Here is a 144,179-nt window from a genome sequence, read left to right as displayed (position 1 = left end):
TCAGAGACACTGAGAACAAGGTCGACAATTCCTCCTGGCACTTTCCCTGTAGGAGACACTGCAAGACGTTTCTGTATATTGGGCACAGCGCTCTGCAGGGTGTTAGCAGAGACTTTCCCGGGACAGTGAAGCCCTATGTCAGAGACACTGAGAAGAAGCCCCAATGTTCCCTCCAGGCACTTTCAGTGTGGGTGCCTTCTCCACGTGGTTCCTGGTTTCACTGCAGCTCTGAAGAGAATGTTAGCAAAGAGGTAATCGGGACAGTGCAAACAGTACTCAAAGACAGGGAGAGCAAGCTCTCTCTTGGCACTTTGGATGTGGGACATACAGCGAGATGTTTGCTGCTTTTACATTTGGCTGTTGGGAGATTTACAGCACAAAGATATCTAGTTGATTTGAAGCAGTTCCGAGAAAGTCTAAGCATAATCCTCACTTTTCCCTCCTGGCACTTTCCCTGTCGGAGATACCGCAAGACGTTTCTGTATATTGGGCACAGCGCTCTGCAGGTTGTTAGGAGAGACTTTCCCGGGACAGTAAAAGCCGACATCAGAGACACTGAGAAGAAGCCCCAATGTTCCCTCCAGGCACTTTCAGTGTGGGTGCCTTCTCCACATGGTTCCTGGTTTCACTGCAGCTCTGAAGAGAATGTTAGCAAAGAGGTAATCGGGACAGTGCAAACAGTACTCAAAGACAGGGAGAGCAAGCTCTCTCTTGGCACTTTGGATGTGGGACATACAGCGAGATGTTTGCTGCTTTTACATTTGGCTGTTGGGAGATTTACAGCACAAAGCTATCTAGTTGATTTGAAGCAGTTCCGAGAAAGTCTAAGCATAATCCTCACTTTTCCCTCCTGGCACTTTCCATGTGGGAGATATAGCAGGATGTATATTGGTTTTGAGGACAACTCAATGGACAGTGTAGGGAGAAATGTTCCTGGCTCCTTGAATGCCGTTTCTGGAGACACTGCGATCAATGTGGGAGATATGTCAAGATGTGTGTTGGTTTTGAGGACGGCTTTCTGGAGAGTCTTAGCAAAGAGGTCACAGGGATAATCAGAGCAATTGTCAGAAACACTGAGAACAAGGTCGACAATTCCTCCTGGCACTTTCCCTGTAGGAGATACCGCAAGACGTTTCTGTATATTGGGCACAGCGCTCTGCAGGGTGTTAGCAGAGACTTTCCCGGGACAGTGAAACCCTATGTCAGAGACACTGAGAAGAAGCCCCAATGTTCCCTCCAGGCACTTTCAGTGTGGGTGCCTTCTCCACGTGGTTCCTGGTTTCACTGCAGCTCTGAAGAGAATGTTAGCAAAGAGGTAATCGGGACAGTGCAAACAGTACTCAAAGACAGGGAGAGCAAGCTCTCTCTTGGCACTTTGGATGTGGGACATACAGCGAGATGTTTGCTGCTTTTACATTGGGCTGTTGGGAGATTTACAGCACAAAGCTATCTAGTTGATTTGAAGCAGTTCCGAGAAAGTCTAAGCATAATCCTCACTTTTCCCTCCTGGCACTTTCCATGTGGGAGATATAGCAGGATGTATATTGGTTTTGAGGACAACTCAATGGACAGTGTAGGGAGAAATGTTCCTGGCTCCTTGAATGCCGTTTCTGGAGACACTGCGATCAATGTGGGAGATATGTCAAGATGTGTGTTGGTTTTGAGGACGGCTTTCTGGAGAGCCTTAGCAAAGAGGTCACAGGGATAATCAGAGCAATTGTCAGAGACACTGAGAACAAGGTCGACAATTCCTCCTGGCACTTTCCCTGTAGGAGACACTGCAAGACGTTTCTGTATATTGGGCACAGCGCTCTGCAGGGTGTTAGCAGAGACTTTCCCGGGACAGTGAAGCCCTATGTCAGAGACACTGAGAAGAAGCCCCAATGTTCCCTCCAGGCACTTTCAGTGTGGGTGCCTTCTCCACGTGGTTCCTGGTTTCACTGCAGCTCTGAAGAGAATGTTAGCAAAGAGGTAATCGGGACAGTGCAAACAGTACTCAAAGACAGGGAGAGCAAGCTCTCTCTTGGCACTTTGGATGTGGGACATACAGCGAGATGTTTGCTGCTTTTACATTTGGCTGTTGGGAGATTTACAGCACAAAGATATCTAGTTGATTTGAAGCAGTTCCGAGAAAGTCTAAGCATAATCCTCACTTTTCCCTCCTGGCACTTTCCCTGTCGGAGATACCGCAAGACGTTTCTGTATATTGGGCACAGCGCTCTGCAGGTTGTTAGGAGAGACTTTCCCGGGACAGTAAAAGCCGACATCAGAGACACTGAGAAGAAGCCCCAATGTTCCCTCCAGGCACTTTCAGTGTGGGTGCCTTCTCCACATGGTTCCTGGTTTCACTGCAGCTCTGAAGAGAATGTTAGCAAAGAGGTAATCGGGACAGTGCAAACAGTACTCAAAGACAGGGAGAGCAAGCTCTCTCTTGGCACTTTGGATGTGGGACATACAGCGAGATGTTTGATGCTTTTACATTTGGCTGTTGGGAGATTTACAGCACAAAGCTATCTAGTTGATTTGAAGCAGTTCCGAGAAAGTCTAAGCATAATCCTCACTTTTCCCTCCTGGCACTTTCCATGTGGGAGATATAGCAGGATGTATATTGGTTTTGAGGACAACTCAATGGACAGTGTAGGGAGAAATGTTCCTGGCTCCTTGAATGCCGTTTCTGGAGACACTGCGATCAATGTGGGAGATATGTCAAGATGTGTGTTGGTTTTGAGGACGGCTTTCTGGAGAGTCTTAGCAAAGAGGTCACAGGGATAATCAGAGCAATTGTCAGAAACACTGAGAACAAGGTCGACAATTCCTCCTGGCACTTTCCCTGTAGGAGATACCGCAAGACGTTTCTGTATATTGGGCACAGCGCTCTGCAGGGTGTTAGCAGAGACTTTCCCGGGACAGTGAAACCCTATGTCAGAGACACTGAGAAGAAGCCCCAATGTTCCCTCCAGGCACTTTCAGTGTGGGTGCCTTCTCCACGTGGTTCCTGGTTTCACTGCAGCTCTGAAGAGAATGTTAGCAAAGAGGTAATCGGGACAGTGCAAACAGTACTCAAAGACAGGGAGAGCAAGCTCTCTCTTGGCACTTTGGATGTGGGACATACAGCGAGATGTTTGCTGCTTTTACATTGGGCTGTTGGGAGATTTACAGCACAAAGATATCTAGTTGATTTGAAGCAGTTCCGAGAAAGTCTAAGCATAATCCTCACTTTTCCCTCCTGGCACTTTCCCTGTAGGAGATACCGCAAGACGTTTCTGTATATTGGGCACAGCGCTCTGCAGGGTGTTAGCAGAGACTTTCCCGGGACAGTGAAACCCTATGTCAGAGACACTGAGAAGAAGCCCCAAAGTTCCCTCCAGGCACTTTCAGTGTGGGTGCCTTCTCCACGTGGTTCCTGGTTTCACTGCAGCTCTGAAGAGAATGTTAGCAAAGAGGTAATCGGAACAGTGCAAACAGTACTCAAAGACAGGGAGAGCAAGCTCTCTCTTGGCACTTTGGATGTGGGACATACAGCGAGATGTTTGCTGCTTTTACATTTGGCTGTTGGGAGATTTACAGCACAAAGATATCTAGTTGATTTGAAGCAGTTCCGAGAAAGTCTAAGCATAATCCTCACTTTTCCCTCCTGGCACTTTCCCTGTAGGAGATACCGCAAGACGTTTCTGTATATTGGGCGCAGCGCTCTGCAGGGTGTTAGCAGAGACTTTCCCGGGACAGTAAAAGCCGACATCAGAGACAGTGAGAAGAAGCCCCAAAGTTCCCTCCAGGCACTTTCAGTGTGGGTGCCTTCTCCACGTGGTTCCTGGTTTCACTGCAGCTCTGAAGAGAATGTTAGCAAAGAGGTAATCGGGACAGTGCAAACAGTACTCAAAGACAGGGAGAGCAAGCTCTCTCTTGGCACTTTGGATGTGGGACATACAGCGAGATGTTTGCTGCTTTTACATTTGGCTGTTGGGAGATTTACAGCACAAAGATATCTAGTTGATTTGAAGCAGTTCCGAGAAAGTCTAAGCATAATCCTCACTTTTCCCTCCTGGCACTTTCCCTGTAGGAGATACCGCAAGACGTTTCTGTATATTGGGCACAGCGCTCTGCAGGGTGTTAGCAGAGACTTTCCCGGGACAGTAAAAGCCGACATCAGAGACAGTGAGAAGAAGCCCCAAAGTTCCCTCCAGGCACTTTCAGTGTGGGTGCCTTCTCCACATGGTTCCTGGTTTCACTGCAGCTCTGAAGAGAATGTTAGCAAAGAGGTAATCGGGACAGTGCAAACAGTACTCAAAGACAGGGAGAGCAAGCTCTCTCTTGGCACTTTGGATGTGGGACATACAGCGAGATGTTTGCTGCTTTTACATTTGGCTGTTGGGAGATTTACAGCACAAAGCTATCTAGTTGATTTGAAGCAGTTCCGAGAAAGTCTAAGCATAATCCTCACTTTTCCCTCCTGGCACTTTCCATGTGGGAGATATAGCAGGATGTATATTGGTTTTGAGGACAACTCAATGGACAGTGTAGGGAGAAATGTTCCTGGCTCCTTGAATGCCGTTTCTGGAGACACTGCGATCAATGTGGGAGATATGTCAAGATGTGTGTTGGTTTTGAGGACGGCTTTCTGGAGAGCCTTAGCAAAGAGGTCACAGGGATAATCAGAGCAATTGTCAGAAACACTGAGAACAAGGTCGACAATTCCTCCTGGCACTTTCCCTGTAGGAGATACCGCAAGACGTTTCTGTATATTGGGCACAGCGCTCTGCAGGGTGTTAGCAGAGAGTTTCCCGGGACAGTGAAACCCTATGTCAGAGACACTGAGAAGAAGCCCCAATGTTCCCTCCAGGCACTTTCAGTGTGGGTGCCTTCTCCACGTGGTTCCTGGTTTCACTGCAGCTCTGAAGAGAATGTTAGCAAAGAGGTAATCGGGACAGTGCAAACAGCACTCAAAGACAGGGAGAGCAAGCTCTCTCTTGGCACTTTGGATGTGGGACATACAGCGAGATGTTTGCTGCTTTTACATTTGGCTGTTGGGAGATTTACAGCACAAAGCTATCTAGTTGATTTGAAGCAGTTCCGAGAAAGTCTAAGCATAATCCTCACTTTTCCCTCCTGGCACTTTCCCTGTAGGAGATACCGCAAGACGTTTCTGTATATTGGGCACAGCGCTCTGCAGGGTGTTAGCAGAGACTTTCCCGGGACAGTAAAAGCCGACATCAGAGACACTGAGAAGAAGCCCCAAAGTTCCCTCCAGGCACTTTCAGTGTGGGTGCCTTCTCCACGTGGTTCCTGGTTTCACTGCAGCTCTGAAGAGAATGTTAGCAAAGAGGTAATCGGGACAGTGCAAACAGTACTCAAAGACAGGGAGAGCAAGCTCTCTCTTGGCACTTTGGATGTGGGACATACAGCGAGATGTTTGCTGCTTTTACATTTGGCTGTTGGGAGATTTACAGCACAAAGCTATCTAGTTGATTTGAAGCAGTTCCGAGAAAGTCTAAGCATAATCCTCACTTTTCCCTCCTGGCACTTTCCATGTGGGAGATATAGCAGGATGTATATTGGTTTTGAGGACAACTCAATGGACAGTGTAGGGAGAAATGTTCCTGGCTCCTTGAATGCCGTTTCTGGAGACACTGCGATCAATGTGGGAGATATGTCAAGATGTGTGTTGGTTTTGAGGACGGCTTTCTGGAGAGCCTTAGCAAAGAGGTCACAGGGATAATCAGAGCAATTGTCAGAAACACTGAGAACAAGGTCGACAATTCCTCCTGGCACTTTCCCTGTAGGAGATACCGCAAGACGTTTCTGTATATTGGGCACAGCGCTCTGCAGGGTGTTAGCAGAGAGTTTCCCGGGACAGTGAAACCCTATGTCAGAGACACTGAGAAGAAGCCCCAATGTTCCCTCCAGGCACTTTCAGTGTGGGTGCCTTCTCCACGTGGTTCCTGGTTTCACTGCAGCTCTGAAGAGAATGTTAGCAAAGAGGTAATCGGGACAGTGCAAACAGCACTCAAAGACAGGGAGAGCAAGCTCTCTCTTGGCACTTTGGATGTGGGACATACAGCGAGATGTTTGCTGCTTTTACATTTGGCTGTTGGGAGATTTACAGCACAAAGCTATCTAGTTGATTTGAAGCAGTTCCGAGAAAGTCTAAGCATAATCCTCACTTTTCCCTCCTGGCACTTTCCCTGTAGGAGATACCGCAAGACGTTTCTGTATATTGGGCACAGCGCTCTGCAGGGTGTTAGCAGAGACTTTCCCGGGACAGTAAAAGCCGACATCAGAGACACTGAGAAGAAGCCCCAAAGTTCCCTCCAGGCACTTTCAGTGTGGGTGCCTTCTCCACGTGGTTCCTGGTTTCACTGCAGCTCTGAAGAGAATGTTAGCAAAGAGGTAATCGGGACAGTGCAAACAGTACTCAAAGACAGGGAGAGCAAGCTCTCTCTTGGCACTTTGGATGTGGGACATACAGCGAGATGTTTGCTGCTTTTACATTTGGCTGTTGGGAGATTTACAGCACAAAGCTATCTAGTTGATTTGAAGCAGTTCCGAGAAATTCTAAGCATAATCCTCACTTTTCCCTCCTGGCACTTTCCATGTGGGAGATATAGCAGGATGTATATTGGTTTTGAGGACAACTCAATGGACAGTGTAGGGAGAAATGTTCCTGGCTCCTTGAATGCCGTTTCTGGAGACACTGCGATCAATGTGGGAGATATGTCAAGATGTGTGTTGGTTTTGAGGACGGCTTTCTGGAGAGTCTTAGCAAAGAGGTCACAGAGATAATCAGAGAAATTGTCAGAAACACTGAGAACAAGGTCGACAATTCCTCCTGGCACTTTCCCTGTAGGAGATACCGCAAGACGTTTCTGTATATTGGGCACAGCGCTCTGCAGGGTGTTAGCAGAGAGTTTCCCGGGACAGTGAAACCCTATGTCAGAGACACTGAGAAGAAGCCCCAAAGTTCCCTCCAGGCACTTTCAGTGTGGGTGCCTTCTCCACGTGGTTCCTGGTTTCACTGCAGCTCTGAAGAGAATGTTAGCAAAGAGGTAATCGGGACAGTGCAAACAGTACTCAAAGACAGGGAGAGCAAGCTCTCTCTTGGCACTTTGGATGTGGGACATACAGCGAGATGTTTGCTGCTTTTACATTTGGCTGTTGGGAGATTTACAGCACAAAGCTATCTAGTTGATTTGAAGCAGTTCCGAGAAATTCTAAGCATAATCCTCACTTTTCCCTCCTGGCACTTTCCATGTGGGAGATATAGCAGGATGTATATTGGTTTTGAGGACAACTCAATGGACAGTGTAGGGAGAAATGTTCCTGGCTCCTTGAATGCCGTTTCTGGAGACACTGCGATCAATGTGGGAGATATGTCAAGATGTGTGTTGGTTTTGAGGACGGCTTTCTGGAGAGTCTTAGCAAAGAGGTCACAGGGATAATCAGAGCAATTGTCAGAAACACTGAGAACAAGGTCGACAATTCCTCCTGGCACTTTCCCTGTAGGAGATACCGCAAGACGTTTCTGTATATTGGGCACAGCGCTCTGCAGGGTGTTAGCAGAGAGTTTCCCGGGACAGTGAAACCCTATGTCAGAGACACTGAGAAGAAGCCCCAATGTTCCCTCCAGGCACTTTCAGTGTGGGTGCCTTCTCCACGTGGTTCCTGGTTTCACTGCAGCTCTGAAGAGAATGTTAGCAAAGAGGTAATCGGGACAGTGCAAACAGTACTCAAAGACAGGGAGAGCAAGCTCTCTCTTGGCACTTTGGATGTGGGACATACAGCGAGATGTTTGCTGCTTTTGCGTTTGGCTGTTGGGAGATTTACAGCACAAAGCTATCTAGTTGATTTGAAGCAGTTCCGAGAAATTCTAAGCATAATCCTCACTTTTCCCTCCTGGCACTTTCCATGTGGGAGATATAGCAGGATGTATATTGGTTTTGAGGACAACTCAATGGACAGTGTAGGGAGAAATGTTCCTGGCTCCTTGAATGCCGTTTCTGGAGACACTGCGATCAATGTGGGAGATATGTCAAGATGTGTGTTGGTTTTGAGGACGGCTTTCTGGAGAGTCTTAGCAAAGAGGTCACAGAGATAATCAGAGCAATTGTCAGAAACACTGAGAACAAGGTCGACAATTCCTCCTGGCACTTTCCCTGTAGGAGATACCGCAAGACGTTTCTGTATATTGGGCACAGCGCTCTGCAGGGTGTTAGCAGAGAGTTTCCCGGGACAGTGAAACCCTATGTCAGAGACACTGAGAAGAAGCCCCAATGTTCCCTCCAGGCACTTTCAGTGTGGGTGCCTTCTCCACGTGGTTCCTGGTTTCACTGCAGCTCTGAAGAGAATGTTAGCAAAGAGGTAATCGGGACAGTGCAAACAGTACTCAAAGACAGGGAGAGCAAGCTCTCTCTTGGCACTTTGGATGTGGGACATACAGCGAGATGTTTGCTGCTTTTACATTTGGCTGTTGGGAGATTTACAGCACAAAGCTATCTAGTTGATTTGAAGCAGTTCCGAGAAATTCTAAGCATAATCCTCACTTTTCCCTCCTGGCACTTTCCATGTGGGAGATATAGCAGGATGTATATTGGTTTTGAGGACAACTCAATGGACAGTGTAGGGAGAAATGTTCCTGGCTCCTTGAATGCCGTTTCTGGAGACACTGCGATCAATGTGGGAGATATGTCAAGATGAGTGTTGGTTTTGAGGACGGCTTTCTGGAGAGTCTTAGCAAAGAGGTCACAGGGATAATCAGAGAAATTGTCAGAAACACTGAGAACAAGGTCGACAATTCCTCCTGGCACTTTCCCTGTAGGAGATACCGCAAGACGTTTCTGTATATTGGGCACAGCGCTCTGCAGGGTGTTAGCAGAGAGTTTCCCGGGACAGTGAAACCCTATGTCAGAGACACTGAGAAGAAGCCCCAATGTTCCCTCCAGGCACTTTCAGTGTGGGTGCCTTCTCCACGTGGTTCCTGGTTTCACTTCAACTCTGAAGAGAATGTTAGCAAAGAGGTAATCGGGACAGTGCAAACAGTACTCAAAGACAGGGAGAGCAAGCTCTCTCTTGGCACTTTGGATGTGGGACATACAGCGAGATGTTTGCTGCTTTTACATTGGGCTGTTGGGAGATTTACAGCACAAAGATATCTAGTTGATTTGAAGCAGTTCCGAGAAAGTCTAAGCATAATCCTCACTTTTCCCTCCTGGCACTTTCCCTGTAGGAGATACCGCAAGACGTTTCTGTATATTGGGCACAGCGCTCTGCAGGGTGTTAGCAGAGACTTTCCCGGGACAGTAAAAGCCGACATCAGAGACACTGAGAAGAAGCCCCAAAGTTCCCTCCAGGCACTTTCAGTGTGGGTGCCTTCTCCACGTGGTTCCTGGTTTCACTGCAGCTCTGAAGAGAATGTTAGCAAAGAGGTAATCGGGACAGTGCAAACAGTACTCAAAGACAGGGAGAGCAAGCTCTCTCTTGGCACTTTGGATGTGGGACATACAGCGAGATGTTTGCTGCTTTTACATTTGGCTGTTGGGAGATTTACAGCACAAAGCTATCTAGTTGATTTGAAGCAGTTCCGAGAAAGTCTAAGCATAATCCTCACTTTTCCCTCCTGGCACTTTCGCTGTCGGAGATATAGCAGGATGTATATTGGTTTTGAGGACAACTCAATGGACAGTGTAGGGAGAAATGTTCCTGGCTCCTTGAATGCCGTTTCTGGAGACACTGCGATCAATGTGGGAGATATGTCAAGATGTGTGTTGGTTTTGACGACGGCTTTCTGGAGAGTCTTAGCAAAGAGGTCACAGGGATAATCAGAGAAATTGTCAGAAACACTGAGAACAAGGTCGACAATTCCTCCTGTCACTTTCCCTGTAGGAGATACCGCAAGACGTTTCTGTATATTGGGCACAGCGCTCTGCAGGGTGTTAGCAGAGAGTTTCCCGGGACAGTGAAACCCTATGTCAGAGACACTGAGAAGAAGCCCCAAAGTTCCCTCCAGGCACTTTCAGTGTGGGTGCCTTCTCCACGTGGTTCCTGGTTTCACTGCAGCTCTGAAGAGAATGTTAGCAAAGAGGTAATCGGGACAGTGCAAACAGTACTCAAAGACAGGGAGAGCAAGCTCTCTCTTGGCACTTTGGATGTGGGACATACAGCGAGATGTTTGCTGCTTTTACATTTGGCTGTTGGGAGATTTACAGCACAAAGCTATCTAGTTGATTTGAAGCAGTTCCGAGAAATTCTAAGCATAATCCTCACTTTTCCCTCCTGGCACTTTCCATGTGGGAGATATAGCAGGATGTATATTGGTTTTGAGGACAACTCAATGGACAGTGTAGGGAGAAATGTTCCTGGCTCCTTGAATGCCGTTTCTGGAGACACTGCGATCAATGTGGGAGATATGTCAAGATGTGTGTTGGTTTTGAGGACGGCTTTCTGGAGAGTCTTAGCAAAGAGGTCACAGGGATAATCAGAGAAATTGTCAGAACCACTGAGAACAAGGTCGACAATTCCTCCTGGCACTTTCCCTGTAGGAGATACCGCAAGACGTTTCTGTATATTGGGCACAGCGCTCTGCAGGGTGTTAGCAGAGACTTTCCCGGGACAGTGAAACCCTATGTCAGAGACACTGAGAAGAAGCCCCAATGTTCCCTCCAGGCACTTTCAGTGTGGGTGCCTTCTCCACGTGGTTCCTGGTTTCACTTCAACTCTGAAGAGAATGTTAGCAAAGAGGTAATCGGGACAGTGCAAACAGTACTCAAAGACAGGGAGAGCAAGCTCTCTCTTGGCACTTTGGATGTGGGACATACAGCGAGATGTTTGCTGCTTTTACATTGGGCTGTTGGGAGATTTACAGCACAAAGATATCTAGTTGATTTGAAGCAGTTCCGAGAAAGTCTAAGCATAATCCTCACTTTTCCCTCCTGGCACTTTCCCTGTAGGAGATACCGCAAGACGTTTCTGTATATTGGGCACAGCGCTCTGCAGGGTGTTAGCAGAGACTTTCCCGGGACAGTAAAAGCCGACATCAGAGACACTGAGAAGAAGCCCCAATGTTCCCTCCAGGCACTTTCAGTGTGGGTGCCTTCTCCACATGGTTCCTGGTTTCACTGCAGCTCTGAAGAGAATATTAGCAAAGAGGTAATCGGGACAGTGCAAACAGTACTCAAAGACAGGGAGAGCAAGCTCTCTCTTGGCACTTTGGATATGGGACATACAGCGAGATGTTTGCTGCTTTTACATTTGGCTGTTGGGATATTTACAGCACAAAGCTATCTAGTTGATTTGAAGCAGTTCCGAGAAAGTCTAAGCATAATCCTCACTTTTCCCTCCTGGCACTTTCCATGTGGGAGATATAGCAGGATGTATATTGGTTTTGAGGACAACTCAATGGACAGTGTACGGAGAAATGTTCCTGGCTCCTTGAATGCCGTTTCTGGAGACACTGCGATCAATGTGGGAGATATGTCAAGATGAGTGTTGGTTTTGACGACGGCTTTCTGGAGAGTCTTAGCAAAAAGGTCACAGGGATAATCAGAGCAATTGTCAGAGACACTGAGAACAAGGTCGACAATTCCTCCTGGCACTTTCCCTGTAGGAGACACTGCAAGACGTTTCTGTATATTGGGCACAGCGCTCTGCAGGGTGTTAGCAGAGACTTTCCCGGGACAGTGAAACCCTATGTCAGAGACACTGAGAAGAAGCGCCAATGTTCCCTCCAGGCACTTTCAGTGTGGGTGCCTTCTCCACGTGGTTCCTGGTTTCACTGCAGCTCTGAAGAGAATGTTAGCAAAGAGGTAATCGGGACAGTGCAAACAGTACTCAAAGACAGGGAGAGAAAGCTCTCTCTTGGCACTTTGAATGTGGGACATACAGCGAGATGTTTGCTGCTTTTACATTGGGCTGTTGGGAGATTTACAGCACAAAGCTATCTAGTTGATTTGAAGCAGTTCCGAGAAAGTCTAAGCATAATCCTCACTTTTCCCTCCTGGCACTTTCCATGTGGGAGATATAGCAGGATGTATATTGGTTTTGAGGACAACTCAATGGACAGTGTAGGGAGAAATGTTCCTGGCTCCTTGAATGCCGTTTCTGGAGACACTGCGATCAATGTGGGAGATATGTCAAGATGTGTGTTGGTTTTGACGACGGCTTTCTGGAGAGTCTTAGCAAAGAGGTCACAGGGATAATCAGAGCAATTGTCAGAGACACTGAGAACAAGGTCGACAATTCCTCCTGGCACTTTCCCTGTAGGAGACACTGCAAGACGTTTCTGTATATTGGGCACAGCGCTCTGCAGGGTGTTAGCAGAGACTTTCCCGGGACAGTGAAACCCTATGTCAGAGACACTGAGAAGAAGCCCCAATGTTCCCTCCAGGCACTCTCAGTGTGGGTGCCTTCTCCACGTGGTTCCTGGTTTCACTGCAGCTCTGAAGAGAATGTTAGCAAAGAGGCAATCGGGACAGTGCAAACAGTACTCAAAGACAGGGAGAGCAAGCTCTCTCTTGGCACTTTGAATGTGGGACATACAGCGAGATGTTTGCTGCTTTTACATTTGGCTGTTGGGAGATTTACAGCACAAAGCTATCTAGTTGATTTGAAGCAGTTCCGAGAAATTCTAAGCATAATCCTCACTTTTCCCTCCTGGCACTTTCCATGTGGGAGATATAGCAGGATGTATATTGGTTTTGAGGACAACTCAATGGACAGTGTAGGGAGAAATGTTCCTGGCTCCTTGAATGCCGTTTCTGGAGACACTGCGATCAATGTGGGAGATATGTCAAGATGTGTGTTGGTTTTGAGGACGGCTTTCTGGAGAGTCTTAGCAAAGAGGTCACAGGGATAATCAGAGCAATTGTCAGAGACACTGAGAACAAGGTCGACAATTCCTCCTGGCACTTTCCCTGTAGGAGATACCGCAAGACGTTTCTGTATATTGGGCACAGCGCTCTGCAGGGTGTTAGCAGAGCGTTTCCCGGGACAGTGAAACCCTATGTCAGAGACACTGAGAAGAAGCCCCAATGTTCCCTCCAGGCACTTTCAGTGTGGGTGCCTTCTCCACGTGGTTCCTGGTTTCACTGCAGCTCTGAAGAGAATGTTAGCAAAGAGGTAATCGGGACAGTGCAAACAGTACTCAAAGACAGGGAGAGCAAGCTCTCTCTTGGCACTTTGGATGTGGGACATACAGCGAGATGTTTGCTGCTTTTACATTTGGCTGTTGGGAGATTTACAGCACAAAGCTATCTAGTTGATTTGAAGCAGTTCCGAGAAAGTCTAAGCATAATCCTCACTTTTCCCTCCTGGCACTTTCCATGTGGGAGATATAGCAGGATGTATATTGGTTTTGAGGACAACTCAATGGACAGTGTAGGGAGAAATGTTCCTGGCTCCTTGAATGCCGTTTCTGGAGACACTGCGATCAATGTGGGAGATATGTCAAGATGAGTGTTGGTTTTGACGACGGCTTTCTGGAGAGTCTTAGCAAAGAGGTCACAGGGATAATCAGAGCAATTGTCAGAGACACTGAGAACAAGGTCGACAATTCCTCCTGGCACTTTCCCTGTAGGAGACACTGCAAGACGTTTCTGTATATTGGGCACAGCGCTCTGCAGGGTGTTAGCAGAGACTTTCCCGGGACAGTGAAACCCTATGTCAGAGACACTGAGAAGAAGCCCCAATGTTCCCTCCAGGCACTCTCAGTGTGGGTGCCTTCTCCACGTGGTTCCTGGTTTCACTGCAGCTCTGAAGAGAATGTTAGCAAAGAGGTAATCGGGACAGTGCAAACAGTACTCAAAGACAGGGAGAGCAAGCTCTCTCTTGGCACTTTGGATGTGGGACATACAGCGAGATGTTTGCTGCTTTTACATTTGGCTGTTGGGAGATTTACAGCACAAAGCTATCTAGTTGATTTGAAGCAGTTCCGAGAAAGTCTAAGCATAATCCTCACTTTTCCCTCCTGGCACTTTCCCTGTAGGAGATACCGCAAGACGTTTCTGTATATTGGGCACAGCGCTCTGCAGGTTGTTAGCAGAGACTTTCCCGGGACAGTAAAAGCCGACATCAGAGACACTGAGAAGAAGCCCCAAAGTTCCCTCCAGGCACTCTCAGTGTGGGTGCCTTCTCCACGTGGTTCCTGGTTTCACTGCAGCTCTGAAGAGAATGTTAGCAAAGAGGTAATCGGGACAGTGCAAACAGTACTCAAAGACAGGGAGAGCAAGCTCTCTCTTGGCACTTTGGATGTGGGACATACAGCGAGATATTTGCTGCTTTTACATTTGGCTGTTGGGAGATTTACAGCACAAAGCTATCTAGTTGATTTGAAGCAGTTCCGAGAAAGTCTAAGCATAATCCTCACTTGTCCCTCCTGGCAATTTCCCTGTAGGAGATACCGCAAGACGTTTCTTTATATTGGGCACAGCGCTCTGCAGGGTGTTAGCAGAGACTTTCCCGGGACAGTAAAAGCCGACATCAGAGACACTGAGAAGAAGCCCCAATGTTCCCTCCAGGCACTCTCAGTGTGGGTGCCTTCTCCACGTGGTTCCTGGTTTCACTGCAGCTCTGAAGAGAATGTTAGCAAAGAGGTAATCGGGACAGTGCAAACAGTACTCAAAGACAGGGAGAGCAAGCTCTCTCTTGGCACTTTGGATGTGGGACATACAGCGAGATGTTTGCTGCTTTTACATTGGGCTGTTGGGAGATTTACAGCACAAAGATATCTAGTTGATTTGAAGCAGTTCCGAGAAAGTCTAAGCATAATCCTCACTCTTCCCTCCTGGCACTTTCCCTGTAGGAGATACCGCAAGACGTTTCTGTATATTGGGCACAGCGCTCTGCAGGGTGTTAGCAGAGAGTTTCCCGGGACAGTGAAACCCTATGTCAGAGACACTGAGAAGAAGCCCCAATGTTCCCTCCAGGCACTTTCAGTGTGGGTGCCTTCTCCACGTGGTTCCTGGTTTCACTGCAGCTCTGAAGAGAATATTAGCAAAGAGGTAATCGGGACAGTGCAAACAGTACTCAAAGACAGGGAGAGCAAGCTCTCTCTTGGCACTTTGGATATGGGACATACAGCGAGATGTTTGCTGCTTTTACATTTGGCTGTTGGGATATTTACAGCACAAAGCTATCTAGTTGATTTGAAGCAGTTCCGAGAAATTCTAAGCATAATCCTCACTTTTCCCTCCTGGCACTTTCCATGTGGGAGATATAGCAGGATGTATATTGGTTTTGAGGACAACTCAATGGACAGTGTACGGAGAAATGTTCCTGGCTCCTTGAATGCCGTTTCTGGAGACACTGCGATCAATGTGGGAGATATGTCAAGATGAGTGTTGGTTTTGACGACGGCTTTCTGGAGAGTCTTAGCAAAGAGGTCACAGGGATAATCAGAGCAATTGTCAGAGACACTGAGAACAAGGTCGACAATTCCTCCTGGCACTTTCCCTGTAGGAGACACTGCAAGACGTTTCTGTATATTGGGCACAGCGCTCTGCAGGGTGTTAGCAGAGACTTTCCCGGGACAGTGAAACCCTATGTCAGAGACACTGAGAAGAAGCGCCAATGTTCCCTCCAGGCACTTTCAGTGTGGGTGCCTTCTCCACGTGGTTCCTGGTTTCACTGCAGCTCTGAAGAGAATGTTAGCAAAGAGGTAATCGGGACAGTGCAAACAGTACTCAAAGACAGGGAGAGAAAGCTCTCTCTTGGCACTTTGAATGTGGGACATACAGCGAGATGTTTGCTGCTTTTACATTGGGCTGTTGGGAGATTTACAGCACAAAGCTATCTAGTTGATTTGAAGCAGTTCCGAGAAAGTCTAAGCATAATCCTCACTTTTCCCTCCTGGCACTTTCCATGTGGGAGATATAGCAGGATGTATATTGGTTTTGAGGACAACTCAATGGACAGTGTAGGGAGAAATGTTCCTGGCTCCTTGAATGCCGTTTCTGGAGACACTGCGATCAATGTGGGAGATATGTCAAGATGTGTGTTGGTTTTGACGACGGCTTTCTGGAGAGTCTTAGCAAAGAGGTCACAGGGATAATCAGAGCAATTGTCAGAGACACTGAGAACAAGGTCGACAATTCCTCCTGGCACTTTCCCTGTAGGAGACACTGCAAGACGTTTCTGTATATTGGGCACAGCGCTCTGCAGGGTGTTAGCAGAGACTTTCCCGGGACAGTGAAACCCTATGTCAGAGACACTGAGAAGAAGCCCCAATGTTCCCTCCAGGCACTCTCAGTGTGGGTGCCTTCTCCACGTGGTTCCTGGTTTCACTGCAGCTCTGAAGAGAATGTTAGCAAAGAGGTAATCGGGACAGTGCAAACAGTACTCAAAGACAGGGAGAGCAAGCTCTCTCTTGGCACTTTGGATGTGGGACATACAGCGAGATGTTTGCTGCTTTTACATTGGGCTGTTGGGAGATTTACAGCACAAAGATATCTAGTTGATTTGAAGCAGTTCCGAGAAAGTCTAAGCATAATCCTCACTCTTCCCTCCTGGCACTTTCCCTGTAGGAGATACCGCAAGACGTTTCTGTATATTGGGCACAGCGCTCTGCAGGGTGTTAGCAGAGAGTTTCCCGGGACAGTGAAACCCTATGTCAGAGACACTGAGAAGAAGCCCCAATGTTCCCTCCAGGCACTTTCAGTGTGGGTGCCTTCTCCACGTGGTTCCTGGTTTCACTGCAGCTCTGAAGAGAATATTAGCAAAGAGGTAATCGGGACAGTGCAAACAGTACTCAAAGACAGGGAGAGCAAGCTCTCTCTTGGCACTTTGGATATGGGACATACAGCGAGATGTTTGCTGCTTTTACATTTGGCTGTTGGGATATTTACAGCACAAAGCTATCTAGTTGATTTGAAGCAGTTCCGAGAAATTCTAAGCATAATCCTCACTTTTCCCTCCTGGCACTTTCCATGTGGGAGATATAGCAGGATGTATATTGGTTTTGAGGACAACTCAATGGACAGTGTACGGAGAAATGTTCCTGGCTCCTTGAATGCCGTTTCTGGAGACACTGCGATCAATGTGGGAGATATGTCAAGATGAGTGTTGGTTTTGACGACGGCTTTCTGGAGAGTCTTAGCAAAGAGGTCACAGGGATAATCAGAGCAATTGTCAGAGACACTGAGAACAAGGTCGACAATTCCTCCTGGCACTTTCCCTGTAGGAGACACTGCAAGACGTTTCTGTATATTGGGCACAGCGCTCTGCAGGGTGTTAGCAGAGACTTTCCCGGGACAGTGAAACCCTATGTCAGAGACACTGAGAAGAAGCGCCAATGTTCCCTCCAGGCACTTTCAGTGTGGGTGCCTTCTCCACGTGGTTCCTGGTTTCACTGCAGCTCTGAAGAGAATGTTAGCAAAGAGGTAATCGGGACAGTGCAAACAGTACTCAAAGACAGGGAGAGAAAGCTCTCTCTTGGCACTTTGAATGTGGGACATACAGCGAGATGTTTGCTGCTTTTACATTGGGCTGTTGGGAGATTTACAGCACAAAGCTATCTAGTTGATTTGAAGCAGTTCCGAGAAAGTCTAAGCATAATCCTCACTTTTCCCTCCTGGCACTTTCCATGTGGGAGATATAGCAGGATGTATATTGGTTTTGAGGACAACTCAATGGACAGTGTAGGGAGAAATGTTCCTGGCTCCTTGAATGCCGTTTCTGGAGACACTGCGATCAATGTGGGAGATATGTCAAGATGTGTGTTGGTTTTGACGACGGCTTTCTGGAGAGTCTTAGCAAAGAGGTCACAGGGATAATCAGAGCAATTGTCAGAGACACTGAGAACAAGGTCGACAATTCCTCCTGGCACTTTCCCTGTAGGAGACACTGCAAGACGTTTCTGTATATTGGGCACAGCGCTCTGCAGGGTGTTAGCAGAGACTTTCCCGGGACAGTGAAACCCTATGTCAGAGACACTGAGAAGAAGCCCCAATGTTCCCTCCAGGCACTCTCAGTGTGGGTGCCTTCTCCACGTGGTTCCTGATTTCACTGCAGCTCTGAAGAGAATGTTAGCAAAGAGGCAATCGGGACAGTGCAAACAGTACTCAAAGACAGGGAGAGCAAGCTCTCTCTTGGCACTTTGAATGTGGGACATACAGCGAGATGTTTGCTGCTTTTACATTTGGCTGTTGGGAGATTTACAGCACAAAGCTATCTAGTTGATTTGAAGCAGTTCCGAGAAATTCTAAGCATAATCCTCACTTTTCCCTCCTGGCACTTTCCATGTGGGAGATATAGCAGGATGTATATTGGTTTTGAGGACAACTCAATGGACAGTGTAGGGAGAAATGTTCCTGGCTCCTTGAATGCCGTTTCTGGAGACACTGCGATCAATGTGGGAGATATGTCAAGATGTGTGTTGGTTTTGAGGACGGCTTTCTGGAGAGTCTTAGCAAAGAGGTCACAGGGATAATCAGAGCAATTGTCAGAGACACTGAGAACAAGGTCGACAATTCCTCCTGGCACTTTCCCTGTAGGAGATACCGCAAGACGTTTCTGTATATTGGGCACAGCGCTCTGCAGGGTGTTAGCAGAGCGTTTCCCGGGACAGTGAAACCCTATGTCAGAGACACTGAGAAGAAGCCCCAATGTTCCCTCCAGGCACTTTCAGTGTGGGTGCCTTCTCCACGTGGTTCCTGGTTTCACTGCAGCTCTGAAGAGAATGTTAGCAAAGAGGTAATCGGGACAGTGCAAACAGTACTCAAAGACAGGGAGAGCAAGCTCTCTCTTGGCACTTTGGATGTGGGACATACAGCGAGATGTTTGCTGCTTTTACATTTGGCTGTTGGGAGATTTACAGCACAAAGCTATCTAGTTGATTTGAAGCAGTTCCGAGAAAGTCTAAGCATAATCCTCACTTTTCCCTCCTGGCACTTTCCATGTGGGAGATATAGCAGGATGTATATTGGTTTTGAGGACAACTCAATGGACAGTGTAGGGAGAAATGTTCCTGGCTCCTTGAATGCCGTTTCTGGAGACACTGCGATCAATGTGGGAGATATGTCAAGATGAGTGTTGGTTTTGACGACGGCTTTCTGGAGAGTCTTAGCAAAGAGGTCACAGGGATAATCAGAGCAATTGTCAGAGACACTGAGAACAAGGTCGACAATTCCTCCTGGCACTTTCCCTGTAGGAGACACTGCAAGACGTTTCTGTATATTGGGCACAGCGCTCTGCAGGGTGTTAGCAGAGACTTTCCCGGGACAGTGAAACCCTATGTCAGAGACACTGAGAAGAAGCCCCAATGTTCCCTCCAGGCACTCTCAGTGTGGGTGCCTTCTCCACGTGGTTCCTGGTTTCACTGCAGCTCTGAAGAGAATGTTAGCAAAGAGGTAATCGGGACAGTGCAAACAGTACTCAAAGACAGGGAGAGCAAGCTCTCTCTTGGCACTTTGGATGTGGGACATACAGCGAGATGTTTGCTGCTTTTACATTTGGCTGTTGGGAGATTTACAGCACAAAGCTATCTAGTTGATTTGAAGCAGTTCCGAGAAAGTCTAAGCATAATCCTCACTTTTCCCTCCTGGCACTTTCCATGTGGGAGATATAGCAGGATGTATATTGGTTTTGAGGACAACTCAATGGACAGTGTAGGGAGAAATGTTCCTGGCTCCTTGAATGCCGTTTCTGGAGACACTGCGATCAATGTGGGAGATATGTCAAGATGTGTGTTGGTTTTGACGACGGCTTTCTGGAGAGTCTTAGCAAAGAGGTCACAGGGATAATCAGAGCAATTGTCAGAGACACTGAGAACAAGGTCGACAATTCCTCCTGGCACTTTCCCTGTAGGAGACACTGCAAGACGTTTCTGTATATTGGGCACAGCGCTCTGCAGGGTGTTAGCAGAGAGTTTCCCGGGACAGTGAAACCCTATGTCAGAGACACTGAGAAGAAGCCCCAATGTTCCCTCCAGGCACTTTCAGTGTGGGTGCCTTCTCCACACGGTTCCTGGTTTCACTGCAGCTCTGAAGAGAATGTTAGCAAAGAGGTAATCGGGACAGTGCAAACAGTACTCAAAGACAGGGAGAGCAAGCTCTCTCTTGGCACTTTGGATGTGGGACATACAGCGAGATGTTTGCTGCTTTTACATTGGGCTGTTGGGAGATTTACAGCACAAAGATATCTAGTTGATTTGAAGCAGTTCCGAGAAAGTCTAAGCATAATCCTCACTTTTCCCTCCTGGCACTTTCCCTGTAGGAGATACCGCAAGACGTTTCTGTATATTGGGCACAGCGCTCTGCAGGGTGTTAGCAGAGACTTTCCCGGGACAGTGAAACCCTATATCAGAGACACTGAGAAGAAGCCCCAAAGTTCCCTCCAGGCACTCTCAGTGTGGGTGCCTTCTCCACGTGGTTCCTGGTTTCACTGCAGCTCTGAAGAGAATGTTAGCAAAGAGGTAATCGGGACAGTGCAAACAGTACTCAAAGACAGGGAGAGCAAGCTCTCTCTTGGCACTTTGGATGTGGGACATACAGCGAGATGTTTGCTGCTTTTACATTTGGCTGTTGGGAGATTTACAGCACAAAGCTATCTAGTTGATTTGAAGCAGTTCCGAGAAAGTCTAAGCATAATCCTCACTTTTCCCTCCTGGCACTTTCCATGTGGGAGATATAGCAGGATGTATATTGGTTTTGAGGACAACTCAATGGACAGTGTACGGAGAAATGTTCCTGGCTCCTTGAATGCCGTTTCTGGAGACACTGTGATCAATGTGGGAGATATGTCAAGATGTGTGTTGGTTTTGACGACGGCTTTCTGGAGAGTCTTAGCAAAGAGGTCACAGGGATAATCAGAGAAATTGTCAGAAACACTGAGAACAAGGTCGACAATTCCTCCTGGCACTTTCCCTGTAGGAGATACCGCAAGACGTTTCTGTATATTGGGCACAGCGCTCTGCAGGGTGTTAGCAGAGAGTTTCCCGGGACAGTGAAACCCTATGTCAGAGACACTGAGAAGAAGCCCCAATGTTCCCTCCAGGCACTTTCAGTGTGGGTGCCTTCTCCACGTGGTTCCTGGTTTCACTGCAGCTCTGAAGAGAATGTTAGCAAAGAGGTAATCGGGACAGTGCAAACAGTACTCAAAGACAGGGAGAGCAAGCTCTCTCTTGGCACTTTGGATGTGGGACATACAGCGAGATGTTTGCTGCTTTTACATTTGGCTGTTGGGAGATTTACAGCACAAAGCTATCTAGTTGATTTGAAGCAGTTCCGAGAAAGTCTAAGCATAATCCTCACTTTTCCCTCCTGGCACTTTCCATGTGGGAGATATAGCAGGATGTATATTGGTTTTGAGGACAACTCAATGGACAGTGTAGGGAGAAATGTTCCTGGCTCCTTGAATGCCGTTTCTGGAGACACTGCGATCAATGTGGGAGATATGTCAAGATGTGTGTTGGTTTTGAGGACGGCTTTCTGGAGAGTCTTAGCAAAGAGGTCACAGGGATAATCAGAGCAATTGTCAGAGACACTGAGAACAAGGTCGACAATTCCTCCTGGCACTTTCCCTGTAGGAGACACTGCAAGACGTTTCTGTATATTGGGCACAGCGCTCTGCAGGGTGTTAGCAGAGACTTTCCCAGGACAGTGAAACCCTATGTCAGAGACACTGAGAAGAAGCCCCAATGTTCCCTCCAGGCACTCTCAGTGTGGGTGCCTTCTCCACGTGGTTCCTGGTTTCACTGCAGCTCTGAAGAGAATGTTAGCAAAGAGGTAATCGGGACAGTGCAAACAGTACTCAAAGACAGGGAGAGCAAGCTCTCTCTTGGCACTTTGGATGTGGGACATACAGCGAGATGTTTGCTGCTTTTACATTTGGCTGTTGGGAGATTTACAGCACAAAGCTATCTAGTTGATTTGAAGCAGTTCCGAGAAATTCTAAGCATAATCCTCACTTTTCCCTCCTGGCACTTTCCATGTGGGAGATATAGCAGGATGTATATTGGTTTTGAGGACAACTCAATGGACAGTGTAGGGAGAAATGTTCCTGGCTCCTTGAATGCCGTTTCTGGAGACACTGCGATCAATGTGGGAGATATGTCAAGATGTGTGTTGGTTTTGAGGACGGCTTTCTGGAGAGTCTTAGCAAAGAGGTCACAGGGATAATCAGAGCAATTGTCAGAGACACTGAGAACAAGGTCGACAATTCCTCCTGGCACTTTCCCTGTAGGAGATACCGCAAGACGTTTCTGTATATTGGGCACAGCGCTCTGCAGGGTGTTAGCAGAGCGTTTCCCGGGACAGTGAAACCCTATGTCAGAGACACTGGGAAGAAGCCCCAATGTTCCCTCCAGGCACTTTCAGTGTGGGTGCCTTCTCCACGTGGTTCCTGGTTTCACTGCAGCTCTGAAGAGAATGTTAGCAAAGAGGTAATCGGGACAGTGCAAACAGTACTCAAAGACAGGGAGAGCAAGCTCTCTCTTGGCACTTTGGATGTGGGACATACAGCGAGATGTTTGCTGCTTTTACATTTGGCTGTTGGGAGATTTACAGCACAAAGCTATCTAGTTGATTTGAAGCAGTTCCGAGAAAGTCTAAGCATAATCCTCACTTTTCCCTCCTGGCACTTTCCATGTGGGAGATATAGCAGGATGTATATTGGTTTTGAGGACAACTCAATGGACAGTGTAGGGAGAAATGTTCCTGGCTCCTTGAATGCCGTTTCTGGAGACACTGCGATCAATGTGGGAGATATGTCAAGATGAGTGTTGGTTTTGACGACGGCTTTCTGGAGAGTCTTAGCAAAGAGGTCACAGGGATAATCAGAGCAATTGTCAGAAACACTGAGAACAAGGTCAACAATTCCTCCTGGCACTTTCCCTGTAGGAGACACTGCAAGACGTTTCTGTATATTGGGCACAGCGCTCTGCAGGGTGTTAGCAGAGACTTTCCCGGGACAGTGAAACCCTATGTCAGAGACACTGAGAAGAAGCCCCAAAGTTCCCTCCAGGCACTTTCAGTGTGGGTGCCTTCTCCACGTGGTTCCTGGTTTCACTGCAGCTCTGAAGAGAATGTTAGCAAAGAGGTAATCGGGACAGTGCAAACAGTACTCAAAGACAGGGAGAGCAAGCTCTCTCTTGGCACTTTGGATGTGGGACATACAGCGAGATGTTTGCTGCTTTTACATTTGGCTGTTGGGAGATTTACAGCACAAAGCTATCTAGTTGATTTGAAGCAGTTCCGAGAAATTCTAAGCATAATCCTCACTTTTCCCTCCTGGCACTTTCCATGTGGGAGATATAGCAGGATGTATATTGGTTTTGAGGACAACTCAATGGACAGTGTAGGGAGAAATGTTCCTGGCTCCTTGAATGCCGTTTCTGGAGACACTGCGATCAATGTGGGAGATATGTCAAGATGTGTGTTGGTTTTGACGACGGCTTTCTGGAGAGTCTTAGCAAAGAGGTCACAGGGATAATCAGAGCAATTGTCAGAGACACTGAGAACAAGGTCGACAATTCCTCCTGGCACTTTCCCTGTAGGAGATACCGCAAGACGTTTCTGTATATTGGGCACAGCGCTCTGCAGGGTGTTAGCAGAGACTTTCCCGGGACAGTGAAACCCTATGTCAGAGACACTGAGAAGAAGCCCCAATGTTCCCTCCAGGCACTCTCAGTGTGGGTGCCTTCTCCACGTGGTTCCTGGTTTCACTGCAGCTCTGAAGAGAATGTTAGCAAAGAGGTAATCGGGACAGTGCAAACAGTACTCAAAGACAGGGAGAGCAAGCTCTCTCTTGGCACTTTGGATGTGGGACATACAGCGAGATGTTTGCTGCTTTTACATTTGGCTGTTGGGAGATTTACAGCACAAAGATATCTAGTTGATTTGAAGCAGTTCCGAGAAAGTCTAAGCATAATCCTCACTCTTCCCTCCTGGCACTTTCCCTGTAGGAGATACCGCAAGACGTTTCTGTATATTGGGCACAGCGCTCTGCAGGGTGTTAGCAGAGAGTTTCCCGGGACAGTGAAACCCTATGTCAGAGACACTGAGAAGAAGCCCCAATGTTCCCTCCAGGCACTTTCAGTGTGGGTGCCTTCTCCACATGGTTCCTGGTTTCACTGCAGCTCTGAAGAGAATATTAGCAAAGAGGTAATCGGGACAGTGCAAACAGTACTCAAAGACAGGGAGAGCAAGCTCTCTCTTGGCACTTTGGATATGGGACATACAGCGAGATGTTTGCTGCTTTTACATTTGGCTGTTGGGATATTTACAGCACAAAGCTATCTAGTTGATTTGAAGCAGTTCCGAGAAATTCTAAGCATAATCCTCACTTTTCCCTCCTGGCACTTTCCATGTGGGAGATATAGCAGGATGTATATTGGTTTTGAGGACAACTCAATGGACAGTGTACGGAGAAATGTTCCTGGCTCCTTGAATGCCGTTTCTGGAGACACTGCGATCAATGTGGGAGATATGTCAAGATGAGTGTTGGTTTTGACGACGGCTTTCTGGAGAGTCTTAGCAAAGAGGTCACAGGGATAATCAGAGCAATTGTCAGAGACACTGAGAACAAGGTCGACAATTCCTCCTGGCACTTTCCCTGTAGGAGACACTGCAAGACGTTTCTGTATATTGGGCACAGCGCTCTGCAGGGTGTTAGCAGAGACTTTCCCGGGACAGTGAAACCCTATGTCAGAGACACTGAGAAGAAGCGCCAATGTTCCCTCCAGGCACTTTCAGTGTGGGTGCCTTCTCCACGTGGTTCCTGGTTTCACTGCAGCTCTGAAGAGAATGTTAGCAAAGAGGTAATCGGGACAGTGCAAACAGTACTCAAAGACAGGGAGAGAAAGCTCTCTCTTGGCACTTTGGATGTGGGACATACAGCGAGATGTTTGCTGCTTTTACATTGGGCTGTTGGGAGATTTACAGCACAAAGCTATCTAGTTGATTTGAAGCAGTTCCGAGAAAGTCTAAGCATAATCCTCACTTTTCCCTCCTGGCACTTTCCATGTGGGAGATATAGCAGGATGTATATTGGTTTTGAGGACAACTCAATGGACAGTGTAGGGAGAAATGTTCCTGGCTCCTTGAATGCCGTTTCTGGAGACACTGCGATCAATGTGGGAGATATGTCAAGATGTGTGTTGGTTTTGACGACGGCTTTCTGGAGAGTCTTAGCAAAGAGGTCACAGGGATAATCAGAGCAATTGTCAGAGACACTGAGAACAAGGTCGACAATTCCTCCTGGCACTTTCCCTGTAGGAGACACTGCAAGACGTTTCTGTATATTGGGCACAGCGCTCTGCAGGGTGTTAGCAGAGACTTTCCCGGGACAGTGAAACCCTATGTCAGAGACACTGAGAAGAAGCCCCAATGTTCCCTCCAGGCACTCTCAGTGTGGGTGCCTTCTCCACGTGGTTCCTGGTTTCACTGCAGCTCTGAAGAGAATGTTAGCAAAGAGGTAATCGGGACAGTGCAAACAGTACTCAAAGACAGGGAGAGCAAGCTCTCTCTTGGCACTTTGGATGTGGGACATACAGCGAGATGTTTGCTGCTTTTACATTTGGCTGTTGGGAGATTTACAGCACAAAGCTATCTAGTTGATTTGAAGCAGTTCCGAGAAAGTCTAAGCATAATCCTCACTTTTCCCTCCTGGCACTTTCCCTGTAGGAGATACCGCAAGACGTTTCTGTATATTGGGCACAGCGCTCTGCAGGTTGTTAGCAGAGACTTTCCCGGGACAGTAAAAGCCGACATCAGAGACACTGAGAAGAAGCCCCAAAGTTCCCTCCAGGCACTCTCAGTGTGGGTGCCTTCTCCACGTGGTTCCTGGTTTCACTGCAGCTCTGAAGAGAATGTTAGCAAAGAGGTAATCGGGACAGTGCAAACAGTACTCAAAGACAGGGAGAGCAAGCTCTCTCTTGGCACTTTGGATGTGGGACATACAGCGAGATATTTGCTGCTTTTACATTTGGCTGTTGGGAGATTTACAGCACAAAGCTATCTAGTTGATTTGAAGCAGTTCCGAGAAAGTCTAAGCATAATCCTCACTTGTCCCTCCTGGCAATTTCCCTGTAGGAGATACCGCAAGACGTTTCTTTATATTGGGCACAGCACTCTGCAGGGTGTTAGCAGAGACTTTCCCGGGACAGTAAAAGCCGACATCAGAGACACTGAGAAGAAGCCCCAATGTTCCCTCCAGGCACTCTCAGTGTGGGTGCCTTCTCCACGTGGTTCCTGGTTTCACTGCAGCTCTGAAGAGAATGTTAGCAAAGAGGTAATCGGGACAGTGCAAACAGTACTCAAAGACAGGGAGAGCAAGCTCTCTCTTGGCACTTTGGATGTGGGACATACAGCGAGATGTTTGCTGCTTTTACATTGGGCTGTTGGGAGATTTACAGCACAAAGATATCTAGTTGATTTGAAGCAGTTCCGAGAAAGTCTAAGCATAATCCTCACTCTTCCCTCCTGGCACTTTCCCTGTAGGAGATACCGCAAGACGTTTCTGTATATTGGGCACAGCGCTCTGCAGGGTGTTAGCAGAGAGTTTCCCGGGACAGTGAAACCCTATGTCAGAGACACTGAGAAGAAGCCCCAATGTTCCCTCCAGGCACTTTCAGTGTGGGTGCCTTCTCCACATGGTTCCTGGTTTCACTGCAGCTCTGAAGAGAATATTAGCAAAGAGGTAATCGGGACAGTGCAAACAGTACTCAAAGACAGGGAGAGCAAGCTCTCTCTTGGCACTTTGGATATGGGACATACAGCGAGATGTTTGCTGCTTTTACATTTGGCTGTTGGGATATTTACAGCACAAAGCTATCTAGTTGATTTGAAGCAGTTCCGAGAAATTCTAAGCATAATCCTCACTTTTCCCTCCTGGCACTTTCCATGTGGGAGATATAGCAGGATGTATATTGGTTTTGAGGACAACTCAATGGACAGTGTACGGAGAAATGTTCCTGGCTCCTTGAATGCCGTTTCTGGAGACACTGCGATCAATGTGGGAGATATGTCAAGATGAGTGTTGGTTTTGACGACGGCTTTCTGGAGAGTCTTAGCAAAGAGGTCACAGGGATAATCAGAGCAATTGTCAGAGACACTGAGAACAAGGTCGACAATTCCTCCTGGCACTTTCCCTGTAGGAGACACTGCAAGACGTTTCTGTATATTGGGCACAGCGCTCTGCAGGGTGTTAGCAGAGACTTTCCCGGGACAGTGAAACCCTATGTCAGAGACACTGAGAAGAAGCGCCAATGTTCCCTCCAGGCACTTTCAGTGTGGGTGCCTTCTCCACGTGGTTCCTGGTTTCACTGCAGCTCTGAAGAGAATGTTAGCAAAGAGGTAATCGGGACAGTGCAAACAGTACTCAAAGACAGGGAGAGAAAGCTCTCTCTTGGCACTTTGGATGTGGGACATACAGCGAGATGTTTGCTGCTTTTACATTGGGCTGTTGGGAGATTTACAGCACAAAGCTATCTAGTTGATTTGAAGCAGTTCCGAGAAAGTCTAAGCATAATCCTCACTTTTCCCTCCTGGCACTTTCCATGTGGGAGATATAGCAGGATGTATATTGGTTTTGAGGACAACTCAATGGACAGTGTAGGGAGAAATGTTCCTGGCTCCTTGAATGCCGTTTCTGGAGACACTGCGATCAATGTGGGAGATATGTCAAGATGTGTGTTGGTTTTGACGACGGCTTTCTGGAGAGTCTTAGCAAAGAGGTCACAGGGATAATCAGAGCAATTGTCAGAGACACTGAGAACAAGGTCGACAATTCCTCCTGGCACTTTCCCTGTAGGAGACACTGCAAGACGTTTCTGTATATTGGGCACAGCGCTCTGCAGGGTGTTAGCAGAGACTTTCCCGGGACAGTGAAACCCTATGTCAGAGACACTGAGAAGAAGCCCCAATGTTCCCTCCAGGCACTCTCAGTGTGGGTGCCTTCTCCACGTGGTTCCTGGTTTCACTGCAGCTCTGAAGAGAATGTTAGCAAAGAGGCAATCGGGACAGTGCAAACAGTACTCAAAGACAGGGAGAGCAAGCTCTCTCTTGGCACTTTGAATGTGGGACATACAGCGAGATGTTTGCTGCTTTTACATTTGGCTGTTGGGAGATTTACAGCACAAAGCTATCTAGTTGATTTGAAGCAGTTCCGAGAAATTCTAAGCATAATCCTCACTTTTCCCTCCTGGCACTTTCCATGTGGGAGATATAGCAGGATGTATATTGGTTTTGAGGACAACTCAATGGACAGTGTAGGGAGAAATGTTCCTGGCTCCTTGAATGCCGTTTCTGGAGACACTGCGATCAATGTGGGAGATATGTCAAGATGTGTGTTGGTTTTGAGGACGGCTTTCTGGAGAGTCTTAGCAAAGAGGTCACAGGGATAATCAGAGCAATTGTCAGAGACACTGAGAACAAGGTCGACAATTCCTCCTGGCACTTTCCCTGTAGGAGATACCGCAAGACGTTTCTGTATATTGGGCACAGCGCTCTGCAGGGTGTTAGCAGAGCGTTTCCCGGGACAGTGAAACCCTATGTCAGAGACACTGAGAAGAAGCCCCAATGTTCCCTCCAGGCACTTCCAGTGTGGGTGCCTTCTCCACGTGGTTCCTGGTTTCACTGCAGCTCTGAAGAGAATGTTAGCAAAGAGGTAATCGGGACAGTGCAAACAGTACTCAAAGACAGGGAGAGCAAGCTCTCTCTTGGCACTTTGGATGTGGGACATACAGCGAGATGTTTGCTGCTTTTACATTTGGCTGTTGGGAGATTTACAGCACAAAGCTATCTAGTTGATTTGAAGCAGTTCCGAGAAAGTCTAAGCATAATCCTCACTTTTCCCTCCTGGCACTTTCCATGTGGGAGATATAGCAGGATGTATATTGGTTTTGAGGACAACTCAATGGACAGTGTAGGGAGAAATGTTCCTGGCTCCTTGAATGCCGTTTCTGGAGACACTGCGATCAATGTGGGAGATATGTCAAGATGAGTGTTGGTTTTGACGACGGCTTTCTGGAGAGTCTTAGCAAAGAGGTCACAGGGATAATCAGAGCAATTGTCAGAGACACTGAGAACAAGGTCGACAATTCCTCCTGGCACTTTCCCTGTAGGAGACACTGCAAGACGTTTCTGTATATTGGGCACAGCGCTCTGCAGGGTGTTAGCAGAGACTTTCCCGGGACAGTGAAACCCTATGTCAGAGACACTGAGAAGAAGCCCCAATGTTCCCTCCAGGCACTCTCAGTGTGGGTGCCTTCTCCACGTGGTTCCTGGTTTCACTGCAGCTCTGAAGAGAATGTTAGCAAAGAGGTAATCGGGACAGTGCAAACAGTACTCAAAGACAGGGAGAGCAAGCTCTCTCTTGGCACTTTGGATGTGGGACATACAGCGAGATGTTTGCTGCTTTTACATTTGGCTGTTGGGAGATTTACAGCACAAAGCTATCTAGTTGATTTGAAGCAGTTCCGAGAAAGTCTAAGCATAATCCTCACTTTTCCCTCCTGGCACTTTCCATGTGGGAGATATAGCAGGATGTATATTGGTTTTGAGGACAACTCAATGGACAGTGTAGGGAGAAATGTTCCTGGCTCCTTGAATGCCGTTTCTGGAGACACTGCGATCAATGTGGGAGATATGTCAAGATGTGTGTTGGTTTTGACGACGGCTTTCTGGAGAGTCTTAGCAAAGAGGTCACAGGGATAATCAGAGCAATTGTCAGAGACACTGAGAACAAGGTCGACAATTCCTCCTGGCACTTTCCCTGTAGGAGACACTGCAAGACGTTTCTGTATATTGGGCACAGCGCTCTGCAGGGTGTTAGCAGAGAGTTTCCCGGGACAGTGAAACCCTATGTCAGAGACACTGAGAAGAAGCCCCAATGTTCCCTCCAGGCACTTTCAGTGTGGGTGCCTTCTCCACACGGTTCCTGGTTTCACTGCAGCTCTGAAGAGAATGTTAGCAAAGAGGTAATCGGGACAGTGCAAACAGTACTCAAAGACAGGGAGAGCAAGCTCTCTCTTGGCACTTTGGATGTGGGACATACAGCGAGATGTTTGCTGCTTTTACATTGGGCTGTTGGGAGATTTACAGCACAAAGATATCTAGTTGATTTGAAGCAGTTCCGAGAAAGTCTAAGCATAATCCTCACTTTTCCCTCCTGGCACTTTCCCTGTAGGAGATACCGCAAGACGTTTCTGTATATTGGGCACAGCGCTCTGCAGGGTGTTAGCAGAGACTTTCCCGGGACAGTGAAACCCTATATCAGAGACACTGAGAAGAAGCCCCAAAGTTCCCTCCAGGCACTCTCAGTGTGGGTGCCTTCTCCACGTGGTTCCTGGTTTCACTGCAGCTCTGAAGAGAATGTTAGCAAAGAGGTAATCGGGACAGTGCAAACAGTACTCAAAGACAGGGAGAGCAAGCTCTCTCTTGGCACTTTGGATGTGGGACATACAGCGAGATGTTTGCTGCTTTTACATTTGGCTGTTGGGAGATTTACAGCACAAAGCTATCTAGTTGATTTGAAGCAGTTCCGAGAAAGTCTAAGCATAATCCTCACTTTTCCCTCCTGGCACTTTCCATGTGGGAGATATAGCAGGATGTATATTGGTTTTGAGGACAACTCAATGGACAGTGTACGGAGAAATGTTCCTGGCTCCTTGAATGCCGTTTCTGGAGACACTGTGATCAATGTGGGAGATATGTCAAGATGTGTGTTGGTTTTGACGACGGCTTTCTGGAGAGTCTTAGCAAAGAGGTCACAGGGATAATCAGAGAAATTGTCAGAAACACTGAGAACAAGGTCGACAATTCCTCCTGGCACTTTCCCTGTAGGAGATACCGCAAGACGTTTCTGTATATTGGGCACAGCGCTCTGCAGGGTGTTAGCAGAGAGTTTCCCGGGACAGTGAAACCCTATGTCAGAGACACTGAGAAGAAGCCCCAATGTTCCCTCCAGGCACTTTCAGTGTGGGTGCCTTCTCCACGTGGTTCCAGGTTTCACTGCAGCTCTGAAGAGAATGTTAGCAAAGAGGTAATCGGGACAGTGCAAACAGTACTCAAAGACAGGGAGAGCAAGCTCTCTCTTGGCACTTTGGATGTGGGACATACAGCGAGATGTTTGCTGCTTTTACATTTGGCTGTTGGGAGATTTACAGCACAAAGCTATCTAGTTGATTTGAAGCAGTTCCGAGAAAGTCTAAGCATAATCCTCACTTTTCCCTCCTGGCACTTTCCATGTGGGAGATATAGCAGGATGTATATTGGTTTTGAGGACAACTCAATGGACAGTGTAGGGAGAAATGTTCCTGGCTCCTTGAATGCCGTTTCTGGAGACACTGCGATCAATGTGGGAGATATGTCAAGATGTGTGTTGGTTTTGAGGACGGCTTTCTGGAGAGTCTTAGCAAAGAGGTCACAGGGATAATCAGAGCAATTGTCAGAGACACTGAGAACAAGGTCGACAATTCCTCCTGGCACTTTCCCTGTAGGAGACACTGCAAGACGTTTCTGTATATTGGGCACAGCGCTCTGCAGGGTGTTAGCAGAGACTTTCCCAGGACAGTGAAACCCTATGTCAGAGACACTGAGAAGAAGCCCCAATGTTCCCTCCAGGCACTCTCAGTGTGGGTGCCTTCTCCACGTGGTTCCTGGTTTCACTGCAGCTCTGAAGAGAATGTTAGCAAAGAGGTAATCGGGACAGTGCAAACAGTACTCAAAGACAGGGAGAGCAAGCTCTCTCTTGGCACTTTGGATGTGGGACATACAGCGAGATGTTTGCTGCTTTTACATTTGGCTGTTGGGAGATTTACAGCACAAAGCTATCTAGTTGATTTGAAGCAGTTCCGAGAAATTCTAAGCATAATCCTCACTTTTCCCTCCTGGCACTTTCCATGTGGGAGATATAGCAGGATGTATATTGGTTTTGAGGACAACTCAATGGACAGTGTAGGGAGAAATGTTCCTGGCTCCTTGAATGCCGTTTCTGGAGACACTGCGATCAATGTGGGAGATATGTCAAGATGTGTGTTGGTTTTGAGGACGGCTTTCTGGAGAGTCTTAGCAAAGAGGTCACAGGGATAATCAGAGCAATTGTCAGAGACACTGAGAACAAGGTCGACAATTCCTCCTGGCACTTTCCCTGTAGGAGATACCGCAAGACGTTTCTGTATATTGGGCACAGCGCTCTGCAGGGTGTTAGCAGAGCGTTTCCCGGGACAGTGAAACCCTATGTCAGAGACACTGGGAAGAAGCCCCAATGTTCCCTCCAGGCACTTTCAGTGTGGGTGCCTTCTCCACGTGGTTCCTGGTTTCACTGCAGCTCTGAAGAGAATGTTAGCAAAGAGGTAATCGGGACAGTGCAAACAGTACTCAAAGACAGGGAGAGCAAGCTCTCTCTTGGCACTTTGGATGTGGGACATACAGCGAGATGTTTGCTGCTTTTACATTTGGCTGTTGGGAGATTTACAGCACAAAGCTATCTAGTTGATTTGAAGCAGTTCCGAGAAAGTCTAAGCATAATCCTCACTTTTCCCTCCTGGCACTTTCCATGTGGGAGATATAGCAGGATGTATATTGGTTTTGAGGACAACTCAATGGACAGTGTAGGGAGAAATGTTCCTGGCTCCTTGAATGCCGTTTCTGGAGACACTGCGATCAATGTGGGAGATATGTCAAGATGAGTGTTGGTTTTGACGACGGCTTTCTGGAGAGTCTTAGCAAAGAGGTCACAGGGATAATCAGAGCAATTGTCAGAAACACTGAGAACAAGGTCAACAATTCCTCCTGGCACTTTCCCTGTAGGAGACACTGCAAGACGTTTCTGTATATTGGGCACAGCGCTCTGCAGGGTGTTAGCAGAGACTTTCCCGGGACAGTGAAACCCTATGTCAGAGACACTGAGAAGAAGCCCCAAAGTTCCCTCCAGGCACTTTCAGTGTGGGTGCCTTCTCCACGTGTTTCCTGGTTTCACTGCAGCTCTGAAGAGAATGTTAGCAAAGAGGTAATCGGGACAGTGCAAACAGTACTCAAAGACAGGGAGAGCAAGCTCTCTCTTGGCACTTTGGATGTGGGACATACAGCGAGATGTTTGCTGCTTTTACATTTGGCTGTTGGGAGATTTACAGCACAAAGCTATCTAGTTGATTTGAAGCAGTTCCGAGAAATTCTAAGCATAATCCTCACTTTTCCCTCCTGGCACTTTCCATGTGGGAGATATAGCAGGATGTATATTGGTTTTGAGGACAACTCAATGGACAGTGTAGGGAGAAATGTTCCTGGCTCCTTGAATGCCGTTTCTGGAGACACTGCGATCAATGTGGGAGATATGTCAAGATGTGTGTTGGTTTTGACGACGGCTTTCTGGAGAGTCTTAGCAAAGAGGTCACAGGGATAATCAGAGCAATTGTCAGAGACACTGAGAACAAGGTCGACAATTCCTCCTGGCACTTTCCCTGTAGGAGATACCGCAAGACGTTTCTGTATATTGGGCACAGCGCTCTGCAGGGTGTTAGCAGAGAGTTTCCCGGGACAGTGAAACCCTATGTCAGAGACACTGAGAAGAAGCCCCAATGTTCCCTCCAGGCACTTTCAGTGTGGGTGCCTTCTCCACGTGGTTCCTGGTTTCACTGCAGCTCTGAAGAGAATGTTAGCAAAGAGGTAATCGGGACAGTGCAAACAGTACTCAAAGACAGGGAGAGCAAGCTCTCTCTTGGCACTTTGGATGTGGGACATACAGCGAGATGTTTGCTGCTTTTACATTTGGCTGTTGGGAGATTTACAGCACAAAGCTATCTAGTTGATTTGAAGCAGTTCCGAGAAATTCTAAGCATAATCCTCACTTTTCCCTCCTGGCACTTTCCATGTGGGAGATATAGCAGGATGTATATTGGTTTTGAGGACAACTCAATGGACAGTGTAGGGAGAAATGTTCCTGGCTCCTTGAATGCCGTTTCTGGAGACACTGCGATCAATGTGGGAGATATGTCAAGATGTGTGTTGGTTTTGAGGACGGCTTTCTGGAGAGTCTTAGCAAAGAGGTCACAGGGATAATCAGAGCAATTGTCAGAAACACTGAGAACAAGGTCGACAATTCCTCCTGGCACTTTCCCTGTAGGAGATACCGCAAGACGTTTCTGTATATTGGGCACAGCGCTCTGCAGGGTGTTAGCAGAGCGTTTCCCGGGACAGTGAAACCCTATGTCAGAGACACTGAGAAGAAGCCCCAATGTTCCCTCCAGGCACTCTCAGTGTGGGTGCCTTCTCCACGTGGTTCCTGGTTTCACTGCAGCTCTGAAGAGAATGTTAGCAAAGAGGTAATCGGGACAGTGCAAACAGCACTCAAAGACAGGGAGAGCAAGCTCTCTCTTGGCACTTTGGATGTGGGACATACAGCGAGATGTTTGCTGCTTTTACATTTGGCTGTTGGGAGATTTACAGCACAAAGCTATCTAGTTGATTTGAAGCAGTTCCGAGAAATTCTAAGCATAATCCTCACTTTTCCCTCCTGGCACTTTCCATGTGGGAGATATAGCAGGATGTATATTGGTTTTGAGGACAACTCAATGGACAGTGTAGGGAGAAATGTTCCTGGCTCCTTGAATGCCGTTTCTGGAGACACTGCGATCAATGTGGGAGATATGTCAAGATGTGTGTTGGTTTTGAGGACGGCTTTCTGGAGAGTCTTAGCAAAGAGGTCACAGGGATAATCAGAGCAATTGTCAGAAACACTGAGAACAAGGTCGACAATTCCTCCTGGCACTTTCCCTGTAGGAGATACCGCAAGACGTTTCTGTATATTGGGCACAGCGCTCTGCAGGGTGTTAGCAGAGCGTTTCCCGGGACAGTGAAACCCTATGTCAGAGACACTGAGAAGAAGCCCCAATGTTCCCTCCAGGCACTCTCAGTGTGGGTGCCTTCTCCACGTGGTTCCTGGTTTCACTGCAGCTCTGAAGAGAATGTTAGCAAAGAGGTAATCGGGACAGTGCAAACAGTACTCAAAGACAGGGAGAGCAAGCTCTCTCTTGGCACTTTGGATGTGGGACATACAGCGAGATGTTTGCTGCTTTTACATTTGGCTGTTGGGAGATTTACAGCACAAAGCTATCTAGTTGATTTGAAGCAGTTCCGAGAAAGTCTAAGCATAATCCTCACTTTTCCCTCCTGGCACTTTCCATGTGGGAGATATAGCAGGATGTATATTGGTTTTGAGGACAACTCAATGGACAGTGTAGGGAGAAATGTTCCTGGCTCCTTGAATGCCGTTTCTGGAGACACTGCGATCAATGTGGGAGATATGTCAAGACCTGTGTTGGTTTTGAGGACGGCTTTCTGGAGAGTCTTAGCAAAGAGGTCACAGGGATAATCAGAGCAATTGTCAGAGACACTGAGAACAAGGTCGACAATTCCTCCTGGCACTTTCCCTGTAGGAGACACTGCAAGAAGTTTCTGTATATTGGGCACAGCGCTCTGCAGGGTGTTAGCAGAGACTTTCCCGGGACAGTGAAACCCTATGTCAGAGACACTGAGAAGAAGCCCCAATGTTCCCTCCAGGCACTTTCAGTGTGGGTGCCTTCTCCACGTGGTTCCTGGTTTCACTGCAGCTCTGAAGAGAATGTTAGCAAAGAGGTAATCGGGACAGTGCAAACAGTACTCAAAGACAGGGAGAGCAAGCTCTCTCTTGGCACTTTGAATGTGGGACATACAGCGAGATGTTTGCTGCTTTTACATTTGGCTGTTGGGAGATTTACAGCACAAAGCTATCTAGTTGATTTGAAGCAGTTCCGAGAAATTCTAAGCATAATCCTCACTTTTCCCTCCTGGCACTTTCCATGTGGGAGATATAGCAGGATGTATATTGGTTTTGAGGACAACTCAATGGACAGTGTAGGGAGAAATGTTCCTGGCTCCTTGAATGCCGTTTCTGGAGACACTGCGATCAATGTGGGAGATATGTCAAGATGAGTGTTGGTTTTGAGGACGGCTTTCTGGAGAGTCTTAGCAAAGAGGTCACAGGGATAATCAGAGAAATTCTCAGAGACACTGAGAACAAGGTCGACAATTCCTCCTGGCACTTTCCCTGTAGGAGACACTGCAAGACGTTTCTGTATATTGGGCACAGCGCTCTGCAGGGTGTTAGCAGAGAGTTTCCCGGGACAGTGAAACCCTATGTCAGAGACACTGAGAAGAAGCCCCAATGTTCCCTCCAGGCACTTTCAGTGTGGGTGCCTTCTCCACGTGGTTCCTGGTTTCACTGCAGCTCTGAAGAGAATGTTAGCAAAGAGGTAATCGGGACAGTGCAAACAGTACTCAAAGACAGGGAGAGCAAGCTCTCTCTTGGCACTTTGAATGTGGGACATACAGCGAGATGTTTGCTGCTTTTACATTTGGCTGTTGGGAGATTTACAGCACAAAGCTATCTAGTTGATTTGAAGCAGTTCCGAGAAATTCTAAGCATAATCCTCACTTTTCCCTCCTGGCACTTTCCATGTGGGAGATATAGCAGGATGTATATTGGTTTTGAGGACAACTCAATGGACAGTGTAGGGAGAAATGTTCCTGGCTCCTTGAATGCCGTTTCTGGAGACACTGCGATCAATGTGGGAGATATGTCAAGATGAGTGTTGGTTTTGAGGACGGCTTTCTGGAGAGTCTTAGCAAAGAGGTCACAGGGATAATCAGAGAAATTCTCAGAGACACTGAGAACAAGGTCGACAATTCCTCCTGGCACTTTCCCTGTAGGAGACACTGCAAGACGTTTCTGTATATTGGGCACAGCGCTCTGCAGGGTGTTAGCAGAGCGTTTCCCGGGACAGTGAAACCCTATGTCAGAGACACTGAGAAGAAGCCCCAATGTTCCCTCCAGGCACTTTCAGTGTGGGTGCCTTCTCCACGTGGTTCCTGGTTTCACTGCAGCTCTGAAGAGAATGTTAGCAAAGAGGTAATCGGGACAGTGCAAACAGTACTCAAAGACAGGGAGAGCAAGCTCTCTCTTGGCACTTTGGATGTGGGACATACAGCGAGATGTTTGCTGCTTTTACATTTGGCTGTTGGGAGATTTACAGCACAAAGCTATCTAGTTGATTTGAAGCAGTTCCGAGAAAGTCTAAGCATAATCCTCACTTTTCCCTCCTGGCACTTTCCATGTGGGAGATATAGCAGGATGTATATTGGTTTTGAGGACAACTCAATGGACAGTGTAGGGAGAAATGTTCCTGGCTCCTTGAATGCCGTTTCTGGAGACACTGCGATCAATGTGGGAGATATGTCAAGATGTGTGTTGGTTTTGACGACGGCTTTCTGGAGAGTCTTAGCAAAGAGGTCACAGGGATAATCAGAGCAATTGTCAGAGACACTGAGAACAAGGTCGACAATTCCTCCTGGCACTTTCCCTGTAGGAGACACTGCAAGACGTTTCTGTATATTGGGCACAGCGCTCTGCAGGGTGTTAGCAGAGACTTTCCCGGGACAGTGAAACCCTATGTCAGAGACACTGAGAAGAAGCCCCAATGTTCCCTCCAGGCACTCTCAGTGTGGGTGCCTTCTCCACGTGATTCCTGCTTTCACTGCAGCTCTGAAGAGAATGTTAGCAAAGAGGTAATCGGGACAGTGCAAACAGTACTCAAAGACAGGGAGAGCAAGCTCTCTCTTGGCACTTTGGATGTGGGACATACAGCGAGATGTTTGCTGCTTTTACATTTGGCTGTTGGGAGATTTACAGCACAAAGCTATCTAGTTGATTTGAAGCAGTTCCGAGAAAGTCTAAGCATAATCCTCACTTTTCCCTCCTGGCACTTTCCATGTGGGAGATATAGCAGGATGTTATTGGTTTTGAGGACAACTCAATGGACAGTGTAGGGAGAAATGTTCCTGGCTCCTTGAATGCCGTTTCTGGAGACACTGCGATCAATGTGGGAGATATGTCAAGATCTGTGTTGGTTTTGAGGACGGCTTTCTGGAGAGTCTTAGCAAAGAGGTCACAGGGATAATCAGAGCAATTGTCAGAGACACTGAGAACAAGGTCGACAATTCCTCCTGGCACTTTCCCTGTAGGAGACACTGCAAGACGTTTCTGTATGTTGGGCACAGCGCTCTGCAGGGTGTTAGCAGAGCGTTTCCCGGGACAGTGAAACCCTATGTCAGAGACACTGAGAAGAAGCCCCAATGTTCCCTCCAGGCACTTTCAGTGTGGGTGCCTTCTCCACGTGGTTCCTGGTTTCACTGCAGCTCTGAAGAGAATGTTAGCAAAGAGGTAATCGGGACAGTGCAAACAGCACTCAAAGACAGGGAGAGCAAGCTCTCTCTTGGCACTTTGGATGTGGGACATACAGCGAGATGTTTGCTGCTTTTACATTTGGCTGTTGGGAGATTTACAGCACAAAGATATCTAGTTGATTTGAAGCAGTTCCGAGAAAGTCTAAGCATAATCCTCACTTTTCCCTCCTGGCACTTTCCCTGTAGGAGATACCGCAAGACGTTTCTGTATATTGGGCACAGCGCTCTGCAGGGTGTTAGCAGAGACTTTCCCGGGACAGTGAAACCCTATGTCAGAGACACTGAGAAGAAGCCCCAATGTTCCCTCCAGGCACTTTCAGTGTGGGTGCCTTCTCCACGTGGTTCCTGGTTTCACTGCAGCTCTGAAGAGAATGTTAGCAAAGAGGTAATCGGGACAGTGCAAACAGTACTCAAAGACAGGGAGAGCAAGCTCTCTCTTGGCACTTTGGATGTGGGACATACAGCGAGATGTTTGCTGCTTTTACATTTGGCTGTTGGGAGATTTACAGCACAAAGCTATCTAGTTGATTTGAAGCAGTTCCGAGAAATTCTAAGCATAATCCTCACTTTTCCCTCCTGGCACTTTCCATGTGGGAGATATAGCAGGATGTATATTGGTTTTGAGGACAACTCAATGGACAGTGTAGGGAGAAATGTTCCTGGCTCCTTGAATGCCGTTTCTGGAGACACTGCGATCAATGTGGGAGATATGTCAAGATGAGTGTTGGTTTTGAGGACGGCTTTCTGGAGAGTCTTAGCAAAGAGGTCACAGGGATAATCAGAGCAATTGTCAGAGACACTGAGAACAAGGTCGACAATTCCTCCTGGCACTTTCCCTGTAGGAGATACCGCAAGACGTTTCTGTATATTGGGCACAGCGCTCTGCAGGGTGTTAGCAGAGAGTTTCCCGGGACAGTGAAACCCTATGTCAGAGACACTGAGAAGAAGCCCCAATGTTCCCTCCAGGCACTCTCAGTGTGGGTGCCTTCTCCACGTGTTTCCTGGTTTCACTGCAGCTCTGAAGAGAATGTTAGCAAAGAGGTAATCGGGACAGTGCAAACAGTACTCAAAGACAGGGAGAGCAAGCTCTCTCTTGGCACTTTGGATGTGGGACATACAGCGAGATGTTTGCTGCTTTTACATTTGGCTGTTGGGAGATTTACAGCACAAAGCTATCTAGTTGATTTGAAGCAGTTCCGAGAAATTCTAAGCATAATCCTCACTTTTCCCTCCTGGCACTTTCCATGTGGGAGATATAGCAGGATGTATATTGGTTTTGAGGACAACTCAATGGACAGTGTAGGGAGAAATGTTCCTGGCTCCTTGAATGCCGTTTCTGGAGACACTGCGATCAATGTGGGAGATATGTCAAGATGTGTGTTGGTTTTGAGGACGGCTTTCTGGAGAGTCTTAGCAAAGAGGTCACAGGGATAATCAGAGCAATTGTCAGAAACACTGAGAACAAGGTCGACAATTCCTCCTGGCACTTTCCCTGTAGGAGATACCGCAAGACGTTTCTGTATATTGGGCACAGCGCTCTGCAGGGTGTTAGCAGAGCGTTTCCCGGGACAGTGAAACCCTATGTCAGAGACACTGAGAAGAAGCCCCAATGTTCCCTCCAGGCACTCTCAGTGTGGGTGCCTTCTCCACGTGGTTCCTGGTTTCACTGCAGCTCTGAAGAGAATGTTAGCAAAGAGGTAATCGGGACAGTGCAAACAGTACTCAAAGACAGGGAGAGCAAGCTCTCTCTTGGCACTTTGGATGTGGGACATACAGCGAGATGTTTGCTGCTTTTACATTTGGCTGTTGGGAGATTTACAGCACAAAGCTATCTAGTTGATTTGAAGCAGTTCCGAGAAATTCTAAGCATAATCCTCACTTTTCCCTCCTGGCACTTTCCATGTGGGAGATATAGCAGGATGTATATTGGTTTTGAGGACAACTCAATGGACAGTGTAGGGAGAAATGTTCCTGGCTCCTTGAATGCCGTTTCTGGAGACACTGCGATCAATGTGGGAGATATGTCAAGATGTGTGTTCGTTTTGACGACGGCTTTCTGGAGAGTCTTAGCAAAGAGGTCACAGGGATAATCAGAGCAATTGTCAGAGACACTGAGAACAAGGTCGACAATTCCTCCTGGCACTTTCCCTGTAGGAGATACCGCAAGACGTTTCTGTATATTGGGCACAGCGCTCTGCAGGGTGTTAGCAGAGAGTTTCCCGGGACAGTGAAACCCTATGTCAGAGACACTGAGAAGAAGCCCCAATGTTCCCTCCAGGCACTTTCAGTGTGGGTGCCTTCTCCACGTGGTTCCTGGTTTCACTGCAGCTCTGAAGAGAATGTTAGCAAAGAGGTAATCGGGACAGTGCAAACAGTACTCAAAGACAGGGAGAGCAAGCTCTCTCTTGGCACTTTGGATGTGGGACATACAGCGAGATGTTTGCTGCTTTTACATTTGGCTGTTGGGAGATTTACAGCACAAAGCTATCTAGTTGATTTGAAGCAGTTCCGAGAAAGTCTAAGCATAATCCTCACTTTTCCCTCCTGGCACTTTCCATGTGGGAGATATAGCAGGATGTATATTGGTTTTGAGGACAACTCAATGGACAGTGTAGGGAGAAATGTTCCTGGCTCCTTGAATGCCGTTTCTGGAGACACTGCGATCAATGTGGGAGATATGTCAAGATGTGTGTTGGTTTTGAGGACGGCTTTCTGGAGAGCCTTAGCAAAGAGGTCACAGGGATAATCAGAGCAATTGTCAGAAACACTGAGAACAAGGTCGACAATTCCTCCTGGCACTTTCCCTGTAGGAGATACCGCAAGACGTTTCTGTATATTGGGCACAGCGCTCTGCAGGGTGTTAGCAGAGCGTTTCCCGGGACAGTGAAACCCTATGTCAGAGACACTGAGAAGAAGCCCCAATGTTCCCTCCAGGCACTTTCAGTGTGGGTGCCTTCTCCACGTGGTTCCTGGTTTCACTGCAGCTCTGAAGAGAATGTTAGCAAAGAGGTAATCGGGACAGTGCAAACAGTACTCAAAGACAGGGAGAGCAAGCTCTCTCTTGGCACTTTGGATGTGGGACATACAGCGAGATGTTTGCTGCTTTTACATTTGGCTGTTGGGAGATTTACAGCACAAAGCTATCTAGTTGATTTGAAGCAGTTCCGAGAAATTCTAAGCATAATCCTCACTTTTCCCTCCTGGCACTTTCCATGTGGGAGATATAGCAGGATGTATATTGGTTTTGAGGACAACTCAATGGACAGTGTAGGGAGAAATGTTCCTGGCTCCTTGAATGCCGTTTCTGGAGACACTGCGATCAATGTGGGAGATATGTCAAGATGTGTGTTGGTTTTGAGGACGGCTTTCTGGAGAGTCTTAGCAAAGAGGTCACAGGGATAATCAGAGCAATTGTCAGAGACACTGAGAACAAGGTCGACAATTCCTCCTGGCACTTTCCCTGTAGGAGACACTGCAAGACGTTTCTGTATATTGGGCACAGCGCTCTGCAGGGTGTTAGCAGAGACTTTCCCGGGACAGTGAAACCCTATGTCAGAGACACTGAGAAGAAGCCCCAATGTTCCCTCCAGGCACTCTCAGTGTGGGTGCCTTCTCCACGTGGTTCCTGGTTTCACTGCAGCTCTGAAGAGAATGTTAGCAAAGAGGTAATCGGGACAGTGCAAACAGTACTCAAAGACAGGGAGAGCAAGCTCTCTCTTGGCACTTTGGATGTGGGACATACAGCGAGATGTTTGCTGCTTTTACATTTGGCTGTTGGGAGATTTACAGCACAAAGCTATCTAGTTGATTTGAAGCAGTTCCGAGAAAGTCTAAGCATAATCCTCACTTTTCCCTCCTGGCACTTTCCATGTGGGAGATATAGCAGGATGTATATTGGTTTTGAGGACAACTCAATGGACAGTGTAGGGAGAAATGTTCCTGGCTCCTTGAATGCCGTTTCTGGAGACACTGCGATCAATGTGGGAGATATGTCAAGATCTGTGTTGGTTTTGAGGACGGCTTTCTGGAGAGTCTTAGCAAAGAGGTCACAGGGATAATCAGAGCAATTGTCAGAGACACTGAGAACAAGGTCGACAATTCCTCCTGGCACTTTCCCTGTAGGAGATACCGCAAGACGTTTCTGTATATTGGGCACAGCGCTCTGCAGGGTGTTAGCAGAGCGTTTCCCGGGACAGTGAAACCCTATGTCAGAGACACTGAGAAGAAGCCCCAATGTTCCCTCCAGGCACTTTCAGTGTGGGTGCCTTCTCCACGTGGTTCCTGGTTTCACTGCAGCTCTGAAGAGAATGTTAGCAAAGAGGTAATCGGGACAGTGCAAACAGTACTCAAAGACAGGGAGAGCAAGCTCTCTCTTGGCACTTTGGATGTGGGACATACAGCGAGATGTTTGCTGCTTTTACATTTGGCTGTTGGGAGATTTACAGCACAAAGATATCTAGTTGATTTGAAGCAGTTCCGAGAAAGTCTAAGCATAATCCTCACTTTTCCCTCCTGGCACTTTCCATGTGGGAGATATAGCAGGATGTATATTGGTTTTGAGGACAACTCAATGGACAGTGTAGGGAGAAATGTTCCTGGCTCCTTGAATGCCGTTTCTGGAGACACTGCGATCAATGTGGGAGATATGTCAAGATGTGTGTTGGTTTTGAGGACGGCTTTCTGGAGAGTCTTAGCAAAGAGGTCACAGGGATAATCAGAGCAATTGTCAGAGACACTGAGAACAAGGTCGACAATTCCTCCTGGCACTTTCCCTGTAGGAGATACCGCAAGACGTTTCTGTATATTGGGCACAGCGCTCTGCAGGGTGTTAGCAGAGCGTTTCCCGGGACAGTGAAACCCTATGTCAGAGACACTGAGAAGAAGCCCCAATGTTCCCTCCAGGCACTCTCAGTGTGGGTGCCTTCTCCACGTGGTTCCTGGTTTCACTGCAGCTCTGAAGAGAATGTTAGCAAAGAGGTAATCGGGACAGTGCAAACAGTACTCAAAGACAGGGAGAGCAAGCTCTCTCTTGGCACTTTGGATGTGGGACATACAGCGAGATGTTTGCTGCTTTTACATTTGGCTGTTGGGAGATTTACAGCACAAAGCTATCTAGTTGATTTGAAGCAGTTCCGAGAAATTCTAAGCATAATCCTCACTTTTCCCTCCTGGCACTTTCCATGTGGGAGATATAGCAGGATGTATATTGGTTTTGAGGACAACTCAATGGACAGTGTAGGGAGAAATGTTCCTGGCTCCTTGAATGCCGTTTCTGGAGACACTGCGATCAATGTGGGAGATATGTCAAGATGTGTGTTGGTTTTGAGGACGGCTTTCTGGAGAGTCTTAGCAAAGAGGTCACAGGGATAATCAGAGCAATTGTCAGAGACACTGAGAACAAGGTCGACAATTCCTCCTGGCACTTTCCCTGTAGGAGATACCGCAAGACGTTTCTGTATATTGGGCACAGCGCTCTGCAGGGTGTTAGCAGAGCGTTTCCCGGGACAGTGAAACCCTATGTCAGAGACACTGAGAAGAAGCCCCAATGTTCCCTCCAGGCACTTTCAGTGTGGGTGCCTTCTCCACGTGGTTCCTGGTTTCACTGCAGCTCTGAAGAGAATGTTAGCAAAGAGGTAATCGGGACAGTGCAAACAGTACTCAAAGACAGGGAGAGCAAGCTCTCTCTTGGCACTTTGGATGTGGGACATACAGCGAGATGTTTGCTGCTTTTACATTTGGCTGTTGGGAGATTTACAGCACAAAGCTATCTAGTTGATTTGAAGCAGTTCCGAGAAATTCTAAGCATAATCCTCACTTTTCCCTCCTGGCACTTTCCATGTGGGAGATATAGCAGGATGTATATTGGTTTTGAGGACAACTCAATGGACAGTGTAGGGAGAAATGTTCCTGGCTCCTTGAATGCCGTTTCTGGAGACACTGCGATCAATGTGGGAGATATGTCAAGATGTGTGTTGGTTTTGAGGACGGCTTTCTGGAGAGTCTTAGCAAAGAGGTCACAGGGATAATCAGAGCAATTGTCAGAGACACTGAGAACAAGGTCGACAATTCCTCCTGGCACTTTCCCTGTAGGAGATACCGCAAGACGTTTCTGTATATTGGGCACAGCGCTCTGCAGGGTGTTAGCAGAGAGTTTCCCGGGACAGTGAAACCCTATGTCAGAGACACTGAGAAGAAGCCCCAATGTTCCCTCCAGGCACTTTCAGTGTGGGTGCCTTCTCCACGTGTTTCCTGGTTTCACTGCAGCTCTGAAGAGAATGTTAGCAAAGAGGTAATCGGGACAGTGCAAACAGTACTCAAAGACAGGGAGAGCAAGCTCTCTCTTGGCACTTTGGATGTGGGACATACAGCGAGATGTTTGCTGCTTTTACATTTGGCTGTTGGGAGATTTACAGCACAAAGCTATCTAGTTGATTTGAAGCAGTTCCGAGAAAGTCTAAGCATAATCCTCACTTTTCCCTCCTGGCACTTTCCATGTGGGAGATATAGCAGGATGTATATTGGTTTTGAGGACAACTCAATGGACAGTGTAGGGAGAAATGTTCCTGGCTCCTTGAATGCCGTTTCTGGAGACACTGCGATCAATGTGGGAGATATGTCAAGATGTGTGTTGGTTTTGAGGACGGCTTTCTGGAGAGTCTTAGCAAAGAGGTCACAGGGATAATCAGAGCAATTGTCAGAAACACTGAGAACAAGGTCGACAATTCCTCCTGGCACTTTCCCTGTAGGAGACACTGCAAGACGTTTCTGTATGTTGGGCACAGCGCTCTGCAGGGTGTTAGCAGAGCGTTTCCCGGGACAGTGAAACCCTATGTCAGAGACACTGAGAAGAAGCCCCAATGTTCCCTCCAGGCACTTTCAGTGTGGGTGCCTTCTCCACGTGGTTCCTGGTTTCACTGCAGCTCTGAAGAGAATGTTAGCAAAGAGGTAATCGGGACAGTGCAAACAGCACTCAAAGACAGGGAGAGCAAGCTCTCTCTTGGCACTTTGGATGTGGGACATACAGCGAGATGTTTGCTGCTTTTACATTTGGCTGTTGGGAGATTTACAGCACAAAGATATCTAGTTGATTTGAAGCAGTTCCGAGAAAGTCTAAGCATAATCCTCACTTTTCCCTCCTGGCACTTTCCCTGTAGGAGATACCGCAAGACGTTTCTGTATATTGGGCACAGCGCTCTGCAGGGTGTTAGCAGAGACTTTCCCGGGACAGTGAAACCCTATGTCAGAGACACTGAGAAGAAGCCCCAATGTTCCCTCCAGGCACTTTCAGTGTGGGTGCCTTCTCCACGTGGTTCCTGGTTTCACTGCAGCTCTGAAGAGAATGTTAGCAAAGAGGTAATCGGGACAGTGCAAACAGTACTCAAAGACAGGGAGAGCAAGCTCTCTCTTGGCACTTTGGATGTGGGACATACAGCGAGATGTTTGCTGCTTTTACATTTGGCTGTTGGGAGATTTACAGCACAAAGCTATCTAGTTGATTTGAAGCAGTTCCGAGAAATTCTAAGCATAATCCTCACTTTTCCCTCCTGGCACTTTCCATGTGGGAGATATAGCAGGATGTATATTGGTTTTGAGGACAACTCAATGGACAGTGTAGGGAGAAATGTTCCTGGCTCCTTGAATGCCGTTTCTGGAGACACTGCGATCAATGTGGGAGATATGTCAAGATGTGTGTTGGTTTTGAGGACGGCTTTCTGGAGAGTCTTAGCAAAGAGGTCACAGGGATAATCAGAGCAATTGTCAGAGACACTGAGAACAAGGTCGACAATTCCTCCTGGCACTTTCCCTGTAGGAGATACCGCAAGACGTTTCTGTATATTGGGCACAGCGCTCTGCAGGGTGTTAGCAGAGAGTTTCCCGGGACAGTGAAACCCTATGTCAGAGACACTGAGAAGAAGCCCCAATGTTCCCTCCAGGCACTCTCAGTGTGGGTGCCTTCTCCACGTGGTTCCTGGTTTCACTGCAGCTCTGAAGAGAATGTTAGCAAAGAGGTAATCGGGACAGTGCAAACAGTACTCAAAGACAGGGAGAGCAAGCTCTCTCTTGGCACTTTGGATGTGGGACATACAGCGAGATGTTTGCTGCTTTTACATTTGGCTGTTGGGAGATTTACAGCACAAAGCTATCTAGTTGATTTGAAGCAGTTCCGAGAAATTCTAAGCATAATCCTCACTTTTCCCTCCTGGCACTTTCCATGTGGGAGATATAGCAGGATGTATATTGGTTTTGAGGACAACTCAATGGACAGTGTAGGGAGAAATGTTCCTGGCTCCTTGAATGCCGTTTCTGGAGACACTGCGATCAATGTGGGAGATATGTCAAGATGTGTGTTGGTTTTGAGGACGGCTTTCTGGAGAGTCTTAGCAAAGAGGTCACAGGGATAATCAGAGCAATTGTCAGAAACACTGAGAACAAGGTCGACAATTCCTCCTGGCACTTTCCCTGTAGGAGATACCGCAAGACGTTTCTGTATATTGGGCACAGCGCTCTGCAGGGTGTTAGCAGAGCGTTTCCCGGGACAGTGAAACCCTATGTCAGAGACACTGAGAAGAAGCCCCAATGTTCCCTCCAGGCACTCTCAGTGTGGGTGCCTTCTCCACGTGGTTCCTGGTTTCACTGCAGCTCTGAAGAGAATGTTAGCAAAGAGGTAATCGGGACAGTGCAAACAGTACTCAAAGACAGGGAGAGCAAGCTCTCTCTTGGCACTTTGGATGTGGGACATACAGCGAGATGTTTGCTGCTTTTACATTTGGCTGTTGGGAGATTTACAGCACAAAGCTATCTAGTTGATTTGAAGCAGTTCCGAGAAATTCTAAGCATAATCCTCACTTTTCCCTCCTGGCACTTTCCATGTGGGAGATATAGCAGGATGTATATTGGTTTTGAGGACAACTCAATGGACAGTGTAGGGAGAAATGTTCCTGGCTCCTTGAATGCCGTTTCTGGAGACACTGCGATCAATGTGGGAGATATGTCAAGATGTGTGTTCGTTTTGACGACGGCTTTCTGGAGAGTCTTAGCAAAGAGGTCACAGGGATAATCAGAGCAATTGTCAGAGACACTGAGAACAAGGTCGACAATTCCTCCTGGCACTTTCCCTGTAGGAGATACCGCAAGACGTTTCTGTATATTGGGCACAGCGCTCTGCAGGGTGTTAGCAGAGACTTTCCCGGGACAGTGAAACCCTATGTCAGAGACACTGAGAAGAAGCCCCAATGTTCCCTCCAGGCACTTTCAGTGTGGGTGCCTTCTCCACGTGGTTCCTGGTTTCACTGCAGCTCTGAAGAGAATGTTAGCAAAGAGGTAATCGGGACAGTGCAAACAGTACTCAAAGACAGGGAGAGCAAGCTCTCTCTTGGCACTTTGGATGTGGGACATACAGCGAGATGTTTGCTGCTTTTACATTTGGCTGTTGGGAGATTTACAGCACAAAGCTATCTAGTTGATTTGAAGCAGTTCCGAGAAAGTCTAAGCATAATCCTCACTTTTCCCTCCTGGCACTTTCCATGTGGGAGATATAGCAGGATGTATATTGGTTTTGAGGACAACTCAATGGACAGTGTAGGGAGAAATGTTCCTGGCTCCTTGAATGCCGTTTCTGGAGACACTGCGATCAATGTGGGAGATATGTCAAGATGTGTGTTGGTTTTGAGGACGGCTTTCTGGAGAGCCTTAGCAAAGAGGTCACAGGGATAATCAGAGCAATTGTCAGAAACACTGAGAACAAGGTCGACAATTCCTCCTGGCACTTTCCCTGTAGGAGATACCGCAAGACGTTTCTGTATATTGGGCACAGCGCTCTGCAGGGTGTTAGCAGAGCGTTTCCCGGGACAGTGAAACCCTATGTCAGAGACACTGAGAAGAAGCCCCAATGTTCCCTCCAGGCACTTTCAGTGTGGGTGCCTTCTCCACGTGGTTCCTGGTTTCACTGCAGCTCTGAAGAGAATGTTAGCAAAGAGGTAATCGGGACAGTGCAAACAGTACTCAAAGACAGGGAGAGCAAGCTCTCTCTTGGCACTTTGGATGTGGGACATACAGCGAGATGTTTGCTGCTTTTACATTTGGCTGTTGGGAGATTTACAGCACAAAGCTATCTAGTTGATTTGAAGCAGTTCCGAGAAATTCTAAGCATAATCCTCACTTTTCCCTCCTGGCACTTTCCATGTGGGAGATATAGCAGGATGTATATTGGTTTTGAGGACAACTCAATGGACAGTGTAGGGAGAAATGTTCCTGGCTCCTTGAATGCCGTTTCTGGAGACACTGCGATCAATGTGGGAGATATGTCAAGATGTGTGTTGGTTTTGAGGACGGCTTTCTGGAGAGTCTTAGCAAAGAGGTCACAGGGATAATCAGAGCAATTGTCAGAGACACTGAGAACAAGGTCGACAATTCCTCCTGGCACTTTCCCTGTAGGAGACACTGCAAGACGTTTCTGTATATTGGGCACAGCGCTCTGCAGGGTGTTAGCAGAGACTTTCCCGGGACAGTGAAACCCTATGTCAGAGACACTGAGAAGAAGCCCCAATGTTCCCTCCAGGCACTCTCAGTGTGGGTGCCTTCTCCACGTGGTTCCTGGTTTCACTGCAGCTCTGAAGAGAATGTTAGCAAAGAGGTAATCGGGACAGTGCAAACAGTACTCAAAGACAGGGAGAGCAAGCTCTCTCTTGGCACTTTGGATGTGGGACATACAGCGAGATGTTTGCTGCTTTTACATTTGGCTGTTGGGAGATTTACAGCACAAAGCTATCTAGTTGATTTGAAGCAGTTCCGAGAAAGTCTAAGCATAATCCTCACTTTTCCCTCCTGGCACTTTCCATGTGGGAGATATAGCAGGATGTATATTGGTTTTGAGGACAACTCAATGGACAGTGTAGGGAGAAATGTTCCTGGCTCCTTGAATGCCGTTTCTGGAGACACTGCGATCAATGTGGGAGATATGTCAAGATCTGTGTTGGTTTTGAGGACGGCTTTCTGGAGAGTCTTAGCAAAGAGGTCACAGGGATAATCAGAGCAATTGTCAGAGACACTGAGAACAAGGTCGACAATTCCTCCTGGCACTTTCCCTGTAGGAGATACCGCAAGACGTTTCTGTATATTGGGCACAGCGCTCTGCAGGGTGTTAGCAGAGCGTTTCCCGGGACAGTGAAACCCTATGTCAGAGACACTGAGAAGAAGCCCCAATGTTCCCTCCAGGCACTTTCAGTGTGGGTGCCTTCTCCACGTGGTTCCTGGTTTCACTGCAGCTCTGAAGAGAATGTTAGCAAAGAGGTAATCGGGACAGTGCAAACAGTACTCAAAGACAGGGAGAGCAAGCTCTCTCTTGGCACTTTGGATGTGGGACATACAGCGAGATGTTTGCTGCTTTTACATTTGGCTGTTGGGAGATTTACAGCACAAAGATATCTAGTTGATTTGAAGCAGTTCCGAGAAAGTCTAAGCATAATCCTCACTTTTCCCTCCTGGCACTTTCCATGTGGGAGATATAGCAGGATGTATATTGGTTTTGAGGACAACTCAATGGACAGTGTAGGGAGAAATGTTCCTGGCTCCTTGAATGCCGTTTCTGGAGACACTGCGATCAATGTGGGAGATATGTCAAGATGTGTGTTGGTTTTGAGGACGGCTTTCTGGAGAGTCTTAGCAAAGAGGTCACAGGGATAATCAGAGCAATTGTCAGAGACACTGAGAACAAGGTCGACAATTCCTCCTGGCACTTTCCCTGTAGGAGATACCGCAAGACGTTTCTGTATATTGGGCACAGCGCTCTGCAGGGTGTTAGCAGAGCGTTTCCCGGGACAGTGAAACCCTATGTCAGAGACACTGAGAAGAAGCCCCAATGTTCCCTCCAGGCACTTTCAGTGTGGGTGCCTTCTCCACGTGGTTCCTGGTTTCACTGCAGCTCTGAAGAGAATGTTAGCAAAGAGGTAATCGGGACAGTGCAAACAGTACTCAAAGACAGGGAGAGCAAGCTCTCTCTTGGCACTTTGGATGTGGGACATACAGCGAGATGTTTGCTGCTTTTACATTTGGCTGTTGGGAGATTTACAGCACAAAGCTATCTAGTTGATTTGAAGCAGTTCCGAGAAATTCTAAGCATAATCCTCACTTTTCCCTCCTGGCACTTTCCATGTGGGAGATATAGCAGGATGTATATTGGTTTTGAGGACAACTCAATGGACAGTGTAGGGAGAAATGTTCCTGGCTCCTTGAATGCCGTTTCTGGAGACACTGCGATCAATGTGGGAGATATGTCAAGATCTGTGTTGGTTTTGAGGACGGCTTTCTGGAGAGTCTTAGCAAAGAGGTCACAGGGATAATCAGAGCAATTGTCAGAGACACTGAGAACAAGGTCGACAATTCCTCCTGGCACTTTCCCTGTAGGAGATACCGCAAGACGTTTCTGTATATTGGGCACAGCGCTCTGCAGGGTGTTAGCAGAGAGTTTCCCGGGACAGTGAAACCCTATGTCAGAGACACTGAGAAGAAGCCCCAATGTTCCCTCCAGGCACTTTCAGTGTGGGTGCCTTCTCCACGTGGTTCCTGGTTTCACTGCAGCTCTGAAGAGAATGTTAGCAAAGAGGTAATCGGGACAGTGCAAACAGTACTCAAAGACAGGGAGAGCAAGCTCTCTCTTGGCACTTTGGATGTGGGACATACAGCGAGATGTTTGCTGCTTTTACATTTGGCTGTTGGGAGATTTACAGCACAAAGCTATCTAGTTGATTTGAAGCAGTTCCGAGAAAGTCTAAGCATAATCCTCACTTTTCCCTCCTGGCACTTTCCATGTGGGAGATATAGCAGGATGTATATTGGTTTTGAGGACAACTCAATGGACAGTGTAGGGAGAAATGTTCCTGGCTCCTTGAATGCCGTTTCTGGAGACACTGCGATCAATGTGGGAGATATGTCAAGATGTGTGTTGGTTTTGAGGACGGCTTTCTGGAGAGTCTTAGCAAAGAGGTCACAGGGATAATCAGAGCAATTGTCAGAAACACTGAGAACAAGGTCGACAATTCCTCCTGGCACTTTCCCTGTAGGAGATACCGCAAGACGTTTCTGTATATTGGGCACAGCGCTCTGCAGGGTGTTAGCAGAGCGTTTCCCGGGACAGTGAAACCCTATGTCAGAGACACTGAGAAGAAGCGCCAATGTTCCCTCCAGGCACTCTCAGTGTGGGTGCCTTCTCCACGTGGTTCCTGGTTTCACTGCAGCTCTGAAGAGAATGTTAGCAAAGAGGTAATCGGGACAGTGCAAACAGTACTCAAAGACAGGGAGAGCAAGCTCTCTCTTGGCACTTTGGATGTGGGACATACAGCGAGATGTTTGCTGCTTTTACATTTGGCTGTTGGGAGATTTACAGCACAAAGCTATCTCGTTGATTTGAAGCAGTTCCGAGAAAGTCTAAGCATAATCCTCACTTTTCCCTCCTGGCACTTTCCATGTGGGAGATATAGCAGGATGTATATTGGTTTTGAGGACAACTCAATGGACAGTGTAGGGAGAAATGTTCCTGGCTCCTTGAATGCCGTTTCTGGAGACACTGCGATCAATGTGGGAGATATGTCAAGATGTGTGTTGGTTTTGAGGACGGCTTTCTGGAGAGCCTTAGCAAAGAGGTCACAGGGATAATCAGAGCAATTGTCAGAAACACTGAGAACAAGGTCGACAATTCCTCCTGGCACTTTCCCTGTAGGAGATACCGCAAGACGTTTCTGTATATTGGGCACAGCGCTCTGCAGGGTGTTAGCAGAGACTTTCCCGGGACAGTGAAACCCTATGTCAGAGACACTGAGAAGAAGCCCCAATGTTCCCTCCAGGCACTCTCAGTGTGGGTGCCTTCTCCACGTGGTTCCTGGTTTCACTGCAGCTCTGAAGAGAATGTTAGCAAAGAGGTAATCGGGACAGTGCAAACAGTACTCAAAGACAGGGAGAGCAAGCTCTCTCTTGGCACTTTGGATGTGGGACATACAGCGAGATGTTTGCTGCTTTTACATTTGGCTGTTGGGAGATTTACAGCACAAAGCTATCTAGTTGATTTGAAGCAGTTCCGAGAAAGTCTAAGCATAATCCTCACTTTTCCCTCCTGGCACTTTCCATGTGGGAGATATAGCAGGATGTATATTGGTTTTGAGGACAACTCAATGGACAGTGTAGGGAGAAATGTTCCTGGCTCCTTGAATGCCGTTTCTGGAGACACTGCGATCAATGTGGGAGATATGTCAAGATGTGTGTTGGTTTTGAGGACGGCTTTCTGGAGAGTCTTAGCAAAGAGGTCACAGGGATAATCAGAGCAATTGTCAGAGACACTGAGAACAAGGTCGACAATTCCTCCTGGCACTTTCCCTGTAGGAGATACCGCAAGACGTTTCTGTATATTGGGCACAGCGCTCTGCAGGGTGTTAGCAGAGCGTTTCCCGGGACAGTGAAACCCTATGTCAGAGACACTGAGAAGAAGCCCCAATGTTCCCTCCAGGCACTTTCAGTGTGGGTGCCTTCTCCACGTGGTTCCTGGTTTCACTGCAGCTCTGAAGAGAATGTTAGCAAAGAGGTAATCGGGACAGTGCAAACAGTACTCAAAGACAGGGAGAGCAAGCTCTCTCTTGGCACTTTGGATGTGGGACATACAGCGAGATGTTTGCTGCTTTTACATTTGGCTGTTGGGAGATTTACAGCACAAAGATATCTAGTTGATTTGAAGCAGTTCCGAGAAAGTCTAAGCATAATCCTCACTTTTCCCTCCTGGCACTTTCCATGTGGGAGATATAGCAGGATGTATATTGGTTTTGAGGACAACTCAATGGACAGTGTAGGGAGAAATGTTCCTGGCTCCTTGAATGCCGTTTCTGGAGACACTGCGATCAATGTGGGAGATATGTCAAGATGTGTGTTGGTTTTGAGGACGGCTTTCTGGAGAGTCTTAGCAAAGAGGTCACAGGGATAATCAGAGCAATTGTCAGAAACACTGAGAACAAGGTCGACAATTCCTCCTGGCACTTTCCCTGTAGGAGATACCGCAAGACGTTTCTGTATATTGGGCACAGCGCTCTGCAGGGTGTTAGCAGAGCGTTTCCCGGGACAGTGAAACCCTATGTCAGAGACACTGAGAAGAAGCCCCAATGTTCCCTCCAGGCACTCTCAGTGTGGGTGCCTTCTCCACGTGGTTCCTGGTTTCACTGCAGCTCTGAAGAGAATGTTAGCAAAGAGGTAATCGGGACAGTGCAAACAGTACTCAAAGACAGGGAGAGCAAGCTCTCTCTTGGCACTTTGGATGTGGGACATACAGCGAGATGTTTGCTGCTTTTACATTTGGCTGTTGGGAGATTTACAGCACAAAGCTATCTAGTTGATTTGAAGCAGTTCCGAGAAATTCTAAGCATAATCCTCACTTTTCCCTCCTGGCACTTTCCATGTGGGAGATATAGCAGGATGTATATTGGTTTTGAGGACAACTCAATGGACAGTGTAGGGAGAAATGTTCCTGGCTCCTTGAATGCCGTTTCTGGAGACACTGCGATCAATGTGGGAGATATGTCAAGATGTGTGTTGGTTTTGAGGACGGCTTTCTGGAGAGTCTTAGCAAAGAGGTCACAGGGATAATCAGAGCAATTGTCAGAGACACTGAGAACAAGGTCGACAATTCCTCCTGGCACTTTCCCTGTAGGAGATACCGCAAGACGTTTCTGTATATTGGGCACAGCGCTCTGCAGGGTGTTAGCAGAGCGTTTCCCGGGACAGTGAAACCCTATGTCAGAGACACTGAGAAGAAGCCCCAATGTTCCCTCCAGGCACTTTCAGTGTGGGTGCCTTCTCCACGTGGTTCCTGGTTTCACTGCAGCTCTGAAGAGAATGTTAGCAAAGAGGTAATCGGGACAGTGCAAACAGTACTCAAAGACAGGGAGAGCAAGCTCTCTCTTGGCACTTTGGATGTGGGACATACAGCGAGATGTTTGCTGCTTTTACATTTGGCTGTTGGGAGATTTACAGCACAAAGCTATCTAGTTGATTTGAAGCAGTTCCGAGAAATTCTAAGCATAATCCTCACTTTTCCCTCCTGGCACTTTCCATGTGGGAGATATAGCAGGATGTATATTGGTTTTGAGGACAACTCAATGGACAGTGTAGGGAGAAATGTTCCTGGCTCCTTGAATGCCGTTTCTGGAGACACTGCGATCAATGTGGGAGATATGTCAAGATCTGTGTTGGTTTTGAGGACGGCTTTCTGGAGAGTCTTAGCAAAGAGGTCACAGGGATAATCAGAGCAATTGTCAGAGACACTGAGAACAAGGTCGACAATTCCTCCTGGCACTTTCCCTGTAGGAGATACCGCAAGACGTTTCTGTATATTGGGCACAGCGCTCTGCAGGGTGTTAGCAGAGAGTTTCCCGGGACAGTGAAACCCTATGTCAGAGACACTGAGAAGAAGCCCCAATGTTCCCTCCAGGCACTTTCAGTGTGGGTGCCTTCTCCACGTGTTTCCTGGTTTCACTGCAGCTCTGAAGAGAATGTTAGCAAAGAGGTAATCGGGACAGTGCAAACAGTACTCAAAGACAGGGAGAGCAAGCTCTCTCTTGGCACTTTGGATGTGGGACATACAGCGAGATGTTTGCTGCTTTTACATTTGGCTGTTGGGAGATTTACAGCACAAAGCTATCTAGTTGATTTGAAGCAGTTCCGAGAAAGTCTAAGCATAATCCTCACTTTTCCCTCCTGGCACTTTCCATGTGGGAGATATAGCAGGATGTATATTGGTTTTGAGGACAACTCAATGGACAGTGTAGGGAGAAATGTTCCTGGCTCCTTGAATGCCGTTTCTGGAGACACTGCGATCAATGTGGGAGATATGTCAAGATGTGTGTTGGTTTTGAGGACGGCTTTCTGGAGAGTCTTAGCAAAGAGGTCACAGGGATAATCAGAGCAATTGTCAGAAACACTGAGAACAAGGTCGACAATTCCTCCTGGCACTTTCCCTGTAGGAGATACCGCAAGACGTTTCTGTATATTGGGCACAGCGCTCTGCAGGGTGTTAGCAGAGCGTTTCCCGGGACAGTGAAACCCTATGTCAGAGACACTGAGAAGAAGCGCCAATGTTCCCTCCAGGCACTCTCAGTGTGGGTGCCTTCTCCACGTGGTTCCTGGTTTCACTGCAGCTCTGAAGAGAATGTTAGCAAAGAGGTAATCGGGACAGTGCAAACAGTACTCAAAGACAGGGAGAGCAAGCTCTCTCTTGGCACTTTGGATGTGGGACATACAGCGAGATGTTTGCTGCTTTTACATTTGGCTGTTGGGAGATTTACAGCACAAAGCTATCTCGTTGATTTGAAGCAGTTCCGAGAAATTCTAAGCATAATCCTCACTTTTCCCTCCTGGCACTTTCCATGTGGGAGATATAGCAGGATGTATATTGGTTTTGAGGACAACTCAATGGACAGTGTAGGGAGAAATGTTCCTGGCTCCTTGAATGCCGTTTCTGGAGACACTGCGATCAATGTGGGAGATATGTCAAGATCTGTGTTGGTTTTGAGGACGGCTTTCTGGAGAGTCTTAGCAAAGAGGTCACAGGGATAATCAGAGCAATTGTCAGAGACACTGAGAACAAGGTCGACAATTCCTCCTGGCACTTTCCCTGTAGGAGACACTGCAAGACGTTTCTGTATATTGGGCACAGCGCTCTGCAGGGTGTTAGCAGAGAGTTTCCCGGGACAGTGAAACCCTATGTCAGAGACACTGAGAAGAAGCCCCAATGTTCCCTCCAGGCACTTTCAGTGTGGGTGCCTTCTCCACGTGGTTCCTGGTTTCACTGCAGCTCTGAAGAGAATGTTAGCAAAGAGGTAATCGGGACAGTGCAAACAGTACTCAAAGACAGGGAGAGCAAGCTCTCTCTTGGCACTTTGGATGTGGGACATACAGCGAGATGTTTGCTGCTTTTACATTTGGCTGTTGGGAGATTTACAGCACAAAGATATCTAGTTGATTTGAAGCAGTTCCGAGAAAGTCTAAGCATAATCCTCACTTTTCCCTCCTGGCACTTTCCCTGTAGGAGATACCGCAAGACGTTTCTGTATATTGGGCACAGCGCTCTGCAGGGTGTTAGCAGAGACTTTCCCGGGACAGTGAAACCCTATGTCAGAGACACTGAGAAGAAGCCCCAGTGTTCCCTCCAGGCACTTTCAGTGTGGGTGCCTTCTCCACGTGGTTCCTGGTTTCACTGCAGCTCTGAAGAGAATGTTAGCAAAGAGGTAATCGGGACAGTGCAAACAGTACTCAAAGACAGGGAGAGCAAGCTCTCTCTTGGCACTTTGGATGTGGGACATACAGCGAGATGTTTGCTGCTTTTACATTTGGCTGTTGGGAGATTTACAGCACAAAGCTATCTAGTTGATTTGAAGCAGTTCCGAGAAATTCTAAGCATAATCCTCACTTTTCCCTCCTGGCACTTTCCATGTGGGAGATATAGCAGGATGTATATTGGTTTTGAGGACAACTCAATGGACAGTGTAGGGAGAAATGTTCCTGGCTCCTTGAATGCCGTTTCTGGAGACACTGCGATCAATGTGGGAGATATGTCAAGATGTGTGTTGGTTTTGAGGACGGCTTTCTGGAGAGTCTTAGCAAAGAGGTCACAGGGATAATCAGAGCAATTGTCAGAGACACTGAGAACAAGGTCGACAATTCCTCCTGGCACTTTCCCTGTAGGAGATACCGCAAGACATTTCTGTATATTGGGCACAGCGCTCTGCAGGGTGTTAGCAGAGAGTTTCCCGGGACAGTGAAACCCTATGTCAGAGACACTGAGAAGAAGCCCCAATGTTCCCTCCAGGCACTTTCAGTGTGGGTGCCTTCTCCACGTGGTTCCTGGTTTCACTGCAGCTCTGAAGAGAATGTTAGCAAAGAGGTAATCGGGACAGTGCAAACAGTACTCAAAGACAGGGAGAGCAAGCTCTCTCTTGGCACTCTGAATGTGGGACATACAGCGAGATATTTGCTGCTTTTACATTGGGCTGTTGGGAGATTTACAGCACAAAGATATCTAGTTGATTTGAAGCAGTTCCGAGAAAGTCTAAGCATAATCCTCACTTTTCCCTCCTGGCACTTTCCCTGTTGGAGATACCGCAAGACGTTTCTGTATATTGGGCACAGCGCTCTGCAGGGTGTTAGCAGAGACTTTCCCGGGACAGTGAAACCCTATGTCAGAGACACTGAGAAGAAGCCCCAATGTTCCCTCCAGGCACTTTCAGTGTGGGTGCCTTCTCCACATGGTTCCTGGTTTCACTGCAGCTCTGAAGAGAATGTTAGCAAAGAGGTAATCGGGACAGTGCAAACAGTACTCAAAGACAGGGAGAGCAAGCTCTCTCTTGGCACTCTGAATGTGGGACATACAGCGAGATGTTTGCTGCTTTTACATTGGGCTGTTGGGAGATTTACAGCACAAAGCTATCTAGTTGATTTGAAGCAGTTCCGAGAAATTCTAAGCATAATCCTCACTTTTCCCTCCTGGCACTTTCCATGTGGGAGATATAGCAGGATGTATATTGGTTTTGAGGACAACTCAATGGACAGTGTAGGGAGAAATGTTCCTGGCTCCTTGAATGCCGTTTCTGGAGACACTGCGATCAATGTGGGAGATATGTCAAGATGTGTGTTGGTTTTGAGGACGGCTTTCTGGAGAGTCTTAGCAAAGAGGTCACAGGGATAATCAGAGCAATTGTCAGAGACACTGAGAACAAGGTCGACAATTCCTCCTGGCACTTTCCCTGTAGGAGATACCGCAAGACATTTCTGTATATTGGGCACAGCGCTCTGCAGGGTGTTAGCAGAGCGTTTCCCGGGACAGTGAAACCCTATGTCAGAGACACTGAGAAGAAGCCCCAGTGTTCCCTCCAGGCACTTTCAGTGTGGGTGCCTTCTCCACGTGGTTCCTGGTTTCACTGCAGCTCTGAAGAGAATGTTAGCAAAGAGGTAATCGGGACAGTGCAAACAGTACTCAAAGACAGGGAGAGCAAGCTCTCTCTTGGCACTTTGGATGTGGGACATACAGCGAGATGTTTGCTGCTTTTACATTTGCCTGTTGGGAGATTTACAGCACAAAGCTATCTAGTTGATTTGAAGCAGTTCCGAGAAATTCTAAGCATAATCCTCACTTTTCCCTCCTGGCACTTTCCATGTGGGAGATATAGCAGGATGTATATTGGTTTTGAGGACAACTCAATGGACAGTGTAGGGAGAAATGTTCCTGGCTCCTTGAATGCCGTTTCTGGAGACACTGCGATCAATGTGGGAGATATGTCAAGATGTGTGTTGGTTTTGAGGACGGCTTTCTGGAGAGTCTTAGCAAAGAGGTCACAGGGATAATCAGAGCAATTGTCAGAGACACTGAGAACAAGGTCGACAATTCCTCCTGGCACTTTCCCTGTAGGAGATACCGCAAGACATTTCTGTATATTGGGCACAGCGCTCTGCAGGGTGTTAGCAGAGAGTTTCCCGGGACAGTGAAACCCTATGTCAGAGACACTGAGAAGAAGCCCCAATGTTCCCTCCAGGCACTTTCAGTGTGGGTGCCTTCTCCACGTGGTTCCTGGTTTCACTGCAGCTCTGAAGAGAATGTTAGCAAAGAGGTAATCGGGACAGTGCAAACAGTACTCAAAGACAGGGAGAGCAAGCTCTCTCTTGGCACTTTGAATGTGGGACATACAGCGAGATATTTGCTGCTTTTACATTGGGCTGTTGGGAGATTTACAGCACAAAGATATCTAGTTGATTTGAAGCAGTTCCGAGAAAGTCTAAGCATAATCCTCACTTTTCCCTCCTGGCACTTTCCCTGTTGGAGATACCGCAAGACGTTTCTGTATATTGGGCACAGCGCTCTGCAGGGTGTTAGCAGAGACTTTCCCGGGACAGTGAAACCCTATGTCAGAGACACTGAGAAGAAGCCCCAATGTTCCCTCCAGGCACTTTCAGTGTGGGTGCCTTCTCCACATGGTTCCTGGTTTCACTGCAGCTCTGAAGAGAATGTTAGCAAAGAGGTAATCGGGACAGTGCAAACAGTACTCAAAGACAGGGAGAGCAAGCTCTCTCTTGGCACTCTGAATGTGGGACATACAGCGAGATGTTTGCTGCTTTTACATTGGGCTGTTGGGAGATTTACAGCACAAAGCTATCTAGTTGATTTGAAGCAGTTCCGAGAAAGTCTAAGCATAATCCTCACTTTTCCCTCCTGGCACTTTCCATGTGGGAGATATAGCAGGATGTATATTGGTTTTGAGGACAACTCAATGGACAGTGTAGGGAGAAATGTTCCTGGCTCCTTGAATGCCGTTTCTGGAGACACTGCGATCAATGTGGGAGATATGTCAAGATGTGTGTTGGTTTTGAGGACGGCTTTCTGGAGAGTCTTAGCAAAGAGGTCACAGGGATAATCAGAGCAATTGTCAGAGACACTGAGAACAAGGTCGACAATTCCTCCTGGCACTTTCCCTGTAGGAGACACTGCAAGACGTTTCTGTATATTGGGCACAGCGCTCTGCAGGGTGTTAGCAGAGACTTTCCCGGGACAGTGAAACCCTATGTCAGAGACACTGAGAAGAAGCCCCAATGTTCCCTCCAGGCACTTTCAGTGTGGGTGCCTTCTCCACGTGGTTCCTGGTTTCACTGCAGCTCTGAAGAGAATGTTAGCAAAGAGGTAATCGGGACAGTGCAAACAGTACTCAAAGACAGGGAGAGCAAGCTCTCTCTTGGCACTTTGGATGTGGGACATACAGCGAGATGTTTGCTGCTTTTACATTTGGCTGTTGGGAGATTTACAGCACAAAGATATCTAGTTGATTTGAAGCAGTTCCGAGAAAGTCTAAGCATAATCCTCACTTTTCCCTTCTGGCACTTTCCCTGTAGGAGATACCGCAAGACGTTTCTGTATATTGGGCACAGCGCTCTGCAGGGTGTTAGCAGAGACTTTCCCGGGACAGTGAAACCCTATGTCAGAGACACTGAGAAGAAGCCCCAGTGTTCCCTCCAGGCACTTTCAGTGTGGGTGCCTTCTCCACGTGGTTCCTGGTTTCACTGCAGCTCTGAAGAGAATGTTAGCAAAGAGGTAATCGGGACAGTGCAAACAGTACTCAAAGACAGGGAGAGCAAGCTCTCTCTTGGCACTTTGGATGTGGGACATACAGCGAGATGTTTGCTGCTTTTACATTTGGCTGTTGGGAGATTTACAGCACAAAGCTATCTAGTTGATTTGAAGCAGTTCCGAGAAATTCTAAGCATAATCCTCACTTTTCCCTCCTGGCACTTTCCATGTGGGAGATATAGCAGGATGTATATTGGTTTTGAGGACAACTCAATGGACAGTGTAGGGAGAAATGTTCCTGGCTCCTTGAATGCCGTTTCTGGAGACACTGCGATCAATGTGGGAGATATGTCAAGATGTGTGTTGGTTTTGAGGACGGCTTTCTGGAGAGTCTTAGCAAAGAGGTCACAGGGATAATCAGAGCAATTGTCAGAGACACTGAGAACAAGGTCGACAATTCCTCCTGGCACTTTCCCTGTAGGAGATACCGCAAGACATTTCTGTATATTGGGCACAGCGCTCTGCAGGGTGTTAGCAGAGAGTTTCCCGGGACAGTGAAACCCTATGTCAGAGACACTGAGAAGAAGCCCCAATGTTCCCTCCAGGCACTCTCAGTGTGGGTGCCTTCTCCACGTGGTTCCTGGTTTCACTGCAGCTCTGAAGAGAATGTTAGCAAAGAGGTAATCGGGACAGTGCAAACAGTACTCAAAGACAGGGAGAGCAAGCTCTCTCTTGGCACTCTGAATGTGGGACATACAGCGAGATATTTGCTGCTTTTACATTGGGCTGTTGGGAGATTTACAGCACAAAGATATCTAGTTGATTTGAAGCAGTTCCGAGAAAGTCTAAGCATAATCCTCACTTTTCCCTCCTGGCACTTTCCCTGTTGGAGATACCGCAAGACGTTTCTGTATATTGGGCACAGCGCTCTGCAGGGTGTTAGCAGAGACTTTCCCGGGACAGTGAAACCCTATGTCAGAGACACTGAGAAGAAGCCCCAATGTTCCCTCCAGGCACTTTCAGTGTGGGTGCCTTCTCCACATGGTTCCTGGTTTCACTGCAGCTCTGAAGAGAATGTTAGCAAAGAGGTAATCGGGACAGTGCAAACAGTACTCAAAGACAGGGAGAGCAAGCTCTCTCTTGGCACTCTGAATGTGGGACATACAGCGAGATGTTTGCTGCTTTTACATTGGGCTGTTGGGAGATTTACAGCACAAAGCTATCTAGTTGATTTGAAGCAGTTCCGAGAAATTCTAAGCATAATCCTCACTTTTCCCTCCTGGCACTTTCCATGTGGGAGATATAGCAGGATGTATATTGGTTTTGAGGACAACTCAATGGACAGTGTAGGGAGAAATGTTCCTGGCTCCTTGAATGCCGTTTCTGGAGACACTGCGATCAATGTGGGAGATATGTCAAGATGTGTGTTGGTTTTGAGGACGGCTTTCTGGAGAGTCTTAGCAAAGAGGTCACAGGGATAATCAGAGCAATTGTCAGAGACACTGAGAACAAGGTCGACAATTCCTCCTGGCACTTTCCCTGTAGGAGATACCGCAAGACGTTTCTGTATATTGGGCACAGCGCTCTGCAGGGTGTTAGCAGAGACTTTCCCGGGACAGTGAAACCCTATGTCAGAGACACTGAGAAGAAGCCCCAGTGTTCCCTCCAGGCACTTTCAGTGTGGGTGCCTTCTCCACGTGGTTCCTGGTTTCACTGCAGCTCTGAAGAGAATGTTAGCAAAGAGGTAATCGGGACAGTGCAAACAGTACTCAAAGACAGGGAGAGCAAGCTCTCTCTTGGCACTTTGGATGTGGGACATACAGCGAGATGTTTGCTGCTTTTACATTTGCCTGTTGGGAGATTTACAGCACAAAGCTATCTAGTTGATTTGAAGCAGTTCCGAGAAATTCTAAGCATAATCCTCACTTTTCCCTCCTGGCACTTTCCATGTGGGAGATATAGCAGGATGTATATTGGTTTTGAGGACAACTCAATGGACAGTGTAGGGAGAAATGTTCCTGGCTCCTTGAATGCCGTTTCTGGAGACACTGCGATCAATGTGGGAGATATGTCAAGATGTGTGTTGGTTTTGAGGACGGCTTTCTGGAGAGTCTTAGCAAAGAGGTCACAGGGATAATCAGAGCAATTGTCAGAGACACTGAGAACAAGGTCGACAATTCCTCCTGGCACTTTCCCTGTAGGAGATACCGCAAGACATTTCTGTATATTGGGCACAGCGCTCTGCAGGGTGTTAGCAGAGAGTTTCCCGGGACAGTGAAACCCTATGTCAGAGACACTGAGAAGAAGCCCCAATGTTCCCTCCAGGCACTTTCAGTGTGGGTGCCTTCTCCACGTGGTTCCTGGTTTCACTGCAGCTCTGAAGAGAATGTTAGCAAAGAGGTAATCGGGACAGTGCAAACAGTACTCAAAGACAGGGAGAGCAAGCTCTCTCTTGGCACTTTGAATGTGGGACATACAGCGAGATATTTGCTGCTTTTACATTGGGCTGTTGGGAGATTTACAGCACAAAGCTATCTAGTTGATTTGAAGCAGTTCCGAGAAAGTCTAAGCATAATCCTCACTTTTCCCTCCTGGCACTTTCCATGTGGGAGATATAGCAGGATGTATATTGGTTTTGAGGACAACTCAATGGACAGTGTAGGGAGAAATGTTCCTGGCTCCTTGAATGCCGTTTCTGGAGACACTGCGATCAATGTGGGAGATATGTCAAGATGTGTGTTGGTTTTGAGGACGGCTTTCTGGAGAGTCTTAGCAAAGAGGTCACAGGGATAATCAGAGCAATTGTCAGAGACACTGAGAACAAGGTCGACAATTCCTCCTGGCACTTTCCCTGTAGGAGATACCGCAAGACATTTCTGTATATTGGGCACAGCGCTCTGCAGGGTGTTAGCAGAGAGTTTCCCGGGACAGTGAAACCCTATGTCAGAGACACTGAGAAGAAGCCCCAATGTTCCCTCCAGGCACTTTCAGTGTGGGTGCCTTCTCCACGTGGTTCCTGGTTTCACTGCAGCTCTGAAGAGAATGTTAGCAAAGAGGTAATCGGGACAGTGCAAACAGTACTCAAAGACAGGGAGAGCAAGCTCTCTCTTGGCACTCTGAATGTGGGACATACAGCGAGATATTTGCTGCTTTTACATTGGGCTGTTGGGAGATTTACAGCACAAAGATATCTAGTTGATTTGAAGCAGTTCCGAGAAAGTCTAAGCATAATCCTCACTTTTCCCTCCTGGCACTTTCCCTGTTGGAGATACCGCAAGACGTTTCTGTATATTGGGCACAGCGCTCTGCAGGGTGTTAGCAGAGACTTTCCCGGGACAGTGAAACCCTATGTCAGAGACACTGAGAAGAAGCCCCAATGTTCCCTCCAGGCACTTTCAGTGTGGGTGCCTTCTCCACATGGTTCCTGGTTTCACTGCAGCTCTGAAGAGAATGTTAGCAAAGAGGTAATCGGGACAGTGCAAACAGTACTCAAAGACAGGGAGAGCAAGCTCTCTCTTGGCACTCTGAATGTGGGACATACAGCGAGATGTTTGCTGCTTTTACATTGGGCTGTTGGGAGATTTACAGCACAAAGCTATCTAGTTGATTTGAAGCAGTTCCGAGAAATTCTAAGCATAATCCTCACTTTTCCCTCCTGGCACTTTCCATGTGGGAGATATAGCAGGATGTATATTGGTTTTGAGGACAACTCAATGGACAGTGTAGGGAGAAATGTTCCTGGCTCCTTGAATGCCGTTTCTGGAGACACTGCGATCAATGTGGGAGATATGTCAAGATGTGTGTTGGTTTTGAGGACGGCTTTCTGGAGAGTCTTAGCAAAGAGGTCACAGGGATAATCAGAGCAATTGTCAGAGACACTGAGAACAAGGTCGACAATTCCTCCTGGCACTTTCCCTGTAGGAGATACCGCAAGACGTTTCTGTATATTGGGCACAGCGCTCTGCAGGGTGTTAGCAGAGACTTTCCCGGGACAGTGAAACCCTATGTCAGAGACACTGAGAAGAAGCCCCAGTGTTCCCTCCAGGCACTTTCAGTGTGGGTGCCTTCTCCACGTGGTTCCTGGTTTCACTGCAGCTCTGAAGAGAATGTTAGCAAAGAGGTAATCGGGACAGTGCAAACAGTACTCAAAGACAGGGAGAGCAAGCTCTCTCTTGGCACTTTGGATGTGGGACATACAGCGAGATGTTTGCTGCTTTTACATTTGCCTGTTTGGAGATTTACAGCACAAAGCTATCTAGTTGATTTGAAGCAGTTCCGAGAAATTCTAAGCATAATCCTCACTTTTCCCTCCTGGCACTTTCCATGTGGGAGATATAGCAGGATGTATATTGGTTTTGAGGACAACTCAATGGACAGTGTAGGGAGAAATGTTCCTGGCTCCTTGAATGCCGTTTCTGGAGACACTGCGATCAATGTGGGAGATATGTCAAGATGTGTGTTGGTTTTGAGGACGGCTTTCTGGAGAGTCTTAGCAAAGAGGTCACAGGGATAATCAGAGCAATTGTCAGAGACACTGAGAACAAGGTCGACAATTCCTCCTGGCACTTTCCCTGTAGGAGATACCGCAAGACATTTCTGTATATTGGGCACAGCGCTCTGCAGGGTGTTAGCAGAGAGTTTCCCGGGACAGTGAAACCCTATGTCAGAGACACTGAGAAGAAGCCCCAATGTTCCCTCCAGGCACTTTCAGTGTGGGTGCCTTCTCCACGTGGTTCCTGGTTTCACTGCAGCTCTGAAGAGAATGTTAGCAAAGAGGTAATCGGGACAGTGCAAACAGTACTCAAAGACAGGGAGAGCAAGCTCTCTCTTGGCACTTTGAATGTGGGACATACAGCGAGATATTTGCTGCTTTTACATTGGGCTGTTGGGAGATTTACAGCACAAAGCTATCTAGTTGATTTGAAGCAGTTCCGAGAAAGTCTAAGCATAATCCTCACTTTTCCCTCCTGGCACTTTCCATGTGGGAGATATAGCAGGATGTATATTGGTTTTGAGGACAACTCAATGGACAGTGTAGGGAGAAATGTTCCTGGCTCCTTGAATGCCGTTTCTGGAGACACTGCGATCAATGTGGGAGATATGTCAAGATGTGTGTTGGTTTTGAGGACGGCTTTCTGGAGAGTCTTAGCAAAGAGGTCACAGGGATAATCAGAGCAATTGTCAGAGACACTGAGAACAAGGTCGACAATTCCTCCTGGCACTTTCCCTGTAGGAGACACTGCAAGACGTTTCTGTATATTGGGCACAGCGCTCTGCAGGGTGTTAGCAGAGACTTTCCCGGGACAGTGAAACCCTATGTCAGAGACACTGAGAAGAAGCCCCAATGTTCCCTCCAGGCACTTTCAGTGTGGGTGCCTTCTCCACGTGGTTCCTGGTTTCACTGCAGCTCTGAAGAGAATGTTAGCAAAGAGGTAATCGGGACAGTGCAAACAGTACTCAAAGACAGGGAGAGCAAGCTCTCTCTTGGCACTTTGGATGTGGGACATACAGCGAGATATTTGCTGCTTTTACATTGGGCTGTTGGGAGATTTACAGCACAAAGATATCTAGTTGATTTGAAGCAGTTCCGAGAAAGTCTAAGCATAATCCTCACTTTTCCCTCCTGGCACTTTCCCTGTAGGAGATACCGCAAGACGTTTCTGTATATTGGGCACAGCGCTCTGCAGGGTGTTAGCAGAGCCTTTCCCGGGACAGTAAAAGCCGACATCAGAGACACTGAGAAGAAGCCCCAAAGTTCCCTCCAGGCACTTTCAGTGTGGGTGCCTTCTTCACATGGTTCCTGGTTTCACTGCAGCTCTGAAGAGAATGTTAGCAAAGAGGTAATCGGGACAGTGCAAACAGTACTCAAAGACAGGGAGAGCAAGCTCTCTCTTGGCACTTTGGATGTGGGACATACAGCGAGATGTTTGCTGCTTTTACATTTGGCTGTTGGGAGATTTACAGCACAAAGCTATCTAGTTGATTTGAAGCAGTTCCGAGAAATTCTAAGCATAATCTTCACTTTTCCCTCCTGGCACTTTCCATGTGGGAGATATAGCAGGATGTATATTGGTTTTGAGGACAACTCAATGGACAGTGTAGGGAGAAATGTTCCTGGCTCCTTGAATGCCGTTTCTGGAGACACTGCGATCAATGTGGGAGATATCTCAAGATGTGTGTTGGTTTTGAGGACGGCTTTCTGGAGAGTCTTAGCAAAGAGGTCACAGGGATAATCAGAGCAATTGTCAGAGACACTGAGAACAAGGTCGACAATTCCTCCTGGCACTTTCCCTGTAGGAGACACTGCAAGACGTTTCTGTATATTGGGCACAGCGCTCTGCAGGGTGTTAGCAGAGAGTTTCCCGGGACAGTTAAAGCCGACATCAGAGACACTGAGAAGAAGCCCCAATGTTCCCTCCAGGCACTTTCAGTGTGGGTGCCTTCTCCACGTGGTTCCTGGTTTCACTGCAGCTCTGAAGAGAATGTTAGCAAAGAGGTAATCGGGACAGTGCAAACAGTACTCAAAGACAGGGAGAGCAAGCTCTCTCTTGGCACTTTGGATGTGGGACATACAGCGAGATGTTTGCTGCTTTTACATTTGGCTGTTGGGAGATTTACAGCACAAAGATATCTAGCTGATTTGAAGCAGTTCCGAGAAAGTCTAAGCATAATCCTCACTTTTCCCTCCTGGCACTTTCCCTGTAGGAGATACCGCAAGACGTTTCTGTATATTGGGCACAGCGCTCTGCAGGGTGTTAGCAGAGACTTTCCCGGGACAGTGAAACCCTATGTCAGAGACACTGAGAAGAAGCCCCAGTGTTCCCTCCAGGCACTTTCAGTGTGGGTGCCTTCTCCACGTGGTTCCTGGTTTCACTGCAGCTCTGAAGAGAATGTTAGCAAAGAGGTAATCGGGACAGTGCAAACAGTACTCAAAGACAGGGAGAGCAAGCTCTCTCTTGGCACTCTGAATGTGGGACATACAGCGAGATGTTTGCTGCTTTTACATTTGGCTGTTGGGAGATTTACAGCACAAAGCTATCTAGTTGATTTGAAGCAGTTCCGAGAAATTCTAAGCATAATCCTCACTTTTCCCTCCTGGCACTTTCCATGTGGGAGATATAGCAGGATGTATATTGGTTTTGAGGACAACTCAATGGACAGTGTAGGGAGAAATGTTCCTGGCTCCTTGAATGCCGTTTCTGGAGACACTGCGATCAATGTGGGAGATATGTCAAGATGTGTGTTGGTTTTGAGGACGGCTTTCTGGAGAGTCTTAGCAAAGAGGTCACAGGGATAATCAGAGCAATTGTCAGAGACACTGAGAACAAGGTCGACAATTCCTCCTGGCACTTTCCCTGTAGGAGACACTGCAAGACGTTTCTGTATATTGGGCACAGCGCTCTGCAGGGTGTTAGCAGAGAGTTTCCCGGGACAGTTAAAGCCGACATCAGAGACACTGAGAAGAAGCCCCAATGTTCCCTCCAGGCACTTTCAGTGTGGGTGCCTTCTCCACGTGGTTCCTGGTTTCACTGCAGCTCTGAAGAGAATGTTAGCAAAGAGGTAATCGGGACAGTGCAAACAGTACTCAAAGACAGGGAGAGCAAGCTCTCTCTTGGCACTTTGAATGTGGGACATACAGCGAGATGTTTGCTGCTTTTACATTTCGCTGTTGGGAGATTTACAGCACAAAGATATCTAGTTGATTTGAAGCAGTTCCGAGAAAGTCTAAGCATAATCCTCACTTTTCCCTCCTGGCACTTTCCCTGTAGGAGATACCGCAAGACGTTTCTGTATATTGGGCACAGCGCTCTGCAGGCTGTTAGCAGAGAGTTTCCCGGGACAGTGAAACCCTATGTCAGAGACACTGAGAAGAAGCCCCAATGTTCCCTCCAGGCACTCTCAGTGTGGGTGCCTTCTCCACGTGTTTCCTGGTTTCACTGCAGCTCTGAAGAGAATGTTAGCAAAGAGGTAATCGGGACAGTGCAAACAGTACTCAAAGACAGGGAGAGCAAGCTCTCTCTTGGCACTTTGGATGTGGGACATACAGCGAGATGTTTGCTGCTTTTACATTTGGCTGTTGGGAGATTTACAGCACAAAGCTATCTAGTTGATTTGAAGCAGTTCCGAGAAATTCTAAGCATAATCCTCACTTTTCCCTCCTGGCACTTTCCATGTGGGAGATATAGCAGGATGTATATTGGTTTTGAGGACAACTCAATGGACAGTGTAGGGAGAAATGTTCCTGGCTCCTTGAATGCCGTTTCTGGAGACACTGCGATCAATGTGGGAGATATGTCAAGATGTGTGTTGGTTTTGAGGACGGCTTTCTGGAGAGTCTTAGCAAAGAGGTCACAGGGATAATCAGAGCAATTGTCAGAAACACTGAGAACAAGGTCGACAATTCCTCCTGGCACTTTCCCTGTAGGAGATACCGCAAGACGTTTCTGTATATTGGGCACAGCGCTCTGCAGGGTGTTAGCAGAGCGTTTCCCGGGACAGTGAAACCCTATGTCAGAGACACTGAGAAGAAGCCCCAATGTTCCCTCCAGGCACTCTCAGTGTGGGTGCCTTCTCCACGTGGTTCCTGGTTTCACTGCAGCTCTGAAGAGAATGTTAGCAAAGAGGTAATCGGGACAGTGCAAAAAGTACTCAAAGACAGGGAGAGCAAGCTCTCTCTTGGCACTTTGGATGTGGGACATACAGCGAGATGTTTGCTGCTTTTACATTTGGCTGTTGGGAGATTTACAGCACAAAGCTATCTCGTTGATTTGAAGCAGTTCCGAGAAATTCTAAGCATAATCCTCACTTTTCCCTCCTGGCACTTTCCATGTGGGAGATATAGCAGGATGTATATTGGTTTTGAGGACAACTCAATGGACAGTGTAGGGAGAAATGTTCCTGGCTCCTTGAATGCCGTTTCTGGAGACACTGCGATCAATGTGGGAGATATGTCAAGATGTGTGTTGGTTTTGAGGACGGCTTTCTGGAGAGTCTTAGCAAAGAGGTCACAGGGATAATCAGAGCAATTGTCAGAGACACTGAGAACAAGGTCGACAATTCCTCCTGGCACTTTCCCTGTAGGAGATACCGCAAGACGTTTCTGTATATTGGGCACAGCGCTCTGCAGGCTGTTAGCAGAGAGTTTCCCGGGACAGTGAAACCCTATGTCAGAGACACTGAGAAGAAGCCCCAATGTTCCCTCCAGGCACTCTCAGTGTGGGTGCCTTCTCCACGTGTTTCCTGGTTTCACTGCAGCTCTGAAGAGAATGTTAGCAAAGAGGTAATCGGGACAGTGCAAACAGTACTCAAAGACAGGGAGAGCAAGCTCTCTCTTGGCACTTTGGATGTGGGACATACAGCGAGATGTTTGCTGCTTTTACATTTGGCTGTTGGGAGATTTACAGCACAAAGCTATCTAGTTGATTTGAAGCAGTTCCGAGAAATTCTAAGCATAATCCTCACTTTTCCCTCCTGGCACTTTCCATGTGGGAGATATAGCAGGATGTATATTGGTTTTGAGGACAACTCAATGGACAGTGTAGGGAGAAATGTTCCTGGCTCCTTGAATGCCGTTTCTGGAGACACTGCGATCAATGTGGGAGATATGTCAAGATGTGTGTTGGTTTTGAGGACGGCTTTCTGGAGAGTCTTAGCAAAGAGGTCACAGGGATAATCAGAGCAATTGTCAGAAACACTGAGAACAAGGTCGACAATTCCTCCTGGCACTTTCCCTGTAGGAGATACCGCAAGACGTTTCTGTATATTGGGCACAGCGCTCTGCAGGGTGTTAGCAGAGCGTTTCCCGGGACAGTGAAACCCTATGTCAGAGACACTGAGAAGAAGCCCCAATGTTCCCTCCAGGCACTCTCAGTGTGGGTGCCTTCTCCACGTGGTTCCTGGTTTCACTGCAGCTCTGAAGAGAATGTTAGCAAAGAGGTAATCGGGACAGTGCAAACAGTACTCAAAGACAGGGAGAGCAAGCTCTCTCTTGGCACTTTGGATGTGGGACATACAGCGAGATGTTTGCTGCTTTTACATTGGGCTGTTGGGAGATTTACAGCACAAAGCTATCTAGTTGATTTGAAGCAGTTCCGAGAAATTCTAAGCATAATCCTCACTTTTCCCTCCTGGCACTTTCCATGTGGGAGATATAGCAGGATGTATATTGGTTTTGAGGACAACTCAATGGACAGTGTAGGGAGAAATGTTCCTGGCTCCTTGAATGCCGTTTCTGGAGACACTGCGATCAATGTGGGAGATATGTCAAGATGTGTGTTGGTTTTGAGGACGGCTTTCTGGAGAGTCTTAGCAAAGAGGTCACAGGGATAATCAGAGCAATTGTCAGAGACACTGAGAACAAGGTCGACAATTCCTCCTGGCACTTTCCCTGTAGGAGATACCGCAAGACGTTTCTGTATATTGGGCACAGCGCTCTGCAGGGTGGTAGCAGAGAGTTTCCCGGGACAGTGAAACCCTATGTCAGAGACACTGAGAAGAAGCCCCAATGTTCCCTCCAGGCACTTTCAGTGTGGGTGCCTTCTCCACGTGGTTCCTGGTTTCACTGCAGCTCTGAAGAGAATGTTAGCAAAGAGGTAATCGGGACAGTGCAAACAGTACTCAAAGACAGGGAGAGCAAGCTCTCTCTTGGCACTTTGGATGTGGGACATACAGCGAGATGTTTGCTGCTTTTACATTTGGCTGTTGGGAGATTTACAGCACAAAGCTATCTAGTTGATTTGAAGCAGTTCCGAGAAATTCTAAGCATAATCCTCACTTTTCCCTCCTGGCACTTTCCATGTGGGAGATATAGCAGGATGTATATTGGTTTTGAGGACAACTCAATGGACAGTGTAGGGAGAAATGTTCCTGGCTCCTTGAATGCCGTTTCTGGAGACACTGCGATCAATGTGGGAGATATGTCAAGATGTGTGTTGGTTTTGACGACGGCTTTCTGGAGAGCCTTAGGAAAGAGGTCACAGGGATAATCAGAGCAATTGTCAGAAACACTGAGAACAAGGTCGACAATTCCTCCTGGCACTTTCCCTATAGGAGATACCGCAAGACGTTTCTGTATATTGGGCACAGCGCTCTGCAGGGTGTTAGCAGAGCGTTTCCCGGGACAGTGAAACCCTATGTCAGAGACACTGAGAAGAAGCCCCAATGTTCCCTCCAGGCACTTTCAGTGTGGGTGCCTTCTCCACGTGGTTCCTGGTTTCACTGCAGCTCTGAAGAGAATGTTAGCAAAGAGGTAATCGGGACAGTGCAAACAGTACTCAAAGACAGGGAGAGCAAGCTCTCTCTTGGCACTTTGGATGTGGGACATACAGCGAGATGTTTGCTGCTTTTACATTTGGCTGTTGGGAGATTTACAGCACAAAGCTATCTAGTTGATTTGAAGCAGTTCCGAGAAATTCTAAGCATAATCCTCACTTTTCCCTCCTGGCACTTTCCATGTGGGAGATATAGCAGGATGTATATTGGTTTTGAGGACAACTCAATGGACAGTGTAGGGAGAAATGTTCCTGGCTCCTTGAATGCCGTTTCTGGAGACACTGCGATCAATGTGGGAGATATGTCAAGATGTGTGTTGGTTTTGAGGACGGCTTTCTGGAGAGTCTTAGCAAAGAGGTCACAGGGATAATCAGAGCAATTGTCAGAAACACTGAGAACAAGGTCGACAATTCCTCCTGGCACTTTCCCTGTAGGAGATACCGCAAGACGTTTCTGTATATTGGGCACAGCGCTCTGCAGGGTGTTAGCAGAGACTTTCCCGGGACAGTGAAACCCTATGTCAGAGACACTGAGAAGAAGCCTCAATGTTCCCTCCAGGCACTTTCAGTGTGGGTGCCTTCTCCACGTGGTTCCTGGTTTCACTGCAGCTCTGAAGAGAATGTTAGCAAAGAGGTAATCGGGACAGTGCAAACAGTACTCAAAGACAGGGAGAGCAAGCTCTCTCTTGGCACTTTGAATGTGGGACATACAGCGAGATGTTTGCTGCTTTTACATTTGGCTGTTGGGAGATTTACAGCACAAAGCTATCTCGTTGATTTGAAGCAGTTCCGAGAAATTCTAAGCATAATCCTCACTTTTCCCTCCTGGCACTTTCCATGTGGGAGATATAGCAGGATGTATTTTGGTTTTGAGGACAACTCAATGGACAGTGTAGGGAGAAATGTTCCTGGCTCCTTGAATGCCGTTTCTGGAGACACTGCGATCAATGTGGGAGATATGTCAAGATGTGTGTTGGTTTTGAGGACGGCTTTCTGGAGAGTCTTAGCAAAGAGGTCACAGGGATAATCAGAGCAATTGTCAGAGACACTGAGAACAAGGTCGACAATTCCTCCTGGCACTTTCCCTGTAGGAGACACTGCAAGACGTTTCTGTATATTGGGCACAGCGCTCTGCAGGGTGTTAGCAGAGACTTTCCCGGGACAGTGAAACCCTATGTCAGAGACACTGAGAAGAAGCCCCAGTGTTCCCTCCAGGCACTTTCAGTGTGGGTGCCTTCTCCACGTGGTTCCTGGTTTCACTGCAGCTCTGAAGAGAATGTTAGCAAAGAGGTAATCGGGACAGTGCAAACAGTACTCAAAGACAGGGAGAGCAAGCTCTCTCTTGGCACTTTGGATGTGGGACATACAGCGAGATGTTTGCTGCTTTTACATTTGGCTGTTGGGAGATTTACAGCACAAAGCTATCTAGTTGATTTGAAGCAGTTCCGAGAAATTCTAAGCATAATCCTCACTTTTCCCTCCTGGCACTTTCCATGTGGGAGATATAGCAGGATGTATATTGGTTTTGAGGACAACTCAATGGACAGTGTAGGGAGAAATGTTCCTGGCTCCTTGAATGCCGTTTCTGGAGACACTGCGATCAATGTGGGAGATATGTCAAGATGTGTGTTGGTTTTGACGACGGCTTTCTGGAGAGCCTTAGCAAAGAGGTCACAGGGATAATCAAGCAATTGTCAGAAACACTGAGAACAAGGTCGACAATTCCTCCTGGCACTTTCCCTGTAGGAGATACCGCAAGACGTTTCTGTATATTGGGCACAGCGCTCTGCAGGGTGTTAGCAGAGACTTTCCCGGGACAGTGAAACCCTATGTCAGAGACACTGAGAAGAAGCCCCAATGTTCCCTCCAGGCACTTTCAGTGTGGGTGCCTTCTCCACATGGTTCCTGGTTTCACTGCAGCTCTGAAGAGAATGTTAGCAAAGAGGTAATCGGGACAGTGCAAACAGTACTCAAAGACAGGGAGAGCAAGCTCTCTCTTGGCACTTTGGATGTGGGACATACAGCGAGATGTTTGCTGCTTTTACATTTGGCTGTTGGGAGATTTACAGCACAAAGATATCTAGTTGATTTGAAGCAGTTCCGAGAAAGTCTAAGCATAATCCTCACTTTTCCCTCCTGGCACTTTCCCTGTAGGAGATACCGCAAGACGTTTCTGTATATTGGGCACAGCGCTCTGCAGGGTGTTAGCAGAGACTTTCCCGGGACAGTGAAACCCTATGTCAGAGACACTGAGAAGAAGCCCCAGTGTTCCCTCCAGGCACTTTCAGTGTGGGTGCCTTCTCCACGTGGTTCCTGGTTTCACTGCAGCTCTGAAGAGAATGTTAGCAAAGAGGTAATCGGGACAGTGCAAACAGTACTCAAAGACAGGGAGAGCAAGCTCTCTCTTGGCACTTTGGATGTGGGACATACAGCGAGATGTTTGCTGCTTTTACATTTGGCTGTTGGGAGATTTACAGCACAAAGCTATCTAGTTGATTTGAAGCAGTTCCGAGAAATTCTAAGCATAATCCTCACTTTTCCCTCCTGGCACTTTCCATGTGGGAGATATAGCAGGATGTATATTGGTTTTGAGGACAACTCAATGGACAGTGTAGGGAGAAATGTTCCTGGCTCCTTGAATGCCGTTTCTGGAGACACTGCGATCAATGTGGGAGATATGTCAAGATGTGTGTTGGTTTTGAGGACGGCTTTCTGGAGAGTCTTAGCAAAGAGGTCACAGGGATAATCAGAGCAATTGTCAGAGACACTGAGAACAAGGTCGACAATTCCTCCTGGCACTTTCCCTGTAGGAGACACTGCAAGACGTTTCTGTATATTGGGCACAGCGCTCTGCAGGGTGTTAGCAGAGACTTTCCCGGGACAGTGAAACCCTATGTCAGAGACACTGAGAAGAAGCCCCAATGTTCCCTCCAGGCACTTTCAGTGTGGGTGCCTTCTCCACGTGGTTCCTGGTTTCACTGCAGCTCTGAAGAGAATGTTAGCAAAGAGGTAATCGGGATAGTGCAAACAGTACTCAAAGACAGGGAGAGCAAGCTCTCTCTTGGCACTTTGGATGTGGGACATACAGCGAGATGTTTGCTGCTTTTACATTTGGCTGTTGGGAGATTTACAGCACAAAGCTATCTAGTTGATTTGAAGCAGTTCCGAGAAATTCTAAGCATAATCTTCACTTTTCCCTCCTGGCACTTTCCATGTGGGAGATATAGCAGGATGTATATTGGTTTTGAGGACAACTCAATGGACAGTGTAGGGAGAAATGTTCCTGGCTCCTTGAATGCCGTTTCTGGAGACACTGCGATCAATGTGGGAGATATGTCAAGATCTGTGTTGGTTTTGAGGACGGCTTTCTGGAGAGTCTTAGCAAAGAGGTCACAGGGATAATCAGAGCAATTGTCAGAGACACTGAGAACAAGGTCGACAATTCCTCCTGGCACTTTCCCTGTAGGAGACACTGCAAGACGTTTCTGTATATTGGGCACAGCGCTCTGCAGGGTGTTAGCAGAGAGTTTCCCGGGACAGTTAAAGCCGACATCAGAGACACTGAGAAGAAGCCCCAATGTTCCCTCCAGGCACTTTCAGTGTGGGTGCCTTCTCCACGTGGTTCCTGGTTTCACTGCAGCTCTGAAGAGAATGTTAGCAAAGAGGTAATCGGGACAGTGCAAACAGTACTCAAAGACAGGGAGAGCAAGCTCTCTCTTGGCACTTTGGATGTGGGACATACAGCGAGATGTTTGCTGCTTTTACATTTGGCTGTTGGGAGATTTACAGCACAAAGCTATCTAGTTGATTTGAAGCAGTTCCGAGAAATTCTAAGCATAATCCTCACTTTTCCCTCCTGGCACTTTCCATGTGGGAGATATAGCAGGATGTATATTGGTTTTGAGGACAACTCAATGGACAGTGTAGGGAGAAATGTTCCTGGCTCCTTGAATGCCGTTTCTGGAGACACTGCGATCAATGTGGGAGATATGTCAAGATGTGTGTTGGTTTTGAGGACGGCTTTCTGGATAGTCTTAGCAAAGAGGTCACAGGGATAATCAGAGCAATTGTCAGAGACACTGAGAACAAGGTCGACAATTCCTCCTGGCACTTTCCCTGTAGGAGACACTGCAAGACGTTTCTGTATATTGGGCACAGCGCTCTGCAGGCTGTTAGCAGAGAGTTTCCCGGGACAGTGAAACCCTATGTCAGAGACACTGAGAAGAAGCCCCAATGTTCCCTCCAGGCACTTTCAGTGTGGGTGCCTTCTCCACGTGGTTCCTGGTTTCACTGCAGCTCTGAAGAGAATGTTAGCAAAGAGGTAATCGGGACAGTGCAAACAGTACTCAAAGACAGGGAGAGCAAGCTCTCTCTTGGCACTTTGGATGTGGGACATACAGCGAGATGTTTGCTGCTTTTACATTTGGCTGTTGGGAGATTTACAGCACAAAGCTATCTAGTTGATTTGAAGCAGTTCCGAGAAAGTCTAAGCATAATCCTCACTTTTCCCTCCTGGCACTTTCCCTGTAGGAGATACCGCAAGACGTTTCTGTATATTGGGCACAGCGCTCTGCAGGCTGTTAGCAGAGAGTTTCCCGGGACAGTGAAACCCTATGTCAGAGACACTGAGAAGAAGCCCCAATGTTCCCTCCAGGCACTTTCAGTGTGGGTGCCTTCTCCACGTGGTTCCTGGTTTCACTGCAGCTCTGAAGAGAATGTTAGCAAAGAGGTAATCGGGACAGTGCAAACAGTACTCAAAGACAGGGAGAGCAAGCTCTCTCTTGGCACTTTGGATGTGGGACATACAGCGAGATGTTTGCTGCTTTTACATTTGGCTGTTGGGAGATTTACAGCACAAAGCTATCTAGTTGATTTGAAGCAGTTCCGAGAAATTCTAAGCATAATCCTCACTTTTCCCTCCTGGCACTTTCCATGTGGGAGATATAGCAGGATGTATATTGGTTTTGAGGACAACTCAATGGACAGTGTAGGGAGAAATGTTCCTGGCTCCTTGAATGCCGTTTCTGGAGACACTGCGATCAATGTGGGAGATATGTCAAGATGTGTGTTTGTTTTGAGGACGGCTTTCTGGAGAGTCTTAGCAAAGAGGTCACAGGGATAATCAGAGCAATTGTCAGACACACTGAGAACAAGGTCGACAATTCCTCCTGGCACTTTCCCTGTAGGAGATACCGCAAGACGTTTCTGTATATTGGGCACAGCGCTCTGCAGGGTGTTAGCAGAGAGTTTCCCGGGACAGTGAAACCCTATGTCAGAGACACTGAGAAGAAGCCCCAATGTTCCCTCCAGGCACTTTCAGTGTGGGTGCCTTCTCCACGTGGTTCCTGGTTTCACTGCAGCTCTGAAGAGAATGTTAGCAAAGAGGTAATCGGGACAGTGCAAACAGTACTCAAAGACAGGGAGAGCAAGCTCTCTCTTGGCACTTTGAATGTGGGACATACAGCGAGATGTTTGCTGCTTTTACATTTGGCTGTTGGGAGATTTACAGCACAAAGATATCTAGTTGATTTGAAGCAGTTCCGAGAAAGTCTAAGCATAATCCTCACTTTTCCCTCCTGGCACTTTCCCTGTAGGAGATACCGCAAGACGTTTCTGTATATTGGGCACAGCGCTCTGCAGGGTGTTAGCAGAGACTTTCCCGGGACAGTGAAACCCTATGTCAGAGACACTGAGAAGAAGCCCCAATGTTCCCTCCAGGCACTTTCAGTGTGGGTGCCTTCTCCACGTGGTTCCTGGTTTCACTGCAGCTCTGAAGAGAATGTTAGCAAAGAGGTAATCGGGACAGTGCAAACAGTACTCAAAGACAGGGAGAGCAAGCTCTCTCTTGGCACTTTGAATGTGGGACATACAGCGAGATGTTTGCTGCTTTTACATTGGGCTGTTGGGAGATTTACAGCACAAAGATATCTAGTTGATTTGAAGCAGTTCCGAGAAAGTCTAAGCATAATCCTCACTTTTCCCTCCTGGCACTTTCCCTGTAGGAGATACCGCAAGACGTTTCTGTATATTGGGCACAGCGCTCTGCAGGGTGTTAGCAGAGACTTTCCCGGGACAGTGAAACCCTATGTCAGAGACACTGAGAAGAAGCCCCAATGTTCCCTCCAGGCACTTTCAGTGTGGGTGCCTTCTCCACGTGGTTCCTGGTTTCACTGCAGCTCTGAAGAGAATGTTAGCAAAGAGGTAATCGGGACAGTGCAAACAGTACTCAAAGACAGGGAGAGCAAGCTCTCTCTTGGCACTTTGGATGTGGGACATACAGCGAGATGTTTGCTGCTTTTACATTTGGCTGTTGGGAGATTTACAGCACAAAGCTATCTAGTTGATTTGAAGCAGTTCCGAGAAATTCTAAGCATAATCCTCACTTTTCCCTCCTGGCACTTTCCATGTGGGAGATATAGCAGGATGTATATTGGTTTTGAGGACAACTCAATGGACAGTGTAGGGAGAAATGTTCCTGGCTCCTTGAATGCCGTTTCTGGAGACACTGCGATCAATGTGGGAGATATGTCAAGATGTGTGTTGGTTTTGAGGACGGCTTTCTGGAGAGTCTTAGCAAAGAGGTCACAGGGATAATCAGAGCAATTGTCAGAGACACTGAGAACAAGGTCGACAATTCCTCCTGGCACTTTCCCTGTAGGAGACACTGCAAGACGTTTCTGTATATTGGGCACAGCGCTCTGCAGGGTGTTAGCAGAGAGTTTCCCGGGACAGTGAAACCCTATGTCAGAGACACTGAGAAGAAGCCCCAATGTTCCCTCCAGGCACTTTCAGTGTGGGTGCCTTCTCCACGTGGTTCCTGGTTTCACTGCAGCTCTGAAGACAATGTTAGCAAAGAGGTAATCGGGACAGTGCAAACAGTACTCAAAGACAGGGAGAGCAAGCTCTCTCTTGGCACTTTGGATGTGGGACATACAGCGAGATGTTTGCTGCTTTTACATTTGGCTGTTGGGAGATTTACAGCACAAAGCTATCTAGTTGATTTGAAGCAGTTCCGAGAAAGTCTAAGCATAATCCTCACTTTTCCCTCCTGGCACTTTCCATGTGGGAGATATAGCAGGATGTATATTGGTTTTGAGGACAACTCAATGGACAGTGTAGGGAGAAATGTTCCTGGCTCCTTGAATGCCGTTTCTGGAGACACTGCGATCAATGTGGGAGATATGTCAAGATGTGTGTTGGTTTTGAGGACGGCTTTCTGGAGAGTCTTAGCAAAGAGGTCACAGGGATAATCAGAGAAATTCTCAGAGACACTGAGAACAAGGTAGACAATTCCTCCTGGCACTTTCCCTGTAGGAGACACCGCAAGACGTTTCTGTATATTGGGCACAGCGCTCTGCAGGGTGTTAGCAGAGACTTTCCCGGGACAGTAAAAGCCGACATCAGAGACACTGAGAAGAAGCCCCAAAGTTCCCTCCAGGCACTTTCAGTGTGGGTGCCTTCTCCACATGGTTCCTGGTTTCACTGCAGCTCTGAAGAGAATGTTAGCAAAGAGGTAATCGGGACAGTGCAAACAGTACTCAAAGACAGGGAGAGCAAGCTCTCTCTTGGCACTTTGGATGTGGGACATACAGCGAGATGTTTGCTGCTTTTACATTTGGCTGTTGGGAGATTTACAGCACAAAGCTATCTAGTTGATTTGAAGCAGTTCCGAGAAAGTCTAAGCATAATCCTCACTTTTCCCTCCTGGCACTTTCCATGTGGGAGATATAGCAGGATGTATATTGGTTTTGAGGACAACTCAATGGACAGTGTAGGGAGAAATGTTCCTGGCTCCTTGAATGCCGTTTCTGGAGACACTGCGATCAATGTGGGAGATATGTCAAGATGTGTGTTGGTTTTGAGGACGGCTTTCTGGAGAGTCTTAGCAAAGAGGTCACAGGGATAATCAGAGCAATTGTCAGAGACACTGAGAACAAGGTCGACAATTCCTCCTGGCACTTTCCCTGTAGGAGACACTGCAAGAGGTTTCTGTATATTGGGCACAGCGCTCTGCAGGGTGTTAGCAGAGACTTTCCCGGGACAGTGAAACCCTATGTCAGAGACACTGAGAAGAAGCCCCAATGTTCCCTCCAGGCACTTTCAGTGTGGGTGCCTTCTCCACGTGGTTCCTGGTTTCACTGCAGCTCTGAAGAGAATGTTAGCAAAGAGGTAATCGGGACAGTGCAAACAGTACTCAAAGACAGGGAGAGCAAGCTCTCTCTTGGCACTTTGGATGTGGGACATACAGCGAGATGTTTGCTGCTTTTACATTTGGCTGTTGGGAGATTTACAGCACAAAGCTATCTAGTTGATTTGAAGCAGTTCCGAGAAATTCTAAGCATAATCCTCACTTTTCCCTCCTGGCACTTTCCTTGTGGGAGATATAGCAGGATGTATATTGGTTTTGAGGACAACTCAATGGACAGTGTAGGGAGAAATGTTCCTGGCTCCTTGAATGCCGTTTCTGGAGACACTGCGATCAATGTGGGAGATATGTCAAGATGTGTGTTGGTTTTGAGGACGGCTTTCTGGAGAGTCTTAGCAAAGAGGTCACAGGGATAATCAGAGAAATTCTCAGAGACACTGAGAACAAGGTCGACAATTCCTCCTGGCACTTTCCCTGTAGGAGACACTGCAAGACGTTTCTGTATATTGGGCACAGCGCTCTGCAGGGTGTTAGCAGAGACTTTCCCGGGACAGTAAAAGCCGACATCAGAGACACTGAGAAGAAGCCCCAAAGTTCCCTCCAGGCACTTTCAGTGTGGGTGCCTTCTCCACATGGTTCCTGGTTTCACTGCAGCTCTGAAGAGAATGTTAGCAAAGAGGTAATCGGGACAGTGCAAACAGTACTCAAAGACAGGGAGAGCAAGCTCTCTCTTGGCACTTTGGATGTGGGACATACAGCGAGATGTTTGCTGCTTTTACATTTGGCTGTTGGGAGATTTACAGCACAAAGCTATCTAGTTGATTTGAAGCAGTTCCGAGAAAGTCTAAGCATAATCCTCACTTTTCCCTCCTGGCACTTTCCATGTGGGAGATATAGCAGGATGTATATTGGTTTTGAGGACAACTCAATGGACAGTGTAGGGAGAAATGTTCCTGGCTCCTTGAATGCCGTTTCTGGAGACACTACGATCAATGTGGGAGATATGTCAAGGTGTGTGTTGGTTTTGAGGACGGCTTTCTGGAGAGTCTTAGCAAAGAGGTCACAGGGATAATCAGAGCAATTGTCAGAGACACTGAGAACAAGGTCGACAATTCCTCCTGGCACTTTCCCTGTAGGAGACACTGCAAGACGTTTCTGTATGTTGGGCACAGCGCTCTGCAGGGTGTTAGCAGAGACTTTCCCGGGACAGTGAAACCCTATGTCAGAGACACTGAGAAGAAGCCCCAATGTTCCCTCCAGGCACTTTCAGTGTGGGTGCCTTCTCCACGTGGTTCCTGGTTTCACTGCAGCTCTGAAGAGAATGTTAGCAAAGAGGTAATCGGGACAGTGCAAACAGTACTCAAAGACAGGGAGAGCAAGCTCTCTCTTGGCACTTTGAATGTGGGACATACAGCGAGATGTTTGCTGCTTTTACATTGGGCTGTTGGGAGATTTACAGCACAAAGATATCTAGTTGATTTGAAGCAGTTCCGAGAAAGTCTAAGCATAATCCTCACTTTTCCCTCCTGGCACTTTCCCTGTAGGAGATACCGCAAGACGTTTCTGTATATTGGGCACAGCGCTCTGCAGGGTGTTAGCAGAGACTTTCCCGGGACAGTGAAAATCTATGTCAGAGACACTGAGAAGAAGCGCCAATGTTCCCTCCAGGCACTTTAAGTGTGGGTGCCTTCTCCACATGGTTCCTGGTTTCACTGCAGCTCTGAAGAGAATGTTAGCAAAGAGGTAATCGGGACAGTGCAAACAGTACTCAAAGACAGGGAGAGCAAGCTCTCTCTTGGCACTTTGGATGTGGGACATACAGCGAGATGTTTGCTGCTTTTACATTTGGCTGTTGGGAGATTTACAGCACAAAGATATCTAGTTGATTTGAAGCAGTTCCGAGAAAGTCTAAGCATAATCCTCACTTTTCCCTCCTGGCACTTTCCCTGTAGGAGATACCGCAAGACGTTTCTGTATATTGGGCACAGCGCTCTGCAGGTTGTTAGCAGAGACTTTCCCGGGACAGTTAAAGCCGACATCAGAGACACTGAGAAGAAGCCCCAATGTTCCCTCCAGGCACTTTCAGTGTGGGTGCCTTCTCCACATGGTTCCTGGTTTCACTGCAGCTCTGAAGAGAATGTTAGCAAAGAGGTAATCGGGACAGTGCAAACAGTACTCAAAGACAGGGAGAGCAAGCTCTCTCTTGGCACTTTGGATGTGGGACATACAGCGAGATGTTTGCTGCTTTTACATTTGGCTGTTGGGAGATTTACAGCACAAAGATATCTAGTTGATTTGAAGCAGTTCCGAGAAAGTCTAAGCATAATCCTCCCTTTTCCCTCCTGGCACTTTCCCTGTAGGAGATACCGCAAGACGTTTCTGTATATTGGGCACAGCGCTCTGCAGGGTGTTAGCAGAGACTTTCCCGGGACAGTGAAACCCTATGTCAGAGACACTGAGAAGAAGCCCCAATGTTCCCTCCAGGCACTTTCAGTGTGGGTGCCTTCTCCACATGGTTCCTGGTTTCACTGCAGCTCTGAAGAGAATGTTAGCAAAGAGGTAATCGGGACAGTGCAAACAGTACTCAAAGACAGGGAGAGCAAGCTCTCTCTTGGCACTTTGGATGTGGGACATACAGCGAGATGTTTGCTGCTTTTGCATTGGGCTGTTGGGAGATTTACAGCACAAAGCTATCTAGTTGATTTGAAGCAGTTCCGAGAAATTCTAAGCATAATCCTCACTTTTCCCTCCTGGCACTTTCCTTGTGGGAGATATAGCAGGATGTATATTGGTTTTGAGGACAACTCAATGGACAGTGTAGGGAGAAATGTTCCTGGCTCCTTGAATGCCGTTTCTGGAGACACTGCGATCAATGTGGGAGATATGTCAAGATGTGTGTTGGTTTTGAGGACAGCTTTCTGGAGAGTCTTAGCAAAGAGGTCACAGGGATAACCAGAGCAATTCTCAGAGACACTGAGAACAAGCTCCACAATTCCTCCTGGCACTTTCCCTGTAGGAGACACTGCAAGACGTTTCTGTATATTGGGCACAGCGCTCTGCAGGGTGTTAGCAGAGACTTTCCCGGGACAGTGAAACCCTATGTCAGAGACACTGAGAAGAAGCCCCAATGTTCTCTCCAGGCACTCTCAGTGTGGGTGCCTTCTCCACGTGGTTCCTGGTTTCACTGCAGCTCTGAAGAGAATGTTAGCAAAGAGGTAATCGGGACAGTGCAAACAGTACTCAAAGACAGGGAGAGCAAGCTCTCTCTTGGCACTTTGGATGTGGGACATACAGCGAGATGTTTGCTGCTTTTACATTTGGCTGTTGGGAGATTTACAGCACAAAGATATCTAGTTGATTTGAAGCAGTTCCGAGAAAGTCTAAGCATAATCCTCACTTTTCCCTCCTGGCACTTTCCCTGTAGGAGATACCGCAAGACGTTTCTGTATATTGGGCACAGCGCTCTGCAGGTTGTTAGCAGAGAGTTTCCCGGGACAGTGAAACCCTATACCAGAGACACTGAGAAGAAGCCCCAAAGTTCCCTCCAGGCACTTTCAGTGTGGGTGCCTTCTCCACATGGTTCCTGGTTTCACTGCAGCTCTGAAGAGAATGTTAGCAAAGAGGTAATCGGGACAGTGCAAACACTACTCAAAGACAGGGAGAGCAAGATCTCTCTTGGCACTTTGGATGTGGGACATACAGCGAGATGTTTGCTGCTTTTACATTTGGCTGTTGGGAGATTTACAGCACAAAGCTATCTAGTTGATTTGAAGCAGTTCCGAGAAATTCTAAGCATAATCCTCACTTTTCCCTCCTGGCACTTTCCATGTGGGAGATATAGCAGGATGTATATTGGTTTTGAGGACAACTCAATGGACAGTGTAGGGAGAAATGTTCCTGGCTCCTTGAATGCCGTTTCTGGAGACACTGCGATCAATGTGGGAGATATGTCAAGATGTGTGTTGGTTTTGAGGACGGCTTTCTGGAGAGTCTTAGCAAAAAGGTCACAGGGATAATCAGAGCAATTGTCAGAGACACTGAGAACAAGGTCGACAATTCCTCCTGGCACTTTCCCTGTAGGAGATACCGCTAAGACGTTTCTGTATATTGGGCACAGCGCTCTGCAGGGTGGTAGCAGAGACTTTCCCGGGACAGTGAAACCCTCTGTCAGAGACACTGAGAAGAAGCCCCAATGTTCTCTCCAGGCACTCTCAGTGTGGGTGCCTTCTCCACGTGGTTCCTGGTTTCACTGCAGTTCTGAAGAGAATGTTAGCAAAGAGGTAATCGGGACAGTGCAAACAGTACTCAAAGACAGGGAGAGCAAGCTCTCTCTTGGCACTTTGGATGTGGGACATACAGCGAGATGTTTGCTGCTTTTACATTTGGCTGTTGGGAGATTTACAGCACAAAGATATCTAGTTGATTTGAAGCAGTTCCGAGAAAGTCTAAGCATAATCCTCACTTTTCCCTCCTGGCACTTTCCCTGTAGGAGATACCGCAAGACGTTTCTGTATATTGGGCACAGCGCTCTGCAGGGTGTTAGCAGAGACTTTCCCGGGACAGTAAAAGCCGACATCAGAGACACTGAGAAGAGGCCCCAAAGTTCCCTCCAGGCACTTTCAGTGTGGGTGCCTTCTCCACATGGTTCCTGGTTTCACTGCAGCTCTGAAGAGAATGTTAGCAAAGAGGTAATCGGGACAGTGCAAACAGTACTCAAAGACAGGGAGAGCAAGCTCTCTCTTGGCACTTTGGATGTGGGACATACAGCGAGATGTTTGCTGCTTTTATATTTGGCTGTTGGGAGATTTACAGCACAAAGCTATCTAGTTGATTTGAAGCAGTTCTGAGAAAGTCTAAGCATAATCCTCACTTTTCCCTCCTGGCACTTTCCTTGTGGGAGATATAGCAGGATGTATATTGGTTTTGAGGACAACTCAATGGACAGTGTAGGGAGAAATGTTCCTGGCTCCTTGAATGCCGTTTCTGGAGACACTGCGATCAATGTGGGAGATATGTCAAGATGTGTGTTGGTTTTGAGGACGGCTTTCTGGAGAGTCTTAGCAAAGAGGTCACAGGGATAATCAGAGCAATTGTCAGAGACACTGAGAACAAGGTCGACAATTCCTCCTGGCACTTTCCCTGTAGGAGACACTGCAAGACGTTTCTGTATATTGGGCACAGCGCTCTGCAGGGTGTTAGCAGAGACTTTCCCGGGACAGTGAAACCCTATGTCAGAGACACTGAGAAGAAGCCGCAATGTTCCCTCCAGGCACTTTCAGTGTGGGTGTCTTCTCCACGTGGTTCCTGGTTTCACTGCAGCTCTGAAGAGAATGTTAGCAAAGAGGTAATCGGGACAGTGCAAACAGTACTCAAAGACAGGGAGAGCAAGCTCTCTCTTGGCACTTTGGATGTGGGACATACAGCGAGATGTTTGCTGCTTTTACATTTGGCTGTTGGGAGATTTACAGCACAAAGATATCTAGTTGATTTGAAGCAGTTCCGAGAAAGTCTAAGCATAATCCTCACTTTTCCCTCCTGGCACTTTCCCTGTAGGAGATACCGCAAGACGTTTCTGTATATTGGGCACAGCGCTCTGCAGGTTGTTAGCAGAGAGTTTCCCGGGACAGTGAAACCCTATACCAGAGACACTGAGAAGAAGCCCCAAAGTTCCCTCCAGGCACTTTCAGTGTGGGTGCCTTCTCCACATGGTTCCTGGTTTCACTGCAGCTCTGAAGAGAATGTTAGCAAAGAGGTAATCGGGACAGTGCAAACACTACTCAAAGACAGGGAGAGCAAGATCTCTCTTGGCACTTTGGATGTGGGACATACAGCGAGATGTTTGCTGCTTTTACATTTGGCTGTTGGGAGATTTACAGCACAAAGCTATCTAGTTGATTTGAAGCAGTTCCGAGAAAGTCTAAGCATAATCCTCACTTTTCCCTCCTGGCACTTTCCCTGTAGGAGATACCGCAAGACGTTTCTGTATATTGGGCACAGCGCTCTGCAGGGTGTTAGCAGAGACTTTCCCGGGACAGTAAAAGCCGACATCAGAGACACTGAGAAGAGGCCCCAAAGTTCCCTCCAGGCACTTTCAGTGTGGGTGCCTTCTCCACATGGTTCCTGGTTTCACTGCAGCTCTGAAGAGAATGTTAGCAAAGAGGTAATCGGGACAGTGCAAACAGTACTCAAAGACAGGGAGAGCAAGCTCTCTCTTGGCACTTTGGATGTGGGACATACAGCGAGATGTTTGCTGCTTTTATATTTGGCTGTTGGGAGATTTACAGCACAAAGCTATCTAGTTGATTTGAAGCAGTTCTGAGAAAGTCTAAGCATAATCCTCACTTTTCCCTCCTGGCACTTTCCTTGTGGGAGATATAGCAGGATGTATATTGGTTTTGAGGACAACTCAATGGACAGTGTAGGGAGAAATGTTCCTGGCTCCTTGAATGCCGTTTCTGGAGACACTGCGATCAATGTGGGAGATATGTCAAGATGTGTGTTGGTTTTGAGGACGGCTTTCTGGAGAGTCTTAGCAAAGAGGTCACAGGGATAATCAGAGCAATTGTCAGAGACACTGAGAACAAGGTCGACAATTCCTCCTGGCACTTTCCCTGTAGGAGACACTGCAAGACGTTTCTGTATATTGGGCACAGCGCTCTGCAGGGTGTTAGCAGAGACTTTCCCGGGACAGTGAAACCCTATGTCAGAGACACTGAGAAGAAGCCGCAATGTTCCCTCCAGGCACTTTCAGTGTGGGTGTCTTCTCCACGTGGTTCCTGGTTTCACTGCAGCTCTGAAGAGAATGTTAGCAAAGAGGTAATCGGGACAGTGCAAACAGTACTCAAAGACAGGGAGAGCAAGCTCTCTCTTGGCACTTTGGATGTGGGACATACAGCGAGATGTTTGCTGCTTTTACATTTGGCTGTTGGGAGATTTACAGCACAAAGATATCTAGTTGATTTGAAGCAGTTCCGAGAAAGTCTAAGCATAATCCTCACTTTTCCCTCCTGGCACTTTCCCTGTAGGAGATACCGCAAGACGTTTCTGTATATTGGGCACAGCGCTCTGCAGGTTGTTAGCAGAGAGTTTCCCGGGACAGTGAAACCCTATACCAGAGACACTGAGAAGAAGCCCCAAAGTTCCCTCCAGGCACTTTCAGTGTGGGTGCCTTCTCCACATGGTTCCTGGTTTCACTGCAGCTCTGAAGAGAATGTTAGCAAAGAGGTAATCGGGACAGTGCAAACACTACTCAAAGACAGGGAGAGCAAGATCTCTCTTGGCACTTTGGATGTGGGACATACAGCGAGATGTTTGCTGCTTTTACATTTGGCTGTTGGGAGATTTACAGCACAAAGCTATCTAGTTGATTTGAAGCAGTTCCGAGAAATTCTAAGCATAATCCTCACTTTTCCCTCCTGGCACTTTCCATGTGGGAGATATAGCAGGATGTATATTGGTTTTGAAGACAACTCAATGGACAGTGTAGGGAGAAATGTTCCTGGCTCCTTGAATGCCGTTTCTGGAGACACTGCGATCAATGTGGGAGATATGTCAAGATGTGTGTTGGTTTTGAGGACGGCTTTCTGGAGAGTCTTAGCAAAAAGGTCACAGGGATAATCAGAGCAATTGTCAGAGACACTGAGAACAAGGTTGACAATTCCTCCTGGCACTTTCCCTGTAGGAGATACCGCTAAGACGTTTCTGTATATTGGGCACAGCGCTCTGCAGGGTGGTAGCAGAGACTTTCCCGGGACAGTGAAACCCTCTGTCAGAGACACTGAGAAGAAGCCCCAGTGTTCTCTCCAGGCACTCTCAGTGTGGGTGCCTTCTCCACGTGGTTCCTGGTTTCACTGCAGTTCTGAAGAGAATGTTAGCAAAGAGGTAATCGGGACAGTGCAAACAGTACTCAAAGACAGGGAGAGCAAGCTCTCTCTTGGCACTTTGAATGTGGGACATACAGAGAGATGTTTGCTGCTTTTACATTTGGCTGTTGGGAGATTTACAGCACAAAGCTATCTAGTTGATTTGAAGCAGTTCCGAGAAAGTCTAAGCATAATCCTCACTTTTCCCTCCTGGCACTTTCCCTGTAGGAGATACCGCAAGACGTTTCTGTATATTGGGCACAGCGCTCTGCAGGGTGTTAGCAGAGACTTTCCCGGGACAGTAAAAGCCGACATCAGAGACACTGAGAAGAGGCCCCAAAGTTCCCTCCATGCACTTTCAGTGTGGGTGCCTTCTCCACATGGTTCCTGGTTTCACTGCAGCTCTGAAGAGAATGTTAGCAAAGAGGTAATCGGGACAGTGCAAACAGTACTCAAAGACAGGGAGAGCAAGCTCTCTCTTGGCACTTTGGATGTGGGACATACAGCGAGATGTTTGCTGCTTTTATATTTGGCTGTTGGGAGATTTACAGCACAAAGCTATCTAGTTGATTTGAAGCAGTTCCGAGAAAGTCTAAGCATAATCCTCACTTTTCCCTCCTGGCACTTTCCTTGTGGGAGATATAGCAGGATGTATATTGGTTTTGAGGACAACTCAATGGACAGTGTAGGGAGAAATGTTCCTGGCTCCTTGAATGCCGTTTCTGGAGACACTGCGATCAATGTGGGAGATATGTCAAGATGTGTGTTGGTTTTGAAGACGGCTTTCTGGAGAGTCTTAGCAAAGAGGTCACAGGGATAATCAGAGCAATTGTCAGAGACACTGAGAACAAGGTTGACAATTCCTCCTGGCACTTTCCCTGTAGGAGACACTGCAAGACGTTTCTGTATATTGGGCACAGCACTCTGCAGGGTGTTAGCAGAGAGTTTCCCGGGACAGTGAAACCCTCTATCAGAGACACTGAGAAGAAGCCCCAATGTTCTCTCCAGGCACTCTCAGTGTGGGTGCCTTCTCCACGTGGTTCCTGGTTTCACTGCAGCTCTGAAGAGAATGTTAGCAAAGAGGTAATCGGGACAGTGCAAACAGTACTCAAAGACAGGGAGAGCAAGCTCTCTCTTGGCACTTTGAATGTGGGACATACAGCGAGATGTTTGCTGCTTTTACATTTGGCTGTTGGGAGATTTACAGCACAAAGATATCTAGTTGATTTGAAGCAGTTCCGAGAAAGTCTAAGCATAATCCTCACTTTTCCCTCCTGGCACTTTCCCTGTAGGAGATACCGCAAGACGTTTCTGTATATTGGGCACAGCGCTCTGCAGGTTGTTAGCAGAGACTTTCCCGGGACAGTTAAAGCCGACATCAGAGACACTGAGAAGAAGCCCCAATGTTCCCTCCAGGCACTTTCAGTGTGGGTGCCTTCTCCACATGGTTCCTGGTTTCACTGCAGCTCTGAAGAGAATGTTAGCAAAGAGGTAATCGGGACAGTGCAAACAGTACTCAAAGACAGGGAGAGCAAGCTCTCTCTTGGCACTTTGGATGTGGGACATACAGCGAGATGTTTGCTGCTTTTACATTTGGCTGTTGGGAGATTTACAGCACAAAGCTATCTAGTTGATTTGAAGCAGTTCCGAGAAATTCTAAGCATAATCTTCACTTTTCCCTCCTGGCACTTTCCATGTGGGAGATATAGCAGGATGTATATTGGTTTTGAGGACAACTCAATGGATAGTGTATGGAGAAATGTTCCTGGCTCCTTGAATGCCGTTTCTGGAGACACTGCGATCAATGTGGGAGATATGTCAAGATGTGTGTTGGTTTTGAGGACGGCTTTCTGGAGAGTCTTAGCAAAAAGGTCACAGGGATAATCAGAGCAATTGTCAGAGACACTGAGAACAAGGTCGACAATTCCTCCTGGCACTTTCCCTGTAGGAGATACCGCTAAGACGTTTCTGTATATTGGGCACAGCGCTCTGCAGGGTGTTAGCAGAGACTTTCCCGGGACAGTGAAACCCTATATCAGAGACACTGAGAAGAAGCCCCAATGTTCCCTCCAGGCACTTTCAGTGTGGGTGCCTTCTCCACGTGGTTCCTGGTTTCACTGCAGCTCTGAAGAGAATGTTAGCAAAGAGGTAATTGGGACAGTGCAAACAGTACTCAAAGACAGGGAGAGCAAGCTCTCTCTTGGCACTTTGGATGTGGGACATACAGCGAGATGTTTGCTGCTTTTACATTTGGCTGTTGGGAGATTTACAGCACAAAGATATCTAGTTGATTTGAAGCAGTTCCGAGAAAGTCTAAGCATAATCCTCACTTTTCCCTCCTGGCACTTTCCCTGTAGGAGATACCGCAAGACGTTTCTGTATATTGGGCACAGCGCTCTGCAGGGTGTTAGCAGAGACTTTCCCGGGACAGTAAAAGCCGACATCAGAGACACTGAGAAGAAGCCCCAAAGTTCCCTCCAGGCACTTTCAGTGTGGGTGCCTTCTCCACATGGTTCCTGGTTTCACTGCAGCTCTGAAGAGAATGTTAGCAAAGAGGTAATCGGGACAGTGCAAACAGTACTCAAAGACAGGGAGAGCAAGCTCTCTCTTGGCACTTTGGATGTGGGACATACAGCGAGATGTTTGCTGCTTTTATATTTGGCTGTTGGGAGATTTACAGCACAAAGCTATCTAGTTGATTTGAAGCAGTTCCGAGAAAGTCTAAGCATAATCCTCACTTTTCCCTCCTGGCACTTTCCTTGTGGGAGATATAGCAGGATGTATATTGGTTTTGAGGACAACTCAATGGACAGTGTAGGGAGAAATGTTCCTGGCTCCTTGAATGCCGTTTCTGGAGACACTGCGATCAATGTGGGAGATATGTCAAGATGTGTGTTGGTTTTGAAGACGGCTTTCTGGAGAGTCTTAGCAAAGAGGTCACAGGGATAATCAGAGCAATTGTCAGAGACACTGAGAACAAGGTTGACAATTCCTCCTGGCACTTTCCCTGTAGGAGACACTGCAAGACGTTTCTGTATATTGGGCACAGCACTCTGCAGGGTGTTAGCAGAGAGTTTCCCGGGACAGTGAAACCCTCTATCAGAGACACTGAGAAGAAGCCCCAATGTTCTCTCCAGGCACTCTCAGTGTGGGTGCCTTCTCCACGTGGTTCCTGGTTTCACTGCAGCTCTGAAGAGAATGTTAGCAAAGAGGTAATCGGGACAGTGCAAACAGTACTCAAAGACAGGGAGAGCAAGCTCTCTCTTGGCACTTTGAATGTGGGACATACAGCGAGATGTTTGCTGCTTTTACATTTGGCTGTTGGGAGATTTACAGCACAAAGATATCTAGTTGATTTGAAGCAGTTCCGAGAAAGTCTAAGCATAATCCTCACTTTTCCCTCCTGGCACTTTCCTTGTGGGAGATATAGCAGGATGTATATTGGTTTTGAGGACAACTCAATGGACAGTGTAGGGAGAAATGTTCCTGGCTCCTTGAATGCCGTTTCTGGAGACACTGCGATCAATGTGGGAGATATGTCAAGATGTGTGTTGGTTTTGAGGACGGCTTTCTGGAGAGTCTTAGCAAAGAGGTCACAGGGATAATCAGAGCAATTGTCAGAGACACTGAGAACAAGGTCGACAATTCCTCCTGGCACTTTCCCTGTAGGAGACACTGCAAGACGTTTCTGTATATTGGGCACAGCGCTCTGCAGGGTGTTAGCAGAGACTTTCCCGGGACAGTGAAACCCTATGTCAGAGACACTGAGAAGAAGCCCCAATGTTCCCTCCAGGCACTTTCAGTGTGGGTGTCTTCTCCACGTGGTTCCTGGTTTCACTGCAGCTCTGAAGAGAATGTTAGCAAAGAGGTAATCGGGACAGTGCAAACAGTACTCAAAGACAGGGAGAGCAAGCTCTCTCTTGGCACTTTGGATGTGGGACATACAGCGAGATGTTTGCTGCTTTTACATTTGGCTGTTGGGAGATTTACAGCACAAAGATATCTAGTTGATTTGAAGCAGTTCCGAGAAAGTCTAAGCATAATCCTCACTTTTCCCTCCTGGCACTTTCCCTGTAGGAGATACCGCAAGACGTTTCTGTATATTGGGCACAGCGCTCTGCAGGGTGTTAGCAGAGACTTTCCCGGGACAGTAAAAGCCGACATCAGAGACACTGAGAAGAAGCCCCAAAGTTCCCTCCAGGCACTTTCAGTGTGGGTGCCTTCTCCACATGGTTCCTGGTTTCACTGCAGCTCTGAAGAGAATGTTAGCAAAGAGGTAATCGGGACAGTGCAAACAGTACTCAAAGACAGGGAGAGCAAGCTCTCTCTTGGCACTTTGGATGTGGGACATACAGCGAGATGTTTGCTGCTTTTATATTTGGCTGTTGGGAGATTTACAGCACAAAGCTATCTAGTTGATTTGAAGCAGTTCCGAGAAAGTCTAAGCATAATCCTCACTTTTCCCTCCTGGCACTTTCCTTGTGGGAGATATAGCAGGATGTATATTGGTTTTGAGGACAACTCAATGGACAGTGTAGGGAGAAATGTTCCTGGCTCCTTGAATGCCGTTTCTGGAGACACTGCGATCAATGTGGGAGATATGTCAAGATGTGTGTTGGTTTTGAAGACGGCTTTCTGGAGAGTCTTAGCAAAGAGGTCACAGGGATAATCAGAGCAATTGTCAGAGACACTGAGAACAAGGTTGACAATTCCTCCTGGCACTTTCCCTGTAGGAGACACTGCAAGACGTTTCTGTATATTGGGCACAGCACTCTGCAGGGTGTTAGCAGAGAGTTTCCCGGGACAGTGAAACCCTCTATCAGAGACACTGAGAAGAAGCCCCAATGTTCTCTCCAGGCACTCTCAGTGTGGGTGCCTTCTCCACGTGGTTCCTGGTTTCACTGCAGCTCTGAAGAGAATGTTAGCAAAGAGGTAATCGGGACAGTGCAAACAGTACTCAAAGACAGGGAGAGCAAGCTCTCTCTTGGCACTTTGAATGTGGGACATACAGCGAGATGTTTGCTGCTTTTACATTTGGCTGTTGGGAGATTTACAGCACAAAGATATCTAGTTGATTTGAAGCAGTTCCGAGAAAGTCTAAGCATAATCCTCACTTTTCCCTCCTGGCACTTTCCTTGTGGGAGATATAGCAGGATGTATATTGGTTTTGAGGACAACTCAATGGACAGTGTAGGGAGAAATGTTCCTGGCTCCTTGAATGCCGTTTCTGGAGACACTGCGATCAATGTGGGAGATATGTCAAGATGTGTGTTGGTTTTGAGGACGGCTTTCTGGAGAGTCTTAGCAAAGAGGTCACAGGGATAATCAGAGCAATTGTCAGAGACACTGAGAACAAGGTCGACAATTCCTCCTGGCACTTTCCCTGTAGGAGACACTGCAAGACGTTTCTGTATATTGGGCACAGCGCTCTGCAGGGTGTTAGCAGAGACTTTCCCGGGACAGTGAAACCCTATGTCAGAGACACTGAGAAGAAGCCCCAATGTTCCCTCCAGGCACTTTCAGTGTGGGTGTCTTCTCCACGTGGTTCCTGGTTTCACTGCAGCTCTGAAGAGAATGTTAGCAAAGAGGTAATCGGGACAGTGCAAACAGTACTCAAAGACAGGGAGAGCAAGCTCTCTCTTGGCACTTTGGATGTGGGACATACAGCGAGATGTTTGCTGCTTTTACATTTGGCTGTTGGGAGATTTACAGCACAAAGATATCTAGTTGATTTGAAGCAGTTCCGAGAAAGTCTAAGCATAATCCTCACTTTTCCCTCCTGGCACTTTCCCTGTAGGAGATACCGCAAGACGTTTCTGTATATTGGGCACAGCGCTCTGCAGGTTGTTAGCAGAGACTTTCCCGGGACAGTGAAACCCTATACCAGAGACACTGAGAAGAGGCCCCAAAGTTCCCTCCATGCACTTTCAGTGTGGTTGCCTTCTCCACATGGTTCCTGGTTTCACTGCAGCTCTGAAGAGAATGTTAGCAAAGAGGTAATCGGGACAGTGCAAACAGTACTCAAAGACAGGGAGAGCAAGCTCTCTCTTGGCACTTTGGATGTGGGACATACAGCGAGATGTTTGCTGCTTTTATATTTGGCTGTTGGGAGATTTACAGCACAAAGCTATCTAGTTGATTTGAAGCAGTTCCGAGAAAGTCTAAGCATAATCCTCACTTTTCCCTCCTGGCACTTTCCTTGTGGGAGATATAGCAGGATGTATATTGGTTTTGAGGACAACTCAATGGACAGTGTAGGGAGAAATGTTCCTGGCTCCTTGAATGCCGTTTCTGGAGACACTGCGATCAATGTGGGAGATATGTCAAGATGTGTGTTGGTTTTGAAGACGGCTTTCTGGAGAGTCTTAGCAAAGAGGTCACAGGGATAATCAGAGCAATTGTCAGAGACACTGAGAACAAGGTTGACAATTCCTCCTGGCACTTTCCCTGTAGGAGACACTGCAAGACGTTTCTGTATATTGGGCACAGCACTCTGCAGGGTGTTAGCAGAGAGTTTCCCGGGACAGTGAAACCCTCTATCAGAGACACTGAGAAGAAGCCCCAATGTTCTCTCCAGGCACTCTCAGTGTGGGTGCCTTCTCCACGTGGTTCCTGGTTTCACTGCAGCTCTGAAGAGAATGTTAGCAAAGAGGTAATTGGGACAGTGCAAACAGTACTCAAAGACAGGGAGAGCAAGCTCTCTCTTGGCACTTTGAATGTGGGACATACAGCGAGATGTTTGCTGCTTTTACATTTGGCTGTTGGGAGATTTACAGCACAAAGATATCTAGTTGATTTGAAGCAGTTCCGAGAAAGTCTAAGCATAATCCTCACTTTTCCCTCCTGGCACTTTCCCTGTAGGAGATACCGCAAGACGTTTCTGTATATTGGGCACAGCGCTCTGCAGGTTGTTAGCAGAGACTTTCCCGGGACAGTTAAAGTCGACATCAGAGACACTGAGAAGAAGCGCCAGTGTTCCCTCCAGGCACTTTCAGTGTGGGTGCCTTCTCCACATGGTTCCTGGTTTCACTGCAGCTCTGAAGAGAATGTTAGCAAAGAGGTAATCGGGACAGTGCAAACAGTACTCAAAGACAGGGAGAGCAAGCTCTCTCTTGGCACTTTGGATGTGGGACATACAGCGAGATGTTTGCTGCTTTTACATTTGGCTGTTGGGAGATTTACAGCACAAAGCTATCTAGTTGATTTGAAGCAGTTCCAAGAAATTCTAAGCATAATCTTCACTTTTCCCTCCTGGCACTTTCCATGTGGGAGATATAGCAGGATGTATATTGGTTTTGAGGACAACTCAATGGATAGTGTATGGAGAAATGTTCCTGGCTCCTTGAATGCCGTTTCTGGAGACACTGCGATCAATGTGGGAGATATGTCAAGATGTGTGTTGGTTTTGAGGACGGCTTTCTGGAGAGTCTTAGCAAAAAGGTCACAGGGATAATCAGAGCAATTGTCAGAGACACTGAGAACAAGGTCGACAATTCCTCCTGGCACTTTCCCTGTAGGAGATACCGCTAAGACGTTTCTGTATATTGGGCACAGCGCTCTGCAGGGTGTTAGCAGAGACTTTCCCGGGACAGTGAAACCCTATATCAGAGACACTGAGAAGAAGCCCCAATGTTCCCTCCAGGCACTTTCAGTGTGGGTGCCTTCTCCACGTGGTTCCTGGTTTCACTGCAGCTCTGAAGAGAATGTTAGCAAAGAGGTAATTGGGACAGTGCAAACAGTACTCAAAGACAGGGAGAGCAAGCTCTCTCTTGGCACTTTGGATGTGGGACATACAGCGAGATGTTTGCTGCTTTTACATTTGGCTGTTGGGAGATTTACAGCACAAAGCTATCTAGTTGATTTGAAGCAGTTCCGAGAAAGTCTAAGCATAATCCTCACTTTTCCCTCCTGGCACTTTCCCTGTAGGAGATACCGCAAGACGTTTCTGTATATTGGGCACAGCGCTCTGCAGGGTGTTAGCAGAGACTTTCCCGGGACAGTAAAAGCCGACATCAGAGACACTGAGAAGAAGCCCCAAAGTTCCCTCCAGGCACTCTCAGTGTGGGTGCCTTCTCCACGTGGTTCCTGGTTTCACTGCAGCTCTGAAGAGAATGTTAGCAAAGAGGTAATCGGGACAGTGCAAACAGTACTCAAAGACAGGGAGAGCAAGCTCTCTCTTGGCACTTTGGATGTGGGACATACAGCGAGATGTTTGCTGCTTTTACATTTGGCTGTTGGGAGATTTACAGCACAAAGCTATCTAGTTGATTTGAAGCAGTTCCGAGAAATTCTAAGCATAATCCTCACTTTTCCCTCCTGGCACTTTCCATGTGGGAGATATAGCAGGATGTATATTGGTTTTGAGGACAACTCAATGGACAGTGTAGGGAGAAATGTTCCTGGCTCCTTGAATGCCGTTTCTGGAGACACTGCGATCAATGTGGGAGATACGTCAAGATGTGTGTTGGTTTTGAGGACGGCTTTCTGGAGAGCCTTAGCAAAAAGGTCACAGGGATAATCAGAGCAATTGTCAGAGACACTGAGAACAAGGTCGACAATTCCTCCTGGCACTTTCCCTGTAGGAGACACTGCAAGACGTTTCTGTATATTGGGCACAGCGCTCTGCAGGGTGTTAGCAGAGACTTTCCCGGGACAGTGAAACCCTATGTCAGAGACACTGAGAAGAAGCCCCAATGTTCCCTCCAGGCACTCTCAGTGTGGGTGCCTTCTCCACGTGGTTCCTGGTTTCACTGCAGCTCTGAAGAGAATGTTAGCAAAGAGGTAATCGGGACAGTGCAAACAGTACTCAAAGACAGGGAGAGCAAGCTCTCTCTTGGCACTTTGAATGTGGGACATACAGCGAGATGTTTGCTGCTTTTACATTTGGCTGTTGGGAGATTTACAGCACAAAGCTATCTAGTTGATTTGAAGCAGTTCCGAGAAAGTCTAAGCATAATACTCACTCTTCCCTCCTGGCACTTTCCCTGTAGGAGATACCGCAAGACGTTTCTGTATATTGGGCACAGCGCTCTGCAGGGTGTTAGCAGAGACTTTCCCGGGACAGTAAAAGCCGACATCAGAGACACTGAGAAGAAGCCCCAAAGTTCCCTCCAGGCACTTTCAGTGTGGGTGCCTTCTCCACATGGTTCCTGGTTTCACTGCAGCTCTGAAGAGAATGTTAGCAAAGAGGTAATCGGGACAGTGCAAACAGTACTCAAAGACAGGGAGAGCAAGCTCTCTCTTGGCACTTTGGATGTGGGACATACAGCGAGATGTTTGCTGCTTTTACATTTGGCTGTTGGGAGATTTACAGCACAAAGATATCTAGTTGATTTGAAGCAGTTCCAAGAAATTCTAAGCATAATCCTCACTTTTCCCTCCTGGCACTTTCCTTGTGGGAGATATAGCAGGATGTATATTGGTTTTGAGGACAACTCAATGGACAGTGTAGGGAGAAATGTTCCTGGCTCCTTGAATGCCGTTTCTGGAGACACTGCGATCAATGTGGGAGATACGTCAAGATGTGTGTTGGTTTTGAGGACGGCTTTCTGGAGAGCCTTAGCAAAAAGGTCACAGGGATAATCAGAGCAATTGTCAGAGACACTGAGAACAAGGTCGACAATTCCTCCTGGCACTTTCCCTGTAGGAGACACTGCAAGACGTTTCTGTATATTGGGCACAGCGCTCTGCAGGGTGTTAGCAGAGACTTTCCCGGGACAGTGAAACCCTATGTCAGAGACACTGAGAAGAAGCCCCAATGTTCCCTCCAGGCACTCTCAGTGTGGGTGCCTTCTCCACGTGGTTCCTGGTTTCACTGCAGCTCTGAAGAGAATGTTAGCAAAGAGGTAATCGGGACAGTGCAAACAGTACTCAAAGACAGGGAGAGCAAGCTCTCTCTTGGCACTTTGAATGTGGGACATACAGCGAGATGTTTGCTGCTTTTACATTTGGCTGTTGGGAGATTTACAGCACAAAGCTATCTAGTTGATTTGAAGCAGTTCCGAGAAAGTCTAAGCATAATACTCACTCTTCCCTCCTGGCACTTTCCCTGTAGGAGATACCGCAAGACGTTTCTGTATATTGGGCACAGCGCTCTGCAGGGTGTTAGCAGAGACTTTCCCGGGACAGTAAAAGCCGACATCAGAGACACTGAGAAGAAGCCCCAAAGTTCCCTCCAGGCACTTTCAGTGTGGGTGCCTTCTCCACATGGTTCCTGGTTTCACTGCAGCTCTGAAGAGAATGTTAGCAAAGAGGTAATCGGGACAGTGCAAACAGTACTCAAAGACAGGGAGAGCAAGCTCTCTCTTGGCACTTTGGATGTGGGACATACAGCGAGATGTTTGCTGCTTTTACATTTGGCTGTTGGGAGATTTACAGCACAAAGCTATCTAGTTGATTTGAAGCAGTTCCAAGAAATTCTAAGCATAATCTTCACTTTTCCCTCCTGGCACTTTCCATGTGGGAGATATAGCAGGATGTATATTGGTTTTGAGGACAACTCAATGGATAGTGTATGGAGAAATGTTCCTGGCTCCTTGAATGCCGTTTCTGGAGACACTGCGATCAATGTGGGAGATATGTCAAGATGTGTGTTGGTTTTGAGGACGGCTTTCTGGAGAGTCTTAGCAAAAAGGTCACAGGGATAATCAGAGCAATTGTCAGAGACACTGAGAACAAGGTCGACAATTCCTCCTGGCACTTTCCCTGTAGGAGATACCGCTAAGACGTTTCTGTATATTGGGCACAGCGCTCTGCAGGGTGTTAGCAGAGACTTTCCCGGGACAGTGAAACCCTATATCAGAGACACTGAGAAGAAGCCCCAATGTTCCCTCCAGGCACTTTCAGTGTGGGTGCCTTCTCCACGTGGTTCCTGGTTTCACTGCAGCTCTGAAGAGAATGTTAGCAAAGAGGTAATTGGGACAGTGCAAACAGTACTCAAAGACAGGGAGAGCAAGCTCTCTCTTGGCACTTTGGATGTGGGACATACAGCGAGATGTTTGCTGCTTTTACATTTGGCTGTTGGGAGATTTACAGCACAAAGCTATCTAGTTGATTTGAAGCAGTTCCGAGAAAGTCTAAGCATAATCCTCACTTTTCCCTCCTGGCACTTTCCCTGTAGGAGATACCGCAAGACGTTTCTGTATATTGGGCACAGCGCTCTGCAGGGTGTTAGCAGAGACTTTCCCGGGACAGTAAAAGCCGACATCAGAGACACTGAGAAGAAGCCCCAAAGTTCCCTCCAGGCACTCTCAGTGTGGGTGCCTTCTCCACGTGGTTCCTGGTTTCACTGCAGCTCTGAAGAGAATGTTAGCAAAGAGGTAATCGGGACAGTGCAAACAGTACTCAAAGACAGGGAGAGCAAGCTCTCTCTTGGCACTTTGGATGTGGGACATACAGCGAGATGTTTGCTGCTTTTACATTTGGCTGTTGGGAGATTTACAGCACAAAGCTATCTAGTTGATTTGAAGCAGTTCCGAGAAATTCTAAGCATAATCCTCACTTTTCCCTCCTGGCACTTTCCATGTGGGAGATATAGCAGGATGTATATTGGTTTTGAGGACAACTCAATGGACAGTGTAGGGAGAAATGTTCCTGGCTCCTTGAATGCCGTTTCTGGAGACACTGCGATCAATGTGGGAGATACGTCAAGATGTGTGTTGGTTTTGAGGACGGCTTTCTGGAGAGCCTTAGCAAAAAGGTCACAGGGATAATCAGAGCAATTGTCAGAGACACTGAGAACAAGGTCGACAATTCCTCCTGGCACTTTCCCTGTAGGAGACACTGCAAGACGTTTCTGTATATTGGGCACAGCGCTCTGCAGGGTGTTAGCAGAGACTTTCCCGGGACAGTGAAACCCTATGTCAGAGACACTGAGAAGAAGCCCCAATGTTCCCTCCAGGCACTCTCAGTGTGGGTGCCTTCTCCACGTGGTTCCTGGTTTCACTGCAGCTCTGAAGAGAATGTTAGCAAAGAGGTAATCGGGACAGTGCAAACAGTACTCAAAGACAGGGAGAGCAAGCTCTCTCTTGGCACTTTGAATGTGGGACATACAGCGAGATGTTTGCTGCTTTTACATTTGGCTGTTGGGAGATTTACAGCACAAAGCTATCTAGTTGATTTGAAGCAGTTCCGAGAAAGTCTAAGCATAATACTCACTCTTCCCTCCTGGCACTTTCCCTGTAGGAGATACCGCAAGACGTTTCTGTATATTGGGCACAGCGCTCTGCAGGGTGTTAGCAGAGACTTTCCCGGGACAGTAAAAGCCGACATCAGAGACACTGAGAAGAAGCCCCAAAGTTCCCTCCAGGCACTTTCAGTGTGGGTGCCTTCTCCACATGGTTCCTGGTTTCACTGCAGCTCTGAAGAGAATGTTAGCAAAGAGGTAATCGGGACAGTGCAAACAGTACTCAAAGACAGGGAGAGCAAGCTCTCTCTTGGCACTTTGGATGTGGGACATACAGCGAGATGTTTGCTGCTTTTACATTTGGCTGTTGGGAGATTTACAGCACAAAGATATCTAGTTGATTTGAAGCAGTTCCAAGAAATTCTAAGCATAATCCTCACTTTTCCCTCCTGGCACTTTCCTTGTGGGAGATATAGCAGGATGTATATTGGTTTTGAGGACAACTCAATGGACAGTGTAGGGAGAAATGTTCCTGGCTCCTTGAATGCCGTTTCTGGAGACACTGCGATCAATGTGGGAGATACGTCAAGATGTGTGTTGGTTTTGAGGACGGCTTTCTGGAGAGCCTTAGCAAAAAGGTCACAGGGATAATCAGAGCAATTGTCAGAGACACTGAGAACAAGGTCGACAATTCCTCCTGGCACTTTCCCTGTAGGAGACACTGCAAGACGTTTCTGTATATTGGGCACAGCGCTCTGCAGGGTGTTAGCAGAGACTTTCCCGGGACAGTGAAACCCTATGTCAGAGACACTGAGAAGAAGCCCCAATGTTCCCTCCAGGCACTCTCAGTGTGGGTGCCTTCTCCACGTGGTTCCTGGTTTCACTGCAGCTCTGAAGAGAATGTTAGCAAAGAGGTAATCGGGACAGTGCAAACAGTACTCAAAGACAGGGAGAGCAAGCTCTCTCTTGGCACTTTGAATGTGGGACATACAGCGAGATGTTTGCTGCTTTTACATTTGGCTGTTGGGAGATTTACAGCACAAAGCTATCTAGTTGATTTGAAGCAGTTCCGAGAAAGTCTAAGCATAATACTCACTCTTCCCTCCTGGCACTTTCCCTGTAGGAGATACCGCAAGACGTTTCTGTATATTGGGCACAGCGCTCTGCAGGGTGTTAGCAGAGACTTTCCCGGGACAGTAAAAGCCGACATCAGAGACACTGAGAAGAAGCCCCAAAGTTCCCTCCAGGCACTTTCAGTGTGGGTGCCTTCTCCACATGGTTCCTGGTTTCACTGCAGCTCTGAAGAGAATGTTAGCAAAGAGGTAATCGGGACAGTGCAAACAGTACTCAAAGACAGGGAGAGCAAGCTCTCTCTTGGCACTTTGGATGTGGGACATACAGCGAGATGTTTGCTGCTTTTACATTTGGCTGTTGGGAGATTTACAGCACAAAGATATCTAGTTGATTTGAAGCAGTTCCGAGAAATTCTAAGCATAATCCTCACTTTTCCCTCCTGGCACTTTCCTTGTGGGAGATATAGCAGGATGTATATTGGTTTTGAGGACAACTCAATGGACAGTGTAGGGAGAAATGTTCCTGGCTCCTTGAATGCCGTTTCTGGAGACACTGCGATCAATGTGGGAGATATGTCAAGATGTGTGTTGGTTTTGAGGACGGCTTTCTGGAGAGTCTTAGCAAAGAGGTCACAGGGATAATCAGAGCAATTGTCAGAGACACTGAGAACAAGGTCGACAATTCCTCCTGGCACTTTCCCTGTAGGAGATACCGCTAAGACGTTTCTGTATATTGGGCACAGCGCTCTGCAGGGTGTTAGCAGAGACTTTCCCGGGACAGTGAAACCCTATGTGAGAGACACTGAGAAGAAGCCCCAATGTTCCCTCCAGGCACTTTCAGTGTGGGTGCCTTCTCCACGTGGTTCCTGGTTTCACTGCAGCTCTGAAGAGAATGTTAGCAAAGAGGTAATTGGGACAGTGCAAACAGTACTCAAAGACAGGGAGAGCAAGCTCTCTCTTGGCACTTTGGATGTGGGACATACAGCGAGATGTTTGCTGCTTTTACATTTGGCTGTTGGGAGATTTACAGCACAAAGATATCTAGTTGATTTGAAGCAGTTCCGAGAAAGTCTAAGCATAATCCTCACTTTTCCCTCCTGGCACTTTCCCTGTAGGAGATACCGCCAGACGTTTCTGTATATTGGGCACAGCGCTCTGCAGGGTGTTAGCAGAGACTTTCACGGGACAGTAAAAGCCGACATCAGAGACACTGAGAAGAAGCCCCAAAGTTCCCTCCAGGCACTCTCAGTGTGGGTGCCTTCTCCACGTGGTTCCTGGTTTCACTGCAGCTCTGAAGAGAATGTTAGCAAAGAGGTAATCGGGACAGTGCAAACAGTACTCAAAGACAGGGAGAGCAAGCTCTCTCTTGGCACTTTGGATGTGGGACATACAGCGAGATGTTTGCTGCTTTTACATTTGGCTGTTGGGAGATTTACAGCACAAAGCTATCTAGTTGATTTGAAGCAGTTCCGAGAAATTCTAAGCATAATCCTCACTTTTCCCTCCTGGCACTTTCCATGTGGGAGATATAGCAGGATGTATATTGGTTTTGAGGACAACTCAATGGACAGTGTAGGGAGAAATGTTCCTGGCTCCTTGAATGCCGTTTCTGGAGACACTGCGATCAATGTGGGAGATATGTCAAGATGTGTGTTGGTTTTGAGTACGGCTTTCTGGAGAGTCTTAGCAAAAAGGTCACAGGGATAATCAGAGCAATTGTCAGAGACACTGAGAACAAGGTCGACAATTCCTCCTGGCACTTTCCCTGTAGGAGATACCGCTAAGACGTTTCTGTATATTGGGCACAGCGCTCTGCAGGGTGTTAGCAGAGACTTTCCCGGGACAGTGAAACCCTATGTCAGAGACACTGAGAAGAAGCCCCAGTGTTCCCTCCAGGCACTTTCAGTGTGGGTGCCTTCTCCACGTGGTTCCTGGTTTCACTGCAGCTCTGAAGAGAATGTTAGCAAAGAGGTAATCGGGACAGTGCAAACAGTACTCAAAGACAGGGAGAGCAAGCTCTCTCTTGGCACTTTGGATGTGGGACATACAGCGAGATGTTTGCTGCTTTTACATTTGGCTGTTGGGAGATTTACAGCACAAAGATATCTAGTTGATTTGAAGCAGTTCCGAGAAAGTCTAAGCATAATCCTCACGCTTCCCTCCTGGCACTTTCCCTGTAGGAGATACCGCAAGACGTTTCTGTATATTGGGCACAGCGCTCTGCAGGGTGTTAGCAGAGACTTTCCCGGGACAGTAAAAGCCGACATCAGAGACACTGAGAAGAAGCCCCAATGTTCCCTCCAGGCACTTTCAGTGTGGGTGCCTTCTCCACATGGTTCCTGGTTTCACTGCAGCTCTGAAGAGAATGTTAGCAAAGAGGTAATCGGGACAGTGCAAACAGTACTCAAAGACAGGGAGAGCAAGCTCTCTCTTGGCACTTTGGATGTGGGACATACAGCGAGATGTTTGCTGCTTTTACATTTGGCTGTTGGGAGATTTACAGCACAAAGATATCTATCCGAGTAAGTCTAAGCATAATCCTCACTTTTCCCTCCTGGCACTTTCCCTGTAGGAGATACCGCAAGACGTTTCTGTATATTGGGCACAGCGCTCTGCAGGTTGTTAGCAGAGACTTTCTCGGGACAGTAAAAGCCGACATCAGAGACACTGAGAAGAAGCCCCAAAGTTCCCTCCAGGCACTTTCAGTGTGGGTGCCTTCTCCACATGGTTCCTGGTTTCACTGCAGCTCTGAAGAGAATGTTAGCAAAGAGGTAATCGGGACAGTGCAAACAGTACTCAAAGACAGGGAGAGCAAGCTCTCTCTTGGCACTTTGGATGTGGGACATACAGCGAGATGTTTGCTGCTTTTACATTTGGCTGTTGGGAGATTTACAGCACAAAGATATCTAGTTGATTTGAAGCAGTTCCGAGAAAGTCTAAGCATAATCCTCACTTTTCCCTCCTGGCACTTTCCATGTGGGAGATATAGCAGGATGTATATTGGTTTTGAGGACAACTCAATGGACAGTGTAGGGAGAAATGTTCCTGGCTCCCTGAATGCCGTTACTGGAGACACTGCGATCAATGTGGGAGATATGTCAAGATGTGTGTTGGTTTTGACGACGGCTTTCTGGAGAGTCTTAGCAAAGAGGTCACAGCGATAATCAGAGCAATTGTCAGAGACACTGAGAACAAGGTCGACAGTTCCTCCTGGCACTTTCCCTGTAGGAGACACTGCAAGATGTTTCTGTATATTGGGCACAGCGCTCTGCAGGGTGTTAGCAGAGACTTTCCCGGGACAGTGAAACCCTATGTCAGAGACACTGAGAAGAAGCCCCAATGTTCCCTCCAGGCACTTTCAGTGTGGGTGCCTTCTCCACGTGGTTCCTGGTTTCACTGCAGCTCTGAAGAGAATGTTAGCAAAGAGGCAATCGGGACAGTGCAAACAGTACTCAAAGACAGGGAGAGCAAGCTCTCTCTTGACACTTTGAATGTGGGACATACAGCGAGATGTTTGCTGCTTTTACATTTGGCTGTTGGGAGATTTACAGCACAAAGATATCTAGTTGATTTGAAGCAGTTCCGAGAAAGTCTAAGCATAATCCTCACTTTTCCCTCCTGACACTTTCCATGTGGGAGATATAGCAGGGTGTATATTGGTTTTGAGGACAACTCAATGGACAGTGTAGGGAGAAATGTTCCTGGCTCCTTGAATGCCGTTTCTGGAGACACTGCGATCAATGTGGGAGATATGTCAAGATGTGTGTTGGTTTTGAGGACGGCTTTCTGGAGAGTCTTAGCAAAGAGGTCACAGGGATAATCAGAGCAATTGTCAGAGACACTGAGAAAAAGGTCGACAATTCCTCCTGGCACTTTCCCTGTAGGAGACACTGCAAGACGTTTCTGTATATTGGGCACAGCGCTCTGCAGGGTGTTAGCAGAGACTTTCCCGGGACAGTGAAACCCTATATCAGAGACACTGAGAAGAAGCCCCAATGTTCCCTCCAGGCACTTTCAGTGTGGGTGCCTTCTCCACGTGGTTCCTGGTTTCACTGCAGCTCTGAAGAGAATGTTAGCAAAGAGGTAATCGGGACAGTGCAAACAGTACTCAAAGACAGGGAGAGCAAGCTCTCTCTTGGCACTTTGGATGTGGGACATACAGCGAGATGTTTGCTGCTTTTACATTTGGCTGTTGGGAGATTTACAGCACAAAGTTGATGTGAAGCAGTTCCGAGAAAGTCTAAGCATAATCCTCACTTTTCCCTCCTGACACTTTCCATGTGGGAGATATAGCAGGATGTATATTGGTTTTGAGGACAACTCAATGGACAGTGTAGGGAGAAATGTTCCTGGCTCCTTGAATGCCGTTTCTGGAGACACTGCGATCAATGTGGGAGATATGTCAAGATGTGTGTTGGTTTTGAGGACGGCTTTCTGGAGAGTCTTAGCAAAGAGGTCACAGGGATAATCAGAGAAATTCTCAGAGACACTGAGAACAAGGTCGACAATTCCTCCTGGCACTTTCCCTGTAGGAGACACTGCAAGACGTTTCTGTATATTGGGCACAGCGCTCTGCAGGGTGTTAGCAGAGACTTTCCCGGGACAGTGAAACCCTATATCAGAGACACTGAGAAGAAGCCGCAATGTTCCCTCCAGGCACTTTCAGTGTGGGTGCCTTCTCCACGTGGTTCCTGGTTTCACTGCAGCTCTGAAGAGAATGTTAGCAAAGAGGTAATCGGGACAGTGCAAACAGTACTCAAAGACAGGGAGAGCAAGCTCTCTCTTGGCACTTTGGATGTGGGACATACAGCGAGATGTTTGCTGCTTTTATATTTGCCTGTTGGGAGATTTACAGCAGAAAGTTGATGTGAAGCAGTTCCGAGAAAGTCTAAGCATAATCCTCACTTTTCCCTCCTGGCACTTTCCATGTGGGAGATATAGGAGGATGTATATTGGTTTTGAGGACAACTCAATGGACAGTGTAGGGAGAAATGTTCCTGGCTCCTTGAATGCCGTTTCTGGAGACACTGCGATCAATGTGGGAGATATGTCAAGATGTGTGTTGGTTTTGAGGACGGCTTTCTGGAGAGTCTTAGCAAAGAGGTCACAGGGATAATCAGAGCAATTGTCAGAGACACTGAGACCAAGCTCCACAATTCCTCCTGGCACTTTCCCTGTAGGAGACACTGCAAGACGTTTCTGTATATTGGGCACAGCGCTCTGCAGGGTGTTAGCAGAGACTTTCCCGGGACAGTGAAACCCTATATCAGAGACACTGAGAAGAAGCCGCAATGTTCCCTCCAGGCACTTTCAGTGTGGGTGCCTTCTCCACGTGGTTCCTGGTTTCACTGCAGCTCTGAAGAGAATGTTAGCAAAGAGGTAATCGGGACAGTGCAAACAGTACTCAAAGACAGGGAGAGCAAGCTCTCTCTTGGCACTTTGGATGTGGGACATACAGCGAGATGTTTGCTGCTTTTACATTTGCCTGTTGGGAGATTTACAGCACAAAGTTGATGTGAAGCAGTTCCGAGAAATTCTAAGCATAATCCTCACTTTTCCCTCCTGGCACTTTCCATGTGGGAGATATAGCAGGGTGTATATTGGTTTTGAGGACAACTCAATGGACAGTGTAGGGAGAAATGTTCCTGGCTCCTTGAATGCCGTTTCTGGAGACACTGCGATCAATGTGGGAGATATGTCAAGATGTGTGTTGGTTTTGAGGACGGCTTTCTGGAGAGCCTTAGCAAAAAGGTCACAGGGATAATCAGAGCAATTGTCAGAGACACTGAGAACAAGGTCGACAATTCCTCCTGGCACTTTCCCTGTAGGAGACACTGCAAGACGTTTCTGTATATTGGGCACAGCGCTCTGCAGGGTGTTAGCAGATACTTTCCCAGGACAGTGAAACCCTATGTCAGAGACACTGAGAAGAAGCCCCAATGTTCCCTCCAGGCACTCTCAGTGTGGGTGCCTTCTCCACGTGGTTCCTGGTTTCACTGCAGCTCTGAAGAGAATGTTAGCAAAGAGGTAATCGGGACAGTGCAAACAGTACTCAAAGACAGGGAGAGCAAGCTCTCTCTTGGCACTTTGGATGTGGGACATACAGCGAGATGTTTGCTGCTTTTACATTTGGCTGTTGGGAGATTTACAGCACAAAGATATCTAGTTGATTTGAAGCAGTTCCGAGAAATTCTAAGCATAATCCTCACTTTTCCCTCCTGACACTTTCCATGTGGGATATATAGCAGGATGTATATTGGTTTTGAGGACAACTCAATGGACAGTGTAGGGAGAAATGTTCCTGGCTCCTTGAATGCCGTTTCTGGAGACACTGCGATCAATGTGGGAGATATGTCAAGATGTGTGTTGGTTTTGAGGACGGCTTTCTGGAGAGTCTTAGCAAAGAGGTCACAGGGATAATCAGAGCAATTGTCAGAGACACTGAGACCAAGCTCCACAATTCCTCCTGGCACTTTCCCTGTAGGAGACACTGCAAGACGTTTCTGTATATTGGGCACAGCGCTCTGCAGGGTGTTAGCAGAGAGTTTCCCGGGACAGTGAAACCCTATATCAGAGACACTGAGAAGAAGCCCCAATGTTCCCTCCAGGCACTTACAGTGTGGGTGCCTTCTCCACGTGGTTCCTGGTTTCACTGCAGCTCTGAAGAGAATGTTAGCAAAGAGGTAATCGGGACAGTGCAAACAGTACTCAAAGACAGGGAGAGCAAGCTCTCTCTTGGCACTTTGGATGTGGGACATACAGCGAGATGTTTGCTGCTTTTACATTTGGCTGTTGGGAGATTTACAGCACAAAGTTGATGTGAAGCAGTTCCGAGAAATTCTAAGCATAATCCTCACTTTTCCCTCCTGGCACTTTCCATGTGGGAGATATAGCAGGATGTATATTGGTTTTGAGGACAACTCAATGGACAGTGTAGGGAGAAATGTTCCTGGCTCCTTGAATGCCGTTTCTGGAGACACTGCGATCAATGTGGGAGATATGTCAAGATGTGTGTTGGTTTTGAGGACGGCTTTCTGGAGAGTCTTAGCAAAAAGGTCACAGGGATAATCAGAGCAATTGTCAGAGACACTGAGAACAAGGTCGACAATTCCTCCTGGCACTTTCCCTGTAGGAGACACTGCAAGACGTTTCTGTATATTGGGCACAGCGCTCTGCAGGGTGTTAGCAGAGAGTTTCCCGGGACAGTGAAACCCTATGTCAGAGACACTGAGAAGAAGCCCCAATGTTCCCTCCAGGCACTCTCAGTGTGGGTGCCTTCTCCACGTGGTTCCTGGTTTCACTGCAGCTCTGAAGAGAATGTTAGCAAAGAGGTAATCGGGACAGTGCAAACAGTACTCAAAGACAGGGAGAGCAAGCTCTCTCTTGGCACTTTGGATGTGGGACATACAGCGAGATTTTTGCTGCTTTTACATTTGCCTGTTGGGAGATTTACAGCACAAAGATATCTAGTTGATTTGAAGCAGTTCCGAGAAAGTCTAAGCATAATCCTCACTTTTCCCTCCTGACACTTTCCATGTGGGAGATATAGCAGGATGTATATTGGTTTTGAGGACAACTCAATGGACAGTGTAGGGAGAAATGTTCCTGGCTCCTTGAATGCCGTTTCTGGAGACACTGCGATCAATGTGGGAGATATGTCAAGATGTGTGTTGGTTTTGAGGACGGCTTTCTGGAGAGTCTTAGCAAAGAGGTCACAGGGATAATCAGAGCAATTGTCAGAGACACTGAGAACAAGGTCGACAATTCCTCCTGGCACTTTCCCTGTAGGAGACACTGCAAGACGTTTCTGTATATTGGGCACAGCGCTCTGCAGGGTGTTAGCAGAGAGTTTCCCGGGACAGTAAAACCCTATATCAGAGACACTGAGAAGAAGCCCCAGTGTTCCCTCCAGGCACTTTCAGTGTGGGTGCCTTCTCCACGTGGTTCCTGGTTTCACTGCAGCTCTGAAGAGAATGTTAGCAAAGAGGTAATCGGGACAGTGCAAACAGTACTCAAAGACAGGGAGAGCAAGCTCTCTCTTGGCACTTTGAATGTGGGACATACAGCGAGATGTTTGCTGCTTTTACATTTGGCTGTTGGGAGATTTACAGCACAAAGATATCTAGTTGATTTGAAGCAGTTTGGAGAAAGTCTAAGCATAATCCTCACTTTTCCCTCCTGACACTTTCCATGTGGGAGATATAGCAGGATGTATATTGGTTTTGAGGACAACTCAATGGACAGTGTAGGGAGAAATGTTCCTGGCTCCTTGAATGCCGTTTCTGGAGACACTGCGATCAATGTGGGAGATATGTCAAGATGTGTGTTGGTTTTGAGGACGGCTTTCTGGAGAGTCTTAGCAAAGAGGTCACAGGGATAATCAGAGCAATTGTCAGAGACACTGAGAACAAGGTCGACAATTCCTCCTGGCACTTTCCCTGTAGGAGACACTGCAAGACGTTTCTGTATATTGGGCACAGCGCTCTGCAGGGTGTTAGCAGAGAGTTTCCCGGGACAGTGAAACCCTATGTCAGAGACACTGAGAAGAAGCCCCAATGTTCCCTCCAGGCACTCTCAGTGTGGGTGCCTTCTCCACGTGGTTCCTGGTTTCACTGCAGCTCTGAAGAGAATGTTAGCAAAGAGGTAATCGGGACAGTGCAAACAGTACTCAAAGACAGGGAGAGCAAGCTCTCTCTTGGCACTTTGGATGTGGGACATACAGCGAGATTTTTGCTGCTTTTACATTTGCCTGTTGGGAGATTTACAGCACAAAGATATCTAGTTGATTTGAAGCAGTTCCGAGAAAGTCTAAGCATAATCCTCACTTTTCCCTCCTGACACTTTCCATGTGGGAGATATAGCAGGATGTATATTGGTTTTGAGGACAACTCAATGGACAGTGTAGGGAGAAATGTTCCTGGCTCCTTGAATGCCGTTTCTGGAGACACTGCGATCAATGTGGGAGATATGTCAAGATGTGTGTTGGTTTTGAGGACGGCTTTCTGGAGAGTCTTAGCAAAGAGGTCACAGGGATAATCAGAGCAATTGTCAGAGACACTGAGAACAAGGTCGACAATTCCTCCTGGCACTTTCCCTGTAGGAGACACTGCAAGACGTTTCTGTATATTGGGCACAGCGCTCTGCAGGGTGTTAGCAGAGAGTTTCCCGGGACAGTAAAACCCTATATCAGAGACACTGAGAAGAAGCCCCAATGTTCCCTCCAGGCACTTTCAGTGTGGGTGCCTTCTCCACGTGGTTCCTGGTTTCACTGCAGCTCTGAAGAGAATGTTAGCAAAGAGGTAATCGGGACAGTGCAAACAGTACTCAAAGACAGGGAGAGCAAGCTCTCTCTTGGCACTTTGAATGTGGGACATACAGCGAGATGTTTGCTGCTTTTACATTTGGCTGTTGGGAGATTTACAGCACAAAGATATCTAGTTGATTTGAAGCAGTTTGGAGAAAGTCTAAGCATAATCCTCACTTTTCCCTCCTGACACTTTCCATGTGGGAGATATAGCAGGATGTATATTGGTTTTGAGGACAACTCAATGGACAGTGTAGGGAGAAATGTTCCTGGCTCCTTGAATGCCGTTTCTGGAGACACTGCGATCAATGTGGGAGATATGTCAAGATGTGTGTTGGTTTTGAGGACGGCTTTCTGGAGAGTCTTAGCAAAGAGGTCACAGGGATAATCAGAGCAATTGTCAGAGACACTGAGAACAAGGTCGACAATTCCTCCTGGCACTTTCCCTGTAGGAGACACTGCAAGACGTTTCTGTATATTGGGCACAGCGCTCTGCAGGGTGTTAGCAGAGACTTTCCCGGGACAGTGAAACCCTATGTCAGAGACACTGAGAAGAAGCCCCAATGTTCCCTCCAGGCACTTTCAGTGTGGGTGCCTTCTCCACACGGTTCCTGGTTTCACTGCAGCTCTGAAGAGAATGTTAGCAAAGAGGTAATCGGGACAGTGCAAACAGTACTCAAAGACAGGGAGAGCAAGCTCTCTCTTGGCACTTTGGATGTGGGACATACAGCGAGATTTTTGCTGCTTTTACATTTGGCTGTTGGGAGATTTACAGCACAAAGATATCTAGTTGATTTGAAGCAGTTCCGAGAAAGTCTAAGCATAATCCTCACTTTTCCCTCCTGGCACTTTCCATGTGGGAGATATAGGAGGATGTATATTGGTTTTGAGGACAACTCAATGGACAGTGTAGGGAGAAATGTTCCTGGCTCCTTGAATGCCGTTTCTGGAGACACTGCGATCAATGTGGGAGATATGTCAAGATGTGTGTTGGTTTTGAGGACGGCTTTCTGGAGAGTCTTAGCAAAGAGGTCACAGGGATAATCAGAGCAATTGTCAGAGACACTGAGACCAAGCTCCACAATTCCTCCTGGCACTTTCCCTGTAGGAGACACTGCAAGACGTTTCTGTATATTGGGCACAGCGCTCTGCAGGGTGTTAGCAGAGCCTTTCCCGGGACAGTGAAACCCTATATCAGAGACACTGAGAAGAAGCCCCAATGTTCCCTCCAGGCACTTTCAGTGTGGGTGCCTTCTCCACGTGGTTCCTGGTTTCACTGCAGCTCTGAAGAGAATGTTAGCAAAGAGGTAATCGGGACAGTGCAAACAGTACTCAAAGACAGGGAGAGCAAGCTCTCTCTTGGCACTTTGGATGTGGGACATACAGCGAGATGTTTGCTGCTTTTACATTTGGCTGTTGGGAGATTTACAGCACAAAGTTGATGTGAAGCAGTTCCGAGAAATTCTAAGCATAATCCTCACTTTTCCCTCCTGGCACTTTCCATGTGGGAGATATAGCAGGGTGTATATTGGTTTTGAGGACAACTCAATGGACAGTGTAGGGAGAAATGTTCCTGGCTCCTTGAATGCCGTTTCTGGAGACACTGCGATCAATGTGGGAGATATGTCAAGATGTGTGTTGGTTTTGAGGACGGCTTTCTGGAGAGCCTTAGCAAAAAGGTCACAGGGATAATCAGAGCAATTGTCAGAGACACTGAGAACAAGGTCAACAATTCCTGCTGGCACTTTCCCTGTAGGAGACACTGCAAGACGTTTCTGTATATTGGGCACAGCGCTCTGCAGGGTGTTAGCAGAGACTTTCCCGGGACAGTGAAACCCTATGTCAGAGACACTGAGAAGAAGCCCCAATGTTCCCTCCAGGCACTCTCAGTGTGGGTGCCTTCTCCACGTGGTTCCTGGTTTCACTGCAGCTCTGAAGAGAATGTTAGCAAAGAGGTAATCGGGACAGTGCAAACAGTACTCAAAGACAGGGAGAGCAAGCTCTCTCTTGGCACTTTGGATGTGGGACATACAGCGAGATGTTTGCTGCTTTTACATTTGGCTGTTGGGAGATTTACAGCACAAAGATATCTAGTTGATTTGAAGCAGTTCCGAGAAATTCTAAGCATAATCCTCACTTTTCCCTCCTGACACTTTCCATGTGGGATATATAGCAGGATGTATATTGGTTTTGAGGACAACTCAATGGACAGTGTAGGGAGAAATGTTCCTGGCTCCTTGAATGCCGTTTCTGGAGACACTGCGATCAATGTGGGAGATATGTCAAGATGTGTGTTGGTTTTGAGGACGGCTTTCTGGAGAGTCTTAGCAAAGAGGTCACAGGGATAATCAGAGCAATTGTCAGAGACACTGAGAACAAGGTCGACAATTCCTCCTGGCACTTTCCCTGTAGGAGACACTGCAAGACGTTTCTGTATATTGGGCACAGCGCTCTGCAGGGTGTTAGCAGAGACTTTCCCGGGACAGTGAAACCCTATATCAGAGACACTGAGAAGAAGCCCCAATGTTCCCTCCAGGCACTTACAGTGTGGGTGCCTTCTCCACGTGGTTCCTGGTTTCACTGCAGCTCTGAAGACAATGTTAGCAAAGAGGTAATCGGGACAGTGCAAACAGTACTCAAAGACAGGGAGAGCAAGCTCTCTCTTGGCACTTTGGATGTGGGACATACAGCGAGATGTTTGCTGCTTTTACATTTGGCTGTTGGGAGATTTACAGCACAAAGTTGATGTGAAGCAGTTCCGAGAAATTCTAAGCATAATCCTCACTTTTCCCTCCTGGCACTTTCCATGTGGGAGATATAGCAGGATGTATATTGGTTTTGAGGACAACTCAATGGACAGTGTAGGGAGAAATGTTCCTGGCTCCTTGAATGCCGTTTCTGGAGACACTGCGATCAATGTGGGAGATATGTCAAGATGTGTGTTGGTTTTGAGGACGGCTTTCTGGAGAGTCTTAGCAAAAAGGTCACAGGGATAATCAGAGCAATTGTCAGAGACACTGAGAACAAGGTCGACAATTCCTCCTGGCACTTTCCCTGTAGGAGACACTGCAAGACGTTTCTGTATATTGGGCACAGCGCTCTGCAGGGTGTTAGCAGAGACTTTCCCGGGACAGTGAAACCCTATGTCAGAGACACTGAGAAGAAGCCCCAATGTTCCCTCCAGGCACTCTCAGTGTGGGTGCCTTCTCCACGTGGTTCCTGGTTTCACTGCAGCTCTGAAGAGAATGTTAGCAAAGAGGTAATCGGGACAGTGCAAACAGTACTCAAAGACAGGGAGAGCAAGCTCTCTCTTGGCACTTTGGATGTGGGACATACAGCGAGATTTTTGCTGCTTTTACATTTGCCTGTTGGGAGATTTACAGCACAAAGATATCTAGTTGATTTGAAGCAGTTCCGAGAAAGTCTAAGCATAATCCTCACTTTTCCCTCCTGACACTTTCCATGTGGGAGATATAGCAGGATGTATATTGGTTTTGAGGACAACTCAATGGACAGTGTAGGGAGAAATGTTCCTGGCTCCTTGAATGCCGTTTCTGGAGACACTGCGATCAATGTGGGAGATATGTCAAGATGTGTGTTGGTTTTGAGGACGGCTTTCTGGAGAGTCTTAGCAAAGAGGTCACAGGGATAATCAGAGCAATTGTCAGAGACACTGAGACCAAGCTCCACAATTCCTCCTGGCACTTTCCCTGTAGGAGACACTGCAAGACGTTTCTGTATATTGGGCACAGCGCTCTGCAGGGTGTTAGCAGAGACTTTCCCGGGACAGTGAAACCCTATATCAGAGACACTGAGAAGAAGCCCCAATGTTCCCTCCAGGCACTTACAGTGTGGGTGCCTTCTCCACGTGGTTCCTGGTTTCACTGCAGCTCTGAAGACAATGTTAGCAAAGAGGTAATCGGGACAGTGCAAACAGTACTCAAAGACAGGGAGAGCAAGCTCTCTCTTGGCACTTTGGATGTGGGACATACAGCGAGATGTTTGCTGCTTTTACATTTGGCTGTTGGGAGATTTACAGCACAAAGTTGATGTGAAGCAGTTCCGAGAAATTCTAAGCATAATCCTCACTTTTCCCTCCTGGCACTTTCCATGTGGGAGATATAGCAGGATGTATATTGGTTTTGAGGACAACTCAATGGACAGTGTAGGGAGAAATGTTCCTGGCTCCTTGAATGCCGTTTCTGGAGACACTGCGATCAATGTGGGAGATATGTCAAGATGTGTGTTGGTTTTGAGGACGGCTTTCTGGAGAGTCTTAGCAAAAAGGTCACAGGGATAATCAGAGCAATTGTCAGAGACACTGAGAACAAGGTCGACAATTCCTCCTGGCACTTTCCCTGTAGGAGACACTGCAAGACGTTTCTGTATATTGGGCACAGCGCTCTGCAGGGTGTTAGCAGAGACTTTCCCGGGACAGTGAAACCCTATGTCAGAGACACTGAGAAGAAGCCCCAATGTTCCCTCCAGGCACTCTCAGTGTGGGTGCCTTCTCCACGTGGTTCCTGGTTTCACTGCAGCTCTGAAGAGAATGTTAGCAAAGAGGTAATCGGGACAGTGCAAACAGTACTCAAAGACAGGGAGAGCAAGCTCTCTCTTGGCACTTTGGATGTGGGACATACAGCGAGATTTTTGCTGCTTTTACATTTGCCTGTTGGGAGATTTACAGCACAAAGATATCTAGTTGATTTGAAGCAGTTCCGAGAAAGTCTAAGCATAATCCTCACTTTTCCCTCCTGACACTTTCCATGTGGGAGATATAGCAGGATGTATATTGGTTTTGAGGACAACTCAATGGACAGTGTAGGGAGAAATGTTCCTGGCTCCTTGAATGCCGTTTCTGGAGACACTGCGATCAATGTGGGAGATATGTCAAGATGTGTGTTGGTTTTGAGGACGGCTTTCTGGAGAGTCTTAGCAAAGAGGTCACAGGGATAATCAGAGCAATTGTCAGAGACACTGAGACCAAGCTCCACAATTCCTCCTGGCACTTTCCCTGTAGGAGACACTGCAAGACGTTTCTGTATATTGGGCACAGCGCTCTGCAGGGTGTTAGCAGAGAGTTTCCCGGGACAGTGAAACCCTATATCAGAGACACTGAGAAGAAGCCCCAATGTTCCCTCCAGGCACTTACAGTGTGGGTGCCTTCTCCACGTGGTTCCTGGTTTCACTGCAGCTCTGAAGAGAATGTTAGCAAAGAGGTAATCGGGACAGTGCAAACAGTACTCAAAGACAGGGAGAGCAAGCTCTCTCTTGGCACTTTGGATGTGGGACATACAGCGAGATGTTTGCTGCTTTTACATTTGGCTGTTGGGAGATTTACAGCACAAAGTTGATGTGAAGCAGTTCCGAGAAATTCTAAGCATAATCCTCACTTTTCCCTCCTGGCACTTTCCATGTGGGAGATATAGCAGGATGTATATTGGTTTTGAGGACAACTCAATGGACAGTGTAGGGAGAAATGTTCCTGGCTCCTTGAATGCCGTTTCTGGAGACACTGCGATCAATGTGGGAGATATGTCAAGATGTGTGTTGGTTTTGAGGACGGCTTTCTGGAGAGTCTTAGCAAAAAGGTCACAGGGATAATCAGAGCAATTGTCAGAGACACTGAGAACAAGGTCGACAATTCCTCCTGGCACTTTCCCTGTAGGAGACACTGCAAGACGTTTCTGTATATTGGGCACAGCGCTCTGCAGGGTGTTAGCAGAGACTTTCCCGGGACAGTGAAACCCTATGTCAGAGACACTGAGAAGAAGCCCCAATGTTCCCTCCAGGCACTCTCAGTGTGGGTGCCTTCTCCACGTGGTTCCTGGTTTCACTGCAGCTCTGAAGAGAATGTTAGCAAAGAGGTAATCGGGACAGTGCAAACAGTACTCAAAGACAGGGAGAGCAAGCTCTCTCTTGGCACTTTGGATGTGGGACATACAGCGAGATTTTTGCTGCTTTTACATTTGCCTGTTGGGAGATTTACAGCACAAACATATCTAGTTGATTTGAAGCAGTTCCGAGAAAGTCTAAGCATAATCCTCACTTTTCCCTCCTGACACTTTCCATGTGGGAGATATAGCAGGATGTATATTGGTTTTGAGGACAACTCAATGGACAGTGTAGGGAGAAATGTTCCTGGCTCCTTGAATGCCGTTTCTGGAGACACTGCGATCAATGTGGGAGATATGTCAAGATGTGTGTTGGTTTTGAGGACGGCTTTCTGGAGAGTCTTAGCAAAGAGGTCACAGGGATAATCAGAGCAATTGTCAGAGACACTGAGACCAAGCTCCACAATTCCTCCTGGCACTTTCCCTGTAGGAGACACTGCAAGACGTTTCTGTATATTGGGCACAGCGCTCTGCAGGGTGTTAGCAGAGACTTTCCCGGGACAGTGAAACCCTATATCAGAGACACTGAGAAGAAGCCCCAATGTTCCCTCCAGGCACTTACAGTGTGGGTGCCTTCTCCACGTGGTTCCTGGTTTCACTGCAGCTCTGAAGACAATGTTAGCAAAGAGGTAATCGGGACAGTGCAAACAGTACTCAAAGACAGGGAGAGCAAGCTCTCTCTTGGCACTTTGGATGTGGCACATACAGCGAGATGTTTGCTGCTTTTACATTTGGCTGTTGGGAGATTTACAGCACAAAGTTGATGTGAAGCAGTTCCGAGAAATTCTAAGCATAATCCTCACTTTTCCCTCCTGGCACTTTCCATGTGGGAGATATAGCAGGATGTATATTGGTTTTGAGGACAACTCAATGGACAGTGTAGGGAGAAATGTTCCTGGCTCCTTGAATGCCGTTTCTGGAGACACTGCGATCAATGTGGGAGATATGTCAAGATGTGTGTTGGTTTTGAGGACGGCTTTCTGGAGAGTCTTAGCAAAAAGGTCACAGGGATAATCAGAGCAATTGTCAGAGACACTGAGAACAAGGTCGACAATTCCTCCTGGCACTTTCCCTGTAGGAGACACTGCAAGACGTTTCTGTATATTGGGCACAGCGCTCTGCAGGGTGTTAGCAGAGACTTTCCCGGGACAGTGAAGCCCTATGTCAGAGACACTGAGAAGAAGCCCCAAAGTTCCCTCCAGGCACTTTCAGTGTGGGTGCCTTCTCCACGTGGTTCCTGGTTTCACTGCAGCTCTGAAGAGAATGTTAGCAAAGAGGTAATCGGGACAGTGCAAACAGTACTCAAAGACAGGGAGAGCAAGCTCTCTCTTGGCACTTTGGATGTGGGACATACAGCGAGATTTTTGCTGCTTTTACATTTGCCTGTTGGGAGATTTACAGCACAAAGATATCTAGTTGATTTGAAGCAGTTCCGAGAAAGTCTAAGCATAATCCTCACTTTTCCCTCCTGACACTTTCCATGTGGGAGATATAGCAGGATGTATATTGGTTTTGAGGACAACTCAATGGACAGTGTAGGGAGAAATGTTCCTGGCTCCTTGAATGCCGTTTCTGGAGACACTGCGATCAATGTGGGAGATATGTCAAGATGTGTGTTGGTTTTGAGGACGGCTTTCTGGAGAGTCTTAGCAAAGAGGTCACAGGGATAATCAGAGCAATTGTCAGAGACACTGAGAACAAGGTTGACAATTCCTCCTGGCACTTTCCCTGTAGGAGACACTGCAAGACGTTTCTGTATATTGGGCACAGCGCTCTGCAGGGTGTTAGCAGAGAGTTTCCCGGGACAGTGAAACCCTATATCAGAGACACTGAGAAGAAGCCCCAATGTTCCCTCCAGGCACTTTCAGTGTGGGTGCCTTCTCCACGTGGTTCCTGGTTTCACTGCAGCTCTGAAGAGAATGTTAGCAAAGAGGCAATCGGGACAGTGCAAACAGTACTCAAAGACAGGGAGAGCAAGCTCTCTCTTGGCACTTTGGATGTGGGACATACAGCGAGATGTTTGCTGCTTTTACATTTGGCTGTTGGGAGATTTACAGCACAAAGTTGATGTGAAGCAGTTCCGAGAAATTCTAAGCATAATCCTCACTTTTCCCTCCTGGCACTTTCCATGTGGGAGATATAGCAGGATGTATATTGGTTTTGAGGACAACTCAATGGACAGTGTAGGGAGAAATGTTCCTGGCTCCTTGAATGCCGTTTCTGGAGACACTGCGATCAATGTGGGAGATATGTCAAGATGTGTGTTGGTTTTGAGGACGGCTTTCTGGAGAGTCTTAGCAAAAAGGTCACAGGGATAATCAGAGCAATTGTCAGAGACACTGAGAACAAGGTCGACAATTCCTCCTGGCACTTTCCCTGTAGGAGACACTGCAAGACGTTTCTGTATATTGGGCACAGCGCTCTGCAGGGTGTTAGCAGAGACTTTCCCGGGACAGTGAAACCCTATGTCAGAGACACTGAGAAGAAGCCCCAATGTTCCCTCCAGGCACTCTCAGTGTGGGTGCCTTCTCCACGTGGTTCCTGGTTTCACTGCAGCTCTGAAGAGAATGTTAGCAAAGAGGTAATCGGGACAGTGCAAACAGTACTCAAAGACAGGGAGAGCAAGCTCTCTCTTGGCACTTTGGATGTGGGACATACAGCGAGATTTTTGCTGCTTTTACATTTGCCTGTTGGGAGATTTACAGCACAAAGATATCTAGTTGATTTGAAGCAGTTTGGAGAAAGTCTAAGCATAATCCTCACTTTTCCCTCCTGACACTTTCCATGTGGGAGATATAGCAGGATGTATATTGGTTTTGAGGACAACTCAATGGACAGTGTAGGGAGAAATGTTCCTGGCTCCTTGAATGCCGTTTCTGGAGACACTGCGATCAATGTGGGAGATATGTCAAGATGTGTGTTGGTTTTGAGGACGGCTTTCTGGAGAGTCTTAGCAAAGAGGTCACAGGGATAATCAGAGCAATTGTCAGAGACACTGAGAACAAGGTTGACAATTCCTCCTGGCACTTTCCCTGTAGGAGACACTGCAAGACGTTTCTGTATATTGGGCACAGCGCTCTGCAGGGTGTTAGCAGAGAGTTTCCCGGGACAGTGAAACCCTATATCAGAGACACTGAGAAGAAGCCCCAATGTTCCCTCCAGGCACTTTCAGTGTGGGTGCCTTCTCCACGTGGTTCCTGGTTTCACTGCAGCTCTGAAGAGAATGTTAGCAAAGAGGCAATCGGGACAGTGCAAACAGTACTCAAAGACAGGGAGAGCAAGCTCTCTCTTGGCACTTTGGATGTGGGACATACAGCGAGATGTTTGCTGCTTTTACATTTGGCTGTTGGGAGATTTACAGCACAAAGCTATCTAGTTGATTTGAAGCAGTTCCGAGAAAGTCTAAGCATAATCCTCACTTTTCCCTCCTGGCACTTTCCATGTGGGAGATATAGCAGGATGTATATTGGTTTTGAGGACAACTCAATGGACAGTGTAGGGAGAAATGTTCCTGGCTCCTTGAATGCCGTTTCTGGAGACACTGCGATCAATGTGGGAGATATGTCAAGATGTGTGTTGGTTTTGAGGACGGCTTTCTGGAGAGTCTTAGCAAAGAGGTCACAGGGATAATCAGAGCAATTGTCAGAGACACTGAGAACAAGGTCGACAATTCCTCCTGGCACTTTCCCTGTAGGAGATACTGCAAGACGTTTCTGTATATTGGGCACAGCGCTCTGCAGGGTGTTAGCAGAGACTTTCCCGGGACAGTGAAACCCTATGTCAGAGACACTGAGAAGAAGCCCCAATGTTCCCTCCAGGCACTTTCAGTGTGGGTGCCTTCTCCACGTGGTTCCTGGTTTCACTGCAGCTCTGAAGAGAATGTTAGCAAAGAGGTAATCGGGACAGTGCAAACAGTACTCAAAGACAGGGAGAGCAAGCTCTCTCTTGGCACTTTGGATGTGGGACATACAGCGAGATGTTTGCTGCTTTTACATTTGGCTGTTGGGAGATTTACAGCACAAAGTTGATGTGAAGCAGTTCCGAGAAATTCTAAGCATAATCCTCACTTTTCCCTCCTGGCACTTTCCATGTGGGAGATATAGCAGGATGTATATTGGTTTTGAGGACAACACAATGGACAGTGTAGGGAGAAATGTTCCTGGCTCCTTGAATGCCGTTTCTGGAGACACTGCGATCAATGTGGGAGATATGTCAAGATGTGTGTTGGTTTTGAGGACGGCTTTCTGGAGAGTCTTAGCAAAGAGGTCACAGGGATAATCAGAGCAATTGTCAGAGACACTGAGACCAAGCTCCACAATTTCTCCTGGCACTTTCCCTGTAGGAGACACTGCAAGACGTTTCTGTATATTGGGCAGAGCGCTCTGCAGGGTGTTAGCAGAGAGTTTCCCGGGACAGTGAAACCCTATGTCAGAGACACTGAGAAGAAGCCCCAATGTTCCCTCCAGGCACTTTCAGTGTGGGTGCCTTCTCCACGTGGTTCCTGGTTTCACTGCAGCTCTGAAGAGAATGTTAGCAAAGAGGTAATCGGGACAGTGCAAACAGTACTCAAAGACAGGGAGAGCAAGCTCTCTCTTGGCACTTTGGATGTGGGACATACAGCGAGATTTTTGCTGCTTTTACATTTGCCTGTTGGGAGATTTACAGCACAAAGATATCTAGTTGATTTGAAGCAGTTCCGAGAAAGTCTAAGCATAATCCTCACTTTTCCCTCCTGACACTTTCCATGTGGGAGATATAGCAGGATGTATATTGGTTTTGAGGACAACTCAATGGACAGTGTAGGGAGAAATGTTCCTGGCTCCTTGAATGCCGTTTCTGGAGACACTGCGATCAATGTGGGAGATATGTCAAGATGTGTGTTGGTTTTGAGGACGGCTTTCTGGAGAGTCTTAGCAAAGAGGTCACAGGGATAATCAGAGCAATTGTCAGAGACACTGAGAACAAGGTTGACAATTCCTCCTGGCACTTTCCCTGTAGGAGACACTGCAAGACGTTTCTGTATATTGGGCACAGCGCTCTGCAGGGTGTTAGCAGAGAGTTTCCCGGGACAGTGAAACCCTATATCAGAGACACTGAGAAGAAGCCCCAATGTTCCCTCCAGGCACTTTCAGTGTGGGTGCCTTCTCCACGTGGTTCCTGGTTTCACTGCAGCTCTGAAGAGAATGTTAGCAAAGAGGCAATCGGGACAGTGCAAACAGTACTCAAAGACAGGGAGAGCAAGCTCTCTCTTGGCACTTTGGATGTGGGACATACAGCGAGATTTTTGCTGCTTTTACATTTGCCTGTTGGGAGATTTACAGCACAAAGATATCTAGTTGATTTGAAGCAGTTTGGAGAAAGTCTAAGCATAATCCTCACTTTTCCCTCCTGACACTTTCCATGTGGGAGATATAGCAGGATGTATATTGGTTTTGAGGACAACTCAATGGACAGTGTAGGGAGAAATGTTCCTGGCTCCTTGAATGCCGTTTCTGGAGACACTGCGATCAATGTGGGAGATATGTCAAGATGTGTGTTGGTTTTGAGGACGGCTTTCTGGAGAGTCTTAGCAAAGAGGTCACAGGGATAATCAGAGCAATTGTCAGAGACACTGAGAACAAGGTTGACAATTCCTCCTGGCACTTTCCCTGTAGGAGACACTGCAAGACGTTTCTGTATATTGGGCACAGCGCTCTGCAGGGTGTTAGCAGAGAGTTTCCCGGGACAGTGAAACCCTATATCAGAGACACTGAGAAGAAGCCCCAATGTTCCCTCCAGGCACTTTCAGTGTGGGTGCCTTCTCCACGTGGTTCCTGGTTTCACTGCAGCTCTGAAGAGAATGTTAGCAAAGAGGCAATCGGGACAGTGCAAACAGTACTCAAAGACAGGGAGAGCAAGCTCTCTCTTGGCACTTTGGATGTGGGACATACAGCGAGATGTTTGCTGCTTTTACATTTGGCTGTTGGGAGATTTACAGCACAAAGCTATCTAGTTGATTTGAAGCAGTTCCGAGAAAGTCTAAGCATAATCCTCACTTTTCCCTCCTGGCACTTTCCATGTGGGAGATATAGCAGGATGTATATTGGTTTTGAGGACAACTCAATGGACAGTGTAGGGAGAAATGTTCCTGGCTCCTTGAATGCCGTTTCTGGAGACACTGCGATCAATGTGGGAGATATGTCAAGATGTGTGTTGGTTTTGAGGACGGCTTTCTGGAGAGTCTTAGCAAAGAGGTCACAGGGATAATCAGAGCAATTGTCAGAGACACTGAGAACAAGGTCGACAATTCCTCCTGGCACTTTCCCTGTAGGAGATACTGCAAGACGTTTCTGTATATTGGGCACAGCGCTCTGCAGGGTGTTAGCAGAGACTTTCCCGGGACAGTGAAACCCTATGTCAGAGACACTGAGAAGAAGCCCCAATGTTCCCTCCAGGCACTTTCAGTGTGGGTGCCTTCTCCACGTGGTTCCTGGTTTCACTGCAGCTCTGAAGAGAATGTTAGCAAAGAGGTAATCGGGACAGTGCAAACAGTACTCAAAGACAGGGAGAGCAAGCTCTCTCTTGGCACTTTGGATGTGGGACATACAGCGAGATGTTTGCTGCTTTTACATTTGGCTGTTGGGAGATTTACAGCACAAAGTTGATGTGAAGCAGTTCCGAGAAATTCTAAGCATAATCCTCACTTTTCCCTCCTGGCACTTTCCATGTGGGAGATATAGCAGGATGTATATTGGTTTTGAGGACAACTCAATGGACAGTGTAGGGAGAAATGTTCCTGGCTCCTTGAATGCCGTTTCTGGAGACACTGCGATCAATGTGGGAGATATGTCAAGATGTGTGTTGGTTTTGAGGACGGCTTTCTGGAGAGTCTTAGCAAAGAGGTCACAGGGATAATCAGAGCAATTGTCAGAGACACTGAGACCAAGCTCCACAATTTCTCCTGGCACTTTCCCTGTAGGAGACACTGCAAGACGTTTCTGTATATTGGGCAGAGCGCTCTGCAGGGTGTTAGCAGAGAGTTTCCCGGGACAGTGAAACCCTATGTCAGAGACACTGAGAAGAAGCCCCAATGTTCCCTCCAGGCACTTTCAGTGTGGGTGCCTTCTCCACGTGGTTCCTGGTTTCACTGCAGCTCTGAAGAGAATGTTAGCAAAGAGGTAATCGGGACAGTGCAAACAGTACTCAAAGACAGGGAGAGCAAGCTCTCTCTTGGCACTTTGGATGTGGGACATACAGCGAGATTTTTGCTGCTTTTACATTTGCCTGTTGGGAGATTTACAGCACAAAGATATCTAGTTGATTTGAAGCAGTTCCGAGAAAGTCTAAGCATAATCCTCACTTTTCCCTCCTGACACTTTCCATGTGGGAGATATAGCAGGATGTATATTGGTTTTGAGGACAACTCAATGGACAGTGTAGGGAGAAATGTTCCTGGCTCCTTGAATGCCGTTTCTGGAGACACTGCGATCAATGTGGGAGATATGTCAAGATGTGTGTTGGTTTTGAGGACGGCTTTCTGGAGAGTCTTAGCAAAGAGGTCACAGGGATAATCAGAGCAATTGTCAGAGACACTGAGAACAAGGTTGACAATTCCTCCTGGCACTTTCCCTGTAGGAGACACTGCAAGACGTTTCTGTATATTGGGCACAGCGCTCTGCAGGGTGTTAGCAGAGAGTTTCCCGGGACAGTGAAACCCTATATCAGAGACACTGAGAAGAAGCCCCAATGTTCCCTCCAGGCACTTTCAGTGTGGGTGCCTTCTCCACGTGGTTCCTGGTTTCACTGCAGCTCTGAAGAGAATGTTAGCAAAGAGGCAATCGGGACAGTGCAAACAGTACTCAAAGACAGGGAGAGCAAGCTCTCTCTTGGCACTTTGGATGTGGGACATACAGCGAGATTTTTGCTGCTTTTACATTTGCCTGTTGGGAGATTTACAGCACAAAGATATCTAGTTGATTTGAAGCAGTTTGGAGAAAGTCTAAGCATAATCCTCACTTTTCCCTCCTGACACTTTCCATGTGGGAGATATAGCAGGATGTATATTGGTTTTGAGGACAACTCAATGGACAGTGTAGGGAGAAATGTTCCTGGCTCCTTGAATGCCGTTTCTGGAGACACTGCGATCAATGTGGGAGATATGTCAAGATGTGTGTTGGTTTTGAGGACGGCTTTCTGGAGAGTCTTAGCAAAGAGGTCACAGGGATAATCAGAGCAATTGTCAGAGACACTGAGAACAAGGTTGACAATTCCTCCTGGCACTTTCCCTGTAGGAGACACTGCAAGACGTTTCTGTATATTGGGCACAGCGCTCTGCAGGGTGTTAGCAGAGACTTTCCCGGGACAGTGAAACCCTATATCAGAGACACTGAGAAGAAGCCCCAATGTTCCCTCCAGGCACTTTCAGTGTGGGTGCCTTCTCCACGTGGTTCCTGGTTTCACTGCAGCTCTGAAGAGAATGTTAGCAAAGAGGCAATCGGGACAGTGCAAACAGTACTCAAAGACAGGGAGAGCAAGCTCTCTCTTGGCACTTTGGATGTGGGACATACAGCGAGATGTTTGCTGCTTTTACATTTGGCTGTTGGGAGATTTACAGCACAAAGCTATCTAGTTGATTTGAAGCAGTTCCGAGAAAGTCTAAGCATAATCCTCACTTTTCCCTCCTGGCACTTTCCATGTGGGAGATATAGCAGGATGTATATTGGTTTTGAGGACAACTCAATGGACAGTGTAGGGAGAAATGTTCCTGGCTCCTTGAATGCCGTTTCTGGAGACACTGCGATCAATGTGGGAGATATGTCAAGATGTGTGTTGGTTTTGAGGACGGCTTTCTGGAGAGTCTTAGCAAAGAGGTCACAGGGATAATCAGAGCAATTGTCAGAGACACTGAGAACAAGGTCGACAATTCCTCCTGGCACTTTCCCTGTAGGAGATACTGCAAGACGTTTCTGTATATTGGGCACAGCGCTCTGCAGGGTGTTAGCAGAGACTTTCCCGGGACAGTGAAACCCTATGTCAGAGACACTGAGAAGAAGCCCCAATGTTCCCTCCAGGCACTTTCAGTGTGGGTGCCTTCTCCACGTGGTTCCTGGTTTCACTGCAGCTCTGAAGAGAATGTTAGCAAAGAGGTAATCGGGACAGTGCAAACAGTACTCAAAGACAGGGAGAGCAAGCTCTCTCTTGGCACTTTGGATGTGGGACATACAGCGAGATGTTTGCTGCTTTTACATTTGGCTGTTGGGAGATTTACAGCACAAAGTTGATGTGAAGCAGTTCCGAGAAATTCTAAGCATAATCCTCACTTTTCCCTCCTGGCACTTTCCATGTGGGAGATATAGCAGGATGTATATTGGTTTTGAGGACAACACAATGGACAGTGTAGGGAGAAATGTTCCTGGCTCCTTGAATGCCGTTTCTGGAGACACTGCGATCAATGTGGGAGATATGTCAAGATGTGTGTTGGTTTTGAGGACGGCTTTCTGGAGAGTCTTAGCAAAGAGGTCACAGGGATAATCAGAGCAATTGTCAGAGACACTGAGACCAAGCTCCACAATTTCTCCTGGCACTTTCCCTGTAGGAGACACTGCAAGACGTTTCTGTATATTGGGCAGAGCGCTCTGCAGGGTGTTAGCAGAGAGTTTCCCGGGACAGTGAAACCCTATATCAGAGACACTGAGAAGAAGCCCCAATGTTCCCTCCAGGCACTTTCAGTGTGGGTGCCTTCTCCACATGGTTCCTGGTTTCACTGCAGCTCTGAAGAGAATGTTAGCAAAGAGGTAATCGGGACAGTGCAAACAGTACTCAAAGACAGGGAGAGCAAGCTCTCTCTTGGCACTTTGGATGTGGGACATACAGCGAGATGTTTGCTGCTTTTACATTTGGCTGTTGGGAGATTTACAGCACAAAGTTGATGTGAAGCAGTTCCGAGAAATTCTAAGCATAATCCTCACTTTTCCCTCCTGGCACTTTCCATGTGGGAGATATAGCAGGATGTATATTGGTTTTGAGGACAACTCAATGGACAGTGTAGGGAGAAATGTTCCTGGCTCCTTGAATGCCGTTTCTGGAGACACTGCGATCAATGTGGGAGATATGTCAAGATGTGTGTTGGTTTTGAGGACGGCTTTCTGGAGAGTCTTAGCAAAAAGGTCACAGTGATAATCAGAGCAATTGTCAGAGACACTGAGAACAAGGTCGACAATTCCTCCTGGCACTTTCCCTGTAGGAGACACTGCAAGACGTTTCTGTATATTGGGCACAGCGCTCTGCAGGGTGTTAGCAGAGACTTTCCCGGGACAGTGAAACCCTATGTCAGAGACACTGAGAAGAAGCCCCAATGTTCCCTCCAGGCACTTTCAGTGTGGGTGCCTTCTCCACGTGGTTCCTGGTTTCACTGCAGCTCTGAAGAGAATGTTAGCAAAGAGGTAATCGGGACAGTGCAAACAGTACTCAAAGACAGGGAGAGCAAGCTCTCTCTTGGCACTTTGAATGTGGGACATACAGCGAGATGTTTGCTGCTTTTACATTTGGCTGTTGGGAGATTTACAGCACAAAGATATCTTGTTGATTTGAAGCAGTTCCGAGAAAGTCTAAGCATAATCCTCACTTTTCCCTCCTGACACTTTCCATGTGGGAGATATAGCAGGATGTATATTGGTTTTGAGGACAACTCAATGGACAGTGTAGGGGGAAATGTTCCTGGCTCCTTGAATGCCGTTTCTGGAGACACTGCGATCAATGTGGGAGATATGTCAAGATGTGTGTTGGTTTTGAGGACGGCTTTCTGGAGACTCTTAGCAAAGAGGTCACAGGGATAATCAGAGCAATTGTCAGAGACACTGAGAACAAGGTCGACAATTCCTCCTGGCACTTTCCCTGTAGGAGACACTGCAAGACGTTTCTGTATATTGGGCACAGCGCTCTGCAGGGTGTTAGCAGAGACTTTCCCGGGACAGTGAAACCCTATGTCAGAGACACTGAGAAGAAGCCCCAATGTTCCCTCCAGGCACTTTCAGTGTGGGTGCCTTCTCCACATGGTTCCTGGTTTCACTGCAGCTCTGAAGAGAATGTTAGCAAAGAGGTAATCGGGACAGTGCAAACAGTACTCAAAGACAGGGAGAGCAAGCTCTCTCTTGGCACTTTGGATGTGGGACATACAGCGAGATGTTTGCTGCTTTTACATTTGGCTGTTGGGAGATTTACAGCACAAAGATATCTAGTTGATTTGAAGCAGTTCCGAGAAATTCTAAGCATAATCCTCACTTTTCCCTCCTGGCACTTTCCATGTGGGAGATATAGCAGGATGTATATTGGTTTTGAGGACAACTCAATGGACAGTGTAGGGAGAAATGTTCCTGGCTCCTTGAATGCCGTTTCTGGAGACACTGCGATCAATGTGGGAGATATGTCAAGATGTGTGTTGGTTTTGAGGACGGCTTTCTGGAGAGTCTTAGCAAAGAGGTCACAGGGATAATCAGAGCAATTCTCAGAGACCCTGAGAACAAGGTCGACAATTCCTCCTGGCACTTTCCCTGTAGGAGACACTGCAAGACGTTTCTGTATATTGGGCACAGCGCTCTGCAGGGTGTTAGCAGAGAGTTTCCCGGGACAGTGAAACCCTATGTCAGAGACACTGAGAAGAAGCCCCAATGTTCCCTCCAGGCACTTTCAGTGTGGGTGCCTTCTCCACGTGGTTCCTGGTTTCACTGCAGCTCTGAAGAGAATGTTAGCAAAGAGGTAATCGGGACAGTGCAAACAGTACTCAAAGACAGGGAGAGCAAGCTCTCTCTTGGCACTTTGGATGTGGGACATACAGCGAGATGTTTGCTGCTTTTACATTTGGCTGTTGGGAGATTTACAGCACAAAGTTGATGTGAAGCAGTTCCGAGAAAGTCTAAGCATAATCCTCACTTTTCCCTCCTGGCACTTTCCATGTGGGAGATATAGCAGGATGTATATTGGTTTTGAGGACAACTCAATGGACAGTGTAGGGAGAAATGTTCCTGGCTCCTTGAATGCCGTTTCTGGAGACACTGCGATCAATGTGGGAGATATGTCAAGATGTGTGTTGGTTTTGAGGACGGCTTTCTGGAGAGTCTTAGCAAAGAGGTCACAGGGATAATCAGAGCAATTGTCAGAGACACTGAGACCAAGCTCCACAATTCCTCCTGGCACTTTCCCTGTAGGAGACACTGCAAGACGTTTCTGTATATTGGGCACAGCGCTCTGCAGGGTGTTAGCAGAGACTTTCCCGGGACAGTGAAACCCTATATCAGAGACACTGAGAAGAAGCCCCAATGTTCTCTCCAGGGACTCTCAGTGTGGGTGCCTTCTCCACGTGGTTCCTGGTTTCACTGCAGCTCTGAAGACAATGTTAGCAAAGAGGTAATCGGGACAGTGCAAACAGTACTCAAAGACAGGGAGAGCAAGCTCTCTCTTGGCACTCTGAATGTGGGACATACAGCGAGATGTTTGCTGCTTTTACATTTGGCTGTTGGGAGATTTACAGCACAAAGCTATCTAGTTGATTTGAAGCAGTTCCGAGAAATTCTAAGCATAATCCTCACTTTTCCCTCCTGGCACTTTCAATGTGGGAGATATAGCAGGATGTATATTGGTTTTGAGGACAACTCAATGGACAGTGTAGGGAGAAATGTTCCTGGCTCCTTGAATGCCGTTTCTGGAGACACTGCGATCAATGTGGGAGATATGTCAAGATGTGTGTTGGTTTTGAGGACGGCTTTCTGGAGAGTCTTAGCAAAGAGGTCACAGGGATAATCAGAGCAATTGTCAGAGACACTGAGACCAAGCTCCACAATTTCTCCTGGCACTTTCCCTGTAGGAGACACTGCAAGACGTTTCTGTATATTGGGCAGAGCGCTCTGCAGGGTGTTAGCAGAGAGTTTCCCGGGACAGTGAAACCCTATATCAGAGACACTGAGAAGAAGCCCCAATGTTCCCTCCAGGCACTTTCAGTGTGGGTGCCTTCTCCACATGGTTCCTGGTTTCACTGCAGCTCTGAAGAGAATGTTAGCAAAGAGGTAATCGGGACAGTGCAAACAGTACTCAAAGACAGGGAGAGCAAGCTCTCTCTTGGCACTTTGGATGTGGGACATACAGCGAGATGTTTGCTGCTTTTACATTTGGCTGTTGGGAGATTTACAGCACAAAGTTGATGTGAAGCAGTTCCGAGAAATTCTAAGCATAATCCTCACTTTTCCCTCCTGGCACTTTCCATGTGGGAGATATAGCAGGATGTATATTGGTTTTGAGGACAACTCAATGGACAGTGTAGGGAGAAATGTTCCTGGCTCCTTGAATGCCGTTTCTGGAGACACTGCGATCAATGTGGGAGATATGTCAAGATGTGTGTTGGTTTTGAGGACGGCTTTCTGGAGAGCCTTAGCAAAAAGGTCACAGGGATAATCAGAGCAATTGTCAGAGACACTGAGAACAAGGTCGACAATTCCTCCTGGCACTTTCCCTGTAGGAGACACTGCAAGACGTTTCTGTATATTGGGCACAGCGCTCTGCAGGGTGTTAGCAGAGACTTTCCCGGGACAGTGAAACCCTATGTCAGAGACACTGAGAAGAAGCCCCAATGTTCCCTCCAGGCACTTTCAGTGTGGGTGCCTTCTCCACGTGGTTCCTGGTTTCACTGCAGCTCTGAAGAGAATGTTAGCAAAGAGGTAATCGGGACAGTGCAAACAGTACTCAAAGACAGGGAGAGCAAGCTCTCTCTTGGCACTTTGAATGTGGGACATACAGCGAGATGTTTGCTGCTTTTACATTTGGCTGTTGGGAGATTTACAGCACAAAGATATCTAGTTGATTTGAAGCAGTTCCGAGAAAGTCTAAGCATAATCCTCACTTTTCCCTCCTGACACTTTCCATGTGGGAGATATAGCAGGATGTATATTGGTTTTGAGGACAACTCAATGGACAGTGTAGGGGGAAATGTTCCTGGCTCCTTGAATGCCGTTTCTGGAGACACTGCAATCAATGTGGGAGATATGTCAAGATGTGTGTTGGTTTTGAGGACGGCTTTCTGGAGACTCTTAGCAAAGAGGTCACAGGGATAATCAGAGCAATTGTCAGAGACACTGAGAACAAGGTCGACAATTCCTCCTGGCACTTTCCCTGTAGGAGACACTGCAAGACGTTTCTGTATATTGGGCACAGCGCTCTGCAGGGTGTTAGCAGAGACTTTCCCGGGACAGTGAAACCCTATGTCAGAGACACTGAGAAGAAGCCCCAATGTTCCCTCCAGGCACTTTCAGTGTGGGTGCCTTCTCCACATGGTTCCTGGTTTAAATGCAGCTCTGAAGAGAATGTTAGCAAAGAGGCAATCGGGACAGTGCAAACAGTACTCAAAGACAGGGAGAGCAAGATCTCTCTTGGCACTTTGGATGTGGGACATACAGCGAGATGTTTGCTGCTTTTACATTTGGCTGTTGGGAGATTTACAGCACAAAGATATCTAGTTGATTTGAAGCAGTTCCGAGAAAGTCTAAGCATAATCCTCACTTTTCCCTCCTGGCACTTTCCATGTGGGAGATATAGCAGGATGTATATTGGTTTTGAGGACAACTCAATGGACAGTGTAGGGAGAAATGTTCCTGGCTCCTTGAATGCCGTTTCTGGAGACACTGCGATCAATGTGGGAGATATGTCAAGATGTGTGTTGGTTTTGAGGACGGCTTTCTGGAGAGTCTTAGCAAAGAGGTCACAGGGATAATCAGAGCAATTCTCAGAGACCCTGAGAACAAGGTCGACAATTCCTCCTGGCACTTTCCCTGTAGGAGACACTGCAAGACGTTTCTGTATATTGGGCACAGCGCTCTGCAGGGTGTTAGCAGAGACTTTCCCGGGACAGTGAAACCCTATGTCAGAGACACTGAGAAGAAGCCCCAATGTTCCCTCCAGGCACTTTCAGTGTGGGTGCCTTCTCCACGTGGTTCCTGGTTTCACTGCAGCTCTGAAGAGAATGTTAGCAAAGAGGTAATCGGGACAGTGCAAACAGTACTCAAAGACAGGGAGAGCAAGCTCTCTCTTGGCACTTTGGATGTGGGACATACAGCGAGATGTTTGCTGCTTTTACATTTGGCTGTTGGGAGATTTACAGCACAAAGTTGATGTGAAGCAGTTCCGAGAAAGTCTAAGCATAATCCTCACTTTTCCCTCCTGGCACTTTCCATGTGGGAGATATAGCAGGATGTATATTGGTTTTGAGGACAACTCAATGGACAGTGTAGGGAGAAATGTTCCTGGCTCCTTGAATGCCGTTTCTGGAGACACTGCGATCAATGTGGGAGATATGTCAAGATGTGTGTTGGTTTTGAGGACGGCTTTCTGGAGAGTCTTAGCAAAGAGGTCACAGGGATAATCAGAGCAATTGTCAGAGACACTGAGACCAAGCTCCACAATTCCTCCTGGCACTTTCCCTGTAGGAGACACTGCAAGACGTTTCTGTATATTGGGCACAGCGCTCTGCAGGGTGTTAGCAGAGACTTTCCCGGGACAGTGAAACCCTATATCAGAGACACTGAGAAGAAGCCCCAATGTTCTCTCCAGGCACTCTCAGTGTGGGTGCCTTCTCCACGTGGTTCCTGGTTTCACTGCAGCTCTGAAGAGAATGTTAGCAAAGAGGTAATCGGGACAGTGCAAACAGTACTCAAAGACAGGGAGAGCAAGCTCTCTCTTGGCACTCTGAATGTGGGACATACAGCGAGATGTTTGCTGCTTTTACATTTGGCTGTTGGGAGATTTACAGCACAAAGCTATCTAGTTGATTTGAAGCAGTTCCGAGAAATTCTAAGCAAAATCCTCACTTTTCCCTCCTGGCACTTTCAATGTGGGAGATATAGCAGGATGTATATTGGTTTTGAGGACAACTCAATGGACAGTGTAGGGAGAAATGTTCCTGGCTCCTTGAATGCTGTTTCTGGAGACACTGCGATCAATGTGGGAGATATGTCAAGATGTGTGTTGGTTTTGAGGACGGCTTTCTGGAGAGCCTTAGCAAAAAGGTCACAGGGATAATCAGAGCAATTGTCAGAGACACTGAGAACAAGGTCGACAATTCCTCCTGGCACTTTCCCTGTAGGAGACACTGCAAGACGTTTCTGTATATTGGGCACAGCGCTCTGCAGGGTGTTAGCAGAGACTTTCCCGGGACAGTGAAACCCTATGTCAGAGACACTGAGAAGAAGCCCCAATGTTCCCTCCAGGCACTTTCAGTGTGGGTGCCTTCTCCACACGGTTCCTGGTTTCACTGCAGCTCTGAAGAGAATGTTAGCAAAGAGGTAATCGGGACAGTGCAAACAGTACTCAAAGACAGGGAGAGCAAGCTCTCTCTTGGCACTTTGGATGTGGGACATACAGCGAGATGTTTGCTGCTTTTACATTTGGCTGTTGGGAGATTTACAGCACAAAGCTATCTAGTTGATTTGAAGCAGTTCCGAGAAAGTCTAAGCATAATCCTCACTTTTCCCTCCTGGCACTTTCCATGTGGGAGATATAGCAGGATGTATATTGGTTTTGAGGACAACTCAATGGACAGTGTAGGGAGAAATGTTCCTGGCTCCTTGAATGCCGTTTCTGGAGACACTGCGATCAATGTGGGAGATATGTCAAGATGTGTGTTGGTTTTGAGGACGGCTTTCTGGAGAGTCTTAGCAAAGAGGTCACAGGGATAATCAGAGCAATTGTCAGAGACACTGAGACCAAGCTCCACAATTCCTCCTGGCACTTTCCCTGTAGGAGACACTGCAAGACGTTTCTGTATATTGGGCACAGCGCTCTGCAGGGTGTTAGCAGAGACTTTCCCGGGACAGTGAAACCCTATGTCAGAGACACTGAGAAGAAGCCCCAATGTTCCCTCCAGGCACTCTCAGTGTGGGTGCCTTCTCCACGTTGTTCCTGGTTTCACTGCAGCTCTGAAGAGAATGTTAGCAAAGAGGTAATCGGGACAGTGCAAACACTACTCAAAGACAGGGAGAGCAAGCTCTCTCTTGGCACTTTGGATGTGGGACATACAGCGAGATGTTTGCTGCTTTTACATTTGGCTGTTGGGAGATTTACAGCACAAAGCTATCTAGTTGATTTGAAGCAGTTCCGAGAAATTCTAAGCATAATCCTCACTTTTCCCTCCTGGCACTTTCAATGTGGGAGATATAGCAGGATGTATATTGGTTTTGAGGACAACTCAATGGACAGTGTAGGGAGAAATGTTCCTGGCTCCTTGAATGCTGTTTCTGGAGCAACTGCGATCAATGTGGGAGATATGTCAAGATGTGTGTTGGTTTTGAGGACGGCTTTCTGGAGAGCCTTAGCAAAAAGGTCACAGGGATAAACAGAGCAATTGTCAGAGACACTGAGAACAAGGTCGACAATTCCTCCTGGCACTTTCCCTGTAGGAGACACTGCAAGACGTTTCTGTATATTGGGCACAGCGCTCTGCAGGGTGTTAGCAGAGACTTTCCCGGGACAGTGAAACCCTATGTCAGAGACACTGAGAAGAAGCCCCAATGTTCCCTCCAGGCACTTTCAGTGTGGGTGCCTTCTCCACGTGGTTCCTGGTTTCACTGCAGCTCTGAAGAGAATGTTAGCAAAGAGGTAATCGGGACAGTGCAAACAGTACTCAAAGACAGGGAGAGCAAGCTCTCTCTTGGCACTTTGGATGTGGGACATACAGCGAGATGTTTGCTGCTTTTACATTTGGCTGTTGGGAGATTTACAGCACAAAGCTATCTAGTTGATTTGAAGCAGTTCCGAGAAAGTCTAAGCATAATCCTCACTATTCCCTCCTAGCTATTTCCCTGTAGGAGATACCGCAACACGTTTCTTTATATTGGGCACAGCGCTCTGCAGGGTGTTAGCAGAGACTTTCCCGGGACAGTAAAAGCTGACATCAGAGACACTGAGAAGAAGCCCCAATGTTCCCTCCAGGCACTTTCAGTGTGGGTGCCTTCTCCACGTGGTTCCTGGTTTCACTGCAGCTCTGAAGAGAATGTTAGCAAAGAGGTAATCGGGACAGTGCAAACAGTACTCAAAGACAGGGAGAGCAAGCTCTCTCTTGGCACTCTGAATGTGGGACATACAGCGAGATGTTTGCTGCTTTTACATTTGGCTGTTGGGAGATTTACAGCACAAAGCTATCTAGTTGATTTGAAGCAGTTCCGAGAAATTGTAAGCATAATCCTCACTTTTCCCTCCTGGCACTTTCAATGTGGGAGATATAGCAGGATGTATATTGGTTTTGAGGACAACTCAATGGACAGTGTAGGGAGAAATGTTCCTGGCTCCTTGAATGCTGTTTCTGGAGCAACTGCGATCAATGTGGGAGATATGTCAAGATGTGTGTTGGTTTTGAGGACGGCTTTCTGGAGAGCCTTAGCAAAAAGGTCACAGGGATAAACAGAGCAATTGTCAGAGACACTGAGAACAAGGTCGACAATTCCTCCTGGCACTTTCCCTGTAGGAGACACTGCAAGTCGTTTCTGTTTATTGGGCACAGCGCTCTGCAGGGTGTTAGCAGAGACTTTCCCGGGACAGTGAAACCCTATGTCAGAGACACTGAGAAGAAGCCCCAAAGTTCCCTCCAGGCACTTTCAGTGTGGGTGCCTTCTCCACACGGTTCCTGGTTTCACTGCAGCTCTGAAGAGAATGTTAGCAAAGAGGTAATCGGGACAGTGCAAACAGTACTCAAAGACAGGGAGAGCAAGCTCTCTCTTGGCACTTTGGATGTGGGACATACAGCGAGATGTTTGCTGCTTTTACATTTGGCTGTTGGGAGATTTACAGCACAAAGCTATCTAGTTGATTTGAAGCAGTTCCGAGAAAGTCTAAGCATAATCCTCACTTTTCCCTCCTGGCACTTTCCATGTGGGAGATATAGCAGGATGTATATTGGTTTTGAGGACAACTCAATGGACAGTGTAGGGAGAAATGTTCCTGGCTCCTTGAATGCCGTTTCTGGAGACACTGCGATCAATGTGGGAGATATGTCAAGATGTGTGTTGGTTTTGAGGACGGCTTTCTGGAGAGTCTTAGCAAAGAGGTCACAGGGATAATCAGAGCAATTGTCAGAGACACTGAGACCAAGCTCCACAATTCCTCCTGGCACTTTCCCTGTAGGAGACACTGCAAGACGTTTCTGTATATTGGGCACAGCGCTCTGCAGGGTGTTAGCAGAGAGTTTCCCAGGACAGTGAAACCCTATGTCAGAGACACTGAGAAGAAGCCCCAATGTTCCCTCCAGGCACTCTCAGTGTGGGTGCCTTCTCCACGTGGTTCCTGGTTTCACTGCAGCTCTGAAGAGAATGTTAGCAAAGAGGTAATCGGGACAGTGCAAACAGTACTCAAAGACAGGGAGAGCAAGCTCTCTCTTGGCACTTTGGATGTGGGACATACAGCGAGATGTTTGCTGCTTTTACATTTGGCTGTTGGGAGATTTACAGCACAAAGCTATCTAGTTGATTTGAAGCAGTTCCGAGAAAGGCTAAGCATAATCCTCACTTTTCCCTCCTGGCAATTTCCCTGTAGGAGATACCGCAACACGTTTCTTTATATTGGGCACAGCGCTCTGCAGGGTGTTAGCAGAGACTTTCCCGGGACAGTTAAAGCCGACATCAGAGACACTGAGAAGAAGCCCCAATGTTCCCTCCAGGCACTTTCAGTGTGGGTGCCTTCTCCACGTGGTTCCTGGTTTCACTGCAGCTCTGAAGAGAATGTTAGCAAAGAGGTAATCGGGACAGTGCAAACAGTACTCAAAGACAGGGAGAGCAAGCTCTCTCTTGGCACTCTGAATGTGGGACATACAGCGAGATGTTTGCTGCTTTTACATTTGGCTGTTGGGAGATTTACAGCACAAAGCTATCTAGTTGATTTGAAGCAGTTCCGAGAAAGTCTAAGCATAATCCTCACTTTTCCCTCCTGGCACTTTCCATGTGGGAGATATAGCAGGATGTATATTGGTTTTGAGGACAACTCAATGGACAGTGTAGGGAGAAATGTTCCTGGCTCCTTGAATGCCGTTTCTGGAGACACTGCGATCAATGTGGGAGATATGTCAAGATGTGTGTTGGTTTTGAGGACGGCTTTCTGGAGAGCCTTAGCAAAAAGGTCACAGGGATAAACAGAGCAATTGTCAGAGACACTGAGAACAAGGTCGACAATTCCTCCTGGCACTTTCCCTGTAGGAGACACTGCAAGACGTTTCTGTATATTGGGCACAGCGCTCTGCAGGGTGTTAGCAGAGACTTTCCCGGGACAGTGAAACCCTATGTCAGAGACACTGAGAAGAAGCCCCAATGTTCCCTCCAGGCACTTTCAGTGTGGGTGCCTTCTCCACGTGGTTCCTGGTTTCACTGCAGCTCTGAAGAGAATGTTAGCAAAGAGGTAATCGGGACAGTGCAAACAGTACTCAAAGACAGGGAGAGCAAGCTCTCTCTTGGCACTTTGGATGTGGGACATACAGCGAGATGTTTGCTGCTTTTACATTTGCCTGTTGGGAGATTTACAGCACAAAGCTATCTAGTTGATTTGAAGCAGTTCCGAGAAAGTCTAAGCATAATCCTCACTTTTCCCTCCTGGCACTTTCCATGTGGGAGATATAGCAGGATGTATATTGGTTTTGAGGACAACTCAATGGACAGTGTAGGGAGAAATGTTCCTGGCTCCTTGAATGCCGTTTCTGGAGACACTGCGATCAATGTGGGAGATATGTCAAGATGTGTGTTGGTTTTGAGGACGGCTTTCTGGAGAGTCTTAGCAAAGAGGTCACAGGGATAATCAGAGCAATTGTCAGAGACACTGAGAACAAGGTCGACAATTCCTCCTGGCACTTTCCCTGTAGGAGACACTGCAAGACGTTTCTGTATATTGGGCACAGCGCTCTGCAGGGTGTTAGCAGAGAGTTTCCCAGGACAGTGAAACCCTATCTCAGAGACACTGAGAAGAAGCCCCAATGTTCCCTCCAGGCACTCTCAGTGTGGGTGCCTTCTCCACGTGGTTCCTGGTTTCACTGCAGCTCTGAAGAGAATGTTAGCAAAGAGGTAATCGGGACAGTGCAAACAGTACTCAAAGACAGGGAGAGCAAGCTCTCTCTTGGCACTTTGGATGTGGGACATACAGCGAGATGTTTGCTGCTTTTACATTTGGCTGTTGGGAGATTTACAGCACAAAGCTATCTAGTTGATTTGAAGCAGTTCCGAGAAAGTCTAAGCATAATCCTCACTTTTCCCTCCTGGCAATTTCCCTGTAGGAGATACCGCAACACGTTTCTTTATATTGGGCACAGCGCTCTGCAGGGTGTTAGCAGAGACTTTCCCGGGACAGTTAAAGCCGACATCAGAGACACTGAGAAGAAGCCCCAATGTTCCCTCCAGGCACTTTCAGTGTGGGTGCCTTCTCCACGTGGTTCCTGGTTTCACTGCAGCTCTGAAGAGAATGTTAGCAAAGAGGTAATCGGGACAGTGCAAACAGTACTCAAAGACAGGGAGAGCAAGCTCTCTCTTGGCACTCTGAATGTGGGACATACAGCGAGATGTTTGCTGCTTTTACATTTGGCTGTTGGGAGATTTACAGCACAAAGCTATCTAGTTGATTTGAAGCAGTTCCGAGAAAGTCTAAGCATAATCCTCACTTTTCCCTCCTGGCACTTTCCATGTGGGAGATATAGCAGGATGTATATTGGTTTTGAGGACAACTCAATGGACAGTGTAGGGAGAAATGTTCCTGGCTCCTTGAATGCCGTTTCTGGAGACACTGCGATCAATGTGGGAGATATGTCAAGATGTGTGTTGGTTTTGAGGACGGCTTTCTGGAGAGCCTTAGCAAAAAGGTCACAGGGATAAACAGAGCAATTGTCAGAGACACTGAGAACAAGGTCGACAATTCCTCCTGGCACTTTCCCTGTAGGAGACACTGCAAGACGTTTCTGTATATTGGGCACAGCGCTCTGCAGGGTGTTAGCAGAGACTTTCCCGGGACAGTGAAACCCTATGTCAGAGACACTGAGAAGAAGCCCCAATGTTCCCTCCAGGCACTTTCAGTGTGGGTGCCTTCTCCACGTGGTTCCTGGTTTCACTGCAGCTCTGAAGAGAATGTTAGCAAAGAGGTAATCGGGACAGTGCAAACAGTACTCAAAGACAGGGAGAGCAAGCTCTCTCTTGGCACTTTGGATGTGGGACATACAGCGAGATGTTTGCTGCTTTTACATTTGCCTGTTGGGAGATTTACAGCACAAAGCTATCTAGTTGATTTGAAGCAGTTCCGAGAAAGTCTAAGCATAATCCTCACTTTTCCCTCCTGGCACTTTCCATGTGGGAGATATAGCAGGATGTATATTGGTTTTGAGGACAACTCAATGGACAGTGTAGGGAGAAATGTTCCTGGCTCCTTGAATGCCGTTTCTGGAGACACTGCGATCAATGTGGGAGATATGTCAAGATGTGTGTTGGTTTTGAGGACGGCTTTCTGGAGAGTCTTAGCAAAGAGGTCACAGGGATAATCAGAGCAATTGTCAGAGACACTGAGAACAAGGTCGACAATTCCTCCTGGCACTTTCCCTGTAGGAGACACTGCAAGACGTTTCTGTATATTGGGCACAGCGCTCTGCAAGGTGTTAGCAGAGAGTTTCCCAGGACAGTGAAACCCTATGTCAGAGACACTGAGAAGAAGCCCCAATGTTCCCTCCAGGCACTCTCAGTGTGGGTGCCTTCTCCACGTGGTTCCTGGTTTCACTGCAGCTCTGAAGAGAATGTTAGCAAAGAGGTAATCGGGACAGTGCAAACACTACTCAAAGACAGGGAGAGCAAGCTCTCTCTTGGCACTTTGGATGTGGGACATACAGCGAGATGTTTGCTGCTTTTACATTTGGCTGTTGGGAGATTTACAGCACAAAGATATCTAGTTGATTTGAAGCAGTTCCGAGAAAGGCTAAGCATAATCCTCACTTTTCCCTCCTGGCAATTTCCCTGTAGGAGATACCGCAACACGTTTCTTTTTATTGGGCACAGCGCTCTGCAGGGTGTTAGCAGAGACTTTCCCGGGACAGTAAAACCCGACATCAGAGACACTGAGAAGAAGCCCCAATGTTCCCTCCAGGCACTTTCAGTGTGGGTGCCTTCTCCACGTGGTTCCTGGTTTCACTGCAGCTCTGAAGAGAATGTTAGCAAAGAGGTAATCGGGACAGTGCAAACAGTACTCAAAGACAGGGAGAGCAAGCTCTCTCTTGGCACTTTGGATGTGGGACATACAGCGAGATGTTTGCTGCTTTTACATTTGGCTGTTGGGAGATTTACAGCACAAAGTTGCTGTGAAGCAGTTCCGAGAAAGTCTAAGCATAATCCTCACTTTTCCCTCCTGGCACTTTCCATGTGGGAGATATAGCAGGATGTATATTGGTTTTGAGGACAACTCAATGGACAGTGTAGGGAGAAATGTTCCTGGCTCCTTGAATGCCGTTTCTGGAGACACTGCGATCAATGTGGGAGATATGTCAAGATGTGTGTTGGTTTTGAGGACGGCTTTCTGGAGAGTCTTAGCAAAGAGGTCACAGGGATAATCAGAGCAATTGTCAGAGACACTGAGACCAAGCTCCACAATTCCTCCTGGCACTTTCCCTGTAGGAGACACTGCAAGACGTTTCTGTATATTGGGCACAGCGCTCTGCAGGGTGTTAGCAGAGACTTTCCCGGGACAGTGAAACCCTATATCAGAGACACTGAGAAGAAGCCCCAATGTTCTCTCCAGGCACTCTCAGTGTGGGTGCCTTCTCCACGTGGTTCCTGGTTTCACTGCAGCTCTGAAGAGAATGTTAGCAAAGAGGTAATCGGGACAGTGCAAACAGTACTCAAAGACAGGGAGAGCAAGCTCTCTCTTGGCACTCTGAATGTGGGACATACAGCGAGATGTTTGCTGCTTTTACATTTGGCTGTTGGGAGATTTACAGCACAAAGCTATCTAGTTGATTTGAAGCAGTTCCGAGAAATTCTAAGCATAATCCTCACTTTTCCCTCCTGGCACTTTCCATGCGGGAGATATAGCAGGATGTATATTGGTTTTGAGGACAACTCAATGGACAGTGTAGGGAGAAATGTTCCTGGCTCCTTGAATGCCGTTTCTGGAGACACTGCGATCAATGTGGGAGATATGTCAAGATGTGTGTTGGTTTTGAGGACGGCTTTCTGGAGAGTCTTAGCAAAAAGGTCACAGTGATAATCAGAGCAATTGTCAGAGACACTGAGAACAAGGTCGACAATTCCTCCTGGCACTTTCCCTGTAGGAGACACTGCAAGACGTTTCTGTATATTGGGCACAGCGCTCTGCAGGGTGTTAGCAGAGACTTTCCCGGGACAGTAAAACCCGACATCAGAGACACTCAGAAGAAGCCCCAATGTTCCCTCCAGGCACTTTCAGTGTGGGTGCCTTCTCCACATGGTTCCAGGTTTCACTGCAGCTCTGAAGAGAATGTTAGCAAAGAGGTAATCGGGACAGTGCAAACAGTACTCAAAGACAGGGAGAGCAAGCTCTCTCTTGGCACTCTGAATGTGGGACATACAGCGAGATGTTTGCTGCTTTTACATTTGGCTGTTGGGAGATTTACAGCACAAAGTTGATGTGAAGCAGTTCCGAGAAAGTCTAAGCATAATCCTCACTTTTCCCTCCTGGCACTTTCCATGTGGGAGATATAGCAGGATGTATATTGGTTTTGAGGACAACTCAATGGACAGTGTAGGGAGAAATGTTCCTGGCTCCTTGAATGCCGTTTCTGGAGACACTGCGATCAATGTGGGAGATATGTCAAGATGTGTGTTGGTTTTGAGGACGGCTTTCTGGAGAGTCTTAGCAAAGAGGTCACAGGGATAATCAGAGCAATTGTCAGAGACACTGAGACCAAGCTCCACAATTCCTCCTGGCACTTTCCCTGTAGGAGACACTGCAAGACGTTTCTGTATATTGGGCACAGCGCTCTGCAGGGTGTTAGCAGAGACTTTCCCGGGACAGTGAAACCCTATATCAGAGACACTGAGAAGAAGCCCCAATGTTCTCTCCAGGCACTCTCAGTGTGGGTGCCTTCTCCACGTGGTTCCTGGTTTCACTGCAGCTCTGAAGAGAATGTTAGCAAAGAGGTAATCGGGACAGTGCAAACAGTACTCAAAGACAGGGAGAGCAAGCTCTCTCTTGGCACTCTGAATGTGGGACATACAGCGAGATGTTTGCTGCTTTTACATTTGGCTGTTGGGAGATTTACAGCACAAAGCTATCTAGTTGATTTGAAGCAGTTCCGAGAAATTCTAAGCATAATCCTCACTTTTCCCTCCTGGCACTTTCCATGCGGGAGATATAGCAGGATGTATATTGGTTTTGAGGACAACTCAATGGACAGTGTAGGGAGAAATGTTCCTGGCTCCTTGAATGCCGTTTCTGGAGACACTGCGATCAATGTGGGAGATATGTCAAGATGTGTGTTGGTTTTGAGGACGGCTTTCTGGAGAGTCTTAGCAAAAAGGTCACAGTGATAATCAGAGCAATTTTCAGAGACACTGAGAACAAGGTCGACAATTCCTCCTGGCACTTTCCCTGTAGGAGACACTGCAAGACGTTTCTGTATATTGGGCACAGCGCTCTGCAGGGTGTTAGCAGAGACTTTCCCGGGACAGTGAAGCCCTATGTCAGAGACACTGAGAAGAAGCCCCAAAGTTCCCTCCAGGCACTTTCAGTGTGGGTGCCTTCTCCACGTGGTTCCTGGTTTCACTGCAGCTCTGAAGAGAATGTTAGCAAAGAGGTAATCGGGACAGTGCAAACAGTACTCAAAGACAGGGAGAGCAAGCTCTCTCTTGGCACTTTGGATGTGGGACATACAGCGAGATGTTTGCTGCTTTTACATTGGGCTGTTGGGAGATTTACAGCACAAAGCTATCTAGTTGATTTGAAGCAGTTCCGAGAAATTCTAAGCATAATCCTCACTTTTCCCTCCTGGCACTTTCCATGCGGGAGATATAGCAGGATGTATATTGGTTTTGAGGACAACTCAATGGACAGTGTAGGGAGAAATGTTCCTGGCTCCTTGAATGCCGTTTCTGGAGACACTGCGATCAATGTGGGAGATATGTCAAGATGTGTGTTGGTTTTGAGGACGGCTTTCTGGAGAGTCTTAGCAAAAAGGTCACAGTGATAATCAGAGCAATTGTCAGAGACACTGAGAACAAGGTCGACAATTCCTCCTGGCACTTTCCCTGTAGGAGACACTGCAAGACGTTTCTGTATATTGGGCACAGCGCTCTGCAGGGTGTTAGCAGAGACTTTCCCGGGACAGTGAAGCCCTATGTCAGAGACACTGAGAAGAAGCCCCAAAGTTCCCTCCAGGCACTTTCAGTGTGGGTGCCTTCTCCACGTGGTTCCTGGTTTCACTGCAGCTCTGAAGAGAATGTTAGCAAAGAGGTAATCGGGACAGTGCAAACAGTACTCAAAGACAGGGAGAGCAAGCTCTCTCTTGGCACTTTGGATGTGGGACATACAGCGAGATGTTTGCTGCTTTTACATTTGGCTGTTGGGAGATTTACAGCACAAAGCTATCTAGTTGATTTGAAGCAGTTCCGAGAAATTCTAAGCATAATCCTCACTTTTCCCTCCTGGCACTTTCCATGTGGGAGATATAGCAGGATGTATATTGGTTTTGAGGACAACTCAATGGACAGTGTACAGAGAAATGTTCCTGGCTCCTTGAATGCCGTTTCTGGAGACACTGCGATCAATGTGGGAGATATGTCAAGATGTGTGTTGGTTTTGAGGACGGCTTTCTGGAGAGTCTTAGCAAAGAGGTCACAGGGATAATCAGAGCAATTGTCAGAGACACTGAGAAAAAGGTCGACAATTCCTCCTGGCACTTTCCCTGTAGGAGACACTGCAAGACGTTTCTGTATATTGGGCACAGCGCTCTGCAGGGTGTTAGCAGAGACTTTCCCGGGACAGTGAAACCCTATGTCAGAGACACTGAGAAGAAGCCCCAATGTTCCCTCCAGGCACTTTCAGTGTGGGTGCCTTCTCCACGTGGTTCCTGGTTTCACTGCAGCTCTGAAGAGAATGTTAGCAAAGAGGTAATCGGGACAGTGCAAACAGTACTCAAAGACAGGGAGAGCAAGCTCTCTCTTGGCACTTTGGATGTGGGACATACAGCGAGATGTTTGCTGCTTTTACATTTGGCTGTTGGGAGATTTACAGCACAAAGCTATCTAGTTGATTTGAAGCAGTTCCGAGAAATTCTAAGCATAATCCTCACTTTTCCCTCCTGGCACTTTCCATGCGGGAGATATAGCAGGATGTATATTGGTTTTGAGGACAACTCAATGGACAGTGTAGGGAGAAATGTTCCTGGCTCCTTGAATGCCGTTTCTGGAGACACTGCGATCAATGTGGGAGATATGTCAAGATGTGTGTTGGTTTTGAGGACGGCTTTCTGGAGAGACTTAGCAAAGAGGTCACAGTGATAATCAGAGCAATTTTCAGAGACACTGAGAACAAGGTCGACAATTCCTCCTGGCACTTTCCCTGTAGGAGACACTGCAAGACGTTTCTGTATATTGGGCACAGCGCTCTGCAGGGTGTTAGCAGAGACTTTCCCGGGACAGTGAAGCCCTATGTCAGAGACACTGAGAAGAAGCCCCAAAGTTCCCTCCAGGCACTTTCAGTGTGGGTGCCTTCTCCACGTGGTTCCTGGTTTCACTGCAGCTCTGAAGAGAATGTTAGCAAAGAGGTAATCGGGACAGTGCAAACAGTACTCAAAGACAGGGAGAGCAAGCTCTCTCTTGGCACTTTGGATGTGGGACATACAGCGAGATGTTTGCTGCTTTTACATTTGGCTGTTGGGAGATTTACAGCACAAAGCTATCTAGTTGATTTGAAGCAGTTCCGAGAAATTCTAAGCATAATCCTCACTTTTCCCTCCTGGCACTTTCCATGTGGGAGATATAGCAGGATGTATATTGGTTTTGAGGACAACTCAATGGACAGTGTACGGAGAAATGTTCCTGGCTCCTTGAATGCCGTTTCTGGAGACACTGCGATCAATGTGGGAGATATGTCAAGATGTGTGTTGGTTTTGAGGACGGCTTTCTGGAGAGTCTTAGCAAAGAGGTCACAGGGATAATCAGAGCAATTCTCAGAGACACTGAGACCAAGCTCCACAATTCCTCCTGGCACTTTCCCTGTAGGAGACACTGC

The sequence above is a fragment of the Chroicocephalus ridibundus genome, chromosome 2 (genome assembly GCF_963924245.1).
Source record: "Chroicocephalus ridibundus chromosome 2, bChrRid1.1, whole genome shotgun sequence".
In the NCBI taxonomy this organism is placed as follows: Eukaryota; Metazoa; Chordata; class Aves; order Charadriiformes; family Laridae; genus Chroicocephalus; species Chroicocephalus ridibundus.
The sequence above is the reverse complement of the archived record's forward strand: the minus strand, read 5'-3'. Positions refer to the sequence as shown.